At 40.0% G+C, this 105,000-nt stretch overlaps 1 protein-coding gene and 2 long non-coding RNA genes across 10 annotated transcripts in view; 1 reads left to right on the forward strand and 2 right to left on the reverse strand.

Moving 5' to 3' along the window:
- Positions 1-10,903: 10,903 nt before the first annotated feature.
- On the forward strand, positions 10,904-70,202 carry IRX2 (iroquois homeobox 2). Of its 4 annotated transcripts, XR_015733222.1 has the most exons (7): positions 10,904-12,641; positions 14,309-14,726; positions 15,369-16,130; positions 17,245-17,315; positions 36,151-36,384; positions 69,044-69,100; positions 69,839-70,202. XR_015733222.1 is itself a non-coding variant. In XM_034411809.3 (5 exons), exons 1-4 carry the CDS (start codon positions 12,399-12,401, stop codon positions 17,286-17,288), a joined length of 1,467 nt encoding a protein of 488 aa, XP_034267700.1. In that variant the 5' UTR covers positions 10,904-12,398; the 3' UTR covers positions 17,289-17,315; positions 18,292-18,956. The 4 variants fall into 4 exon arrangements, 3 of the variants coding, with proteins under 3 accessions (XP_034267700.1, XP_087746343.1, XP_087746345.1); XM_034411809.3 differs by lacking the exons at positions 36,151-36,384; positions 69,044-69,100; positions 69,839-70,202 and adding an exon at positions 18,292-18,956; XM_087890217.1 differs by lacking the exons at positions 36,151-36,384; positions 69,044-69,100; positions 69,839-70,202 and adding an exon at positions 18,296-18,429.
- Positions 40,612-62,596, reverse strand: LOC117662400 (uncharacterized). Of its 5 annotated transcripts, XR_015733224.1 has the most exons (5): positions 62,443-62,545; positions 62,043-62,145; positions 48,938-49,036; positions 41,733-41,905; positions 40,612-41,083 (listed from the first exon to the last, which is right to left on the reverse strand). It is a non-coding gene; the product is annotated as an uncharacterized LOC117662400 (long non-coding RNA). The 5 variants fall into 5 exon arrangements; XR_004590375.3 differs by lacking the exon at positions 48,938-49,036 and having other exon boundaries at positions 62,443-62,596; XR_015733225.1 differs by lacking the exon at positions 48,938-49,036 and having other exon boundaries at positions 62,063-62,145; positions 62,443-62,578.
- Positions 70,203-96,544: 26,342 nt separating the features above from the next.
- The window catches only part of LOC117662503 (uncharacterized), an 11,284-nt gene continuing 2,828 nt past the window's right edge, over positions 96,545-105,000 (reverse strand). The window contains exons 2-3 of the long non-coding RNA XR_004590438.3: positions 97,793-97,859; positions 96,545-96,873 (exon numbers count right to left, since the gene is read on the reverse strand). This is a non-coding gene — a long non-coding RNA (uncharacterized LOC117662503). The remainder of the gene's footprint in view (positions 96,874-97,792; positions 97,860-105,000) is intronic.

The following is a 105,000-nucleotide window of genomic DNA, read 5'->3' on the forward strand; positions in this document are numbered from 1 at the left end:
GACTGGGGTGTGTGTGATATGATAGCAGTCTCTCAGTACTTGAGGAGCTGTCACAGAAAATAGGGGGTTGACCTACTATCCAAAGCACATGGGGGCAGGACAAGAAATAAAAGTGGAAGATCACTAAAGAGAGAACTAATTGGAACTAAGAAGAACTTTCCTGACAGTGAGAACATTAATCAGTAGAACAGCTTAGCTTTGGAAATTGTGGGTGTTCCATCACTGAAAGTTTTCAACAAGAGACTGGACAGCCATTTTTCTGGAATGGTATAGGCCAGGGTCTCCTGCTGGGAAAGATTGAGGGCAAAAGAAGAAGGGGACGGCAGAGAATGAGGTGGCTGGATGGAATCATTGAAGCAGTCAGCTGAGCTTAAATTTTATTTATTTTTATTTTATCAAAATTTATATTCCGCCCTTCTCCCATAGGACTCGGGGCAGCTCACAGAATAAAAAACAACATCATGGACTCCAGAGGATGGTAGAGGACAGGAAGGCCTGGAGGAACATTGTCCATGGGGTCGCGATGGGTTGGACACAACTTCGCAACTAACAACAACAACAAATAGTATAAAAATAAATGTAATATAGATTACAGAGACTGGTAGACTAAATGAAAAATATTATAGCACCAAAATATCTGTTCTTAAAGTATTAAAATACTAAATTTCCAGGAAGGGTGGGCTATATTACAATATTCCATTACAGTAAAAAGAATGAAGACTTTTGAAGCACCTGAAAAGCGAATACATTTTTAATGCACTTATTAAACAGCAAAAGAAGTGTCCAGTGAACTTTCTAGGGTAGAAAGTGGAAGAAACATTGAAATTAAAAAAAAAATCCTTCTTTGGCTGCCACCTGCCAAATTCCAGATTGAAAGCTGCACACAAAAATGACTTCTATATTTTTATAAATACTTATAACCCTCAAGGCAGCTTATAAAACATAAAGTCCATAAAAAAGAATAATAATGAAATAATAATGGAAGCCTTCAACCAAGTGCTGGAAAACAGACAAACAAGCAAAATTGGAAATGGAGCTGGTCCAGGGCTTAACAACAGAGAGGAGTTTTATAGAAGCATCTTATGAAGAGGATCAGAAAATCCCAAGTATACCAAGAGTGATGCAACTTCCAAACATATCAGTCCAACTGCTCTTTCAAAATTGTAACAGCCTATTTTAAGCTCATACCACTTCTGGTATCTTAGAATGGCCTATTATCAAGTTGGAACAAAATATTTTCAGTTTCGGATATTTTGAACCTATAACATTTTGCACACCTTTAATCTAATGCACAATTATTGTGCAATGAATGATCAGGGTAGGGAATGTATATACATTTGCATAACTGTTCTGCATTTGCTGGAATTGGGTATGACTACTTTAATGAAAAGAAAGACTAGGGATGACACGATAGCTGTGTTCCAATATCTAAGAGGCTGCCACAAAGGAGAAGGAGTCAAGCTATTCTCCAAAGCACCTGAGGGCAGGGCAAGAAGCAATGGGTGGAAACTAATCAAGGAGAGAAGCAACCTAGAATTAAGGAGAAATTTCCTAACAGTTAGAACAATTAATCAGTGGAACGACTTGCCTCCAGAAGTTGTGAGTGCTCCAACACTGGAAGTTTTTAAGAAGAGATTGGATAACTATTTGTCTGAAATGGCATAGGGTTTTCTGCCAGAGCAGAGGGTTCGACTAGAAGTCCACCAAGGTCCCTTCCAACTCTGTTATTGTTATATTGTTATTCTGTTGTTATTTCATTCATTCATTTCATTCTCATTGCTTATAACATTCTTTTGCCTTTTCAATCTTGGGTCCTGCATACAGTATATGTTGAAGGACAATTCCTTCAACTTCAATAAGAGAGTGGCCTCAGGAAAGTGGGAATTGTAGTCTAACTATTTTGGAGGCTGCCAAGTTGGGAAAACTGACACCATGCAAGAAGCTATACTTTTATAGACCTGGTCAGGAAGAATCTTTTCCAAATCTGATAAAGTGAGCTCTAGTCCGTGAAAGCGTATACTGCAAGAGCAGTGTAAACTTTATAGTCTGGGGAGTCTTGGCCCATTTCCTCATTAGTGATTTATAGCATCTTATAGTATCACCCAACCGTCCTTGTGACAATAAAAAAGCCTGTCTTCATTACTGATATATTGGCAGAGTCATAGTTGGATAATGTCACCAGATGCTGTAAATCACTAGTAAGAAAATGGTTTTTGGATTGTTTCAGCTGCAACAGGTCTCTATAAACTGCCCTAGAACTTCATTTTGAGATTCAGATGGAGGGCTTTTTCCCACTGCTGAGTTAAAGTGCTCTCCAATCATTTTTTAGTCAGCACAAAACAATGTTGCCAACTCTTGTGCAGTCTATCTTATGTTTCTTCTGAATCACTGCTAAACTGTGTTGTCCAGATGTTTTAGACTGCCACTTGCTGATGCAAGGTAATTGGTTTTCTCCTCTTGACCCTTTTCAGCATATCCCTAATCGACATGGAGAATATCTATTCATCACAGAACATAGAAGAACATAGATCAAGGCACCACTAAGCAAGGAGGTTTGATTTTAGAATGATTGAGCTTTCCTAGGCTAATTTGTTGGCTAAAGATGGGCATCTCCTAAGTTAAAAGAAAATGAAATGAAGAATTACATAAGAGAGTTCCACAACAAAAACAGCCTCAGAAAGAAGGAAACCAGGTCCAAACCCACCTCCCCAGGCTGAATATCTGAGAGCAAGGGAGGGTTGTGTGTCTCCTTCTTCCCCACTGCTGCTGCCTGAGTCCCATGAGGATCTCAAGAGAACAGCCAAAGCAGGTCTGACATCTGAGACCTGAGAAAGTGCCAAGGGCTCCAAAGGCTCCATTTTGTTGTGCCCCCCCCAGCGGCCAGCAGAGCTGGCAGCAGGTTCAGACAGTGAGGAGGTTGGGGAGGGACGTGGTCCAATCCTGGAGTCTGGGGAAGGCTCGGACGATGGCTCTGAGTCGGAGGCAGGGATAGGGCCAAGGCCATCTGGTAGTTCTTTGCTGCCTCCAGAGTCTCCAGAGTCTGACATCAGCAAGGCAGAAGAACAGCGTGAGCCTGTTCCCAGTGTGTGCATGTGCAGAGCTGCCAGGAGACAGGAACAATTAAGGAAACAGGGTCGATTTGGGAATAAGGCTTAGAGATGATTGGCCCCTCCCATAAGACATAAAAGAGAAGCGAATGGGACGTGAGCTTTTGCAGGAAGAATTAGTTCATCTGGCTGATTCAAGATTTGAAAGTTCTGTTTGTGACTGTGCCAAATTTGGCCTTGCCCTGCGTCTTTGGCAGTGTTCCGCATGAGATAGGTGGGTGTTGATAACCTTCCTCTGAAAGACTGTTTATCAAGCCTTGCGACTGTAAATGAAAGTAATTTACAGCCGTATGAATTAAAGAGGTTTGCCAGGATTATGTTTGTGCTGTTTAATATCTAAGGAAGCCTAGGTCAGAACATATTTCCACCACACACTCTGGGCCCTCCTCACCCCACTTTCAGGTATTCCTAGTTTCAGTGGCAGCTCCTCCCTCACTTCCTCTTCCTTTCTGTGCTGCTCCTGCATGATGCTCACATTTGCAGAAAGATTTGGAAACCCGTTTAATAAAGCTCAGCTTTGGACGGATCATCCAGATTTAGGACTTATCATTGATGATGATGAAGATGATGATGACAATGAAAACCAAGGATCCAGTTCTGCTCATTGGCATCTATTAAGTGAGGCTGAAGGATTATTTTGTCTTAATATTTAGTTCACTTTTCTGCTGATAATCCTGTCAGGTGGCCACTTTGAAACAGTGATATTAGAGAAAGGTTCTGACATACTGTACAAACAATGAACTTGGTGGAGCTAAAAGAGGGCATGGAAGGGACAATAGCTCAGTTTTTGTTACCTTTAAAAAGGATGAAAAGGAGGAAGTGGAATTTAGTCAGGAAGAAGAAAAGGCCAAAGGGAGAGAGAGAGAGCTGTTCCCTATATGAAAGAAAGGAAAAGGGTACCAATTGTCCTGAACCTATCTAGAGATACTCAACAGTAGGACAGAAACATCTATGGGGCTTTCCTTTCCTAACTCATAGTCTGGATTTAAATTAACTGGTCAACAGTAGATTTATACCTACCATACAAACAAAAGGAAGCTCTATTTTAGCAAAATCATAATTCCCTCCTGGCTTCTCATTCTGGCTTTGAAAAGGATATTAGGCCAACGGCCCCCAATCTTTTGGGCACCAGAGACTGGTTCCATGGGCTAGAGGGGGCATGGTTTTGCATGCTGCCTGCATCCCATGGATGGGGCTTCGCTTGTTTGCTGGTATGCCGCAGACCAATGCTGGTCCATGGACCGGGAATTGGGGATTGGGGACCTAAGCAAATATTTCAAAAAATAAACATAGTCTCCTTGTTTAGAGGTAGTGTATCTATGCGGGAAATAAAAAGTAGATATTTCATACTTGGCCTTTTGGAAACCAAGTACTGGATTAACAGTACCATTTTATATACTTGTACTTGGAAATAAGCCTTGTTCTTTAGTAAACATGCTTGATGGAGCTACAAATAGACTTTTGATCTAATTTGGAGGGCTCTTGGCATATACTCATTAAGATAAAAGGAGATCAAATGAATACAGTGGAATATACTAGATAAACATGCTTAAAGTAGTGGTAGGTGGACTTAACAGGAAATAAGCCTACTAAATTCAATGAGTCTTCAGTGAGATTTGTAAAAACACTTCAGAAGCATAACACAAGGAGTTAAGTATCTGCTTTGGGTGGAGCCTTGATAGGAGTACAAAGTGGATACCAGAAGTTTGTAATCTCTGTGCAGCCTTCAAGTATGCAAAATTAACCTATGAAGTGCTCAATTCTGATTACTAGGAGGCCTAAGAAGGGCAACATGCACACAACCTAATCCAATTTACTTAGCATTCCTGGTGGGGGTGGGTTAGTTGTATCAGACAGTGAATGGGGCGCGGGGTCTGCTTGCATGATATAATACTGTAACCTCCTTAGCACTGGAACAGTCTATCTAAAAACTTTAGCATTAGCATTATTCGTCATCATCATCATTATCATCATAATCAAAACTTGTCTTTCTTTACACCTAACCCATTTTGCTGTTGGGGAGTTTACTGTTGGTGGTGATAGGACTGGTTCTGTTTCGGAGAAGTTGTCCAAAACCAGGGTTTTCTAAGGTATCTACTTGGGAGTTTTGATTAGTCTTCCCATCATCTGCAGAGTGAATCTTTCAAGGGACAGGTTCTCTAAGCGAAAAGGCTTTTCAGATTGAGATCCAAACAGCTTCCCTTTGAACCAAGCCTGATTTCCTTAGCTCTGTGTTTTTTCTGGAAGTGTTTGACTACAGTCCCCATCACTCACATACAGCATGATATTGGCTTTGCTCGCTGTTGCAGCTATAGTCAAACACATCTGGGAAGGACAGTCTGGGAAGGACTGAATTAAATGGAACTTCCTTTACACCCGCTTCAGTAAACCAGTAAACCATGGCCCAAGTGGCCTTTTAAAATTTCTAATCTGATACATTCAAATAATTGTGAATATATATTGGCATTGATTTGACGCCTGCAGAGCCGCTATCAGTTCAGCACCATCCGCAGCCCAATTTGGCTGCAGGACAGTCATTTCTTTAGTTAAAAACACCTAATTTGTTGCAATGGAATTTCCTTAGAAGGGAACCTTTTTACCTCTAAGGATCGCAGCCTGCAGGGACAGTCCTGATAACATCAAGGAGAGATTAAGTTCTGAATTTAAAGGGACTTGCTGCCACCTAAGGGAACAAAGTGGCTGGTTCACACGTGCATCTTAGATTTCTCAGAGCTGGCCGAAGCTTTGTGTGATCGTGTGACTTGAGTGACTCCCCTGAATACTGTTGTGCCAGAGTTACTGTGGAAGTCCTTGCTGTGAATATTACCCTTGGAGGCCCATTCGTGCAGGGACCTCTTTTAATGGTGAGTCTTAGAATAGTGAGTCTAAAGGGAGCCACTAAGGCTAAGCCCTCACAGATCACCTGAGGTCATCCCAGCAACTTAAACATCTTGAAGCTAGCTTTCTTGCAGTAGGCACTTTTCAAGGGATGGGCACTATGGATACATTCCCTGAGGTAACCATGCATAAAGAGCAAGTGTGTTTAGGCTAAACATATAGGGAACATATTTAAGGAGATTGCAGTGCATCAATTAAGCTTAGCAATATAGCGGGAATTAGGAATCACTGTATTTATTTCCACTTTAACAGGTATTGTTTGAAGGCAAATTTGATAATTTGTGAGGCACTTTGCAGGGTCATAATAAGAATGACTGAACTTCCCTTACATGAAATGCTTGGGGAAGGTAGTGCAGAGGAGAAATTATCCTTTTTCTTCACACAGTACTATATTCAGATCACATTCTTCAGAAACATCTTTAACATGAATGTAAAGCATTATAAAGTGTTGTTATCCAAATGCTATTAAAATATCCTGGATGATGATTTGGAATTGAAATGTAATCTTGAACATCTGCAACACAAGACAAGAATTTTGCACTCTCACCTCACTAACATCTCTTTGTGACCCACTGACTCTTGAAATGGTTCCTCTAGTTGTTTGTGATGATGATTCGGTGATCCAGTTTGGAAATGGAGACGGCTGCTTCTAAAGCATGGGGCTTGCAAACAGGAGTGCAATCCCTTTGCCCACATGCCTAGCTCAAATGAACACAACACCATTTCTGGGTAAACATTTGAAGGACTGCCCTGTGCTTCTCCAGGATGATTGTAAGTATATTAACTTGGAAGTCTGATTCTTGTTTCAAAGAGATTTACTAGCATGTAAATTATATTGGATGCCACTAGCTATCTCACTGTATTCAATGAATGTTACACACAAGGAAGTATGCATTGGATTGAGCCCTGCATCCTGAATTATATTTACTTTGATGTTCCATGGATGTCCATAGGGACTGCACTATTGAGATATTTAACATCTGTAATTGGGTTGAGTTATCTGGCACTAGAGTTGGGAGCCAAATTTTGAAGTTAGACATTTTCACCTGCGATTTTCTTGAAAACCTGCCCTGCAGTTTCATGATTCCCAGCTGTTGCAACCGTCCTCTCTGAAAGCTATCAGATTAGCAAGACTCATCCTGGACTATGTCACCCACTTCCGCAGCTCACACTATCTAGGGAAGACTAGCTGAGATAACAAACAACTAAAGGGGGAGAGAGAGAGAGAATGCTTGCAAGAGCTCCTTTAGAATACCTCAAAATCCCACTGAGAGAAGGGGACACCCAGTCTCATAAGTGAAGCAAGTCCTACCTGCCTTTTCTTTCAGATTCATCCAAAACTTTCTCAGGGAATTTAACAGCGCCTTACTATACAGATCTATTACAGAGATGCAAACCCCATTGAGCTCAATGGGATGTATTCCTAGTTTGGCCAACACAGAGATGATCACAGAAGACTATGTTAATCAAGGCCAATCAAATCACTCAAACTGCACGGTCCTGATATTCTTTCCAGAGAAGCAGATACCCTTCAAAATAAACCACATTGATTTCCACGAGACGTCTTCCCAGACCATCTTCAGCTTGCATTATTAAATCCCATTGATCCTAGTGGCAGAGAGTTAAGTCAGCTCTCCCCTACCTGAAATCAATGGGATTTAAAGAGATCTTAAGTACTTTGGCTGCATCCAGTTATAGACACTCATACTTGGGATGGCTCTAAAGTCATCCAGAGAGCGGATGAATTATTGGGAAAAGGAGCTTAGTACTTCCACCCAGCCCTAGATTTTATTTCTAGATCTGATCGACAAGAAATAATGGATTGCTCCTTCTTCAATTCTGCTAAAGTGCACCGTGAGAAATGTTGGATATTCGGTTAATTGCGCTTAGAAGCACGGGGCGAATGCCCTCTGCTAAGAAACAAATATTTAGATAAATAACAAGGATCCTCCTGGCAAGGTCGAAGCGTCTGTGATCGCTTTGCATCTCTTTCATTTATTAGCAGTAATAGACGCACGAAAGGCGGCCCTGAAGTGTAACGCTGTCGGTTACGCGAATTTTGGAAAGGAAAAGGAAAGACGGGGTGCATAATCATAGCGGAATGAGAAATTAAAGCCTCGGAGAGGCCGTAGGGTTTTGTTTTGTTTTTTATAAATAAAAACTAGCCATTCAAGAGAAGATTTCCCGAAAGCGTGGGAGACGAAAGATTAACGCGCCGTTTCCTTACAAACCGGTACAGTCCAACTCCGGGAGAGAAAGAATTACAGTAAACAGTCTCCGAAACAAGACCAAATGTCCCGTTTTTAGCTAAACGCTCCGGTTAGTTCTTCCCCGGAGTCGAATTGAGGGTGGGTGGGAGAGCGGAGGGTAGGGTGGGGTGGGGAATCTTCTTTGTCACACCGCCTGCGTTCTGCTTGCGTTTGGAAATGCATGGCAACAACGTAGTGTTGCTGTTTTGAAGCCATAGAAAAATTATGCAAATCAACCCCAAAGCAAGGGATCGCCTTTTGAAATGGTAATGCTCTATTCATTAAGTACTTATTGGAAAACTAGCCGCTTTCCACCTCCGCCCCCTTCAACCATCACCCTTCCCCCCCCTTTTTTTTTCAAGAAAAGCAACATTATCTCTTCGGAGGAAGAGCAAAATAATGGGAAAAGAAGATGAACATGACATGGGATATTTAAACTGTCTAGATATTGGGGTTTTTTTTTTCTTTGATTATTCCCTTTAATTTATTGATAATTTGCTACACCCGGGATGTGTTTCGATCCCATCTCCCACTCCGAGCTCGGTGACTGTAAGAATCCAGTTTAAGACACATTATTAGCAGGAAAATCCTTCGGGAATCGCTGGAACCTGCTCCTAAACCCACCCTCGCTAACCTTCTCCCCCCACCCACTCCCGCACATGTTCCATCATAATTTAATTCCCATCCTGCACCAATATCCAGCAGGAACAGGAATGATGGGAATTGTAGTCCAACATACCAGAGGAAGCAATGGGAAAACCATTCTGGGTGAAGGACTTTGGGCTGCTGGGCAGGGTGGCGACGAAGACAATCGCATCTCCCCTCCCCCAATTGCATTTGATTCTAATTATCATATTCGGTAATTCTAAGAGGGAGGGAAAGGACAACGACGTTCCTCTTTGTAGCCCATTTTCCACATGAGGGTTGGTTCCAATTCGAGGAGATTTCAAGGCGAATATTTGGAATCGCTCTACGAAGTGTCAAAAATGAAAATAAAAGAAATGAGCGGCTCATTCCTTTTTGCTTAGTATAGAAAGGAAATAGAGAGTTGTGTGGGGGTCCCAATTCGTTTTGCAATGCCAGCGTTCCAAGGGCGTCGAGAATAAGGAGACTCTTGGTGGGCAGGACAGAGGTTGGGACAGGGATCTTTCATGTAGAGGCCACAACTCGTGACTTTTCGGTCTTAAACATTATAATAGACAGGTAAGCAGGTAGACTTAATTCCAAAGAGCGTTCAAATCGCAGGTATTCTAGGTATGGGAGAAAGTTTGTTCTCCGGGCTATGCTTCATGTTTTGTCTAAATTCATCCAGGTGATATTTGCATATTTGCTGGTACTATTTAAAATACAGATAAGACGTCAATCTACCAATTTTATGAGCGGGTGGACTTACTGCCTGACTTGACTATTGCATTGCAAAAGAAAAGTGAGGACGATCTTCCAGCAGTCAAATGTAAGGGTGTGGAGCGAAGAAAAAGAATGATCTGTAGCGCATCTCGAACCAAATTTGTGCAGATATAGAAAGTGCCAGGCACTGGGTTCCAGGGAAGTTAGAAAGCAGATTGTTATTAAGCCACTTTAGCTCCAATCCCCCAAGTGCGCGGATTCGATTTGCCCCATTCGGTAATCGATCAGACTCGAGGGAAGCTTCAGCCACAATTTGTAAATCCACCTGTCACTTTTAAGTTTCCCCCCCCCCCCCCATGAAACCTCAGGTCACCCTCCCCGCCATCTGCTGGATGATGAAAGCAAATTGTTGCTTCCGAGCAGCTTCGGCGACCAGACGGGATGGATGTTGTGGTGTTCTTTAGATCTTTACCCTGAGTTGAGTCACTGAGCGGAAAGACATCCCATCGAGATTGCCCCACGTTGTGCCTGTGCCGAGTCACTGAGGAACGCCAGTCGTTTAAAACTATTTCTTTATACTTCGCAATTCATGGCAATGCCGCGAGGGCCTCAGCTAAAGTGATCAGAGTGGCTTTTAGGGCCAAGCGCTTAAGCATGTGGCGGCCAGTAAGGACGACACTCGAGTAAAAAGCTGCTTCCTTCAAAGCCAGTCTGGATGGGATACGAACGGCAGGGAAAATGGGGTATACCAGATACCTCAAGTCCCCTCACTCATCCCACTGAAGCAAACGTAGTAGCTGCTGAATCGTAACGGAGCACGCAAAATTAATCACACACACAGAGAGAGAGAGAGAGAGAGAGAGAGAGGGAGAGAGAGAGAGAGAGAGAGAGAGAGAGAGAGAGAGAGAGAGAGAGAGAGAGAGAGAGAGAGAGAGATGATCCGATTTCCCCAACCCATTGATGATTATATACCATCAAGTCTGTGTCGATTCTTAGCGACCACATAAGATTTTTCTCCAGCCTGAGAAAAACCCTCCAGAGGTCAGTGGTAAAATAGAAGGCGATGGAGTTCCTTTGCTACCCCAAAGTAGCAGGGGTTGGCAGAATTTCGTTGGAGGGGGCGCGGGGTTTCGGAAAGAATTACTTGAGGTTAGGAATTAAAAAAAAAAAAAACCCGTCCCAATGGAAAGTGTCTACGGATTAATTGTACAGAGCACTTCTCTTTTCATTGGAATACGGACTGCTTCCTGCCAATATCATCGCTTGTGCCCCCAGGAAATTCAGATTAAAGGTTGCTTTTTTTTTTTTTTTTGTCCGACCATTCTTGCTACTGCTGCTCGTTTAGATTTCCTGACCCTACCCTAAGCACGTGTCCTAGTCATCCAAATGGGAGTTGCGCTCCACACCTGGAATTTGATTCGGCGTTACGCAGTCTCCGTTTAATTTACGTGATCGAGGCAAAAAGCTTAGATCCAAGCTTCTGTTGGGTTTAGGGTTGCAGCCTGTCAAACTTCTTGGGTCCCATAGATACTTCCTCACAAGCTAGTCTCTCTCTCTCTCGCACTGCAGCGGGTCTCCACCCCGCCCCGCACGAATTGCAAGTCTCCCTTTATTTAGGGGCGGCGAGGTCCGTTGCAGGCCTCCATCCGGGGCTGGTCTGCAATGGAACGAAGCCACATGCCAATTGTCAAAGCCTCAGCCTGGTGCCAATGGGGAATGCCTTTAGTTTGGTGGCGGGCTGGCAGGCCTTCTCCCCTTCCCTCGACGCCTCCTGCCTCCCTCGCGGGCAGCTCTGAAACTACGTGACGCTATATAACCCTCCTGAGCTGGGAGGGGGGGGGACAGAGGGGGTGGAGAGAGGAAAGACAAGAATGCATTTCGTGGCTCGGCGTCCGGCCAGCTTCTTCAGTTGCAGCCGCTGCGCTCCACCGCTGGGCCTCAAGCCACCGCGCGCGATTTTCTCTGAGCCGCAGCCGCCGAGGGGAGGGGGCGGGATTTGATTGTATTTTGTTTTCCCAGCGTCCCGCCCAAGTCCTTCCTTCCCTCCTTGGTTCCATCTGGGAAGGAGCCGGGCGAGGGGCGTGTCTTCGCGCATATGCAGATGAGTCGTCGTGACGGACAGCTCGCCTTGCCAATGTCCCTCCGAAACTCCTTTCCTCACAAACTCCTCGCCTTCCCAAGCTCCTATGCCTGCTCCAAAATCCAAGACTTGTCGCAGGCGCTGGGGGGGAAAGCTCGCCTTGCCTTACTGGCGGGCTACGAGCGCAGGAGGGAGGGAAGGATTGCGGAGCCGGCGGAGACTGCTTACCCGGTGCAGCCCGGTCGAGGCTGGGTTTTCTTCCCGCTCTCCCTCCTTTTTGACCTCTTCCCTGCCGGGGTTTGGGGAGACGCCTCCTCTTCCTCTCCTCTTTCTTCCCGCGCGCCTTCCTTGCCCAGATGCCCACCGCCGCTACCTCCTCCTCCTGCAGCAGTGGGTGACTTCTGCGTGGGAAAGGAGGAGAAGGAGAAAGAGCGCGCGCGCGCGCGCCCAGAAAGAGCGAGCGGCTTTCCTCCGCCTCGCGCCCGGCTCTCCTTTTGGCTCCGGCTCCTCCTGCCTATGGAGCGGACGCTGTGAGCTCCTCCGCGGCCGGAGTGCTCAGCAGCAGCAGCGGCGGCCGCGGCCACGGCGGCGGCGGCAGCAGCAGCAGCAGCAGCTTAGCCGCTGAAGCGCCAGCCGTCCTCCTCTCCGCCCGGGGCTCAGTCCAGGCCCCCCGCTTCCGTTCCTTTTGCCCGCCCGCTGACAGTCGGCCGGCCAACTATGTCCTACCCTCAGGGCTACCTCTACCAGCCCCCGGGCTCGCTGGCGCTCTACTCCTGCCCGGCTTACGGGGCGTCGGCGCTGGCGGCGCCCAGGAGCGAAGAGCTGGCCAGATCATCTTCGGGCTCGGCGTTCAGCCCTTATCCCGGATCCGCGGCGTTCACGGCCCAAGCGGCAGCCACCGGCTTCAGCAGCCCGCTTCAATACTCCACCGACCCGGCCACGGGATTCCCCTCCTACATGGTGGGTAACTGACGAGCGAGCGAGCGAGCGAACGACCCGCCTCGGCGCCATCCTTCACCATCGCCGCCGCCTCCTCCATCTTCCTCCTCCTCCTCCTCCTCCTCATCCATCGCTCCCCCCACTCGAATCTCCGAGACCATCTGGGCTAGGCTGGGGGATCGTGTGAATGTACCCCGCGCTAAGCTCCCCGTGTGAACCGAGGAAAGGAGGGAACAGCTGTCTTTCCCTCGTCGGCTTTCTCTTTCTAGAAGCTTTTCTTTTTTTGTTCTTTCGCTTGTGCCACCTTTCGCTGCTTTTTTACTTTTCCTTTCTTCGGTTCTTTTCCTTTTCTTTCCCCTTTGTATCCCCGCGTTTTTAAAAACTTCCTCCTCCCTTTTCCTCTGTATTTTTTTTCCCCTCCTTGGGTTCTGCTTTCCCACTTTCCTTTCTATTTTATGTTTTCGCTATTTTTCTGTTAAGTTTTTTTTCTTCTTCTTCTCTTATTTGTCTCTTTTTTCTCCACTTTTACTTCTGGTTGTGTAATTTACAGTGCCGACGTTTCACTGATTTAAAGGACCCCAAGCCGGGGCGTGTGCGCGCGCTTGTCTGTATGTATGTGCGTGTGTCCGCGCGCTCCCACTTTTTTTCGCGCAGCTTCGGGCAGATGTCCACCACTTTCCGATTGCTGCAAAGTATGTTAATGTCGGCGTTCGTGCGTATTTTGTAGCTATTCCAAACCGATGAAGGATTAAAGATAGCAGAGCCAATTGGTCCTGGGAAAGTGGGGCGAAGGGTTCTTTTTCTTTCACAACATACGAGATATCAGATCCAGCGTCTTTGGCTGGAGTCTCTCTCTCTCTCCCTCCCTCCCTCTGTCTTTCTCTCTCCCATAACCTTCGCCTTTTCTCCCAGCCGGGCGATCTTTATTTAGGATAATGAGAGCCCCATCTCAAATGCTCTTCTGTTTGACTTTCTCGTGGCAAAAGAAAAGCACCCGCAAGTTGCCAAGTCTTTCTTTCTTTCTTTTTTTCCTCCATGGGTTATTTAAGAACATTAGGTAGATTTGGAGCATATTGTACTTTTCTTTTCTGAACCGGCTATAAAACTTACCAAGTTGCTCAACTAATTCCTTCCCTTCTCCATATTCTCCTATTACGCAGACTTTAAATCAGCGTAATTTAAACGTTTAAAGGGTGAATTAAAATGCTAATTATATCGTATTTGACCAATTCGAAACGGTGCATATCTCCTGGTTTGCAAATTGGATTTGCAATGCATTAGCGGACTGAATTGCTAAGTGGGGGGTTTTGTTGTGTCTCTCTTCCTATCTCTCCCTCCCCGCTCGCCCGCCTCCCCTCCCCACCCCAGCAAAAAGGAAAATATCTTAGCCATTCATGTAGACATGGAGAGGGAAAGTAGAAAGAGGTCTTAGAGAAGAAAATAAACAAATGTGTTAAATAAATTGAAACTATTAAATGAAAATTTCAGCAGTTTTTCCAGGAGGAGAAGGGAATCTGATTCCAATATCACCGGGGCTTTTATATATATATATATATTTATAAAGGAAAATGAGTAGGAGTGTTCCCCCAAAATAAATCATTATATATAGATTATTATTAATAATATATTTGTGCCGACCACCAGCTGCAGAAATATCTGAGTAAACACTTTGCTTTGGCGCTTGGCAGGGTTCTCCTTACGACGCCCACACGACGGGCATGAGCGGGGCCATCAGTTACCATCCCTACGGCAGCCCAGCCTACCCCTATCAGCTAAATGACCCGGCCTACCGGAAGAACGCCACGCGAGACGCCACGGCCACGCTGAAGGCCTGGCTGCAGGAGCACCGCAAGAACCCGTACCCGACTAAAGGCGAGAAGATCATGCTGGCCATCATCACTAAGATGACCCTCACGCAGGTCTCTACCTGGTTCGCCAACGCCCGCAGGAGGCTCAAGAAAGAGAACAAGATGACTTGGGCGCCCCGCAACAAGAGCGAGGATGAGGACGAGGACCTGGAAGGGGAGAGCGGCGGGATCCGGAGCAAGGAGGAGACCGGCTCGGACAAAGGGCGGGACAGCAACGAAACATCGGCGGAGGATGAAGGTGAGAGTTGGACTGGGGGGGTGGGGGCGGCGGCCAGCCTGTTTCGGGACCGTTCCATTTTGAGTTCAAGAACAGCGAAGTTAGGGAGAGGTTTTCAGCGGCCGTCTCTTTCTGACGGCCTTTAGTCCCTCCGGTTTAGTCGATAACACACACTCCACCACCACCAATAGCGCAGCACTCAGAGAAAGTTTCTGTAGTTTAATGTTCTCCCATCGGTAGGGCCTCATTTACTGCATAGGATAGAAGACCTGGAGGAATAATGATAGCAATGCTGGTGTCCTTAAGCTACATTTCCAAAAGCTTTAGGAATATAGTGTCTGCAGGCAGCAGGAAAGGTCGGCCTAAGAGGCGCAAAGAGGGAAACCCGGGGAGGCCGCTCCGCGGGACTCTTCCCGGCCAAGTTCCGGCCAGATGAGCCGCGGCCGTTCTCTTGAACCAGACTGGGGCCTTGCGGAGGGTGGCATCCCCTTTAAGGCCTGGCGAGCCGGGTAGGGAGACGGGCGCTGGGACGCGAAAGCTAGAAGAGTCACCCGAGCTTCGGGTTGGAAGGAGTTCCCTGGTGTTGGGCAGGAGAGCGGGGATTTGGGGCTGCTGATCCTGTCGCCCTCTTCCCTTGACAGCTCCTCTGGTTCTTTGCCGCAGGGATTAGCTTGCAGGTGGATTCCCTCACCGACCATTCCTGCTCGGCCGAATCGGATGGGGAGAAGGGCCCGTGCAGGGCGGGAGACCCGCTCTGCGAGTCAGGCTCGGAGTGTAAAGACAAGTACGAGGAGATCGAGGAAGACGACGACGAAGAGGACGTGGACGACGATGAGGACGAGGAAGACGACGAGGCGGGCAGAGGCCTCCCCCCTAAGCCCGTCACCTCCTCTCCTCTCACTGGGGTTGAAGCCCCGCTCCTGGGCCACCCGCACGGCCAGGATTCTGCCAGAAACGCCGCCAAAGCTGCTCTGGACGCCCGGATCTCACCCTCGGTGGCCTCCCAGACCACGCAAGCCAGCAAGCCCAAGCTCTGGTCGCTGGCAGAAATCGCCACCTCGGACCTTAAGCATCCGCATTCGCATCCCCACAGCCTGGGCCAGAGCTGCCCGCCCTCGGGCCCACCGCCTTCCACCCCACACAACGCTGCCTACTCGCCTTCTTCGCTCTTGGGGAGGCATATTTATTACACGTCGCCTTTTTATAGTAATTACACAAACTACGGGAACTTCAACGCCCTCCAGGGACAGGGCATCTTGAGGTACAACTCGGCCGCTGTGGCCTCCAACGAGGGACTCAACCAAGCGGTCTTAACTGGCGGCGGCGGCGGCGCGGCTCTGAAGGCGGGCTCGGAAAACCCGCTGAAAACCATCACAGGCCACCTCGAACAGCATTACAAGCCTCCCAGTTCCGATCCCAAGAAAGGTAGGTAAACCCTTTGTTTCTCCTTTTGCTTCCAAGGATCGAAAAACCGCTTAGCCTACTCCAAGAGCGGGAAAAGCAGGCGGCCTTCCTGATCAGCCCACAAGATCACCCGATAAGACTGGCGGGGGCGGGGGGGGCGGGCGGGAGTGGAGTAGAGCGTCCAGCGATGTGGGTGGGGGGCGGGGGGAGGCGGCCTTTCCATTGCTCGAGAAGGCAAAGCAAAAGGGCATGTCCGCAGCATCAACTCCTTCAGACGCCACTGGCCTAGCCTCTAGTTTGTTTTGATTAGGCTCACAGCCCTCGTCCCGGGCTGCGATCTTAATCAAGATTCTGCCCGAAGCGCGTTTCACTGAGGCAAGAGAATCGTCCTTCTAGTAATTAATATGTTAGGAAGGAAATGCAAATATGCCTTTCCAAAATTAGCAAAACTAGATTGACAAAACAATCAGAAAAACAATGAACAAACAAAATTTGGAGTCTAAATTGTTAAAACTACTTAAAACCAGTGCTAAAACTCGTTTTTTTTTTTTTTAAAGTTATTTCATGAATTCTTATACCTGAAAAAAATGGAAAGATAGAATGCCATCTTGGGTAAATACGACACATTTAATATTCCTAAATCTCAGATTCTGAAGACAATGTTAATAGTAAATGTGATAGTAGTATAGTAGCAATAACACTCATCACCATCACTTTCTGAAACAAGCAGAAGTTTTGACAGTCTGTGAATGAGTAAATTCTCAGTAGGAAAGTGTGCATGAGATCCCTGCCTAAGTATATTTAGTCAGCAGAATGTCAGAGAGGGTTATTACACTCTGGATGCACAGGATCGCAGCTTCAACAATCGGCAACCTCTAAGGGTGTCCTGTCACCCTACGAACCCTTATGAGCTTACTTAGCTTTAAACAGGAGATCATTAGGAAAGGTGGTCTCCCAATGAGCAATTATACCCCTCCCCTTCAATCTCCATCAGCTGAGAAATGATGCCATAGGGGCAGGCCTTTCAAACAACCGGCTCTGAGCTTTTGTGCAAGAAGGAGCTAGCCGTGCCCAGAGTGAATAATCTAGTTAGCCAGCTGTGTCCTGTGACTAACTGACGCTTCTATTTTGACAGACCCCACTGAAATGTGCACAGTAGGAGTACAACCATATCTATAGAAGGGCAATCACACAGCAGCCAGGCAAGTAAGTGAGACCCTTCTTTTTCTTTCTGCCTTTTATTCTGTTGCACTTAGTTAGGGGGGATCGTTTGGCATCAGGTCCTAAGACACAGTGCCCAGGCCTGTAAATTGGCTTAATGTTCATTTCTTGTTCCATTACCAAAGGCTATGATTACCCAGAACCTCCAACTGCATGTTTACCCTTTTGTTTCACTTTCCAGAAAACGGTTCAGCTGTTTTATATGCACACCATCTTTATCTAACACGGTCCATTTTGAAATGGATACTTAAATTAGACTTTTTAAATGTTATTTGCAAGTTAAAGATATAAGGGAGTGGGCAGTTATTGCACCAAGACCTCACTGAAATGAATGGTGTGGTAGGAAGAGAGCATCATGTTCATTTTGTAATCCAGCCAGAATGGATCTCATTGTCCTCCTCCACTATTTGAAGTAAGCATGCAAAATAATAGAAGGCAAGAAGCCTTTGTTGTTATATTACCAGTAGGAAATGCAAAAGAACTTCCTACTTGTTTGTATTTATTTATTTAATTCAGCTTAGGAACCCTCTGACTCCAATTGATTCTGTGCAGCTGTACAATAAGGTATCTACATAGAGCTTAAATTTAAAGAACTGCGCATCACAATAAGCCTTTAATTTATCTGGTATACTAATATACATTTCAAATAGCAGAGACAGACAATGAGATAGATCTTGGCCAGGTTCCAAAGAGCATCTGCATTCATTACCTAGGTTCATTCCCCATCTATTTCCAAGCTGCTGCAGTTAATTTGTTTTTTTTTAAAATTAATTTAAATTATTTTTAAAAATAATAATAATCTTATGATCAAATATTCTTTACTCCCTAAAAACAACAAAACCCCTACCCCAGTCCTTCCCAGGCAAGGTAGGAGAATAACCTTTTCACTTTGCTGCCAGTTTTAACACATTCTGTGTAAATGAAAGATTGAGGATGATCTGGTGTTTTCCTTGGTCCACAGGTAGGTGTCACAATTGCTTTGAGAAAAGTCAACAAGCCATCATCTCTCCCCAAGCTAATCTATCTATCTCTATCTGTAACTCTAACAAAACTCTAAATCCGGATCACATCTTGTGCCACTGTATAAAAGAAGACCACAGAGCACTCTTAGATCTACAGACTCTCTCTAATTATTGAACCAGAATTTTGTTGGACATTAATGTGCGTTTGCTGGTATAGTCTAGTTTCCCTAATGTATGTGTGATTAAAAAAGGAAAACAAAAACAAAAAAGGAAATCTGTTTTTTCTCAGGATATCTTGACTTGATCACTTCATTGCCACGGTATATATATATATATCTATATATATCTATATATCTATATTCTGTAGGTGTGATAGGACTTATTGTACAAACTCTTTGTATAAAATACATACAGTAGGGATTAATTAAAGAAACTGCAAGTACTTACAAAATGAAACATATTTGATATTTATTTTTGTAATGATATAAAATCTTCTAGTAATTTATGCAAGTTGTATTGCAATGGAATCCCAAGTCTTTTGTAAATAAATTATGCCTGGTTTTTATTTGAAACATTGATGGTTATACAATCCCTTGTTGTTTAACAAGAATTCTTTACTAATTTATATCTATAATTGTAAATAAAACAGATTAGTCTACAACAAGGTGCTGCCTTTTTATTCCATATTACTGGTTATAAATATGCATATTTGGTAATGTATGATAATTTGCAAAGCATTACAGAGATGTTATATCTTTTGAATTTGTTTAGTAATGTGACTAAATAAAACTTAAATTTAAACTATTATGAAAATAAAAAACCTTCAAATTTAATCAATTTATATAGATACACATATAGAAATAACCAACATTTTTCATACAAAATGTTGTTTTAACCCAAATTTTAAATAAATGCAGTTATTTTTTTAATCAAAAAGTAAAAACAATGTAAGAAATCCTCCCAGTAAAAAATATCCTCCCTCATTTCAAGTGCTTTCTACACATTTCTATAACGCACTAATCACTTAAGACATCCATCTTGGCCTTTAAAAAAAAAAAAAAGGAAAAAGAAGAAACTCAACAGTCTCCATTTTCCCACCCACCCCAGCAAATAATGAGAATTCCCATATAGTAAAATTTCAATAAAGAGACAAACAACCATTTATTTTCTTTTCCAAAGATAAATTGAGTGAATATAACTTACAGTTATGAAACAAGAATAATAGCTTCTTAGACTGCCCTTTAATCAATCATACACTTATTTTTCAAGAGGCTCATCTATTTTATTCCATGATTAATAATGTTCCGGCATGAGAGCATTATTAGATCCCAGCAGGAGAAATCCTGGATGCTTTTAGCTGCTTTGCAATGGTCAGTTGGGGTTCATTACGGGCTGATATTGAACCATTTATAAAATCTTGTCTAAACATCTGCCAGCTCAGATAGGCCGATGTGTCTGAAGATGGCAAATGGCTGGAACAGTTGATATTGACAAACGGGACTCTCTCCAGTGGCTTTTTGTTCACTGAAAATTAGTGGCCTCTGGCTCAGGGGCTTGTTAGAAAGGGCATTTGAAAGTGATCTCAGATAGTTCAGACTTCAGCCAAGGGAATGTTAACTGGATAAAGAATGTGGAGTTGTGAGAAAGAGAGAGAGAGAGAGAGAGAGAGAGAGAGAGAAAGGGAAAGAGGGCTGGTGGAAGGAGGGGAAGGCTGCAGCTATAGGAAGGCTAGAAACATTTTAGGTATTTGCAACTTAGTCCCTTGGTGCTTAGAACAGCTTAACCAAAAGATGAGAGACACTGTTGGGACAAGTTGACAAATTTGCAGGGGGTGGGGTGGGGGGGAGAGATGGAATATCCTTAACTGAATGGGATTCCCTTTCTTTCCCTGAAGTTCCCACATACATAAATGACTTGGGTTTCAAAATAAATATGTTTTAAAATACATCTTTGGATTTTGGTAAGCCAGTTAAATATGTCCAATTAAATTATTCAGGCTAATTCTCATTTCTAGAAGTTATTCCAACTAAGTGAAAACTGCTTACTAGCTCACTATGCAGACACAAATGAATTTATTGAAAGATTTCCCCCACTCCTTATTTCGTTGAGTGTCTGTGCATTTATTTTTTTTTATTTTTTTGCATTTAAGAAATAATTTAGAGTACACAATATTTTATACTGATCTGTGGGAAATAGTAGAGGACCAGTCCATGGAGAAATTCACCCCGAAAGCTTCAGCTATATGGAAATCAAAGATGTGCCTATTTTTCCCCCAATTGGATTAACATAAAAGATGCTATATTAGGTTTGCATCCCTTCAATTCATTTCAGTGGTAGATAGTACTATCGGACATTTAGTAATATTTCTACTAGCCCAGATTACAATGAGATTGGAATTAACAACACTCAACCACGTGCATCACTGTGTGGCTGGCAAAACAGATTTCTTATTAGGAATGACATGTGGTGTTAAAATAATTTCATATTTAAACACAACACAGTGGTGTTTTCTTTTTAAAATCCAGACTAAAATACGTTAAAGAATGGCTTTGCAATCTCCCTCCCCAGTTAGGGTACAAATCAATTCTCCTAGTCAGATGATTGGGGAAAATGCAGAGACTCATAATTTTTTTAAAAAAGCTTTTTTTTTTTTAATTCTCTTTATTATTCTTATAAATAACTCTAAGTCCTGAACATATCTAATACTCCTTCCTCCTCCAATTCTTCTCACAACTTCAACCATGTGAGGTGAGTTGGGCTGAGAGAGGTGACTGGCCCAAAGTCACAGCCCACTTATATGCCTAATGTTGGACTAGAACTCACAGATCCTGGTTTTTGGCCTGGTGCCTTAATCGCTAGACTAAACTGCCTCTTTTTCTTTTTCTGGGGATCTTTATAAAGAAACATTTTTTCCCCTAAGATCTATCACTTACATAACAGTTTCACCTCCACGTTTCTGTCTTTTTGCCTCCCCCCCTCTCCTTGTTATATTCCAGCTTTTTTTTTTTTTAACAGCAAATATGCACATTCCACTTGGTTTTATTTTAAATTCATTCCGTGGCAAAGGTTAGGAAATCTTTAACTTTGCTGTTTATAAACTCACGAATTACCTCGGATCTTCATAATTTACTCAACCCCTTGCTGGAATTTAGATCTGGGATATAGGAAAAGTTGGAAGACTTGAGGCTGAGAAATGCTTCCTTCTTCGCTGTCAATTTTCGCCGGTTTGGTGTAATCTCGGGGTCGAAGCGGAGAAAGAATACCAACGCGGAGTGGTCCCTAATGGAAGCTCCTCTCACCCTCCTTGCGGACGTTCTGCGGTGTAAGCGCCTTCCGAGAAGACCGGGATCCATTTCCCACCTAATACGGCTAAGATTACCGGACAGACCTTCTGAACTAAATCCGCACAATCTGGTGCGTGTAACCGCTGAGCTTTAATGAAGGTTTAATTTAGGAATCCTCCGCTAGATCGGCCAAAGTTTCACTTCGGTCTCTTTCAACTCGCAGGAGAACTTTGAGGGATTCCCCCCCCCCCCAATTAGACAGACCTGTATTTTTTTTAAAAAGTCTGGAGACGAGGAAGACGGAGACCAGCGATAACATTAAAAGTGTTAACGTGCAGCCAAAGGACAACGTGGCAATTCTCATATTTGGCTGTTTTTGGTTTCATTTTTTCCTCTCTCCCCCCTCCCCCCCAATGAGGAAGCCATTTAGATTACAGGATAACAGAGTTGGAAGGGACCTTGACGATCTTCTAGTCCAACCCTCTGCTCAGGCAGGAAACCCTATACCGTTTCGCACAAATGGTGGTCCAAACTCTTCTTAAATGATGTTAAGGAACGATGCTATTGTTGTAATATCTCATTGCTTTGCAGCCCAGACAATGGCCCAAATCTTTCACCATCCGACTGTCCTTCCAAGAGCCTTCTCCAAGTTTCCTTTGCCTTCAGCTTCTGTTGGTTAGCACAACCCCCCTGCCTGCTTCTAATTTTAACGAAATGCTAGTTTCAGAGTCCGGTAGCTGCCTTCTCTCCCTTCTTCTACCACTCTGAGACTGGTTGGGCTGGTTGTCCCAAAAGGAAGGGGATGAGCTTGTCCCCTCCAATTTTCGCTGCTCTCTTTCTGCCCTGACTTCAAAGGTCAACAACGCGTGTTGTCACAATAAGAGAAAACTTGTTTCTAGGGGAAAAAAACGGTCTGAAGAACGGAACTTGTCCCGCTCTCATTTCCCTGCAGCGGGGTGGGGAAGAGAGAGGGGCAGTTAAAAGACTCCTCCGCAGGGCTTTTTCTCTCCCCCCCCCACTCTCCCCAGTCAAGCGTAAGATTGTGATCGCTTTGCTGTTTTGGTGCTTTTGCTTAAAAAAACAAAAACGAAACCCCGGAACGCTGCGAGGTGGAGGGTTTTTACCTCTTCAGGAGAGTCCCGGGAACAGGAGGCTTCACAGATTGCTTGCAATTGAGCCGAGCCCCCCCCCCCCAGCCGAAGATTGCTTGCCATTAAGATGGCTTTGGAAGCCGCCGGCGCGCTTTTCCTCCCACTTGCAATAACCCTGCAAGGCAGCGTCCTTTTATAGAATATAGGCGATCCACTTCGCCGGCGCTGCTCCTGGGTCTCTTGACTCAGTTGATCTGGCCCGGTGGGGTTCCAGGTAAACGCGCCATTCCATTCCCCGCCGACTGCAGCATCTATTTAGGACAAGGCAGAGCACGCCGAGGCTTACATCCTCAGCCTTCCGCAAAATCGGATCCTGCCATGAGCGCAGTGGATCGTGGCGGTTATTTCGGAGGATGCCTTTAGTTAGTGCAGGGCTCTGATCTCGCCTCTCAAAGCGCGCGGATCGCAACATGATGTCTCTCTCTGTGTGTGTTTGTGTGTGTTAGAAGGCGTCGAATCTCATTCCGCAGCCCATAAAATCAGACAGAGAAACTTTTGGGAGATGCCGCCCTGATCCCGAAGCGGGACAAACGCAGAATGAATTTATCCTAAACGTTACTCGCTGCTGTAATAGACGTCGGAAGAAAGTGAGGTCGAAATTAAGTTAGCTGTTCTAATTGCTTATTATACCTAAAGGAAAGGTTAAGGCTGATGAGCTTGTTTTTAACCCGGGAGTAAGCCGGTTGAGTTTACTGCCACAGCTCCAAGTACTGTGGTATCTGAAAAGACCCCCAAGAGGACATACAGACTCTGACCAATGCGCTTAAAACTGTGTTCATACATACAGATGACGAAGATGACACCCGAAGATCTCTGCAATAGACCTTGGTAATTTTGAAGACTAGACACGTGTCGGGTCCGCCCTTCTCTCCCCCCACAACCAAACCTGGAGTTGCATGTGCGGGAAATAATGCAGCTTTTTCGAAAAGGGAAAAGCGGTGACAACTCCGCAGAAGGGCGTTTTGTGATGCCGACCCCGCGGCTCTTTTTCGCGAAAGCGTGGCTGTCCCTGGCTGCCTATTTTGTGCAAATGTCGGCCTGCTTTTCCGCTCCGTTCACACGATTTCCTCCGCTCAAAAGGGACAGGATTCTCTCCTCCTGGGACTGTCGGGAGGCCGTGGGCTCCAGAAGACGTTCCCCCCCAAAAAAACGACGTCTTTAGCTACCTGCTTATTCCAATTGAGCCCATAATCATTCCCTGCGCTTCCTTGACAGCAAAGAGCCGCTCAGGGTGGACCCCACCTGCACGCGCCACTTCCAGATGACGGGCGTTAAGTGATCTCCGCGCTGAATTATCAGACAGACAGACAGACAGACAGACAGACAGACAGACAGACAAGAGGATCCTCTAAGATCGTTTCCTGGGGGGGGGGGTTTCGCTTCCTCCCCCTTAAGAGAGGAAAGATAACAATAATCTCGTCAGAACTGAACCTGAGCTCGGAGCTTTGATTTTGTAATTAAATAAGTAGTTTGTATTGTAATAAGCAGTGTCTGAAATCTAATAAAATGGGCCCGTTCTTCCCTCAGGGGGCAGCCAGCTGAACATTCAACTTCTTGTATTCCGAAACCAAGGTTCTTTTACCGGCTGCCTTTCCAAATAAAATGTTTAGGGTCCGGAATGGCAGATCCCTCCCCTACCCTGAAAGAAAATAACCATATGTGCATTCAAAGGAGCGTAAACTGACATTTCATTGTGTAGAACAGCCGATCAATTATTAATCGTTAGCGTCAACAATGGGGTTATAATTACTTTCGGTTACTTAAAGGCATATTTATTTATTTTTCTTCCTCGTCTCTCTGATCTGGCAATTAGCTAATCCTCTAGTGTAATGGACTCCGAGTTGATTTCATTCGGATGTCAGCAGTGTCCTCGGCGCTCTTCCCTGCCTCCTCTGGGCAGGCAATTCTGGCTGACTGGTCTGGGGGAAGCGCCCCTCGCCCCTCTCCGCTCCAAGATTTCATCGCGGTCTGTCTCCCTTCTCACAGAATCAGTTTGCTCAAGAGGGGAGGGACGGCAGCTAAGCGGATCGCTGCTGCGAAGGGAAGAGCTCCAAGGAAGTTGCGGAGGCCGCAGTAGAATAGAGAGAGGCGAGGGCGACTCTTTCGCCCATTCCTCGGAGGAAAGGTGGGAACGCGAATGCATTCCCTCGGGGAATCAAGAGCCTCCTCTTTGGCTGCAGCCTACAGTTTCAGGCACGGCTCCTATTCCTCACCCGACAAGGAAGGAAGGGAGGGAGGGAGGGAGGGAGGGAGGGAGGGAGGGAGGGAGGGAGGAAGGAAGGAAGGAAGGAAGGAAGGAAGGAAGGAAGGAAGGAAGGAAGGAAGGAAGGAAGGACTAGTGTCGACACTCAGCCCTATACTATAGGCAGATTTCCTCGGAGTCACTGTAGCCTTCCAAGCAATGGCTGGGACATTTAAAGCGTTCTGAACTCACAGCTAAACTGTCTTGGGTCCCCCTCTAGGGAAAAATGGGAAGAGATAAAAAGAAAGCATTTTTTCACCAATGGATGTGGCTTCCTTAAAAATGTCCTTGTTGGGAAGTAGTCCAGTAATTTTTCAAGCTGAACAAATCTCTCTTCTCTTCTCTTCTCTTCTCTTCTCTTCTCTTCTCTTCTCTTCTCTTCTCTTCTCTTCTCTTCTCTTCTCTTCTCTTCTCTTCTCTTCTCTTCTCTTCTCTTCTCCTCTCCTCTCCTCTCCTCTCCTCTCCTCTCCTCTCCTCTCCTCCTCTCTTCTTCCCCTCTCTTCTCTTCTCCTTCCCTCTCTTCTCTTACCCTACCCTACCCTATCCTATCCTGACTTTTGAAGAATTGAGAAAATTTCCCCAAGCCTAGAATGAAAGTAGAAACTGCTCTTGGACTGGAATCAAGCAGGGCATTGATCCTCAGGGGGCTCTTTCCAAGTAGGGTTTTGGAAATTCACTAAGAAATACAATTTTAAAGTTCAGGTAGATGAAGCAGGACCAAATAATTTCAGAGAATCAATTGGGCTTTCAGACACAATTATAATCATGATTGCATTGCAAGGGCAGAAACGTTTCTATGATGATCATTTGTGGTGATTCTCTCACAATTATAGCAATATCGCCCAATCAGAATCCTGGTATCCATATTTATGAGCTAAAAAAAATCTTTGGGGACAGTCTTCACCCATAAAGAAAAGAGAGAGTGTTCCTTTGACTGTATTCTTTAGACCATCAGCTCAGTGAGTAACTACTACCGGTAGTGAGCCCGCTGCAGAAAAACCCTGAGACTGGGAAATAGAGACGAGGGAAGGGGAACCCCTCTCGGAAAGTGACATTCGTAATTCTTACCTGGATCCTAAACTCTTTATTGAACGTGTCTCCAATTTGGATTAACTAGACCGACTATCCTGAATTGATTGGCTTTTTCACATAGTGACGACACATTGTTCTGAAATCATGATTTGTTTTTTCAGCAAACCAAAATGGTCTGATACCCACTTAACCTTACGTCCTAAGGTAGGTCCATGAAACGGGCAAACCTTGTAAAGGTTTAGCATTCTGGATAAATTCTGTCAGCAAGTATTTTGATCTTGAGTTTGTTCCTCGCATTTCACTGCAACAGGACTAAGCCGGGAATGACCTCAGCTGACCTTCCTACTGCCAGGCGCATCCATACCTTACCACTCAATAGCCTTTATTAACTCAGCTCTTATTAGATTCAAGCCTTTATATATTGATCTATAAGGCGGATAATATCCCTAATTAATTTTGCCTGAATACATCGAATCAAAAGGCAGTAACATACGTCGGGATGGAAAAACTGCAGTGGGCAAGATCAGAAATCCAGCGTAGCTGGAGAAATTCCTCAAAGGCGCGCACGTTCGGGATCGCAAGGGCAGCAAAACCGCAGACGCTTTGGTTCGCGACTCTCCCCCCACGTTAATTCAGCCTGACAGCTCTATCCGAATTCCCACCCACCCCTCTTTTCCTTCCCGTCCTCTCCGTCCACCAAAGAATACCGCTTTTCAGAGGGGTATGTTTTAATTTGTCACATCAAGGCAGTAAAAGGCAGCAACGTTTGCTTAGCCGGTTAACGTCGTAATAACAAGTTTAAAGGGGGCAATTAAAGGGCCGCGAACGTCCGTCTGATGTCTCTCCCCTCCCCTCCCCTCCTCCCTTTCCCCCCTTCCCCCCGCACTCCGGGATTCCCACCTCAGCCACCCTCTTGACTGAGCGAACGGGGACAGGGCGGGCAGGGGGAAAGCTCGTCTCCGGCTTTCCATCGGTTTTGTACTCCGCCTTTCCTCCGTTCCAGACGCCTAACGTCGACAGGCAGGTATCTGAAGGACAGAGAAACGCCAAGGAACAGAGGGAAATCCGGGAGTTTGAAAAGTCCTTTTCCCATTCAACCCTACAACCGCCCCCCCCCCCCCCCCACACTCCTCCCTCTCTTCTTTCTCGGTTGCAGTTGTGGATGGGATTTACCGTCAAAATCTAATCTACCTGGGGTTTTTTTTTTTTTTTTTTTAAATCTGGGTGGTGGCAGACGGCCGGTGGGTAAAACAAAGGGCTGTTTTGTTCTGGAGCCTTTCCCGAGAAATGGGATCCCAGGGCAAGAAGCCGAGTCCTTTGTAGTGGCTTCGGCTTTCTGTGCCTCTCAGGGTGAAGGGTGGCCGCGCTTGCCTCTCTCTCCTCCTCCCCCCCCCCACCCCGGCTTCTTCGCGCCGCGGACATCAAACGGCGCAAGGAAAAAGAAAAGAAAAGGAAAGAAAAGCCGCGATCCACAGAAGCAGGTTCGCCCTTCGGCCGGGAGAGGGGAGAAGGCCGGGAGAGAGCTTGGAGGTTTTTGCAGCTAGGGCTGATAACCATTTAGGCCACGCCTGGTGGAGCCTGCTGGGTTCTATTGGTCGCTGGAAAGGGGAGGAGTTAATGGGCCAGACGCCGGGAAAGAAGTCCTGTTAACTTTCGGTAAATGGAGGGAGGACTGAAGTTGTGTATAAGAACTGAAAAAGAAGGTGGACAATACAGGTAATCCTCGATTTACAACAGTTCGTTTAGGGCAGAGGTCTTCAAACTTGGCAGCTTTAAGACTTGTGGACTTCAACTCCCAGAATTCTCCAGCCAGCTATGCTGGCTGGAGAATTCTGGGAGTTGAAGTCCACAAGTCTTAAAGCTGCCAAGTTTGAAGACCTCTGATTTAGGGACTGTCCAAAGCTACAACAGCAGTGAGAAAAGTGACTTATGGCCATTTTTCACACTTACAGCCCTTGCAGCATTTCCATGGTCACGTGATCGATTTTCAGATGCTTGGCAATCAGCTCATATTTATGACGGCTGCAGCATCCTGGGGTCACGTGATCACCTTTTGAGATCTTCCGACAAGCAAAATCAATGGCGAAGCCAGATTCACTTAACAACCATAGGAAGAAAGGTCGTAAAATGGGGGCAAAGCTCACTTGATAAATGTCTCACTTAGCAACAGAAAGTTTGGGCTCAATTGTGGTTGTAAGTCGAGGAGTACTTGTTCAGGACTGTCTACCGAAAGATTTAAAAAAAACCCTCAAAATGTTGGCCACACTGGGGGTTTTGATTCTATGGCTGTAGCCACCATCTTGACTTTTAGGATTCCTCTGCAGATATCCTTATCCTTATCCTTTTCAGACAACCTGGCATGAAAGATCCCTGTACCAAAATGCCAAGTCTAGGACTTCATTATAAGACTTCCAATCCTGCCACACCAAGGCTTCAGAGGCCTCTTTGCTGGATAGACAGGCTGTGGGAGTAGGAGTTCAACAGGGACTAGAGACACCAGTGGGAAGGATGATTGGTGTTATGGCGCAGTGGTTAGAGTGCAGTACTTGAGGCTACTTCTGCTGACTGCTGATTGCCAGCAGTTTGGCTGTTCAAGTCCCACCAGCTCAAGGTTGACTCAGCCTTCCATCCTTCCAAGGTTGGTAAAATGAGGACCCAGATTGTTGGGGGCAATATGCTGACTCTATAAACTGTTTACAGAGGGCTGTAAAGCACTGTGAAGCGGCATATAAGTCTAAGTGCTATTGCTATTGCTATTGCTATTTTCTCCATATATTAAAAGCAGACATTAGAACAATTTAATCTCTAGTGATTTCAGGACTGAAGAGATCTACAGCATTGAGAATCTAAGATGCCCTGCAATGCAAATCAACAGTACATTTATTCAGGAATCTTGCTGCGTGTAGCAAGATGCAGTTCTGTTACAGGTAAGAGTGCCCAGGGGTTTATATTCGGTGGCGCAGTGGTTAGAGTGCCGTACTGCAGGCTACTTCTGCTGACAGCCGGCTGCCTGCAATTTGGCAGATTGAATCTCATCAGGCTCAAGGTGGACTCTGCCTTCCAGCCTTCTGAGATGGATAAAATGAGGACCCAGAATTGTTGGGGCCAATATAATGACTCTGTAAACAGCTTAGAGAGGCTGTAAAACATTGTGAAGGGGTATATAAGTCTAAATGCTATTGCTATAGTCACACCTTTAGCCATGTAAAGTGTGCCCTTGTTACTGTTATATCAGCACCACAATAGTTGGTTGATAGCATAAGGTACTATAAGCCACCAGTGAGAAAACAGCTTGAATGGTGAAGACACTTTATACAATCACAGCAATTATTACACGATGCCATGGAAGTGTAAGCTTTCTTGAATCAAACTCAATTCCCATTGAAAATATGGGCACATCCACACATGAGCATCCACGAGAAGAGCAGGAGAGGAAATGATAAAATTTGCATGATGGCATCATCATGCCATGATTTCTTGTGTGCATTTTGACAGTTTAGTGGCATTGCAATTTGCTGCAAGTGCTGTTGTGTTTTTCTTGGTAACAATATGGAAGTAGTTTGCTATCTCCTTCCCCTGGGATCCTTTTCAATTCTGGGATTTTGTGGTGGCCTCCCAACCAAATCAGGGGTGAAATGCACTTACCTTCACTACCGGATCACAAATGTGAGCGTGCTTGCGCCTTTTCCACACATACGCAGAGCCTTCTGTGCATGCACAGAGGTTCAAAAATGGGACATGATGACGTCCGGGCGGGTTGGCAGAGCGTCCCGCTGCTGGCTCTACCGGATCGTGTGAGCTGGATTTCACCATTGATCCAAATACTAACAAATTTAGCTATCAGGTGTGTAGTATTCAATTAATCGGAGAAAGAATACAAATATGACTTACACATTCTTGAAAGCAGTCACATCATTCTCCTGGGATCCCCCGGCTTGGGAAAAGATACAGCTGCTTTAAAGAGTTCCAAACAAAATCTATGTTCATACTTCCATGTGGAATTTTCTGAAATCACACTGAACCACTTTATAGGTCTAATAACTACATCCTACAGTGTTTCACTTCTTGCAGTTCAGCCAAGGTTGGCCTCAGCACTGTCATCCAGATAGGCAATTCATGTTATAAATCGCTGTGTGGATTAGAACCAAACAACATATATTTTGCTGTGCATAAGGATATTGGATCCAAGTCTGTGCCTGCTCCCTAGCAAGTGCCTGGGTATTCTGTGTTGGTAATATAATCCAGGGAAAAAGCTCCCTTCTAATCCAGAAAGAACATCTCTCTCCCCAAAAGAAAGTTAAGTTCTCCTCACAGATTGTGGTGTCTGTGGCTGATGGGCAACCAGATTGGATGCCCTGCTGGTGGATTTTTTTTGTGTTTAGGTGAGCGAGACCAAAGTGTTCTTTGATTAAACAGCATGTTTTGGGTTTCTCAGGAAAGAGATGGGTGATGCTGACATGAGGTGGAGGCAGCAAGCCACTCCAGCTTTGCTGATTTTATTCTCCTTCTGCCCTTCCCCCTACCTTCCCTTCCTTTCCCTTCTCTTCCTGGCATGCACATTACATTTCAGTCATGCTTTTTGCAGCTGAATACAATATCCCCCAAAGAAGAGCAGAAGCAAGATACCCTGACAGCAACCATTAGTTAAGAAAAATCCTTGCACAAGAGTATCAGCTCTAATTAAGATTCTGCTTAGCAGCCCTGGCTGGAATGTTAATATTAGCTAGGAAGAAATGCACAGGCAGGGAATGGTGGGAGAGAACCATTTACCCCCACCCCACTCCCACCCCCTTCAAAGAGGAATGCTGGGCTTGGATGATAACATCTCTTGCTTCTGTCCAAGGTCTAACCAAGCCTGTTAGAAAGCCATTATCTCCAACAGCTCCTGTACTTCATTTTCTCACCCTCCCTCCTTCTCTGCCTCCTGCGTTTGAGCTAGGCTGTTCCCTTGGCATTGCAGCGATGCCTGGAGCCCAGCAAAAGCCAATACTCTCTGAGGGGCTTGGAGGCCGAATCAAGCTCCTCTTTCTGCCTTAGAAGGCTTGGCCTGTCCCAGCTTCTGAGACAAATATAACCCCCAATTGCTTGCTCGCCTGATTAGGATCTCTTTGCTGGCGTCTCTGCACAACCTCCCCTGGGGCTGTGCTGACCCTTTTGAAGTTCTTTCCTCTTCTGCTGACACAGACGTTTACAAGTTGAAGTCAGGGCGGGTTACAAGGCTCAACAAGGCAAACTTAGTCTGCTCTCAACACTTAACACCTGGGGGGAAGAAAACAAATATGCTCCTCACTGACTTCCCGGAAGATACATTTGGGGCCTGTTTCCTCCCCAAGAGGGTGACCAAGGAATGCATCCTTCCAACGTATGGTATGCCACCTTTGGGCAAACATTGTATGCCACCTTTGTAGGCCACCTTTGGGCAAACATTGCCAGAACACAAGTAGGAACAATATTGCCTGGAAAGACTAACAACCTGTAAAAACACAAAGGGACAGGGGTGAAATGCTACCAGTTTGCACCGGTTCAGGAGAACCGGTAGCAGCTGCGGTGCATGATTCGGTGAACTGGTAGTGGTGGCAGAACGAAGCTCTACCCACACGCCCAGACATCGCTACCTATTTTTGACCCTCTGCGCATACGCAGAAGGCTTTGTGCATGCGCAGAGGGTCCAAAAGTGCACGTGATGCATGCACACGTGCAGAGTGCACACTTTCGAACTGATAGGGAAGGTAAGTAGATTTCACCCCTGCAAAGGGAATATTAAAACTATAAAGTTGTAGTTACTAAATGCTAAAGATTAAAGAGAAGTGTCTCAACTCTGTCTTAAAAACCTGAAAGGAAAACCTTGCTCTAGGCCAGGGGTGTCAAACTTGCGATGACACGTTGTTGTCACATGACGTATTACAACTTTTTCCCCCTTCGCTAAACTGGGGTTGGGCATGGCCAGCATGTGATGCATCCGGCCCTCAGGCTGTGAGTTTGACGCCCCTGTTCTAGAAGAAGGGCATTCATATGGTGCTATGACCACAAATCCTTTTCAGGTAGGCCCAACCAGTGGTGGGTTCCTCCTGGTTCCGCCCAGTTCCGCCCTACTCCCGAAGGACTCAGGGCGGTGAACAGTCACAAGATAAAAACACATAAATACAAAATTTAAAAACAGAATAAAACCAAATTAAGCAATTTGGCCGAAGACAGATTGAAAACACCCCAATAAATTAAGAACGAATTAAAATTTGCGTTTTAAAAAGGGAAAAAGGGAAAAATTAGGCCAGGCCAGCCTGATGGAATAAAAAGGTCTTGAGAGCACAGCGGAAGGTGCATAGATCCAGGATCCTCCGTATCTCTGGGGGGAGCTCATTCCAGATAGTAGGTGCCCCCACAGAGAAGGCTTTCCCCCTGGGGGCCACCAGTTGACATTGTTTGGCCGACGGCACCCAGAGGAGCCCCTCTCTATGAGAGCGTACCGGCCGGTGGGAGGCTACTGGTGGCAGCAGGCTGTCCCGTAGATAACCAGGTCCTAAGCCATGGAGCGCTCTAAAGGTGGTAACCAAGACCTTGAAGCACACACGGAAGACCACTGGGAGCCAGTGCAGCTCGCGCAGGAGAGGTGTTACATGGGAACGCCATGTCGCTCCCATAACCACCCGCGCGGCCGCACTCTGTGCCAGTTGGAGCCTCTGGGTGCTCCTCAAGGGGAGCCCCATGTAGAGAACATTGCAGTAGTTCAGGTGGGAAGTGACGAGGGCATGAGTGACCATGCGTAAGGAGTCCCGATCCAGAAAGGGACGCAACTGGCGAATCAGGCAAACCTGATGAAAAATCCTCCCAGTCACGGCCGTCAAATGCTCTTCTAAAGACACGTGCTTTCCCCATTGCTGATCCATGTCCAGGGGCCTGAGGGCACAGCCCGGCAATGCTAAAGGGGAAGGAGAAAAGGAAGGACAAGGGGAGAAATTCTACTTTTCATGCAAATATTGTCTCTGATATCTAACAATAGATTTGGGCAAGGGTATTTTTCATCTTTCTATTTTATCCAAAGTGTATAGTTGGGTTTGGTGGAGGGGCTGTTTCACCTGAGATTTCAGGCCTCTGGATGGAGGGAGGCAAGACAGTTGTTGTTCAGTTTCATGTCCATTTGCACAATACTTTCAAGAAACTCAAGGTTTTCATTCTGTTTTGTTTTTTTTTTACAGGCAACATCTTATCTATATTCTATTCTACAGTATTAAAGTTTATTGCTCAAGGGCATTTGAATACACTATCCTATATGTCTGAAATCAGTTCACTTTTGCGGAGTACAGAGCCTCTTGTATTACAAAATTCAGCAATAAAATTGTGGTCTTTGATTGCACGTGTTTTTTTTTCTTCTTTTAAAAAATGTCATCAACCATTGCATCAAGATTTGGTCTAAAATGTTTTCTAGTGAAATTCTATATATTTTTAGGTGGAAACCCCTTTCCCTGCAGAACTTGGAGACTGGGAGATGAATGGGGGAAATATGCTATAGTAGTAAAAAATTATCCAACAATGGTTTAAACCCTTTGTTATGAGCAACATTAATGAATGGAAATGATCTCACAGATGCTGTGAAATTGTAAAGAGCAGAACTGTTTGTTAAATCTTTGAAAACAACATAGCTGCCACCTCAAGGAATCAAGGACTCAGTCCTGTTCAGATGCCATCCTACAAACAGAGAAAGAGAACTGGCCCAACTTTTTCCCCACTGGAAATATTACAAATAACATATTGTCCTCTTGGGTCATGTGACCATATTAGTGTTTGCAGAACTGATGACCAGGAGGATATGCCTATTCAAAACAGATCCAGCTCCTCTTGTCTATGGAGTACCGTTAATGGTCAAAGACCACTAAAGCTTTATTACTTCAGAACTCTCTGAATATTTATTTGTTAAATTTGTTTGCTGCCCATCTTACCATGGGACTACTCTGGGCAGTTTATAACAATAAAATGTAAAGATAACAATAGCAAAGAAATAAAACAATAAAAATAAACAAAGGAAATATAATAATATGAAATTAAGGAAGATGGGTGTAGTTGGAGCAGAAAGAGGTCAGCTAATTAGTAGAACAGGCACTGCCAGGGATGTACTCCCCTACTGGGTCCTCAGGCCAATTGGCAGAGCCAGGTTTTCAGGCCCTTGCAAAAGGATAAGAGGGTGGAGGCAAACCTCAGAGGGCAGGATGTTCCATGAGGCCAGCGCTATTGCACAAAATTCTTCTGGATTCTGTCAGTCAGAGTTCCTTGACTGGCAGGATCATCATCATCAGACCTCTGCTGGCACAAATAGGGTGGGCCTGTTTTAACAGTTTGAGACAGTTCATCAAGTAATCTGGATCTATGCCATGAAGGGCTTTAAAGGTCATAACAAGCACCTTGAACGGCACCCTTAAGCAAACCAGCAGCCAGTGCAACTTCTGAAGCAGTAGTGTAACATTGGTCATTCTACTAGTACCAAAGACTTGTGCTGCTCATTTTGTACCAGTTGAAGCTTTCAAATGCATTTCCAGCGTAGCTCCATGTAAAGTGCATTGCAATGATCCAAACGAGATGGCGAGAGCTTGAGTGACAAAGCGCAGGGAGTCCTGATCCAGGAAGGGCTGCAGCTGATTTGTTAACCAAAGTTGTGCAAAGCTTTCCTAGTCATGACTGCCACTCAATCTTCTAGCAGGTTTTGTGAGTCCAGGAGACCTCCTAAGTTGCAAACTGGATCTGAACAGGGTAGTGCAACCCTGTCCAGAACTACAGATGTCAAAGATCTGGATCTTGAAGCTCCATGTACTCAAAGCTACTTGATCTTGTCAGGGTTCATCACAGCCCATTGTCCCCCATCCCATTCCATGTAGCCTCCAGGCACCAAGAAAGAAACAACATCACTCAGTTCACCAGATGAGGAGAGGTAAAGTTGAGTATCATCAGCATATTGACGATATCTCAACCGATAGTGATGGATGATTTCACCCAGGGCTTATTCCAATTCTTTTCCATCATTATGTTGTGATTTTCCAACAATATAGTCTTTCCCAGTAATCAGTGTGCTTGACTTCCATGTCTTTGCCATCATCAACTCTTCCATAGATCCTATGTCCATGAGGCTCTGGTAATTATGTTCCATTATTATGTTGGGATTTTCCAACAATTATGTTGGGATTTTCCAACAATACAGTCTTTTCCAGTAATTGTTGTGCTTGACTTCCATGTCTTGACCATCATCAACTCTTCCATAGACACTGAACAGCTAAGTACATCCATGAGGCTCTGGTGATTTAAACATGCTAAAAATATCAAATGACCTAATGAGGGTATTGTGGGAAGCTTATTAGTAATATGGACTAGCTTCTAGAAACCTTCTCCAGAGATAAATGGAGAAGGTTTCTAGAAGTTAGATTGCTAATTGTGTACAGTAAAAATATTTACAACTTCAGTTACATAGTTCATCCTATCTCCAAGAGAAAAATAGCTTGGAGACTAATCTTCAGCAGAAAAAAGTTCTATGAAGGATTAAGAAACTTCTATCTAAGTTATAATAGCTTTTTGCAGCATTTTTGCATTATAGGATGGGAAAGTGTCAAAGAAAAACGCACACACCCTAACAGGGCATCCAAACCATTTGGCTTTAATTCTCACTTGTGTTTTTTTCTGTTTGTAAAGCATATTACATACTTTTTTAATCTTATAAAGATAAAATAATTTGGTTTTCAGCTACAAATAAAATTTCATTTTTCTCCCTAAACATTTATCTTGTTTTTCTTTTGATTTATAATTATGTTCTACATTATTATCATTTGTTTTCAGACATAAGATTCCCTTAAAATTTTGATTTTTGATAATATTGAAACTGGAGGGGAGCTCTACTAGAATTGTAGCTGTCATGTGGGATTCTCAATATGAAATATATTATATTTTGATTTCTAATAGAGTTTCCCACTCTTATCACATTTGCTTTTTCAAAAATAGAAATGTTTCTAGCCATACATACTTTTGAAAGTGATAAAGTTGTAAAAGGAATGATGGATCATACAGATAAATATCATTTTCCCCTACACTTTCTGAATATAAATGAAAAATTGTTCCTTTTTTCCTTACCAAAATGGAGTTTATAATCTTATTTTAGCATACTCTTCCCTACAGGCTCACTCTGTTTCAGAATTTTGGGAGTTGTAGTCCCAACACATCTGGAAAGCAGCAGATTGGGAAAAGCTGTCTTTGACGATGTCTCTTCCATCTGAAGCATACTTGATCTTCATCTCCCCATGGCATGTAGCTGTCAAGATCAACAATGGCATTTATCCCTTTGATCTTCTAGTTGTGTTGGGAAAGCCCCGTTAGCTTGGAATGGATCAGGCACAATTTTCTACACTTCAGGTTTGTTTAAAAATTGACTGTGGTGATGCTATAAAACCAATTTTTATTATGCAAACAAAATTCCTGCTATCCTTATATTCTTCCCTTTTCTTAAATATTTATATTGACTCTGAGTGCTGTTTCATACCAACCTGAAGCATTTGACAGCCAGTTTTTTTATTGCTCTATTCCTCTAGTGCTTCCTCTTAGATATATTCTAGTTCTTGAAGCTTGGTACCTACATATACCCTGAGCTATCCCATTTATCTAAGGTTCTTCTGCTTGCCACCTCCATAACTTAAATCAGGGATTTTTATTTCTATTTAGTAATGGGTATATTTAGAATTCTGAGTATATGTTGAAGGCACTTTTGCAAAATGGCTGCCAGGGGAGTGATTGCCAATTAACAAAATGAGTATCATGGGGAATCTTACAAAGTCACAAAGCACCAGAATGCTATTTGCCACCATCCTGTGGAGGTACGTTGTCCTCTTTCCAGGCAGATGAATACATATATTTCTCTTAGGTACAGCCATCCATTATTTTTATTTTGTAAGAAAACTGATTTAAGTCCAAGAAGCAGCCTTGAAAACTGAGAGAGAGGGAGAGGGAGGGAGGGAGAGAGGGAGGGAGGGAGGGAGAGAGAGAGAGAGAGAAAGAGAGAGAGGACTGACTATTTTGTAGCATGCCAGTTTTTAATTAAAAATATTGTTCAAATATAAAAGTCACATGAAGCAGAGAGCTTAAGACCCACAGCATGCTGCTTCATCCCCTGCTCCTGTTCTTTTCTTTGCAACACATTTCTATCTACATTTTCCTTCTAAATTTCCTTATTTACTTTTTAAATGAAGCCTTCATCAAATAAATGCAGCCTTATGTTGTCTCTGTTCTGCACTGTCATCTTACCCTTCTTTTAATGGGCATTAACTTGTGATCTCCCTAAGCCTCAATTCTTATCTTGTCAATCTGTTATAAAGCCTGGTTTGCCCAAGAACTAAGATGTAATTGGGTTGGGTTGGTTGTTGCTTAGTGTATTACATGAGCCAACTGCTGGGTTTTACAAACCATAATTTATAATTTTGTTGTCAATGAGATTTGTACAATGAGATTTCATACAAGCAACAAAAATGATACAAGGTCTGACAAACCTTGCAAAAACGTAACAGGAGAGACTGGGGGAACTGAATATGTATAGCCTGGAGGACAGAAGAGGGAAAGTGGGGTGGGTGGGTGGCATGACTGAAAGCTTTAAATGTATGTAAGGGTGTGAATAATGTTCTAGAAGGCAGTATTTTCAATATTAAGCAAGAATCAAAAACCATGGGGGCATAAGCTCAGACTGACAGGAAGGAAGTTTAAAAGTAATGTTAGGAAGTATTGCTTTGCAGAAAAAGTAGTGGGAGCTTGAAACCAACTTCCAGTGGTGGTGGTAGTGGGGTCAATCATCAGTAAACGAGTGTAAACATGCTTTGAACATGTTTCAACAAAAAATGAAAACAAATAAGTAAGTAAAAAACTCCAAGGGGAGACTCAATAGATCACTAGGTGTTTTCTGCTGTCAGTTTGCTATATTACTAATATTCTGACCAAATCATAAGTGATAAAACTTCTGGTAATAGTTACCTGAATGTTATGCTTTCTTCATGAAGTGTTGGCTTCTTTCCTGCCTTCAGATAATCACCAAGTTTCAAGAGGCTATTTGGAAACTTTTGTTAACTGAGACTTGCCAACCCAAAATAATGGCCACACTAAAATAACTTTTCAAGAGTTTTTGGTTTGTCTCTGAAGGATGATACTAATCGCTGTCATTGATAAATTATGAGATAGACTGGGAGCTTCTTAGCCTGGGAGCAGAAAACCCAATAAACCTTTTTCTCTGAATCTTTTCAAGTCCTATTGCCTTCAAAGATTAAATGCAGTGGTATAGTTGAGCTGGCCCATGGCCCCTAACTCCATACAATTATGAATAATTAAGAGCCTGTAGTACAGTGGACTAAAGCACTGTTATTAACCTCTGCTGCTTGCAATTACTGCAAGTTCAAATTTCACCAGGCTCAAGGTTGACTCAGCCTTCCATCCTTTCAAAGGTAGGTAAAATGAGGACCCAGATTGTGGGGGCAATAAGCTGACTTTGTATAAATATACAGAAGTATGAAGGCTATTGCTTAACACATTGTAAGCCACCCTGAGTCTCCGGAGAAGGGCGGCATATAAATTAAAGCAAAAACAAAAAACAAACAAAAAACAAACAAACAATAAATGGTATCAAATCCAGAGTTAACTTCTTACTTGATCTGGACACCCCTGCACCCACTGAGGATAATACTAGTCACGAAAGCCTGAGATTCAGAATTAAATTCCATGTTAAGCATGCAATCATACTGGGCCCTCCTTGATGAGCTAAATTTAAAATGTGAAAATGCATGTATTCAAAGCATTTGCTTTTTATCTGGATTGAGAGATACTTTGTTTTGCTGTGTATTAGGAATATATATTTTAAAAAATGGGAATTATGGGGGTGGATGAGAAATGTTGTTTCACAACCGAAGTAATGAACCCAGGTGTCTAAGATCCAAAAATCTATAAGTAATAACCAATGGAATGGTATTTCATTTGCAAAACACATTCCCAATATATTTTCACTAGCTCCAAAAATCTCATTCACTTTGACAGGACAGGGATAATTTGCTTATATTACTGCTTCTATTTCTGGACATCTTTTAACATATTTTCCCCTTAATGTCACTGCTTTGGAGCTGGCTGGCTGTGTAAATCACCACTCTTATGGACAGTTCTTCCAAATCCAATGCTGTTGATGATATGGACTGGAATGGTAGTTTAACAGTATGAGAATAAACATAGTGCATTCTATAAGTTTTGATGCAAAATACCAGTGCCAACAGTAATAGACACCAGCAGTATATCTGTCCCTTTTTGTTAAGTAAAAAGTGTACTGCTGTACGTCTATGGACACTCATGGACCTAAATCCCACTAAATTAGGTGCACGTTGTTCCCTCATGTCATGTAGGGTGGAATGGGACACCTTGCTGCAGTCAACTTACCAAGGCCAGCTCACCATGGCTAATTCACTATGGCCAACTCACCACAGGACAACTCACCACAGGACAACTCGTTGTGGGACAATTCAACAATTCAATTTAGTTATTTAAAATAATTTTTAAAATATTTTAATTTTTGTCATTCACATTTTATTTTGTCCCTTCTTTGGCATCCTTTCTTTAATGATTCTATTAGACCAGGGGTGTCAAACTCAAAGCCCATGGGCCAGATCCGGCCCACAGAGTGCTTAGAACTGGCCTGTGGGGCTGGAAACAGTGAAGGACCAGTCCATGGTGCCTCTGCCAGTGAAAATGGAGCTCAGGAGGGCTGTTCCATTTTCATAGACAGAGGGTTGCAGGAGGCTGTTGTAGCCGAAAATGGAGCTTGGGAGCCCATTTTTGCTGGCAGAGCACTCAGGCTGCCACAGGCGCCCCCAAAGTGACGTTGAGCTGGCCACGCCCACCCTCACCATGCCCACCCTAGCCCCCCACAAGGTCAAACACAACCCTGATGTGGCCCTCAATGAAATTGAGTTTGACACTCCTGTATTAGACTATTTCTTCAATATTAATGTAACTCTTGTCCTACAGCGAGTTGTTCGATTGTGAGTTGGCCATAATGAGTTGTCTCGTGGCAAGTTGGCCATGGTGAGTTGGCTGCAGCAAGTTGGCTGTGGCGAGTTGTTGTAGACCCTAGGGTGGAAGGGTTACATATAAATGTGAAAGCATAATTCTGTGTGAGCATGGTTTTAATACAACTGGACTGTGACAGTAGAAATTGGTTTTAGCACACACACACACAGACACCCTCCCCCCAAAACAACAACTGTGAGTAGTGATTCATTGATTTCAGAACCTCCATAGTGTGGATGGAATTTAGGGCAAGACATAACAGCTCTCAAAATAAGCACTAAATGCTTCAGGAAAAATTAGAACTTTTATTTCATCTTCCTGATGAGACTCATCTGGCCACAGCAAAGGATACTCACAAGAGAAAGCAGCAGGAATTGAGCAGATGGAGAGCTCAGAAGAGTGATGGATCAATAAAATTAATGGTTATAGAAGAATTTCATTGTCAGGAAATCCCAAATGAGAAATAACAAAGCATCCCTTCACAGAACTTTCTCACTGATGATGAAAATAATCTACATCCTAAACTTTGTTATTGAATAATAATAATAAAAAAAAACCATTTTGCTTTTTATTAGTATTTTACATTAACCAAAATCTTACAATTCAAATGAGAAGACAGAAGAAGACAGAAGAAAAACAAAGTCAGCCCATTAACAAACATTTGGGGCGATAAATTGAAGTCAAAGTTCCAAATTTATTTATTTATTATAAAATGTGTTTATGCAGTTTCAATAATTCTAAAATAAATGACTCTCAAGAAGGAAAATACAGAATTTGATTCAAATTACAATGATCATAAAACGTAGACCCAAATCATAGAACTATACCATAATGTAGTGGTTTAATTCTTAGTCATTCCTGATTATAAAATATAGCACCATCATTAAAACATGTCATCACATATTTCAATATCTGTTTAAAATTGCCTCTATTATTGTCAGTCCTTTCGATTTAATGTCATGGGTAGATATCTAACTATTCATCCTTCAGTCCCTGAATCAGGTGTCTGCAGCTAGTGATGATGATGCTAAAATGACAAAATGTGCATGTTGAAATCACAACACAAACTTCACCCATTTATAAATGACCTGGCAAAATATTGCATATCTGTTAGAGGCAGAACATGCATGACTCATATTTTATCATTTCCACCTTCTCACCATCTCTTGTGGATTTCTCAATATCCAAATTCAGATTGAAAAGCCACATTTCAAAAGCTTTCTGAATATCACGAATGATAATCCAGATCTTACCTTTGATAAGAGGATAGTACGACAAGTCTCAGAAGCACTTTCTGCAGGCAAAATATAGCAAGACATTGAATAATATCAATGGTCAAATGCCCTGAATATTTGAACATTTAGTGTAAAAATGATCCATTTGATATTTACTCAATATCAATATTACACATGATCCATTTGATATGTACACAAAATTAATTGTAGGGGAGAAACACTAAATTCATATTGTCAGTCTTTCCATTGAATTCATTACTTTGTTATTAAAGTCTTAGAAAGATGAGTCTTCCCTGCCCATTCTCTGTAATTCTATACTTTCCACATGTAATCAGAAGCAAATTATGGGAAAGTAACACCCAATGGTATGTTCCACAAGCATAGCTTTCCTTAAAATTATTAATCATAAGTGGATTGGAAAGGAAACTTCCTTTTAATTACCTGATTGTCCTGCATTCTCAAATATCAAGAGAAATGTTCATTCATATGAAGACATAGAACAAGTTTATCATCATGCCACATGCAGATTTCCCAACTGGATGTGTACTTCTTTACATGCTAGATAGTTAATTCCAGACCGCTTTTGATTCATCTGATGATCTTTATGTTGAACTCTGTAAGAATAGTTACAACATTACATTCAAACAAGATGAAGTATTAGTAGCATTTCTTAATGAGGAAAATTCTTGGAGTTTTAATTTCAGATTGCCTCATCAGAACTAGAACAACCAACACAGGAAGGATGATTAAAGGTTGAGAGAAAGAATCTTGTATGAAAGTCAGTTTGGGTCATCATATGATTGTGTTTGGAATCCCTTTTATTTGGCTATGGAAATCAGTTTCAGGTAGGACACAAGATGTGCATTTTCTGTCATATGATTTGAAGATTGAGATTCATACTTTATTTATTTATATTTTATTTATTTATAATTTACTTTATATACCGCCCTTCTCCCAAAGGATTCAGGACGGTGTACAGCCAATTAAAAACACAAGATACAAACAACAGTTTTAAAATAGTTAAAAGTATTAAACAATTTCGGCCCAAATTTAAAACCCAAAATTTAAAACACCCAATTTAAAATCATTTACATAGATAGCCCTGCCTGGCGGAACAGCAGGGTCTTTGGGGAGAGGGTTGCAAAATAATAGCACTATACAATTTTAAGGACTTTTATTTATTTATTTTTCTGTGTCTCCAAGTCAGTCTTGACTCCCAGCAATTACAAGCCCATGCAGTTTTCCTGGCAAGATTTTTCTGAAGTGGTTTATTATCACCTTCTTCCTAGAGCTAATAAAAGTGTGACTAGCCCAAAGTCACCACCTAGCTTCTGTTCCTGGGTTCCATTCCAGCCCCTTTAGCCACTATATTAAACTGGCTCTCCTCAAGAGATTGCATTAAATTGTAATTTTGTCAGATTAGGGATATTCTTCCTCAGCATTTTTTGAGTGGACATGTCTTGATTCACAGTTTACTGCTATCTAGTTTATCATCTAAAATGACATCTCATGGACTCATATTAAAGGATCAGTCCCATTCCCAGAACCCTTGGGCTCTGAATTCAGGAAATCCCTCCTGAAATTCAGAAGATCCCAAAGGACCACCAGAGGAGATCCTGCTTTAGCTTTTGTAGCTATGTGTCTCTAAAGTGGTTGCCTTAAAAACACCACATTGTTACGTGCAGGGGATTTTCTGGATAAATTGCTCCCTTTTCAAGGATTTTTAGCTTCTCTGTTAAGGAATTAAACTGTAAAAACCTCCGAGCAGATTGTTCCTTCTTGTTATGATACTTGTTCCTTTGTATTCTTCCCTGTTCTAGGTGCATCTTTTTTAGATTTTTCCCTTGAGGCGTATAGAGAGGTATTCACCTACAACAATGGAACACTCAAGATTAAATCCATAAGGATATCAGGGACATTATTTTAAGGATTTTAAATCTCAGCATAGCAAATCAGATTACCTTGCTCAACTGATTCAAGTAGTCTGAAATATTCAAAAATCCCTTCTTAATTCTATATCCTCTCTCTCTCTCCCTCCCTCTCTCTCTCTCTCCCCCTCCCTCTCTCTTCTCTCTCTCTCTCTCTGTATATGTGTGTGTATGTGTGTATACATACACACATATATGTACACACACACACACATATATATAAGTAAAAGTTCCCCTCGCACATATGTGCTAGTTGTTCCTGACTTTAGGGGGCTGTGCTCATCTCCATTTCAAAGCCGAAGAGCCAGCACTGTCCAAAGATGTCTTCATGGTCATGTGGCTGGCATGACTAAATGCCAAAGGCGCACAGAACGCTGTTACCTTCCCACCAAAGGTGGTCCCTATTTTTCTACTTGCATTTTTTATGTGCTTTCGAACTGCTAGGTTGGCAGAAGCTGGGACAAGTAACGGGAGCTCATTCCAGCACTAGGGATTCGAACCGCTGAAATGCCAACCTTTCGATCGACATATATATCGATATATACATCCACTCTGGTCTCCCAAATAGTTATTCCTGTAAAATTACTCCATTGTGTAAAAAATAACCTGCTTCTCTCTAGACTTCATTCTGGTTCTTCTCTTGGCTTTACACTTATCAAAGCCACATTTTCCCTTCTGGTCTGATTGCTTGATGAGACACCCTCCTAAGAATTAAGAAGTCTCTGGAATGGAGGAGTCTGTCTCTCTGTGAGCATGATGTGTCATGCAACTATTGTCAGAGGTGGCTCCTACTTTTGTTCCCTTGACAAATTTAATACTAGATGTAGAGCTAGAGATAGTGCAAATTCCCAGAGAAGTCCAGAAAGATACTGTGGCTGATGGTATGAAAAGTCACTGAGAGATTAAGGAGCATAAAGATGTATGCACTACCTCCATCCCAGCACCACCACAAATTATCAAGAAGTATAAATAAAGTTGTCTCCATACCAAATAACAGCCCGAAACCTAACTGAATTGGGTCTAGATCAGTGTTTCTCAACCTTGGTAGCTTGAAGATGGGTGGACTTCAACTCCCAGAATCCCCCAGCCAGCAGCACTGGCTGGGGGATTCTGGGAGTTGAAGTCCACCCATCTTCAAGCTTCCAAGGTTGAGAAACACTGGTCTAGATAATCCATTTCCTGCAGGGTTTTTAGGAGCTGCACTATGACCATCTTTACAAGCACCTTTCCTAGAAAGAGAAAATGGAAGACTCATTTCCAAGACTGTTTGGTCAAAGAATAACTGCTTAAGGAGATATATCACTACTTTTTTCAAGGTCAGAGGCACCACCTCCTCCAACAAAGAGGTTATCATCACAGTATGGAATTGACACAAGTCATCTCCTTAGCTTTCTTCACAACTCTGGATCCAACAAAGAAGAAACCAAACTTACAGGACAAAGAACCCAGTTCCCCTCATCAGGGATCACTGGTTAAAGTCATTTACTACAAGACCAGGCTGCTGGACCCTTGGTCACACCTGCTCAATCTGAGTGCAACTTGGATCAGATCTGAGCATTTTTATCTGCCTAGATGACGAGGATATTCTTTATAGATGCCTTGCAAATGATCCTGTGGCCCATGAGCAAAGGATCCCAAGGTCCATCTCTGTCCAGAAGAGATGAGGGCACTCTAAATGAATGGCTGTCAGCAGATGCAATAAAGATAGAAAAATATTAATACATCACTGCCCTTATTGCCACAAGGTAATCCCTAATAGGGGCTTTTATCTGCATTTTTTTGGTTGATTGACTTTATTCCAAGTTTTCCTCCAGCAGCACTCCAGTCATCTCTTCTGATGCTGTAATTCCTGGAGTCATTCAGGAAACCAAGGGATGTGCTGGGTTCAGCACTCTGCCTATTCTAGGCAGAGACTAAGACTGAACCAGCCATCATATCCCCAGAGAAAACCTTAAGTTTCTTCTGAAACTCCATTGAGTCAATCAGTTGTCTGGGGTAGACCATTCAAACAGACCTTATAATTTCCCCAGGTTTTTTTAAAATGAAAACAGAAATGTTCTTTTCAAGAGTCAGGAAGGTGGCCAGGGTTATTTTGAGACCACTGGCATCTCTGGGAACCTCACTGAGAATTTGGAGAAGGAACAATGCGGCCTTGGGTCATCTTTTTCTTCCCTCTCTCTATCTAGACTGATTAAGCATGTATCTTCTCTTCGGACTCTTTCTGGTGAGCTTTTGCCTCCATCAGCTGGAACATTTTGCCAGCTGCTCTCATTTTCTTCTCTAATTTATCTATAATCAAATAAAGAAGTCCCTCACTTATAAAGAAACTGGAATCTACTTATTTGGTGGTAAGCCTGAATCGTAACTTATTTATTGCTGAACAAACCAACGGATATCAGGAGGAAATGGATGCAACACACTAGAACAATTTGAGGGTGAAAACTTTAGAACCAATCCAACAGAAAGTAACCCTGTTATTATCTGTTACCACATAAGTAATACGCAAAAGCATCTTACATTAGTTATTACATTAGCTTGACATTGCTTCTATTCCTGGCAAGTTACTCTTCCATAAGATCCCAGTGCCAGATTCTCAGTAATAATACATTTGGTTCTGGACTGAAGAGCAAGAGGAAGCACTGGGAGCAAACCAAGAGTTGTATTTTCCTGCTTCAACAACTGTTCTTTAACTTTTCTCCCCAAGCATGTAGATTCAAGCAAGTATGGAACCAAACGGTCAGATTTTAGTCTAATTGATCTGATGTGAATTAGTTTGGATGGTACAATCATTCTTAAGTTCAAGGGAACATGTCAAGCATATTCATAGTGATCCGGAAAAACAATGTTAAATGTTTAATATCTGAAAGATAATCATAAAAATGAACATCAGTTCTTAATGCATTATATAATCTATTTTTTAAAACTTTGAAAATTGGAAGTTCTTATGGAAAATGTTCTAATTTCCAAAGTTCATAGTAGAGATATTGGAATTGGCTCAACAAAAGACATAACATTAAGCAAAAATATTCCATTGATTTTCCTTTTGCTAATCCTATGAAAATCAATGGGATTTCACTTGGTTTTATATTTGTTGTATAATCTGAAGATGTTTAAATGGCTATAGCTAATTCCAATGCAGAACATTCTTTACCCAACAGAGTGAGATGGAATATGTAAATTGAATAGAAAACAATCATCAGTAACATGTACAAATGAGCCAGATCTTTCCTAAGAACAACTGTGTGCAGCTTTATTTCCTGCTCTTTCTTATTAATTATAGAAATGTAAACTATAATGCACTATATATAAAACTATATATAAATTATATTTTCTGCTATATTTATCCAATTTAATAAATAATAAATAAATAAACAGTAGTTAAGGTATTCTCCTTTGGTTAAATCTCTGCATTGACTTCATATTGCTTTCTATTTTAAACTTAGTGTAGCTTTAAAGTTTTTTTAAAAATATATATTTCTGCTTCTGAATATAGATGAAAGTTATAGCTGGCCACTTCTTCTTGGAAGGCCCTTCACAGCCTGGATAAATTCCTCTCAGATACCATAATGCCACATGAAGTTGACTAATATTTTTCTTTCAGAGATTTCTTGACTAGTCATAGGTACACTTCTGTATATCCTTTATGTTTTTAGACGCAGAACCCATCTTCAACAGCACTAAACCTTCTCTATCTTCTCTGCTGAGCATAGTGTAATATGTAGGGCACAATACTGAATAAAACACCTCCATATAGGGGTCACATGGCCTGGCACACAGAGTAATGTCCCATGGATCATGGTAAATCTGACAGCTACATAGTTCATGGGTAGTTGTGCAAGTCCAGGGACTCTTGATGGAAGAGTAAAATTATCCTTCCACTCACTGAAATTATGGATTGGATTGCACTAAATCCTTTATCAGGATTGGCTATCTAAGATTGTCAGGAAAATGTGAAGCTCAGTATGAGCTGTAGGCATGGGACTTATTTTATTTCCCATGTGTGCAATTCATCTAAATTATCTCATCTTTAACTCACACTAATTGACCAATATTTCTAGTAATGGAAATTTGCTGATTGAATCAAAATATTTTTTTAAAAAGGTTTATTGAATAAAAAGAAAAGGAAAGTAACCATTCAAATTTGGCAACATCTAATTTAATCAGTTAAAACAAAAAACACTTCAACCTTCTGGTCCGTCATGTAGGGCAACCCAATAATCATCTATCACAATTGTCCTGCTACATCACAGTATACATTTGTTTTTTTTAAAAAAAATATTTGTTGCTTCTTAGAAGATAAAAACCCAAAGGTGATAGACTCAGTTGGTAAATACTGCTTTCTAATTTCCAGGATCTGCCATATTACCTTATGTTCAGAGAGTTGGGCCAGTGCATATAATTACTATGGCCCTGTCATATGTTATCCTCTTTTAGCTACATTTTATAAAGACATTGCTGATCCAATAAAGTTCATTCATATTTAATTTTCTCTCTAATGTATAAATGAAGGTTAAAACAGCCACAGTATTAAATATTTTGCCCCCAACCTAGCTCAAGTGGAACACCTTATCAGGCTTTGCAGCTAGATTCATATTTTCACCAGGTTATGGATGCATTATTGTCTATTGCACAAAAGTACAATGAATCATCAACAAAGTGGAGAAGAAAACAAGAGTTAAAAAAACTAATTCTGAACTAGATATGCAAAACAGTCATAATATTCTTTGTTTTTTGTTCATCACTTTCACAAAAATTTTCATCAATCTGAGTTTTATGTGAAGTGGAGGCAAAAAATATCTTTGTTGGGTCAACAAGTGGTTCATATGCCACATTTTTTGGGTGTATGACAATTTGCCATAGCCATCTCACCACGGCTAACTTGCCGCAGCCAACTCACTGCAGGACAACTTGCTGCGGGACAAGAGTTACATTAATATCAAAGAAACAGTAGAATAGAATGCAAAAGAAAGGACAGAATAAATGTGAATGGCAAAATTTAAAATAATTTTTATTTATTTTAAATAATTATATAGAATTGTTAAATTGTCCCACAGCGAGTTGTCCAGGGGTGGGTTCTACTTACCTTTACTACCGATTCACATCGCGCCCGCATGCGCTCTTCTGTGCATGTGAAGAAAAACTTTGATGACTTCTGGGTTAGTGGGTGGAGCCTCCCGCCACTTTTACTACCGGTTCTTGTGAACCGGTCCAAACCGGGGGCAACCTACCGCTGGAGTTGTCCCATGGTGAGTTGGCTGTGGTGAGTTGTCCTGCAGCAAGTTGGCTGCAGCAAATTGACCATGATAAGTTGGCCACAGCGAGTTGGCTGTGGCAAGTTATTCCATTCCAACATTTTTCTGTCCTAGAATCAAATTCTTTCAGAGTGGCCATTTTTAATGCAATGTGACTCTCTTGCATGACTGTCCCATGCACATAATGTATATATCTGTAACAGCTAAGTACTTGGCATATCTGAGCTGCATTCCAACCAACAGAGCCACTACTTTTAGATCTCCACAGATATTCCAGTTTTACTGAATGTGCTTCAACGACAGTTTCATGTTCTTATATATTTCTTTCATGCATGCAGCAAAGGTACAGAAGGATATACATTGCCACTGTGTAAAAACAGAAGATTTATATAAAATGGTATGTGAAAGATGAAGTTAAAGGTTATTTTTGGGATTAAACGTAAAGGTTCCCCTCGCATGTACGTACTAGTTGTTCCCGACTCAAGGGGGTGGTGCTCATCTCCTTTTCAAAGCCGAAGAACCAGCACTGTCTGAAGACATCTCCATGGTCATATGGCCGGCATGTCTAAACACCAAAGGCGCATGGAACGCTGTTACCTTCCCACCAAAGGTATTTTTCTATTTGCATTTTTTATGTGCTTTTGAACTGCTAGGTTGGCAGAAACTGGGACAAGTAACGGGAGCTCACCCCATTATGCGGCACTAGGGATTCAAACCGCTGAACTGCCAACCTTTCGATCGACAAGCTCAGTGTTTTAGCCACTGAGCCTCCGCATCTCCTATTTTTGGGATTAGCAGCCAAAAATCTGTAAAATATACCCAAAAGTACTCAGGAAATTAAATCTTTTTTATCTAGTGATATCAGTTTAGTTCAACCACCTTCCAGCATTGAGCCTGGTGCCATTTATTTCTAGGTGGAGTCTCTGTCCTTAATTGTTCAACCTATTCTCTATTTAAAACCCCCAAAAGAAAATGGATGCCCTGGTTTTGGAAAGCGGAGTGCGATAATGCTTTGGAAGGATACTGTCAAAAAATGATGCCTACCAAATGGTTAAAGAGTTGGAAATCTGTACCAAGGTTTCTGCTCTCTCCCTGTTCCCTGCCATCTCATAACTGAACATGAGAGTTTAAAATAAATCAAGTGACAAACTATTAGTCTTAGGTCTATGCTCGTATTCTGTTTTCTGTTAATACTTTTCCTGACATAGAAACAATGTTGTTTTGGAGGAGGAAAACTTCAACCAGCAGATGTATTCACTTGTAGATGTGACAGTGTTAGAATGGGACCAGATGAAATCCATAATTTCCAATAGCATGCCAATGTTACAATCTCTGCAACCCACATGCACCTTCAAACGAAACTGTACAAGTAAGAGGAACTGAATCTCTCTTTTAAAAAAAGTTTTTTGGCACAGCATAATGGCATATGTGCACTCATTTTTATATTAATGGAGGGAAAATCTGCTTTAAACTTAAGAACATTTCCCCTGAAAAATCTATAAGGGGAAAAAAAATTTTAAAAAAGCTTTTTTAGCACAAGAACCTAAGGAGTTGCTTTATATAAAAATAGAAAGGTTTTTAAATAATCTAGGCAATCTGCTGTTTATTTTTAATATAAATTGCTTTCAGATTTATTTTAATAGAAGTAGAATGTAAACCCCATAAATAACTACCAACTGTTGTAATGTATTTTAAAATGAATATAAATTTGTCATTTTGCTTGGCCTGAATTTATTATTCACTCCAATCAGAGGACATGCATTAGCCTTGTTTCTATGCTAATAGCATGATTTAAAGTATAATTCAAGGTCGCTAGAAAGGTTGAGTGTGTATGTAGTTTTATGCATCATGCTAAGCCATAATTGGCGGCTCACACATCAGCCAACTGGTCCCATTATAGCTTAGCAAGATACACGAACCAAAGTTCTTCTCAGATAACAGGGATGAAAATTCTTATTCCAATGTTGTTCAACTTCCAGCCTTTTCCTAAAGAGGCATTTTCTAGTAATTAACCTATATTAATAAAAGGTAAAGGCAAGAATAATTTGATTACAAGTGGAACAACATGAATCCCTTTAACTTGCTGTAGTAATTGAATCTCCTCATGCAATCAGAACTGAATCCAGTAGAAAACAGGCTATTGCTTCCTGGTCTGTCTCTAGTACAAAATGAGCTACTAGGCCCCCATACATCCTATGCAGCTCTCCAACACCCCACAAGGGATCCTTCTGTCCCAATTTTGGTCTACAAAATTTAGTGATAAAATGGCCAATAGGGTGACCTGATTTTGTTTTTTTGTTTTGGTTACTTTCAGTTTTGGTTTTGAAAGGGAAAAAATGTAAACAGAAGATCTCTGGAAGGCAAATCCCCACTCCACCCTCAGCTCCCAAATGTTTCCTGAAATGAATAAGGCTACACTATTTACAAACTGATTTATCAGATGTTCCTCTCATTAATCTTCATGTTTCTGATAACTGATTTTAATGTTTCTGATAACTGATAATTGATTTTCATGTTTCTGATAACTGATAACTGATTTCTGATAAGAGCCTTGGTGGTGCAGCAGACTAAAGCACTGTTAAGTAACACCAGCTGCCTGCAATTACTGCAAGTTCAAATCTCACCATGCTCAAGGTAGACTCAGCCTTCCATCCTTTTGAGGTAGGTAAAATGAGGACCCGGTTTGTGGGGGCAATAAGCTCACTTTGTATAAAAAAGAACACCGCTTAGGGGCGGGCCGAAAGCCCTACTAAGCAGGTATATACAAAAGTATGAAGGCTATTGCTTAATACATTGTAAGCTGCCCTGAGACTCCGGAAAAGGGCGGCATATAAATCAAACATATATATTATTATTATATACATATTATATATATATTTTCTGAGGTTTTCGCAGGTGTTTGTATGTAGGTCTTTGGTTATTCGGGTTTTCTCCCGCGTAAAATTGGAGGTGTCTTGGCAACGTTTTGACGAAGTCTCATTCGTCATCTTCAGGCTGGTGTTCTCTGCTTTGTGCTTGCTCCTAGAAGCACGAAGCCGAGAACACCAGCCTGAAGATGAAGAATGAGACTTCGTCAAAACGTTGCCAAGACACCTCCAATTTTATGCGGGAGAAAACCCGAATAACCAAAGACCTACATATATATATATATATATATATATATATATATATATATATATATATATATATATATGTATGTATGTATGTATGTATGTATGTATGTATGTATGTATGTATGTATATGTATATGTATATGTATATGTATATGTATATGTATATGTATATGTGTGTGTGTGTATATATATATGTGTTTATATATAAAAGATGGTTGCTGGTGGTTTCCATAGCTAGCAATAATGGTGAAATTGGAGACCCTTTCTTAGTACCTCAACTTACAATGAAATATTCTGAATTGCTGGAATTTATTTGAATGAAAACTAGAGATGTGCTATTTAAGGGTTGAAAGAGATGTCTATGGTTTGGTTTTACTGCTGCCTGGAAGACAATTTTTGGTAAAATGGTACAATAGCTGGCCAGATACATCAATCAATCAGTGACAAAACTAGCATTAAAATGAAATTAGGTTACTATGCCCAATTGGCACCCCTGTATTTGTTCATTTCTCCTCTCCATAACTTGATGATGTATATTCAATTATGCATCTCCTCGCTCATGAAGAACAGGAGAAAAAAGGCTATATGGAAACATCAATTCTACTAACAGTTTCTGTCATCCTTTTTGGTCAGAGTTTTTCAAACTATGTTCCACGGAATTCAAAGATTTCATGAGAACTGGATGTGGTTCCATGAGCAGCTAAAGGGGGGGGGAAGGTTCACTGAAATGCTGCTAATTTTCTGTCCTTCGAACTTCACCTCTTGATTAGTGGTTCAAAGCAACAATTTCAATAGCAAACAGGTTCTATGTCTTGAAAATGTTTGAAACTCCCTACTGTAGATCAGTCCCATTATATAAAATTATTCAGGCAGAGATTCCCCTTCATTGCACTTTTCCAGTCAGATATTGAGAATATTTCTGGGTTTAATTTTGTTTTCTTAATAATTACTGGGGATTGCATTTAAGAATTCAGTAAAAAGTAATGTTACTATTGACAATGATGATAGTGATCATAACAATATTAATAGCAAATAGCAAACAAATGTTTTAGAAATGAATACTTTTTTGTGTTTTTGATCCAATACCTTAGTTTGTAAATTTAAGACTGCAGGGACCTCATATAATCTCATTATTGTAGAGCTTCATTCAGTGGGTGAATCCCGAACAACAAATGAATAACCATTTCAGGAAATGAGGGCTTTATTTATTTCACAATTTTGTTACCTGACCGAAGACATAGCTTCTGGTTGGTGTACAACAGAACAAAAACATAAAAAGAATGATACCATGTTTCCCCGAAAATAAGACCCTGTCTTATATTTTTTTGAACCCTGAAATAAGCGCTTGGCCTTATTGCCATGCGCTCAAAAGCCTGATTGGGCTTATTATCAGGGGATATCTTATTTTGGGGAAAAATGGGTATATAGTTAAGAGCAAGCTTCCTGATGCCATCCAAAAATTGATTAAAAGCATGGTAGAATAGTTACTTTAACATGTAGGTAGAAAAGTCCTATTCAAATCTCTGGTAACGAGAAACACCAAATTATACATATACACCCACTCCACTGCCTATCTATAATCCTAACTGTATGTTCCTTAGATTTCCCAGCTAAACTTAGGACTGGAACTTGACCAGGTTATTTATTTATTTATTTATTTATTTATTTATTTATTTATTTATTTATTTATTTATTTATTTATTTATTTATTTATTTATTTATTTATGGATTATTTGAAAAGTAAACTTTTGTGTCTTCATTCTATAAGCAGAAAGTTTGTAATTTGCAACTTGTTTATATTATTGCAACTAAGAGATAATTTCTGCAATAAATACCTTGAGTTTGTATCAGAAGCTGGCTCTTATACATAATTGGCAGCATAAAACAATTTTTTTCAACCTTGGCAACTTTAAGGCATCTGTACTTCAACCCCCAGAATTCCTGAATCAGTATGCAATATATAAATGAGTCTCATGGCTATATTGATGTCACTTTACTCTAAGCCACCAAATGACCTCTTCCAGTGGTTTCCTATTAAAAAATATGGGTGTGTGATCATTGAAACCTATGGCAATCCACAATGGTCTCAACTGCTGCTACCCCCATGATTACAGGTTCAGGTTGAAATTCTACGTGCAGGTAAGAGCTTAACCATGGAAGCATTGTGCCTTCTAGATATATATCATGTGCTGCCAAAAAGCCTAATATAACTGAGTGGGCATGTTTGTAGGATGTCATATACAAGACTAAAGTTCTTTAAACCTTAGTTCAGGTATGCCAATCTTTCCCCTTATTCCTGCCAATGATGCATTTGTGTATCCATTGTTCTACTTAAAATTTGGACACTCTCTCCCTCTATGTTCCCTTTTTCTTTTAGTGGCCTGGTACCTAAATGTTTAGGGAGAGCAACCCTATGAAGCACTAGAATCCCACAGTGGGTAAATGCTCAAATGTTAGGGTACATTAAGACAATACCCATAACCACATCCCAGAAATCAAGGGAGCTAATCTTTGCACATGTATCAGAGGTGAAACAAGTCAAATTCAAAGTTGGTTGCACAATTTCTAAGTGGGGATTTTGCAAAATATTATTATTTTGCATAATGACTGGCTTATTATTATTTGGCATAATGACTGGCTATGGAAGCCTGTAAACATAGAGGACTAGTTTCCTCTATGTTTACAGGAGAGAAACAAGAATGGGTGTTGGGGAATGGCAACATATGAATTCTGCCTAAAGAATGGCATTCATTTGCATATTGCTAATAGGCACACCCTGTAATTTCAGCCACAGAAAATAGATGGAAATTTAATAGCAGAGGCCTGCTGTGATGTCTTATGTTAATAATAATTACTTACACTGCAGAACATTTACTAACATGTTATAAAACATTATCATAATTAAAATAAATAATATGTGCCAAAGCCATCAAATGCTTTTTATACAGCAAGAAGGATTCAACCCACCTGTGCAGCCCAAGAAACAGACAATCCTTCCCACATCCTTCTGCTGTTATTTACTATTCTTGATTGAGAACTATAATGATGGCAATAACTCCCTCTGGAGTTTATCTGGAGTTGTGGAGGTGGCATTTTGTGATTGGCTTTATCTTGGCAAAGCTGCAGCTCAATGTGTCAGCTTTACCAGGTAGACCAGACAAGAAACATGACCAGATGAGCTAATTCTACTGCATTGTAAGGCTGTATTAACAGAATCTTGCTAGTCTGAAAGTACAGTTCTCATCTGTCTCTTTTATACCCTGAGAAACTAGGAGGGTCGGTTCTCAGCCTCTTGCCCTGTCCACTATCCAGCTGTGGACAATTCTGTCTCTTATCTGACTGTTCCCTATACAGCGTATCTGGGCCCAATCTCCCAAGGTCGTCTGACATACACAATGGGAGACCATCATTCCAGATACATTTCTTGGTATCTCTCCTCCCATTTGAAGACCTGAGGCTCTCTACCCATCAAAGTAGCTAACTCTGAGCAAGACACACCAAGGACGTGCCTTAGGATAAGGCAACAATCTGTGTTCCTATTATGGATTTCACCCAGACGGTTATTTTAGCTCTTTTTAAACATTTCCCTTGGCAGTTTGTTCCATTGTTGAACAGCTCCTACTGTTAGGAACATTATCTCCACGTCCAATGAAAATTTACTTCTCTGTAATTGTATTTCCATTGTTCATTTTCTACTCTTCCAGAACAATGCAGAACAATTCTGCCATATTTTCTGCATGACAACCCTTCAGATACTTGAAATGGCTATATGTCTCCCTGAAGTCTTATGAACATACCCAACACTTTCAATCATTCCTTGTAAATTTTTCCTGTGGGGCCTCTTATCATCTCGGTTAATCTCTTCTGCTCTAGCCTGCTGATGATATCATTTCTAAAATATGATGCCCAGAACTAGATACAGATTGACCAATGAAAAATATAGAAAAAAGAAAAGTTCTTTTAATCTTGATACTATATTTTGTTGATACAGCCTGTATCTGTGGATTGTATTGTTTTGCTGGTGGAAACATTTTACTGTTGACCAATGTTCAGTTTGTGACCTACCAAAGCACCTGAATACTTTTTCTGTGTACTGCTGCCCAATACTGCTGGCTTGAGTTAAATTTTAAACTGATTTTAAATTGGAATTTTTTAATTACGGCCAGAATATTTAATTGTTTTAAACAGTTTTTAGATTTTGTATGTCTTGTTTTTACTTTGGCTGTTCACTGCCCTGAGTCCATATTGGAGAAGGGCGGTATAGAAATTTAAACAAAATAAAATAAAAAAAAAATATGACCCCGCATCAATCCTATAAAATTCATTGATTCTATGTTATTACAATATAAATATGTACTAGAAATTAGTGGGATCAAGAAAGAATTCGGGTTTTTTTCCAGTATAATATCTAGAGTCATTTCTCATCAGTCTATTATGTGAGTGGAAGAATGGATAGGGTGTACTGGTTGGCTCCATCCTCACTGATCTTGTTCCCCATTGTTCAAAACTGGGGGACATGAGCCTGTACATAGAACTTTAAATCCCCATGGTCCTATCAAGAGGGGGAAGAGTTGTAGAACAAGATATTCTCTTCAAACTTTTACCTTGAAGCCTGGCTGGTAGAGAAAATGCAGGGAGAGATGCAGTCATATTAACTGGACATTCTGAAATTTGTAATCTTTACATTTCTAAAGCAGATAAGGAGGTACAACTACAGGAGAAATGTGATATAATGCAGATGAAGAGTTTTGAGCATTCTGTAGACCAGTATAATAGCTATATCTTTGTAGTAGTTTAAAATGAAAAAAGAAAAGATATGAAACTGGAATCATGGACACTATCAAATTTTATTTGTTGCTAGGGGACAATTGCTGGCTTTTTCTTTTCTTTTTTTTTTTTACAATATTATCTTGACGTTACTGTGATAGCATGAAACTAGAGTTTGCCTTCTCTCAAATCTTCACAATATGTTTACACTTTAATGTCCAGATGTCTTCTTTTTATGCTTAGCCTTAGCAACAACATCTGGAAGATCCTATTAAAAGAAGACTGCTATTGTTCCCTGAAGTAAGAAAGATTTAATTAAAATATGACATTCAGAAACACTAATTAATGCTGCTTTTGTTTGTATCTGAATGTACCCTCATTTTCTAAGGGGGAAATTTGACTGATAGAAGCTGGAGGAAACACAAAGAGGAGCCTACACTGCAGACACAAGAAGGAGGCTTACACTGGAAAAGAAGAGGAGGAGGAAGAAAAGGAGGAGGCAGTGGTAGCAGGGGGCAATTTAAATACTGCCTGGTCTGAAAGAGTAGAAAGAATGAGGGGACATAATATTATGCATTTCTACATTACCCATTGTGCAGTTAATGCACAATAAATGAGATTAACAGATCAGAAAAGATTTACACTATTGAATGATCTGCTTCTAGGAACAAATTTCTGATCTGCATTATTTTCAATTTTTTAAAATATAATTTTAATTAATTAATTAACAAATCAGAACTAAAGCAGATGGAGTTGTACTTAATTACTAACCTTTCTGAGCTAAGTGCTAGATTCTGTTTTCTCTTATAGTGTTCTTAAGACTACGCTGAAAATATATGTTTATTATATTCAATGGGGCTACTCCTGAGGAGGTTTGAATGGGCTTGCTTGGAGTCTTCCACATTCAAATTCATGGGAAAAGACTACTACAGTATTTATGACACTATAAAGTATTAATAATTTTAATGGTATTTGGTGCTTTGTAAACATAAATTGAAGTAATGTCCTATATAGGCTACCTAATCCTCATGAAGTAAGATGATTGCAAAAATCTGTACTAGGGACAGGACTGAAGCCATGACCTGAGAGGTTATGCTAATAAGCCTCTATACTGTTTAATGAATATAGTTGGTTTATATGTCCCAAAGGTGCTTTTTCAAAAGGCAACTGGACTTCCTTGGTTTTCCTTGAAGACGTTTCACTTCTCATCCAAGAAGCTTCTTCAGTTCTGACTCAGCCTGCAATATTGTATTCTAACAGCTGTGCCACCACGGCTCTTACCACCTATGCATTCTAGTCATGGGCTGAGACAATTCAGAAAAAAGTCTTATGTGCTTGTGTAGCTTGAAGTCTGAGTGGTAGAAAAACAATGTAGAGCTCTCTTGATGACACTGCTGGGCTGAGAGAAAGAAGGTGATCCAATTTCTCAACATTTGTTTTCTTCCCATGCAGGGAACCTAAGAGATCTATTGTGGCAGAATTTGCCTGGCATACACAATTTTACTGTCTTAATCCCTAGACTTTCCTTATTGGACTGAGCAACAATCTATCTGAAGCTCTGGAAAGCTTTTTTCCAATAGTTCAGATAATTCTGAGCTTAATGAACTTATAGTCTTATATACTCACATTGCCCTTTTTTTGGAAATCAGTTTTCCTACATTAGTGCAAAGGCTAGCACACCTGCACTGTACAGAAGGTGTGCATTAGAACAGGGGTCTCCAACCTTGGCAACTTTAAGACTTGTGTACTTCAATTCCCAGAATTCTGGGAGTTGAAGTCCACAAGTCTTAAAGTTGCCAAGGTTGGAGACCCATGCATTTGAACATCATCTAGTAATCACATTGTAATCTGCCATTTGAAACTCATATTAAACCTAGTCAGTATTTTGTGAATCCAATTATATTTTATTTATACTTGCCTGACTGTTTTATGGTACTCTGTTATAGACTGGTCTTTAAAGAAAGCTTTAAATAAGATTTCTTCTTCAATCTTCTATCTCATGATTTTTCAGGAAAACTTATAAAATATGATGTTAGATGCAGATTCCATCTTGAGAATCTTGGCTCTTGTTTTTCCTTGATAAGATAAATTTACTAATCTTTATGACATAAGTTGACAACCTGAGGAAGACAACCAGTCTGGTATAGTGCTTAAGGCATCAGACTAGAAACTGAGAAAATTCTAGTTTCACCTGAGGCACAATGCCAGCTGGGTGATTTGGGCCAGTCAGTCTCTTTCAGCCCTGGAAAGGAGGTAATGGCAAACCATTTCCAAAATATTGCCAAGAATATGTGGGGACCCGCCCAGGCAGTCACCAAGAGTCAACACTAATTTGAAGGCACCCTTCAGAAAACCAGTTTTAGCACCAAATCCCTCTTGAAGCTGGTGGTCTACCTTTAAAAAAACCTGGAAGACTTTAAAGAAAGAAATGGGTACTTAAAGCCTGCAGAGTTGAAAACCCCAATTTGATCTTTAAGCAAATAGAATATTAGCGTTGGAAGCAGTGGTGGGTTGCCCCCGGTTCAGACCAGTTCTATAGAACTGGTAGTAAAACTGGCAGGAGGCTCCGCCCACTGACCCCAACGTCATCAGGAAGCTTCTGCACATGTGCAGAAGCATGTGTGTGCACACTCACTTTGCTCGTGCGCACATGTAGCCCTGTTGCAAACCAGTAGCAGAGGTAAGTAGAACCCACCCCTGGTTGGAAGGTACCATGAGGGTCTTCTAGTCCAACCATTTGCTCAAGCAGGAAACCCTATACCATTCTGGGGGAAAAAAATGGCTGTCCAATCTCTTCTTAAAAACACAAAAATCAGGATGTTTCAAAGTGTTTGTTTATATTTTAACAGCATTAAAATGTAAAATAAGTACTTTAACAGCAAACTGTAAGACACCTATTTAGCAATTTCATTTCCTCAATTTGTCCCTCACATCAAGTCATGCATTCATTTGAACTATGTCCTAGCGTTTCTCCAGTAGTTCATGGCAGTGAGAGTTGCCAAAGTCACTAAGTAATGTGGCTGAGATCTCTCGCTGGCTCTTCTTGTTCTTCATCCAAACACCTTATGTATTTTCTCACATTGGCTCATAGCCAACTTTTTTTTTTTCAAAATGCAGTGTTTTACTGCAAAAAAAAAAAGAAAGTATACCTATCATTATGGATAGAAAAATGTGTTAGAAACTAATACCCAGACACAAAATACAGAATGGCAGAATAAAAGCCCTCATGGTTGAGCCCAAGGTTGTAGCTTTTCCCCTTTGATCAGCAAACAAATTCAAGCAGATCTCACAAAACTATAAAAATTTAGAATAAAATATACCAAAGAGAATACCAGGAAAAATTACACAACATATATGGGCTGCAGTATTCAAATTTTCTTGACAGTGGATTTACATTGACTAGATTAAAAATGTATCACAAGCAGATCCATGTCTTGTCAGCACAAGTGGAAAAAGATGGAGATTGTTGGGTTCCTCTTTCCTCTTGTGTCTTTGCTTCAGAAAAGGGGCTTTTGTGAGGAAAGGGAAAGAGGAGAAATCTGTAAATGTTTCCTCTCTTTAACAGAAAGCTTCTGATGGATCTGTGTGCCTTCTATGAATAGTAGAACTTGTTCTTGCAGCTTATCTGCATGCAACAGAATTCACACAGCTCCAGGGGCATCCGTGGTGATAGGAGTTAAAAAAATATTAAGATGGTGAGCACAACCACACAATCAAAGTCTGCCTTTTTAAACACGCTTATGGTCCTGTTTTAACCTGCAAAACAACAATGCAAGACTCCTGGCCTTGTATGCCTAGCAGGAATCAGCCTATGTTATAACACTGATCCTGTTCACTTTGATAGGGAAATTTGGAAAGGAAAATTTGGGGTATAATTAAATAAATGTCTGAAAAATCTGTGTATCTGTGACACAAAAGCATTTTTTTCCCTGTCCAATATTTTAATTTATCACTAACTTTTGAATAGCCTTAGTCTGTACATCAAGACAGTATATTTCAGTCTTGGTATTAATGATAGACTTCAGCCTTGGAGAAAAAAAAAATACTCTGGGAACGTGGTTCTCTATTTTTCAGAGACGAAAATATGAAAATAGTTTCTCTACTGACTATTTTGATACGGTTCTTTCTGTTCGGTATCAGCCAAGAGGAGATGTTAACACATTTCATTTCTGATCTTTTAAAACTGTCAGGCGGGAATGATTTTCAGTCACTTCAGTCTGGAGTGGATTTAAAAACTTGTCCCAAAGGTGGTAGATTAATAGATTTAAAAGGCAAGGAATTAATCTAATGCACTGATCTGTCTCCCAGCCCATAACTTACAGTATAACTGTCACAAGATTATGGCAGTTCTCCAATGAAACAAAGTACTTACATTTGATTTTGCAATAATAAAGCATTTCACTGACCATTACAATTTCTACTTTAATACATAATTATTTATATTCTAGAAGCAGATACCAGGGAGAGTTTTAAAGACTTAAAGGGCATATAATAGTCATAGTAGTTATACAGAATGTATATTGGTTGGATTTTAATTACAAGAAATAAAATGAACCAGGGCATAATAAAGCTCTTGGCTTTTAAGGCCATCTTTCAAAAGACAGCCAAAACTAACACTTTCATTGGTTGCCAACTGCGAGCCATTTATATAGAATGATAGAATGGAGCTCCAAGGGACTTTTATTTGATTTTTTATTATGGCTCCTCTGAGTGACTGGGTCAGATTTATTTTTAAAACGATCACTCTCGTTTAAAAAACAAAACCTTCTGACTGCTAAAGTCCCAGATTGGTGGCAGGTAAAATAAGATCTCTGGTTGTATGTTTGTTTGTGTTTTGCAATGTTTTTACTGCAAACTATTCTTTCTTGGTTCCACCTTATCCATAGTATGGGCAAGATACAATACTGCCAAATCCCCTAATAAGCTTTCCTGGGAAAATTAATAGAAAATGCTTTCAAAAGTATGAAGGACTGTGTAAATGACAGATATTTTGCTTGATGTACTTATTTACTACATAATAAAAACAAACTTTCCCAAAATAAATTTAAAAAACTCTCAAAATATTCTTCCTTCTACTATTCACCTGAAATTTGACATGATCACACAAAGTTGTTCAACCAATCTTTTACACCCGCTTTTCCTAACTAAATGTTCTCTACATGTGTTGGAACTACAAATCCCCAAAGCTTCAGTCAGCAAGGCCAGCAGCTGTAAGAAATCTCTTAGGTACAAAGAGACAAATGGATAGGGATTATTTTGCTTAGAAAATGGATTTCTAAGAGGAACAATAGAATTGTTGGCACTGCTATATTTCAGATGGTAAGATTGACAACTGACTATTCATACAACAGTTTGGTAGTGTGCCACTCAGTCAATCATGATTAGGAGATCCACTCCTTATGTGTAGAAAATTAGCGTGGTGGGGAGAAAGCCATATACCTGACTCATTTGCATAAGTATATGACCTTGTTTGAAAATGAACTGGGCAAGATATTCAGCTGTGCTGAGGGTACATTTTATCCTCCACAAGATGCCACTTGAATAGGGAGGGGCCTCCATGTATTGCTTGTAGCAATACATGGAGCAATTTTATTGGAGTGAAGAGGAAATAGTGAAGCTTCTAACTATTTTAACCCATGCACCTCTCTAGTCCATTCTGTTATCATGAGGCTTTGACATGTTTGGACATACCTCTGTGTTCACTACTGTACCTTGAAACATGTTGCTATTTGGGACTTGACTTGTGCTGTGATGACTATTCTCCACTGACCGATTTTTCAGTAAATTTTCCTTTCTGTAAAAATAAACCATCTTCAGCTTCATAGATTTCAGTAGATCTCATTGCAGACTTGCATACACTGGACTGGATTTTACTTACTTGTGTTTTTCTTGGCTATTTTTGAAACAGTATTGTAAGTCTTATTTTTAAAATGGAAAAAGTTGTTTCAGATAAATATGTTATCCTTCCTCCCCCTTCAGAACATCTTCATTTTTCCCTGTCTTTTAAAATGCTTTTGTTAAGACCTGCCTTCCCCCCCCTCCCCAAAAAATGAGCCCACAATAAGCTTCGGGCCTTAAGAGGTGTACTTACATGCATTGCTGTTCACCAGACAGAGCGGACATCATTCCCCACAAGACCTTGGTTTGCACACATCTTTCCTTCCTAGCTTCTACTTACAGATGCATTTTAATATGATTTCCACTTAAAAGAAACACAACTACCTGCTTATTTTCCCCTTTAGTGTGTTTAAAAAAAAAAACGCTTGTAGGAAAAGAAGGGGGGGAAGTAAACATTGCATAACAAAGTGTTCTGTAGCTGTCAGCAAGGGCTTTGGAAATAAAACATTTCCCTCCCAACCCACAATTGGCTGACAATCGGCACATAATGAATAATAGCTCTTGGGGACCAGCCGCAAAAGATGTGTGGGAAAACTTTAATTAAAAGCTTGTCAGTACAATTTTACCTGGGTGACATCATCTGACTGAAATCTTGCTGCTGGGCTTTGTTGTCTGTTGAATCACAGGTAGCTGGCTTGTTTTGCTGACAGCAAACAATTCAAAAAATACTTTAGAACACTGGGGGGAAGAGGTTTAGCTGCCAGTAGAATCCAAGCCATTCACTGTGGTGTAATTTTCTAATTAGCAGTTGCAGAAGTCTCATGCTTGCCTTCACTCCTGGAAGTGCAGAGTGACAACTGAATCTGAGTAGCATTCCATTATTATCTCCACTAATACTCTTCCCCAACACCGTGCACATTAAATGGATTGGGAGGAAGCTGGTGGGGGGTCCAAGGTAGGACAGCATTCTGTTTACAACAGGAGCCAAACTGATGGAAAAACCTGGAGGAAGAGTCCTTTCCCTATTGCATATAGGCATATTGCCCTGAATATATAAGGCTATTCTGAGCTATGCGGACTCTAGGATGGGAAGATGACACTGAGGCATCATGGACAATGAACTGCAGACATTCAATTAAAATCTGAACTCAAATAAAATTTTAATCCCTTTTCTTAAAAGGGGGAACTAATTGAACAAGTACTTTCAAATAAAGTTCATAGATTAATTCTACATAAATTACATATGTGTGAAACATGTTATTGATGATGATGCTCAGTTTCTCTGAAGTGAAGCAGGAGGAAATAGAAAGCATGGGCAAAGTATAGTTCTGAAACTGTTTAAATTGTATTTTAATAATTTTGTTTGGGTTACTGTGTGTTGATCGTTTAGGTTTGTATTGGAATTGAGTGCACTGTCGAGAGTTCACATATGTGAGATGGGCAGCTATTATAAATACACTAAATAAATTACATAGAGCCAGTTTGGTGTAGTGGTTTAAGTCATGGAGTTAGAAAATGGGAGACCGTGAGTTTTAGTCCTGACAGAGGCTCTAAACCAACTGGGTGATCTTGGGCCTTTCTCTCAGCCCTAGGAAGGAGACAGTGGCTAATTATTTCCAGACAGTTGCCAGGAGACAAGAGTGACTCAAAGACAAACAAACAAACAAACAAACAAACAAAAATACATTAAACCTATGTTTGTTTGCTTGCTTGTTTTTACAAGCAGGGTCATAAAGGTATTAAAAAATCATCATGGCTCCTTTGCCATTGAACAATAATGGCACATGTTGGTGAATTCACAGTTTCCACCTTATTTTGTTAATGCAAATAGAACACTTGTTCAAAGAGCTGGTTTAACTTATATGATTTCCAGGAAATGTGCAAATCAAATATAGCTCTTTGAGCACCCCCTTTTTCTTCCCTCACACTGACTATTGTAGTCCTGAGTTTGAGAAACTCAAGGGAAAGCTCCCAATTGTCCGGACAATTTTTAAAATTTAATTCAACTAAATTGCTGTCAAATCTGCAACCAGTTGGGGGCTATAAGGCAGTGGTGAAATCCAAATGTTTTTACTACTGGTTCTGTGGGTGTGGCTTGGTGGGCGTGGTGTGGCTTGATGGGTCTGGCAGGGGAAGGATACTGCAAAATCCCCATTCCTTCCCCACTCCTGGGGGAAGGATATTGCAAAATCTCCATTCCCACCCCACTCTGGGGCCAGCCAGAGGTGGTATTTGCCAGTTCTCTGAACTACTCAAAATTTCTGCTACTGGTTCTCCGAATCGCTCAAAATTTCTGCTACTGGTTCTCTAGAACCTGTCAGAACCTGCTGAATTTCACCCATGCTCTAAGGGGTGTTCCCCCCAGATCCATTAAGTCCCAAAACCAACTTCTGATTGCGAACAAATCAATTTGTTTTGTTATATATAATGCAACCAAAGCTAAATCATTCCACTTTGCTATATTCATTAATACAATAACCTTACTGTACAAAGCCAGATTTACACAGATTCAAAAATAATTTTATATAGCAATAACTACTGAAGTCAGTGGGCTGGAATCTCTGTGGAATCTCAGTTTCCTTAAAGGGGACAATACTTTTTCAGTCACATAGGATGCAAACAGTGAGTTCAATTCTTTCCTTGGCAAGGATGCTCACACCACAGCTGCCTTGCCAAAACGTCTCATTTCTGGTGACTTGCATTCTCTTGACCTTGGTCAAGGCACAGTGATTAAAAAGTAGTATTGCAGGCTAACTCTACCCACTGCCAGGAGTTCAATCCTGACCAGCTCAAGGTTGACTCAGCCTTCCATCCTTCTGAGGTCAGTAAAATGAGAAGTCAGATTGTTGGGGGTAATATGTTGATTCTGTAAACTGCTTAGAATGGGCTGTAAAGCACTGTGAAGAGGTATATAAGTTTAAGTGCTATTGCTGTTGCTATTTGCTGACTCCTCTAGATACAGTCAGCTCCTTGTCAGCTCTTTGGCTCTGCCTAATCCTGGTCCATTTTCTCAGCCACGACACAGTGTGTTCTTTTGGCTCTTTTGGTCTCAATTGTCTCTTCAGCTGAGGCACTGAGTCCTTTGTCCACTAATCCACATCCTTGAATTCCATCTATAGGCAGATACATCAGCAAGGCATACGCAGAGCAAAACCCCTTGAGCATTTTATCTTACTTCTTACCCACAAGTATTTTTTGTCACTTATTTTCTATCTTACATTCCTGTTGTCTTATCTCTGACTTATGAGTAAAGTTATCTCAGTTTTAAGCTTTATCTCTCCTATCTTCCTTAGCTTTCAATTTTTTTTCTCACTCTCTTAAATCTCTTCCACTGCAAAGAGGGTGGCCTGAATGCCACTGATTGCCCATTGTCCCTGATTAAACGATTGCTTCTTGCTAAATAAGCAGAAACTGCTACGATTGTGTGAGGAGAAAGAGCCTTGGTACTACAGTGGTTTAAAGCACCCTGTTATTAACACAGCTGCCTGCAATTTACTGCTGGTTCGAATCTCTCCAAGGCTCAAGGTTGACTCAGCCTTCCATCCTTTCTAAGGAGGTTAAATGAGGACCCAGTTTGTGGGGGCAATAAGCTGACTTTGTATAAATATACAAAAGTATGAAGGCTATTGCTTAATGCACTGTAAGCCGCCCTGAGTCTCCGGAGAAGGGCGGCATATAAATCAAATTAAAAAAAAAAAAAGAACTATGCAATTGTTGACTTACTACTACAAGGAATCAAAAGAGATGCTAGCCAATAAAGAAGACTTAGCATAAGAAGTGGAAGAATAGAAATAGCACTTAGACTTATATACTGCTTCACAGTGCTTTACAGCTCTCTCTAAGCGGTTTACAGAGTCAGCATATTGCCCTCAATAATCTGGGTCCTCCTCATTTTACCAATCTTGGAAGGATGGAAGGCTGAGTCAACCTTGAGCCTGATGAGATTCGATCTGCCAAACTGCTGGCAGCCGGTGACCAGCAGAAGTATTACTGCAGTACTGCACTCTAACCACTGCGCCACCATGGCTCTTAAGAAGCAGGAACACTAGTCTTTTGTAATTAACAGATGAAAATTTTGTCAATGTGCAGATTTTCTAAAGACCGTCCAAGGTTTTCTGGTGTAGCACCCAGTCTGCTAATAAACTACAGGGACCACCACTGGTGGTTTATGGCATAATCTTCATCTTTGATTTTTAGATCTTGATGCTTTGTTATCTTATTCTTTATCTTCAATTCTACTATTCCCTGATATTGCCACATCAATTATCCATACTTTCTTCTTTTCAATTATATATATATATGGTGTCTTATGAGCCAAGATTTTATCAGTCTGTACTTAGAAATCTCACAATAATTTAATATGCTCATTCTATTCTATTCTATTCTACTCTACTCTACTCTATTCTATTCTATTCTATTCTATTCTATTCTATTCTATTCTATTCTATTCTATTCTATTCTATGATAATTTTCATACATGTTCCAATGAATCATTTTGGAGGCTGCATTATGTTGTTTATAATCACTTTGTGCAATCCTCTTGCATGAGCTAGCAATAGGATCTATTGTTTCATCTGCTTCTTTGCACATTCTGCATTTTAAATCATTTGATGACTTTTTCAATTCTGGCCTTGATTGCATCAGTTTAAGTAGCCTGTTTTTGAGCAACCAAAATCACTTTTTCCTTGATCTTTAACAGTATAATGTTTTCCTTTGCTAGCATTCTGTTCATGTTTTATTACATTATTTCAATATTCATGTTTTATTTCCTATATATTTAGCAAGTTCCATTTTTTTCCTATTTTTATTAGTTTATCAAAATATAAAATGCAAAGAAAAATGAAAATAGTGGGAAAGTGGAGGAGGAAAAAAGGAAGAGGAAAAAATATAGGGGGAAAGGGGAAAAGAAAGAAAAGCATTGACTTCCAATTCTTTTTAGCGCAGTAGAATAAGATAATAACATACAGCCTCAACTTTTTATTTTTACATAAAAGACAAATCCAAATGTAGGTTGCATTAACAGAGTAGTTTCCAAATTCTGAATAACAATTGTTTCACCATATTCTGTATTAATTAAATCTAATATCAAACACTGGTTCTAGTTTTCAGCACAAAATGTTAAAAGGGCTTCAAACAAACTGGGATACATTTAGAGAAGGGCAATGAGGTACCAAAGGTACTTCAAGGTACTAGAAGTTAAATTAAAGTATTAAAAATACTTCAAGGCACTAAATCCAATGAAGAGAAAGAGAAGTGGAAATGGAGATTTTTAACAACGAGTAAAGAAGGGCTGTGTATATTATAGCATTCTTGAAACCATGAAACAATCTGTCACTTCAAAGTACAAGACACAGAATAATTGGTTAAAATTATAGGAAGGCTTTTAAAAAGGCTTTCTAACATTCAATAAGTTACACAGAGCATGTCATGAGGCCCTCTTCATTGGAATGTCTATCATGCATTCATTTAAATACATGATAGACAGCCATCTGTTAGCAATGTTTTAATTTGGATTTCTGTACTGAAAAAGTTTGATGACTTAAATAACCCTTTTTAGTTATGTGATTTTTTTACATTAAGCTCTAATGAAGGCCTTGTTTGCACTTGTAGTTTTAACACTATACAACCATGGTTTGATAAAAACAATATTCCCCCTTGGCCCCATAATGTTGTATATTAATTATATGTGGCTGGATTTTCCTCATGTGTGAATCACTGTGGAATCACTTAGGATCACAATAAGCACTAATTAAAGCCAAGGTTTAACCCCAAAGCTTAACTTGGCTTCCAAACTTTTTTTGTTGTTGTTCCTAGAGAAAGTTTTGCTCAAATCATTTGGTCATGCACGCAATCTATTTAGATTGCCTATTGGAATAATAAAAATTCTTCTTGAATATCCAAAATTACCTTCATTATCTATATCATGGTATCAGCAAGTTTTCATCTGGATGATGGAATCATTGATAGGATGACTAAATCAAGTCCCAACAATTGAGTTCCATGGGAACTCAAAGATAGCATGAATTCAGATTTATTACTAATAATTAAAACCTGGCCATTACTCAAATGATTTGTAGTCATTAAGGAGCATGCTTAACAGTTAAAAGCAGATTAACTTATTTTCTCTTGATATAAACTAGTGCTGTAAGAAGCACTGTATGAAGTCAAATGACTGTGTGGGAGACTATGTGGAAAGACTTGAATCAACCTGTAGAGATCAGATAGAAGATTTCCATTGAAGTTCTTATCTGTGGAACAATCATACTTTGAAAGGGTGTTGGTTTCTGAATTCACCATTCCAAGCTTCAGTTTCTGTGTGGTCTCTAAACATATTGCTGTCAAGAAATGGAGAGTCTTGAAAATAATTAAGGTATAAACATCAACAATGAATTGTGATTAGGAGTGCAGAGTGTGCAGCAATTCTGTATCATTGATCTTTTTAGGTTAAACATGCACAAGATTTGACATTGAATGCCAGAATTCAAAATTCACGTTTTGATGTCAACATCTGATTTTTCACATCAATGTTAGAGTTTTAAAACTATATACACATGTATTAAGAAACCTTTACATTACTTCCTTTTAGAAATTCATTAAATTATGTTCCAGAGCATATGAGGTCATTGGAGACATACCAGGAGTTGCTTTGCAGAGTAAGATCCGCAGCATATAAATTGAATGAGTGAATGCATGAGTAAATAAATAAATAAATAAAACAAATAAGCGAATAAATAGATAAATAATGTTCTGCACCCAGTGGCCATTCTTTTCTCCTCCTTCTTTGATAGCAGTATTTTTTGGGATGGATATTTGTCATTTATTTATTTGTAACTCTTTATTATTTTTACAAACAGCTCAAGGCACTGAACACATCCTTTCTCCTCCTACTTTCCCCACAACAACCCTCAGAGGTGAGTTATGTTCAGAAAGAGTGACTGGCCCCAAGTCACCCAGCCAGCTGTCACAGCAAGGAAGGGACTCAAATTCATGGTCCCCTGATTTCTAGCCTGGTGCCTTAACCACTAGAGCCAACTAGTTTTGCCATCAGAAGTGCATTGAAATCAACAGCTGAGTAATCGGATCTCATTTATGATTACTGTGCAAATAGGAGATCGTAACTAGTCCTAGTGCTTATTAAGTAAACTTTATGATTGAGAGATGATTTACATCAGAGAGATAATTATTGTTACTTTGCATTATATATACAGTAAAGCTGCTCTTCAAAGAAAAACAGTGCTCTGACAAGAGGATCGTGTACATAATTGCGGCAACAAAATTCTCTTTGTTCAACAGTTTAATTTAAAAACAGGAAGACAATGGAAATAGATAGTTTGTGAGGGGAAAAAAGAGGATATTACGAGGAAGGAAAAATAATCATATTCCATCAATTATGCATTAGCCTGATGAGTTCACATGTCTTTCTATATCTGAACAAAGTTTTTAGAGTGCTACCAGAAGCCCTATCTGAGGACTACTTAGAAAAGTGGGTGGCCCATGTTAATTCATATGCACCATTCACATTGTTAAGCAAGCTGTTCCCTATCTTTAAAAATGTTTTGCAACATGTGATGACATTTTATGTAAGGCTACTTTAATAAAAACATTTATATTTCATTGACTTTTTGCTGTTTCTTTTATATATGTAACAGTAGGCAAAGACCAGAAGACAGCCATTGTGATAGATGTGTTGGTGCCAAGTGACAGCAACATCAGGAAGAAGGAGTATGAGAAACTGAAGAAGTATCATGGCTTGAAGGAGGAAGAAGAGAAGTTGTGGAAAGTAAATAGTTCCAGTAACTCGGGACTGTGACTCTTAAACTGGAATAGTGATTCCAACAGATCCTAGGAACAATATCAGAGTTCTGTGTCCAGAAAAGGATCCAAGATTGCGGAAGACCAGCCATAAGGTTGAAGACCAACCATAAAGTTGAGAAGGGAATATTTTTATATATGTTTTTGTTATGGCCATTGTAAATGTCAATGGGGAAAATAAATGTACCAGTTTTAATGCCAATCACAATGTTTCTTAACTTCCTCTTTGTTTGATGAACCTTCCTTATGGGTTACTTGGGGGGAGGGTTTCTTTGAATGAGCTGAGGGATCCCTTTTCTTTGGGATCTGTTAACAAGCAAAGCAGAAGTTTCACAATCTTGATTTTCAGACAGAATATAGCATTTCAAATAAAAAAAGAGTATAATTTGCTATTCATATATGAATTTTTAACTAGAAAAAAAATACCCATGTTCGTATTCATGACCAATTGTGAATAGATTGGAAGTGAAATGGAACTGGAAAACAAAAATAAAACATGATCCAGTGATTTGTTTGAATGAAGTAAGAGTCAAGGTAATAAAACTTTCTAAATTCCATCTGGAAAATATTCCTGCTTACCTCACACTATATATGCAAACAGAACAATTCCCATAAACACTGAACAATGGCCACACTAGATAAAATTGATGGGAACTAGACTTCAGTAATATCTTGAAGTACACATTTGCCATTTTTATCATTAAGGAAGAACAGGGCTAGACCAATCAGCAGATTGACTTGGTATTGGGCAACTTCTTGCCTGAAAGAGGAAATTTTATAGATACTGTACTTATAGGTAATTCCAATTGAGAACTCCCTATATCTGGACGAGGCAATAAGTTTTCAAACGTATCCCTCTTGACTTTTAATTTTAGAAAGGTGAACTTATTTTCTGCAATATTATTTAAATATTAGAATACAAATTTTCATGGTATAAAAGCAGAATGGCTGAAAGTTGAGGTTCTCAAGATGAATATTGCAACCCAGTTAACATTTTATGGCTTTGTGCATTCCTGCAGAAATACATGTGGCTCTTAGTGTTCTACGATTGAAGGGCATCTAAATGTTTGTGGATGTATTCACACCTCTTTTAACACCAAATTCCACTTTGCTCTCTCTTTGCAGTGGCTGAAGCTTAATCCTGATCTCCTTGTACATGTTTGTGATCACATCTTTAACTTTCTGAAACACACTGTCCCCATCCTACCTCAGTCATTTATTCAAAACCAAGCTGTTTACATCTTCCAATTTCTTCACTCTGGAGGAAGATCTCTACTGCCTACTTTCAATTTGTAGCTATATACCTTAAGTTTTGTTTTGTTTTGTTCACAATGAAAACATGCATCCATAGGTCTTTGGAAAATTACTTTGAATAGTATACTTTATAAATAAACCTAAAAATGTGTGTGGGCTGAATGGCTCTACATAAATAACTAAGTGGATCATTTCCATAGTCATAAAAAAGTGAATGAGGAGACATAAATTTAATATATAAAAATTTCAGGGGTGAAATGCTCCCAGTTCGGACCGGATCACCCAATCCGGTAGCGATGCCGGCGGGTGGTTCGGAGAACTGGTAGCAAAAATCCCTGCGCTCCCTCCCCCATGCTCAGCCGAGCCACGTGATCATCAGAGGCTTTTTTTTTACTTTTAAAAGCATTTTTTCTACAACCTCTTCAGCCGAAAAAATGCTTTTAAAAGTAAAAAAAAAGCCTCTGATGATCGCGCGGCTCAGCTGGGATCATCAGAGGCTTTTAAAAGCATTTTTTTCTGCAACCTCTTCGGCCAAAGAGGCTGTAAGAAAAAAAAATGCCTTTAAACGCCTCTGGCGATCCCAGCTGAGTTGCCTGATCATCAGAGGCTTCTAAAATCATTTTTTTTCTGCAACCTCTTCAGCCAAAGATGTTGTAGAAAAAAATGCTTTTAAAAGTAAAAAAAAAAAAAAAACAGTTGGCCATGCCCACCCAGTCACATTACCCCCACCAAGCCACGCCCACAGAACCGGTAGTAACAAATTTTAGATTTCACCCCTGAAAAATTTGCTAATGATGGTGGGTTAAATGGCATTGGCAGAAGGAAAAACAATGAAACTATTCAGAAACAAATGTAGGCAAGGTAATTAGACCTTAATTTGTAGACCCTGCAGTTGCATAGGGCCCAACTGTATTTCATAATGCATATATTAATATTTATATTTATATCATTACAATACCATATATAAATTAAACACAACATCCTGTTTTGAATTCTCACTTTTTTTCTTATTAAATAGACTGCAGGCAATCCTCGACTTACAACAGTTCATTTAGTGACTGTTCGAAGTTACAACAGCACTGAAAAAAGCTACTTATGTCTGTTTTTCACACTTACCGCCATTGCTGCATCCCCACAGTCACATGATCAAAATTCAGAGACTTAGCAACTGGCTCATATTTATGATGGTTGCAGTGTCCCAGGGTCATGTGATCTCCTTTTGACAAGCAAAGGCAATGAGGAAGCCTAGTTCACTTAACAACCATGTTACTAACTTAACAAGTGCTATGATTTACTTAACAACTATGGCAAGAAAGGTCATAAAATAGGGCAAAATTCACTTAACAAATGTCTTGCTTAGCAACAGAAAGTTTTGGCTCAATTTTGGTTGTAAGTCGAAGACTACCTGAATTAGGAATGAAGTTATTTGAGAGGTAGTGGTATTTTTTCTGTGCACATACACTTTATCACAGATTTGTGATCCTTCATTTCTCAGAAATGTATTTTTTGGCTATGGCTTTTGAATTGTTCTACTGAACCAACATGGCTAAATGCATCTTGCAGGATCATCTAAGTCATATTTCCTTTTCCCTTTCATCTCTTAAATTCCGCCAGAAGAATAAGTTGACAAATACAACAAAATGAGATTATACCTGTAATCTCATTCTTGTACCTACAAGAAGCAGTCTTTCTGAATGCTTTTACATATTAAACAACAAAATAAAGGCACTGTTTGCATAAATGTGGCATAAATGTGGCCCAGCAGGCAGGCTGGCATTATCTGAGTTTTCTTAGCTGTCTATATCAAGGGAGTATTAGTTTATTTGGAGGCCATGAAATTCTGAAGTTGTGCAATCTGCCTAATTCTATGGAAAGTGAAAATCCAGTCTCATTTTTCCCCTCTGAATTTATCTTCTTCTGGTTAAGAAGGATTTGAAATTAGGGTACAATCAACCTGAGGAGAAGAACGTATGGTTTGGGGTTATGTGGACACTGACTACAAAATCAGTCAGGCTTTTGTGGTGATAATTGTGTACATCTTGGCTGGAAACATATAGGTTACATTCATGTATCTTTTACTTTGTGTTTTTTGTGAGAGACAGTGCTGAAACATGATGAATCTCTGCTTTGTTTAACTATTTTGGACTGCGTTAATATTTTAACAAAAGCAAGAGTATTTGTTTATTTATGTTCGCAAATCTGATTATTATTTCAAAAGGACCTTCTAGAGAAACAACCACATTATCTTGCATTCGTAGTTCATTTATACTCTCTGTGAATATATTTGTGTCTCACTTTAGAGTACATAACTACCTACTGGAGAGTTAGTTGTACTGAGAACTCACTGTGAAATTATTCACTGTGTAGGATTATCTATCAGTATTTAATGTTACTTACCAGGAGCTATTGCCCTCACGCTAACTAAAAGATCTTTTTTATATTTCGTAACATTACAACATTGCTCAATTTGATGGCACAATATTGTGACACAAACTTTGAACAGACATTCTAAAGATGCGTGTGAGGATGTTTTATTCAGATATTTATCCAATTGTATTTATATTCAAGTCTTCCTCTATTTCTGTATTCATGTTGATAAATTAAAAAAAAATCCATTGTGAGTGGGTGGTCTTCCAATATTGAAAAATATGTAAGCATAGCATAGCATTAAAGTCATCTCTGAGTGTAAATAAATATTATTATTTTATCACTATGATTTATTTAAATTTACTGAGCACCCAACTCTAGTAAGCTGAAAAGGAGGTATGAGGATGAGAAGTTGTGAGCAGACCATATGTTTGAATAGGACTCTAATTATATCCAATATGTAATACTGATTGTCTGGGATGATCAGGAAAAAGGATTGAAATAGTTAGAAAAGGACACTCACACAACGTGACTATATTATTACCAAACCTAATCTTTTGATTTCAAGCTTTTACATATTGCTCAGGGAATCCATGAACTGACTCTTAGTCAGAACATGGAATATAATATAATAAATAAATGTGATGCGATGACAGTGTCTACTCTTCTAAATAGGTTTTCAAAAGACTTGGCTAAAAGTCTGAAGAATACTGTACCATCCCTATCAGCTGGAACTGTCATGAACATCTTACTTAATTTTGTTGCACGTCGCTTTAAGATTTTAGTGGGATGGGATGTATAAATGCTTTTAAATAAATAAACAAGGAAGGGGAAGCCTAATGTTGGACAAGACTATCTTGCATGTGAAAGATTTCCCATGATTTTACTTGTATATCTGTTTTCTACAATATTTAATTTAAAGCACATCTGTTTATTGTATAAGTGAATAAATCATTTAAACTGCACCTGTCTGGACATTGGTGGAAGTCTCCACATATTGCTCCTAGAAAAGCAAAAGCAAAATACCCCCCAATAGGATACTCCCAATTCTTTCTGTAGATATATTTGCATTATTTTTAAGATATAAATGTTATGATACATGGATAATATGTGGCTGTCAAAGGAAGGTTAAAAATCTTTATATAATTATTTATTTTTTTATGTATTGAAAATTGGGTAGAAGAAGTTAATAATACCATAGCAAATTCAATTTTATCCTCCATTGTCAAACACTAAAATCCAGCACTTCCTTGTGTGATCATTCATAATATCCCCTTGCCTTCAAGTTACAATAGGTCACTTTATACTTTGGCTGTCTTCCTCAGTTTTTAGAAGAGAACAATCTATTCATTGCAATTATTAACAAAAACAACTGCCTGATCCCCCATGGAGTATAAACTGACCCATTGTAAACCTAGGTCTACTAATGTCACACATACGACCTACTAATTACTAATTTCAGTGGCAGTCAACTTAGTAATTTTCTACCATCCTTTTAGAAAATATTCAGGTGAACAATCCCTGAGTATGTGAATATGAATGTCTAAGCAGGGAATAGGGTTGCCAGGTCTGCTTCCAAAAACTAGCGGACAAGCGGGGAGGGGGAGGGTTAAGTAGTAAAAAAAAAAAAATTACAATTAAATTATATATTTTCTTACAAACATTTTAACATGTATTAAAATAATCACTTCAAAACTTTACTTAAAATTCAAAACATCAAATATATTATAATAATATGTAAAATATTAAATTACATTTTACTTTACTGTCGTGTGTATTTTTTATTTGACTGCGCAGCTTTGATCAATTCTTTGTGTTTAAGAAATAATTCTTTAATTTCAGTACAACGTTGAGAAATATTAAAAAATATACAAAGTTCACTTCAAACTGATGGTACAAGCAGTCGGTTACATTCGTCAGTCCACAAATTTCCCATGACGCTGAAAATTCGTTCAATGTTTGCATTTGATACCGGAATTGATGCACAATACTGGAACAGTTTCAGTAAACTCGGAGCTGGCTCTTTCTTGAAAAAGTACGTCCACTTATCAAGGGATGAATCGCCCTGCAGATGAACATAAACTTCTTCTAAGGCAGAAATTTCATCGAAGAGAGTGTTGGGTGAAAGTTCTTCTCGCCATGGTGATAATAACCAGATGTTCGTCATTTCTTTTAAAGTTGGAGGATTATTGCGATCAATTAGATTGAAACAACTTAGCGTCTCATATACTGAATCGGTGAAATTATACCACTTTTCTAGGTACGCAATGGCTCTTTGATACATGTTGATGGCTTCTTTCTTGAACTTTTGCACGGAATTCTCAGGCAAATGTTTTTTACGTAAGGCAAATAAAACTTTCATTCCAAAAAATTGCTCATCGTATTTTTTTTTGCAAAGAATCACGCAGCTTACACATGATAATGTGAAGATCACATGCAAGAATTTTCTTGCTTTCCAGCTTCAGTAGGGTGTCTTGCATTATTGACATGAAGTGCGTGAATTATAAATACAAGTCTGAAATTGTTGGTTCATCGTCCTTTGCGAGTTCATTTTCCTGATCCAAAATAAGGTTCCAGATAACCTTATGGCACTCATCAGATCCAAGAGAAATAAAATACGATTTTAGAGGTATCCAGTTTAAAAAAAGTCTTTTGACCGCTTTAAACAAACTTAACCAACATGTTGGAACATGGCGCAAAACTTCATGGAATTCTGACTCGCAAAACTCAAAAAATGATTTCAACTCTTCTCGTTTCTTCACAGAATTCGAAAATTTAGCAAAAACCTTCAGCACTACATTTTCGATATCAAAAGATAACTGCTTTAATGCATTTTTTGCGCTGTTGTGTAAAATGTGATTATTGCAATGAGCAGCTACAATATTGTCATTTTCCAGCAATAATTTTTGGTAAACAGATTTGTTCACTCCATAATTGACCAATGCATTATCTGCTGAGTAAAGCTTTTGAATAAAAAAAAAGTCCACTATTTTGTGAAAAAAAATAGTGAACATAATGTGAAAAAAGTGGACTGTCTGCTCAAATAGTGGACACCTGGCAACCCTAGTAGGGAAAGGGAAAACTCTCCAGGCCAAATTTTGCAAAGAGGAGTCATTTAGAACATAGAAAATAGAATCATAAATCTGGAAGGGACCTTGGAGGTCTTCTAGTCCAACTCCCAGTTCAGGGCAGGAGTCTTATACCATCCCAATCAAATAGTTGTTCGGTCTATTTTTGTTGGGGCAACCACAATTCCAGAAGGCTCAAAGCTATACTTTATAAGAGATGTCATATTGGCACATCTGGGAAAACCTGAATCTGAGAGTTTCCGGGTTTTCCACACCCAAAAGAAAGTTCAAGACCTTGCCCCTCATCCACATGTCCAAAACACGCCCAATTAGGTACCCTCCGGAACAAAAGATACCTCCTCATTCTTCTCAGCACAGCTGCAGGGCACAACGGCCTTGACTTTCTAGAAAGAATTTTATTTTGACTACATATCCTCTTCACTCTGTACAATCCCCCTTCCCATTTTCCCACAGTAGAATTTGTGGCAGTCCTGAAGTCTGAAGGCACAAAGGTAGAAAGATGGCTTTCAGGTCTGACAAGCCAGCTATTCCATTGACTAATTGTTCTCACTATCAGAAAATTTCTCCATACTTCCAAGTTGGATCTCTCTTTAGCAAGCTTTCACCCATGACTTCTTGTCTTGCCCTCTAGTGCTTTGAAGAATAAGTCATTCTTATTCTCAGTGACTGCCCCTTAAGTACTGGAATATAGTTATGCCCCCCCCCAATCCTTTTCTTTTAAAGGCTAGACATACCTAGCTCCCTGTACTTATGCATACAACTGTATGTGTGATGGCTACCATGCAATATGGAGCAAAGGGGAATTGTTTGGCTTTTACACCTAGCCATTGGCCTAATTGCAAAAGCATTTATAAGTGATCCATTTAGCCCCTCTGGCAAGAATGCCCTTTGCTTTGTAGGTGACAGGAAAGAGAGAAATAACTGATGGTTTCAACTTTGGGCTCTGGTTCAGGTATTTCTGCAGACAAAATAATCTAAGTAAATTTAGCTCTTGAGAGAAAAGATGGTTCCCTTCCTGATCTAGGAATTGAATGCTCTACCCAACAACACCTTGGGGATTTCTACAATTTTGTTTTAGCTATGGCAGAAGACACTGAATACAATTGGTTGTGGCCAAAGGAAAAATGAGATCCTTGAAAGAAATCATGATACAACTGCCTTATGTAAATACGTTTCTTTCAAAAAAATAATAATAATACTGTAAATTTGTGTGTCTCCTGATTCCAGATGGGTCAACTGATTTGTTCAACAAAAGTTCACCCAAATTTCTGCAGTTCAAACTGAATGCATTGTCTTTGGCATAACAATTCTTGATTTTTTCCCTCTTAATAAATATTTTGAACAATCTTCTAGAAACACTATGTCATAAAAGGGCTGATAAAACAATTTACTGCCTTCCTGACAAAATGAAGCATATTTCTAATTTGGGTAATTTACATGATCATTATCATTTATAATTATTACTCACTGCTGTAAATTAGTCAGGCACTTTGAAAATAACACCTGGGAGAGTGTCTCTCCATCAAACTAGTTTAACCTTTTATTTCATTTTTTTAAAATGTCAGAGTGGAATTTATGATGTTGAAAGAGTTGGAGCACCTGGTCTGAGATTTTATCAAATGCCTAAATGACAGCCTGGAGGCATTTGGTGTGGAGAACAGTTACAACAAGAAGTGTCATTCATTAAAAGAAGCAGCTTTTTTGTTGCTGTTGTCTCAGAAGAAAGCTTCACCTGAAAAGGTACCTCATCTTGAATAGCAAGTCATTCTTACAAAATCTGTAAAGTGTTAACCCTGCTTATGATTTCTCTCCCCTGGTCTGTTGGCTTCTGTAGCATCTCAGTTGCCCCTCATTTTAGCAGTTGAATCCTTTGTGATCAGTATAAGTCACTGCAGCAAAAGTTGCAACATGTGCTCTTGCAGTTGCCATCAGATCTGACTCTGACCTGGAATTTCTGAATTGCTAGGTAGCAAAACCCAAGAAGGGAGGCATCTAAATATCAATTGTTGGCTATTACATCAACAGAAGTGTCAGATGTAAATGCCTTATTCTCCAATGTGTAAATAATGTATATATGGAACATCAGAGGTTAACTTATTCTTTGGACTTTAATGTATTCATAACTTACCACTCCCATTCCTAGCTCCACCCCTTGTATATATAAGGAGCCACCCTCACCATTCTCGTCGCTTCTACCTTGAATATTCAGTGAATATAGAATGCCTATCATAATTAAAAAGAAATATATTTAAAGCTCTAACTCCTATTATCTTTATTGAGTCTGATCCTGAAAATATTGCAACAAGCTGGTAGCAGAGGATGGTTAATTGACTCAATAAGTAATTAAAAATGTCCAAGAAAGATAGGCCCAACACCAGGGCCTACAGCAAAGAAATAGAAACTGATCAAGAGATGATCAACGAATCCACCAATGCGATTTCGAGAGAATCCGAAGAATACACCACTGAAGAAGAAGAACTAATGAGTGAAAATAATGACCAGAAAGAAATCGAAATAGAAAATAACGAACTCAGGTCAGAGATATTAAAGATACTAAAAAGCCAAAAGAATGATGAAAGTCTCATCGCGGACCTCCAGGAGATGCTGAAGAACAGCGGAGCAGCGAGAGAGAAAAACGTCATTAAAGAAAAACCCAAAGATCAAAAAATCGTAAGTGAGATGACTACTGAGAAAATAGTTGTTAAAAAGAAAAGATGTGATCCCGCGCGAAATTTTGAATGGCAGCCATCTTGGTTTCAACGAACTTCAAAAGAGAATGGAGCAGAGCCAATCAAAACGCTCAGTTCAAAATTTCTGGCGCGAAAAACACTATCAGACGAAGAAAGTGAGAAAGAAGTCTCAAACTCTTCAGATGATCCAAAATCAGAAAGTGAAGACGATTTAACAAAATCTCAAGTAAAATCAGCAATGAAAACGCTTTTTGCTGCTTTTGGGCCAAGACTGAAAATTACCAAGACATCTACGAAGAAGCAAGAAATCAAACCGGCGACTCAAGACCTGCACGCTCCCATCCTGACTTCGAAAGCGACGACGCCCGAGCCCAGAGAGCCATGCCGATTTCGCCCTACACCACAGACAAAATCGAATACCAACGCACACAAAAAGAAGAAAAGAACCGTCACCACCACCAGAACCCCAAAAACCGAGCCAGAGACCGACTCATCTGAGGAGGAGCGGATCGAGAGAGCTGAAAGGGAGAGAACCTTCCACGACGCCACCAAAGAAGAAATGAGCAACGCGCATGTGCGAAACTACGTAGACGACCCAGAAGGACTTGAACTGGCCAGAGAACCGCGCAGACTCATTGCAAGCATCCCAATGCCGTTCTGTAATTTCCTGCACTTGAGAGATCACGGACTGCCCCAGGTTGTAAGTAATGGACAGAATAATGTAGGTAACTTACCCAGTGACTTCCCAAAACTTAGAATTGATGGCATTAATTTACAAGAGTGGTATCAACAGCTTCAGGTTATTTTCATGAAAGAAAATTTACTATTCTTTATAACTAGCCCTCCAAGAAGACCTTGGACTTTAAAAATAGATTGTTTACATCATAGAGCATTTTTCATAATAATATCTAGCGTGTCTCCTGCAATGTATCATAGCATCAAACCAAACCTAACTGTATCAGAAATAATTCAATGCATGTTTAATCTATTTCACAGCGATAGCGTAGCTACAACCACAAGAATGTCTAAGGATTTCTTTTCCTCTAGAGTAAAACCAGGGGTTTCTATAAGTGAGCATTTGATAAATCTAAACAAAATAAGAGCTGAGCTACAATTGAGGGGGGAAGTGATTTCAGATCAAACAATGAAAAGTGTTATTATCAATTCACTTGATCCATCATGGGATAGCTTTATGTCACACTTAGATACCATTAATTTGGGATATTTATCCATAGAAAGTCTATCTAACAAATTGATAGCAGAAGACAATTCAAGAAAAAATCGATCCAGTAACCAAACAGACCACAAACCTTTTAGGAAAGTAGTCTTTCAAGATAAACATAATGAGGCCTTTAGATGCTACAATTGTGGATCCAGGGAACATAATAGAAGAGACTGCCCCAAAGTCTCAAGAGAGAGACATAGACCAGAATATAGGAGCAAATATAATTACAGACAATCTTCCACAGATAGACACAAATATAGAAGCCCACCAAATTACAAAGAAGGTAGAGGGGGTAGAGAAAATTCAAAAGAGAGGAAATCTGGGTCACTGAATGGGCTAAATAAACAAGACAGCACCAGAACACAGCAGGATGAGAATAACAATTGGCTTATTGATTCTGGTGCAACAAATCACACCACCAACAACAAAAGTATATTATCTTCATTTATAGAAGATAAGTTTGTGATAAAGGTAGCTAATCAAGAAAAGGTTCAAGTACTAGGCAAAGGAAATGTGACCTTGCCTGGTCTAGGGAAAATAGAGGGGGTATTATTAATCCCAGAAATACCTCACAACATACTAAGTGCCATAAAATTAAGCAGAGAATCTGATATCAATATAGTTTTCTCAAAGGGGAAAGCAACTATAGAAAAGAACAAAACAAATGTAGGTACTGTAATGATAAAAGGAGGTCTACCCTATCTGATAACTAAAGAAAGATGTTTACATAACATTGATTCAAATATGGAAGATTATATTGAAGCAGATGATGAAAATGTCAGTAACAGTGACAATGATGAGTGTAGAATAACTCATGATCACAAAAATACATACAAGGAAAAGAAACCAAAAATAGGTAAACCAATTCATGATGAGTGTGCTCACATCTTACACAGGAAGTTAGGACATGCAAGCTTTCCTGTAGTACAAAAAATGACTGAACACGCAGAAGGTGTCAAAATAAAAAATTGTGAAAATTATTTGGAATGCTCAGTATGTAAGTCCACCAAACTAAAAACCAGTCCCAGACCAAAAAAATCTAACAGATCAACTAACAATATTTTTGATTTGGTACATATGGACTTAGTTGGTCCATTAAGTCCCTCAATTACCTATAGAAAACGTTACTTCCTAACAATAGTGGATGACTACAGCCGATATGGTTTTGTTTACACATTAAAGCACAAGGATGAAACATTTCAGAAATTTAAGGAATTCTACAAACGTATAGAAACACAACATAATATCAGAATAAAGCAAATTATGACAGATAGGGGATGTGAGTTCATGTCTAAAGAATTCTCCCAATGGTTAAAGGATAGAGGAATGTTACATTTCACGTCCAATCCTTTTTCCGCATTTCAAAATGGAGTTGCAGAGAGGAAAAATTCCACACTACAAACCATGATTAGATGCACATTAGAGGATGCTGGTTTAGGCAAACAATTTTGGTCAGAGGCATTACATTATTCGAATTACACTCAAAATAGAACCTGGTCCAGTATTGTGAATAAGACACCATATGAGGTGATGTACAATAGAAAACCCAAATTATCACACATGCACATATTTGGAGTCACTGCAGACGTACACATACCTAAACAATTGAGGAGAAAGGGAGAAAACGTATCCAGGAGATTAAGATTCATGGGATACGAAACTGGAACCAAAGGGTACAGATTTATTGATAGTAATAACAAATTTATAGTATCCAGAACAGCTGTGTTCCATGAACAGGCCAATTGGTCAAAATTGCACCTTAATGAAATATTTCCTAATAAATGTAAAGATACGATATCTTGCGAGGAAGGAACAACAGAAAATCAAAATATTAACAAAAGTAAGAACAAAACCAAAACTTGGACTAATAGTCAGCATAAAATAAAGACAGACACATTAACAAAAAAGGAAGCTAGATATTTGCATGATAACCATAGCAAGCCTGAAAGAACTATTAGAAACAATAGAAACCAAATACCAAATAAATACAAAGATTACATAATGCATATGAATGGAGAACAAATAACACCTAATACATATGAAGAAGTATTGAAACTTCCACATGAAGAAAGAGAAAAATGGGAACTAGCTATGGAAAAAGAGATGGAAAGTTTACAAGGATTAAATGTATTCACACCTGCGATCGCACCTAAGGATAAAACAATTATAGGTACCAGGTGGATTTATAAAATTAAGAACTTAGAAGGAGGCAATACCTTATACAAGGCTAGACTAGTTGCACAAGGCTATGCACAAAAATATCCAGAAGACTATACTGATACATATTCACCCACAGTGAGAACAGAGAGTGTCAAAACAGCCCTTGTAGTAGCATCTGCACTCAATCTGGACGTATTCCAATATGACATACAGACCGCATACTTACATGCAAAATTAGATAAGGAAATATATGTAAAAGCACCACACAGTCAATACACTAATAAGAACGAAATTTGGTTATTAAATAAGAGTCTGTACGGATTAAAGCAATCCGGCAAAAGATGGTACGATTGCTTGGTAAAAGTACTTAAGACCATGGATTTCAACGCCACCACTGCTGATAACTGTTTCTTTGTAAAAAAGAGTAATGATCATATTGAATTTGTATTAATTTACGTGGACGATATTTTATACATTGGAAAGCATAAAGAGAGCAGGGAAATCTTTGTAAATAAGTTAAATGAACACTTCTCACTGAAATCTCTGGGTAAAGTGAATAAATACCTTGGTGTGCAAATTAACAAAACTAAAAGGGGATTCAAACTTACACAGAAAGATAAAATCATCGAACTCCTAAACAAATGTAACTTAAATAATGCTAAAACCTGTGACACCCCTATGCAAACTGATTTTCTTAGAAACACTGATGAATCTTCCCCTGAGTTTAAAGACAACACATTTTACAGATCAGTTATAGGTTCACTCCTTTATATATCTAATTGGACTAGGCCAGATATTGCATTACCTCTCAATCTATTGTCAAGATATGTTAGTAAACCAACCTTGTATCATTGGGAAGCTGTCAAAAGAATTCTAAGATATCTGAAGGGTACATTAGATTTTTGTTTAATGTTGGAACCCAATAATGACAGAGAACCAAAAATTACTTGTTATGCTGATGCAGATTGGGCTGGTGATACATCATGCAGAAAGAGTACTTCTGGTTATGTTTTTCTATTGAATGATTGTCCAGTTTACTGGTATACTGGTAAACAAGAACTAGTAGCCACTTCTACTACAGAAGCGGAATATGTTTGTTTGTCCAAGGCTGCAAATAACCTTGTATGGTTCAATGATCTGATCACTGATGTTTGGAAGAAACCCACCTTACCATTTATTATGCATGAAGACAATAAAGCGGCCATTGAAATATCCAGATCCGATGCAATTGGACAAAGGTCCAGGCATATTGATATAAAGTTTAAGCATGTGAGACAACTGTCTCAAGACGGATTCATTAAAGCAATACATTGCGATACTTCTGAACAATTAGCTGACATATTAACAAAACCCTTACCTTCTAAACAACACAAATATTTAACTTCTAAATTATATGTATTATATTGTCCTGAATCAGAATGTAATTGGTGTTGTGTAACGAACCGGCATTTAGAGGGGGATTTGTCAGATGTAAATGCCTTATTCTCCAATGTGTAAATAATGTATATATGGAACATCAGAGGTTAACTTATTCTTTGGACTTTAATGTATTCATAACTTACCACTCCCATTCCTAGCTCCACCCCTTGTATATATAAGGAGCCACCCTCACCATTCTCGTCGCTTCTACCTTGAATATTCAGTGAATATAGAATGCCTATCATAATTAAAAAGAAATATATTTAAAGCTCTAACTCCTATTATCTTTATTGAGTCTGATCCTGAAAATATTGCAACAAGAAGTATATGTTTGAACAGTGATACTATTTGAATATATAGCCATAGACCTCAAATTACAGACAGGCTGGTTAGTGTAGGGTGAAATTTTCTATATGCTTATACAATAATTTGCATTTTGAATTCAAAATTTGGCCTCAGTGGCTGAGTGTTTTTCACTTGCTGCCCTACCTTAATGGTTTTACATGGAGACCAACAAATTTAGCTCCTAAACTCTCAAGTAGAAGAAGTGCTATATGTCATTCTGTTTGCATATCCACACTTAAGGTGCTCCTATCCTGTACAATAATAATAATAATGTAAGACAATGGTTGATATGCAGAAAATGACCTGTTTGTTGCTAACATGTTATTTCAACATCTGAAACAATATCTCAAATGGACAACACTGTTATCAAGTATTTAGCAATAGTTCAAAAAGTTGTTTGTTGATTTAACACTCATCAGCTACTCATCACAGAAATATGCAACTGACTGACAAAGACTAAAAAGGACCAATCCCCATGAGACATATCCTCATACTCATACTTATTTCCAAATAATATATGATTGAGGTTAGAAAGGGATTTCAAGACCTGGATCTTGTGATAGAAAGCCTGAAAAACTGTGGGAGGAAATTAAAGTAATTGTAAAAGAGGAAGTTGGAAAGTATATTACAAGAACTAGGAAAAAATGAAGGCAACATTGGTTCTCAAACAAAGGTACAGACATTACTAAAGAAAGAAGACTAGTGAAATCTGGATGTGATTTGAGAAAACTAGAGAAATTAATGCAGGCAATAAAAGATAAAGACATATTTGAATTTGGAATGTTTGGGTAAAAGAACATAGCAAAACTAGAAGAACAAGGAATCTATTTAGAACATTAGAAAAAGTAGAGAAATCATGGAAATACTCCAAGCTCATGTCAATGTCATAAGGAACAATCAGGGAATGGATTTACTGACGGAACATAACGTTAAAAGAAGGTGGATGGAATACAAAGAAAGCCTGTACAAGAAGACCGAGTCAGATAAGATCACATTTGAGAGAGAAGAATTTGATGATAAACCAACAGTGCTTGAAAAGGAAGTCAAATGGGTATAAATCAATTGTCAAATAAGAAAGCCCCGAGGTGGATGAAATCTCTACACACCTCTAAAAGAAAGCTGGCATGGAAGATTATGACAGCTCTGTGCCAACAAATATGGAAAAAAGCAACATGGCCCAAAGATTGGAAAAGGACTATATCTGCATCCAAATTTCTAAAAAAGGGAGAGATAACAGAACATTTTAATTATAGGACAATGTCTTTAATGCACATGCTAACAAGATATTATTGAAAATCTTTCAAAAAAAAAGATTAAAAAGGGAAGTATAATCAAATAGCAGAATTTAAGAGGAACTGGGAGAGGAAGAGAGATCATATAGCTAGTATTAAATGGCTGGTGGAAACAACAGGAGCATATTAAAAAGAACTCTACTTCTGTTTTATATTCTAAAGTTTTGATTGTGCCAATCATGAAATAATTTGGAAAACTCTCAAAGCAATGAGTGTACTTAAGCACCTGATTTTTCTGATAGGAAATCTCTACAATAATTAGGAAGCCACAAAGTGTGGTAAGCTAGAATGGTTAAACACTGCAAAAATCAGGCCAGGTTGCACACTCAATCTATAGAATGAATAAAGCATACATGTTACATGCCTGGAAGAACTGAAGGCTGGAATCAGTTGAAGGAAGATCCACTGAAGGAATGTCAATAAACTGGGGTATGCAAATGAGCCCACCTTGGTTGCAGAAACTGAAGAAGGCCTTGGAACAATCATTCTAACAGTAAAATAGGAGAAGAAAAAGGCTGGGTTTTCTTCAAACTTTAAGATAACAAATATATATGTACAGTAGAAAAGCTGAATAATTTAAGATAAACCATAAGAAAGTAGAAGTAGTTGACAGATGTTATTTTCTATGCTCCAGAACTAATAACAATAGTGGGTGTGCAAAATAGATTCAAAACAGAATAATGATGAGCATAAAAGCCCTGGAAACCCTACATGGAAACTCATGAAGGATTATGACATTTCAATGAAAATTCACATTAGAATGACCCACTCAGTAGTCTTCCCCATTTTGCACAGGGACTCTGTGCAAAAGTGAAAGAAAATTGGGTGATGGTACTGGAGGAGGCTGATTTCCATTCCTATTTATTTAATTTTCTTTTATGTGTCAAATTTATATCCCGCTGATCTCACAATGTAAGGAAATCAAGTCTGGATGCTCATTGGCTTCAAGGATCAGGAAACAAAAACTATTGCATTTTAGATTCTTCAGGCTGACTGACATCTCTATATGGAAAAGAGTATAATGTTGAGCAGGGTGGACGGAGAAAAGACCGAGAGTGCATGTGAGGCTAGATAGAGGACTAGAATCTACAGATAAACACCTGTAAGAATTGTGTAATGTGACAAGAGACAGGATAGCTTGAAGAGTTTTAACTATCCAGTACCCAAGACTTAGTTACAACCTGATGGAACATAACAGATTTAAGGAAAATCAGTCAACAGTACTCTAATAGGGATAATGATGAAAGCCTAAGTTTGTATTCATACAGTTGAAGATAGCCTTTCCCAGTGAATCTTTGCAGCTGTCACTATGGACATGCACGGGGATAGAGTCAATGATAAAAGGACATAATACCAACATTTATGTCATGTCACCCTGCACATGTCAATGTTTTGACATCATTGTGGTTCACTGCAGACCCTTCTGCGATCCTCCCATTCTTTTTTTCCCCAAGCAAAATGCAAACAGTAAAAAAAAAGTTTAAAAATCAAATTTACACCTAATACTATAGTACTATTTCCTCCCCAATGGGTGGGAGAGGCTGCAGATTTAACACATTTAGGAATAAATCCAAATAAGGTGGTTTCAGAGTAGCCATACATGGATATGCAATGTTAGCCTTTTGTTTAAGCCATAGTTTCAGTGAAAAAAATATTAAAGGCTGCCACAGAAATCAATATGGGCTTAAAAAGTAATTAATTCAATTTAAATTAATGTATAAAAAGTGGTCAAAGTATCTGACAAATCAATCCAGTCACTCTCACATACGATTGGTCTGCATTAGGCTGATAATGGAAGTGTTGGATTATCTTTTCCAAAGCCTTTTCTTGGTTTTTCTGTAGAAGAAGGTTTCTAAAACATCCAGACAAATATGACCAGCCTGGTATCCAAGGGGACTGTGGCTGGGCTGAATGCACTTCCCCTTCAGCCAAGTTCTTGAGTGAAACAATTTAATTTGCAAGGCAGAAAAATATTATTTAAAGAATCCCTCAGACGGAGGCACAGGAAGAGAGAAAAAGAGACAGAGATAATACCTCTGTGCATGAGTGACTAATCTGGATAGCCTAAGAAAGATGAGTCTCTGCTGTCAATAAATCAACTCATTTTGTTTTCTTTCCACCTGTCCTCCATGTGAATTGCCCATATGAACAATTCTACTTCATGAAACCCCATAGGGATGATATCCATATTACAGGAAGAACTGTGGCCATAGATCACTTTGGTGCCTCGGCTAAATTTAAAACAACCGTGGCAGGTGCTCTTTTCTTTGAGATTACTTGGAGCCAATGCCTGGAAAATAAGGGATGATATTCTTCCCTGACCAGCATTATTCATTTTCCTCTCTGCTCTTCGGAGAGCTTACCATGCGCTAAATAGCAACTGAATTTCAATTCAGTATTCTGGCATAAAACTAGCAATAGTTATCAGCAACTTTCTTTGAAACATTTCTCAATGTTCAAAAGACAGAGAAACAAAATGCCTGTGCTCGTTCCAGACAATGTATTTGTTGTATATTATGCAAGTTTAATCAGGTACTAGGTTTTCCTAACCCAAAAACTTGGAGGAAAAGCCTGAGCCTGTACATATGCACACTACAGGCTACAAGAGTGACCAGCTGGAACAATGCCAATGTTTGCTTCTGAAGAAAAATGCAGATTGGAGCAGGTTGTTAAGAAAAAAAATGATCAAAATCAAATTATAATTAATTCATGGTCTACCTAAATTTAAATGTTACCTATTAACACACACACACACACACACACACACACACACGCACACACATATTGTACCTACTTACCAATGAGTCCTCAAAGACAGAGCTGATCAAAGAAAAAGAAATGGCAAACCCTTGTTTTGGCACCACAGGCTCTGCTGAATATACAGTAGATGCGTGGATCTGTTTTGTTGTCTCCAAAATTTCCTTAAATCTCAAGTTCTTTTATCATATTTATAAAGACACTTGTGAAGTTTGGAATAATTTTATCAAACAAACAAAAAAGAACCAAAATTTCCTCAAATAGATGAGGAAAGGTCTGAGCTACAGATAAGTCTTTCATCTCCTTGAAAGTGATGGTGAAAAATAAAAACCCAAGACAGATGTATAGGGTGAAAGGAGAATATTCCATACATAAGTCACTAAACAAAATGCATGCAAGTGAATGAATAAGATGGAAATCTGGGGATCAAAACAAATATTGCAGCAATGGACCAGAGCAAGATGAGGAAGAGACAATGAAAGAAGAGATGATCAAAGAGCAAAATACAAGAAGTAGGATACATTTTCAACAACGTACACAAAGCTACTTTGAGATACAATATGGGGTATAGATGCAATCAAAGCAGCAACCAAAAAATGAATTTCACTAGCTTTGAAGATTCACAACAGCAAAATAGCTTGACCGAGGAAGAAAATATATTTTTTTTCTGAGGTCTATACAATTCATTTGCCTGCAAATGCTTTGTATATCCTTTGGATATAAACTACTGTATGTTTTAAAGGCTTCCCAATGTGAAGAAATTGGCATTTATCAAAAGCCGAATCTTATCTATGTTATTGAGGAGGAACGATATGGCCCTTTCAATATGTTAAATTATTTTTCATTCCAGGTGAGAATTGAGTTCTTAATAAAAAGAGTCACTTCACCTCTTGTGTTTTTACCTTTATCATAAATGAACAACACATGAGGTCAGAAGTGAAGCTTAATTCCTATGCAGCAGATATGACATCCTAGAAATCTGCTGCTTGTTGTTATTGGGTTTTTTTTTAAAAAAAAACTAGTTATTGCAATATTTTTGAAGAAAATGTGAATATTACTGCACCTTCAAACTTTAGAGGGCCAGCAGAGGACTAAAAGTCCAGTTGTATATTATGAGCAGCCTTTAGAGACTGGCACCTTGCTTGTATTATCTGAGCAGTGGCAGGCCTAAAAAAAAAAAAAAAAGGAGAGGCAGGGAAAAAACAGAAAAGATGAACTTAAAAGTGGGGGGGGGGAACTAAAGGATGCTCTGAGGCCACCATTAGAAATGAAACTTGCTGTCAGTGCAGAAGGCCAATTGCAGTGCTTTGCACAAATATATTACACTCAAGAACAACTAGCTGCTACCAAGAAAACAGACAAACAGAAAATCATATACTTCCTGACAGTGGCTAAAGTTGATGCCTTTGATGTGTGCAATATATTTACCTACATGGAGGCAGAAAAAAAATCTCTGTGGTTAAGCAGGTATAAAGATGGCCATGATGGTGCAGTGGTTAGAATGCAGTACTGCAGGCTACTTCTGCTGACTGCCAACTGCCAGCAGTTCAGGAGTTCGATTCCCACTGGCTCAAGGTTGACTCAGCCTTCCATCCTTCCAAGGTGGGTAAAATGAGGACCCAGATTGTTGGGGGCAATATGCTGACTCTGTAAACTGCTTAGAGAGGGCTGTAAAGCACTGTGAAACGGTATATAAGTCTAAGTGCTGTTGCTAGTGTTATTTTATAGTACTGGGTGCCTCTCAATAACTGACCACAAAAATGAACAACCCAGTGAGATATGACATCAGAAATGCACTACTAGCATTGAGAATGTAACTGAAGTAGAACTGAACAAAATGGAAACAAGAGCAATTATACAGGTAGTCTTCGATGTACAAATATTGATTTGGTAACTATTTGAAGTTATCATGGCACTAAAAAATGTGACTTATGGCCATTTTTCACACTTATGACTGTTGCAGCATACACATGATCACATGATTAAAATTTGGATGGTTGCAGTGTCCCGGAGTCATGTGATCACTTTTTGTGACCTTCGGACAAGCAAAGTCAATGGGGAAGTCAGATTCACTTAACAATTGTGTTACTAACTTAACTGCAGTGATTCACTTAACAACTGTGGCAAGAAAGGTCATAAAATGAGGCAAAACTCACTTAACAACTGTCTCGCTTAGCAACAGAAATGTTGGGCTCAGTTGTGGTAAATATTTTCACAGCCCTCTTTTTGACTCGTGCAGTATAGAGATCCTCAATGGAAGGCAGGTTGGTAGCAATTGTTTTTTCTAATGAAAGATAATATTAACTCACACAAAAATAAAAAGCATGACATGCTAGAACTGGCATGCCACAAAGGCTCAGAAGATCTGGGGCATGGTAAATTATGCCTCCAAATTTATTCTCACACCACAAATCTGCAAGCATTAATTTACAAAGATGCCATCTGGCATCATCCTACCTCACTCATTAGAGTTCATAATTTTAGCCAGCCTATATGAAGGGCACATAGAGATTGAGAAATCCAGAGACAACACCATGCACCGAAGTACAGATAGTTTAATGTAAGTTCTGTTTATTTATTATCCTAGTTTACCAATATAATCTTTCAGAGATGAGAATTTTGTTTTTTGCCCTAGGGGAAAAAGAAGGCATTTACTTGTTCATACTACATGATAAAAATTATGCTGTGATTATTTCCGACACTCCCTGCCAGCTTCCTACAGCAACATCAATGGGGAAGCTGGCAGGAAATTGGAAGTCGCTTTTGTTCCTACCGCTGTTTTGCATGCCTGTGGTCATTCTATTTCTCTGATTAGATAAGGAAATATCTCTGAAAGGAGAGCCCAATAGGTTATGGGTCATTTAGCAGCATATAGGTTTAAACATGTGACGTAAAATTCCAAGCATCTATAATTAAATGGCAGAAGTTGACATTAGGATGGTCAAGATTTTCTTGAGAATCCAGGAATGGTAAAAATCCTTGTCTTCCTATTATGAATTATAGGATATTTCCTATAGTTCATAGTGTTGTAAGTTCCCATTTTGTTTGGGAAGAACAATAATGACACAACTTGCAATCATCTATTCCAAGAAGCCCAATAAAGATTCTGTAATATTAAGTTAAAGACTGAAAGACACACTTGCAATTCCATCCCTATGACAGAATTGTGTTTTCTTGTTCATTCTTACTAGAAGAAAATCTCAGAGCAAAAATTCCAAAACAATGAAGATCTCAAGCCAAAGTTTGAGTGGAAAGCTCACCACAGTTCAATTGGGTCAAACCAGAATCAAAATAGGCTCAGATTTATGAAACTGAAAACAGTCTCTAGCTTTATCCCAAAACCTGATCAGTCTAAAGGAATATCAGCAGAAAGTTTAGAATAATTGGTAGTAACAAAGAATACGTTGTTACTATATGAGTTACATGGCACAGATATGTAATGACCTACCTAACTGTAGACCTATATGCAACACTTCAAGAGTGTTGAATGTTGCATGATTGAATTATTTTATTTAGAAAAAGGGGACATGAGGATATAGTTGTTTACCAAAAATTGAATCTACCCTTATTAAACGGAATAATGGCATGTTTTTTTGCAATATTCCATCATGAGCTGAATCTGTGCTGATCTTAACAAACAATGTCAGTTTACCCCTTGAATCACTGTGTCATCATAAATAAACATATCCATTGCAAAGATGTTTGACTCTAGGTCTTTTCCTAACCATGCAACATAGATACTTCCCAGAGCTCTCTGACTCACATCCAGTGGGAAAAATGTAGATAGGATGACCAGATGAAACACCATCTAAGGCACAGTTCCCCAACTTTTTCAGGGTTGTAGACTGGCGGGGGATGGTCCTGCATGCATGTGGTCCACCTACTTGCTGCTAGTGCGAGTGGGGATGCATATGTGCACTCACCCACCACTTCCGTGGCCCAGTTCTGAAAGGCTCAAGGCCCAGGTAGGTAAGGACTGGAACCAAGTTATTTGAAGGACTAAGCGTACTTTTGCAAAGTAGTCTGGCCCAAAGATTGTGTCTTAACGACTCATTTGAAAGCCTTCCATGAAGAAGTGTAGTGAAGCTTTCCCAGTAACACCCCTGCCTAAGTACAATTTTGGAATTTCAATTGCATTTCCATCCTCATTGAACATTCAAGCCTGATAATAAGCAATAATTAAATACAATCAACTAAAATCCAGTAAAACAATCAGAAATAATATGAATAAGACAGCTCCCTGAGGAGGAAGGCATTGGCTCCTTTCCTAAATTAAGGAAGATTGCCAGCTGAAGTCTTTGAACACCAATCAAAAGTCCCAAGGAACTGCTTGTCATAATTTGCTAAGGAATGCATTGGAGCTGCCTTTCAGTTGTCACGGGCCTTGCAAAACCATTCAAAAGCTAAAAGCAATGCAGATCAGTCAGGTTATTGATGCATCTTCTTGTGAAGATAAGCAGAAGACTGGTTGACAATGTTACTTTCACCACGGTCTCTGCAAGGACTTATAATTGTCTGGCATTCTGTTGGGGCAGAGCTATGGCAGAGGACAATGGTACGCTGAAGCAGCCTCTCTTCCTTCCAGTGTCTTTAACTGGCCTGAGCAGTTGAGACCTATTCATACCTGAACACTTGTGTTATCACGTAATGTTTTTGAGGGCCAAATCCAAATCACTGCACTTCAAGCGTAATGCTTTTCATGGAGAAAGTTAGGTAATCGTCTTGCCATTCTTTCAGCACAGAATGTATCATGTTTGAATCAGATCTGAGATATTTTTGGAAAGCTTGTCTGTCTGAAATCACTTGGACATACAATATCCTTCATACTACCAGGTTGAATGTGGAATTGGAGAAAATGAATGAAATGGTGATTCTAAATGCAGAAGGGGATACTTCCAGAAACAGTTCATGGGCTTCCCTATTATCTGGACTTAATACATCCACACATATTCCTGTTGCTTTTATTTCTGAATTTTAGGCAGAACACTTAGCATGCATGGTGTGTTGTCAGCTTCCTTCTGGTTATTTGCCTCCCCACACTCAACCACCCACAAATAATTACTGATGCACTCATAGGCACCAATAAAAGTCTGCAAGAAAAACAATCTGATTGTGATTGTACATTTGTTTGCATTTTATAGGCATTCATAAAACTCGACAAAGAGCAAAGAAACTGCATCTGCAGTTATAGCAATATTCTTCATACATGATGGAAACATACATGCGTATCTTTTGCCATAATCCCGTGCGTGAAAATATCAAGGTGAGGGCATGCCCGTTCTCTGCATTAAATGGGTTCCCAGCCACTAGCCACCCTGTTCAGGGTGCATTCACATCCTAGTGACTGATTCTTCCCATGGCACAGCTTTCTAAATCCCAAGTTATAACATTATGGCAAAGTATATGAATTCAGAAGCACTTCCCTTTCCTCTCTCAGGGCCGTGCTAGCTGTGTTGGGCCCAGTTCCACATATTTACAGGTGAAGCCACATTGTAGCAACTGACACAGACAGATGACATATTTATTAGCTTGCCAAGGCCTCCCTTGTTTATAGAAGGCTCACCCAGCTAAACAAAACAGTCTGCTTCCCATTGGCTAATTGAGATGCTCCCCCATTGAGAGCCTCAGCAAAGTGCTTGATGAGGCATAAAATGATGATTAATTAATTGACTGCACAGTTGATCATCAAACTGAGAGGTTTATGATGCTCACAGCGGTCAGCAGACTCTCTTCAACATCTAACAGCATGCTCTGTCCTGCTGCTGTCTTTGTTATGACCTGATCTGGGATACCTTCATTCAGGCAGGGGGAAATGTGGGAGGGGAAAAAGTTTTGGGTGAAAGACTTGATGATGTATGGACCCTTTTGAATACTTTCAGAAGTTCATCCCTTATCTGAGATGAAACGTGAATGCAACCCTCAAATCTTTCTTTTCTGGTATTCAAATCAAATCATTCTTTTGATTTTTCATGCTCACAATTGATTTCCATATCTGACATCTGATATTATAGCATGCAAAAACCGATCCTGCGGCCCTATAATGAAACTGAAAATCTGACTGCACTTAATCAATGACATTCAATCCTACCGATGTTTGAAGAGAGCCAATGGTTGGCTTTTAGTATTTAGGAGCTTCAGTGGATGATTTAGCATTTGACCATTTGGAAAGCTCTGAAGATTGCAGACTGCATACTCCCCCCAAATAACGTAGACTTGTCCACAAACCAAAGCAAAAGAAGAATCTGAAAATGAATTTGAATAGATGATGGAGTTTGAAAAACCATATTAAAATATGAGTGTGAGTGTCCAATTTACACAATTTCTTTTAGCGGCAAAACAGTTATTTGACAACTGATCCAGGCTATGTAGGAAACAGCTTGCCTGCTACTACTTGGGGTTTAGTGACTAGTGATCATCCACATAATCTTCTAATCTTCCCAAAATAGCCCAGCCATAGTGAAAGAATTTAGCAAACCTGGGCAGTTTAATCTTTTGGGAATTAACAATGGCCAATTTAAAGAAGAGGAGGGCATTCAGAGTTCTTAATAAACCCCATAAGATTTTACAATAAAATCCTATGCTCCTAGTGAAAAAGTCCCAAATTCAATTACGTCTCTTGACTTGGCAACCAAAGTGAGGCTCCTCAACTTGTGGGCTTTGATATCTATGTATAGAAAATTAGCAAACACAGGATAGCAATAGCACTTAGACTTATATATCACTTCACAGTGATTTACAGCCCAATCTGGGTCCTCATTTTACCGACCTCAGAAGGATGAAAGGCTGAGTCAACTTTGAGCTGGTGAGAATCGAACTGCCAAACTGCTGGCAGCTGACAGTCAGCAAAAGTAGCCTGCAGTACTGTCTTCTAACCACTGCGCCACACAGGATGAGGCTTTCCAGATAAGAGCAAATCACTAGAAACAGGAAATAGTCGAATGCCTCACCTTCATTAAAATGTTTTGATGTACCCCTTCAAATTATTTAACATTCCTATGGATTAAATTTCTTCTCCTTCCACAATGCTTCACAGTCAAGACCCTGTAAATATGTGCAAAATGTTGCCCTGAGGTTTTACTGAGATTTTCTGCAATATATCAGTCTCCCCTCTGTATAAATGTTCCACCTGCCGTCAGCATGAGCAATTTGCTAATTTCTTGTAAAAAGCAGAGGAACATCAGATCTCCTCCCTAAAGAAAAACCATTGGCTTATGCATTGCATTGTTTTCATCCAAGTCTCATTTTCCAGCAAGTCACCCAATTGTATACAAAATGAAAACCTCCATTTTTAGTTATCCAATTCTTCAGCATAAGTTGAATCAACCTGCTAAAAACATACCGTATTTTTAGAGTATAAGATGCTCCAGACTATAAGAGATGCCTACCTTTTTTGGTGAGGAAGACAAGAAAAAGAAATCTGCCTCTGCCTCCCAGCAATTTTGCAGCAAACAGCAAATAGCCTGCTTTACTTTCATTTTCGTTTTCAGCATAGCTTGATTAGCACAAGAAAAAAAAATCTGCTCCCAGCAATTTACCTCCTTGCAGCAAGCAGAAGAAGACCACGGAACAATAGGCAATGGCCATCCCTGCAGCCTGAAACAGCTGAGAGTCGGGAGGCTGATCCAACGGACAATCAACTTGTGCTAATTAGGGTGTGCTGAAGCTGAAATAGGCTGTTTCTTCTTGCTGCTGGAAGGCAGAGGCCAAAGGATGGGGGCCAGTGGGTGGGCGGGGCTACATTTGGTATATAAGACACACCCAAATTTTCATCCCCTTTTAGGGGGCAAAAAGATGCGTCTTATACTCCAAAAAATACGGTACTAGTTTTTAAGCATCTTTGGGACAAGTCTGGATTTTTCTTATTCTTGGATAAATCCCTAAATCATTTTATTGAGATACTGGTGTAAGGTGCTTTCATATACTGAGGCTATAACTAGAATAACCAGTACAATTTACATTTATTTATTTATTTTTATTTTATTGTAATTTATATGCCGCCCTTCTCCTGAAGGACTCAGGGCGGCTTACAAGATAAAAATTCAACAATATGAATTAAATATAAATTAAAATCCAATTAAAGTTAATTAAAATTATTACAATGTAAACCTCCCCCTCAACGGGTCAGTCCATTTGATGAAAAAGCCACGTCTTCAGTTTGCGGCGGAAGGAGAGGAGGTCGGGGGCTGTCCTAAGACCGGTGGGCAAACCGTTCCAGAGGGTCAGCGCTCCCACAGAGACCACTCTCCCCCTGGGGGCCGCCAGCCGACATTCAACCTAAAAGATCCAGATAATGCAATTATATACACCGGAAAGAGCAAACTGAGTTTTAAAAAATATTTTCCAGATCATCATGTGCAAAAATAGTGAAGAGACAAGCACCAGATTTTAAACCTGAACATACTTGGGCAAAGAGGGTTAATCATACTGTTGGATGACTGAAGATACTCTCTGGTTAGATATGCAATCGAAGGAAAAATATAGGCATTGTTCCCCCTCCCTAAAAGGAGTGAGAATATCTCAAGTGCCAGAAGGAAATAATTTATGGTAGAGGAACTCTGTGTTCTTCAGATGCAGCTTTTATCAAGGGCACTACAAAATCAAACCAAATATATAGCTTATTCAGGTAAAAATGTGATGTATAAATGAGATAAGATAAAACAAATTCAACACAATATATTGTTTACATCTACAACAAAGAAGGCACATTTCTGAAATGAATATTTTATAATTCAACTTATTTTATCTTGGAAACACTAAAACAAATATGCCTGTCAAAGAACTTGGAGCTAATGCAAAGAACAGCCATTTGCAAGATGAAAAATATCCACTTTTAAAGAGGAAAAAGTCCAATCTAATTAAATCCATATATTTAACAGTGTTTTCTGGGCTCATCTTTTATCATCGCTTTCATGCTTTACATTCCCATATAAAACCAAATGACTGCACGAGTTCTCAAGAAATGTTTTCCACCTCTCCAAAATGCTTCAGCATTTTTGCTCTTTTCTTATCATTATGTAAAAAGGGGGAGGAGGAGTTTGCTTTAAACAAAATGCACCTCTAGCTGGGGTTACCAGCTAAAATATGTTGATTAGAAATTACTAGCAATTGAATTTTACTTGTGTAAAATTAAATAAGTTGTTTATTTGTTTTGGATTTGCAATATGCATTATCTCTCTTTGTCAGTTCCACCTACCTCAATTTCCTTTCCTCCTTGCAAGAAAAAACAGGAAGGTGAGAGCTCTGTGTGCCGCCCTGAACCCCTGAATGAAAGGCAAGACAACAAATAATTTAATAAATAAGCAAGCCATCTAAAACGCATTATGTAATTTCCTGTTCACAGTTGGGATACTACTTCTCCCTGCTTTTTAACCAATTAAATCTGTAACAACAATGGTTCCCATCTGATAGAAGAGAGTTCCAATAGTTCCTGTATTTCCGAAGAATGAATGACATCTGTAAGGTTAGGACCCCCATATCTGGGTGGGAAAATTCTAGATATCCACTAGGTGGCAGCAATGAGTTGTGTGGGATTTTTTATTTCTTTGCTGCCACCTGTGATCACTTGGATTCTTGCAGTCCAGACAAATCATTATATGAATTCTATTTGATGCAAGACTTCGGACTAAGTCAGAAGCAGGGAGTCCAGACCCTCTGGGGAGGTTGTTTTACAATAAGGCAAGGGTTTTTTATGCTATTTCTGAAGGCTCCTCATTCATAGGCAATCATGGTTTGTTGGGTCCTTTCTATTTTCCAGAAAAGGAAACTGTCACATTGTAAAGAGGCAGACATATGTGAAGCAAGACTGAACAGTTAGGATCTGATAAAAAAATATTTATAGAAGGCTGGACAGTGATCAGCCAGAAAGAAAATGGGTGAGAATGCTGATGGATCGATTCAGGGAAGATATATGAAAGGATAACACTGCTGTTTGGGTTCACTCTGCAGCCTTGTATGTTTTACTACTTGTAAGGATGATGTTGGCTGAAGAGAAAGAGAAGGTCCAGGATGGAATAAATGGCATGTAAAATCCTGTTTCTTATGTTTGCATTTTAACACTGTAATAAAAATCCCCTGGGCTTAGCCGTTAATGGCTGGGCACCATTTGGCAGTACTTAACTAAGGACATGCCAGTTATCTGTAAAAGAATTAAATCAGTTTGGTGTTTTTCCTATGGCTACCAGAGCTGAGGTCAATTTGTGTAATCCATTTAGTTTGGTTCAAGTGCAAATTGATTTATTTGCACCCGGTTGACAAAACAATCACATCAAATCAGCTGCTGAATGGATAAGTATTCCACAAAATGAAATCTCCCGTTTTGCTGAAAACCAGTCAGCATTACTGAGAAATATATTAACAGGAAAGTTGAAATGTGCTTTTTATGCAAGACATGAAACTGTGAAAACATAGCTCTACCCACCCAAAACATAGCCCACGTAATCTGTGAGATATTCCCTAGTTCAGTGATGGCAAACCTTTTAGACACAGAGTGCCCAAACTGTGCACATGCATGCCCAAACTGAAAGGTGTGCGCACGTAAACACGCACATATGTCAACATACACATCAGTGGTGGGTTGCTACCGGTTCTCCCCAGTTCTTGCGAACCAGTAGTGGAAATTTTGAGTAGTTCGGAGAACCAGTAAATACCACCTCTGCCTGGCTCTGCCCCCAATCTATTCGCTGCCTCCTGAGTCCCAGCTGATCGGCTAGAAGGAAAAAATCAGGGCTCACTTGACAAAGAAGAAAACAAAAAAACAAGACACCTTAGCTTTAAATTGAGAAGCCAAGAAGCCAACTGATCAGCTAGAACTGATCCGCTCCTTGTAAACCACTCGGTGGTGGTAGATTGGCAATTGAGGCCAAGCTGCCTGAAAGTGGTTTCCGATGCTCTCAGTGGTGGCAGAGCAGCAAAAAACTGTTTAAACTCTTGCCGCAGCACTTCAAAGGGCCACCCTACAGCTGATTAGTAGTAAAAGACAATGTGGTGATAGACCAGTGCGCTCCAAAAACAAATAGGTAGACCGGGACACTCCAAAAACAAATGGGTAGACCGGTACAGCTCTGCAAGCAGTTAAAAGCCTGGTAGACCAGTACCTCTGCTAAATCCTAAAGAATTGTCACATGACCATCAAACCACGGCCACAAAATAAGCCACTCTCACAGAACCCATAGTAAAAATTTTTAGAATCCACCCCTGATGCACATGTGCATGGACATGCGCACGCATGCCGACATGTGCATGTGTGCTGATATACATGTGTGCCAACATGCATGCATGTACAGACATGCGTACATGGACAAACATGCATGCACATGCACGGACATGCGCGCATGCGAAGCAGAGACCCAAAGACCAGCTGACCAGCAGGAGGCAGGGCATCCCAACACTGGCAGCGTGACAAGAGGGAAGATCTTTTTCTTTCGTGAGCTTCTGTTTTGTTTGCAGGGAAACAGAAGCTCACGAATGAAATGCCACGGAGATCTGACCTGGAGGCCAACTTTTTTTTTTGGATCTTTAGGGCTGCCACACTTAGTGCTGTGGGAAACTGGAAGGTGGACTGCATGAAGTTGTAGAGATATCTAGCCATAATAACATTCTTTTCTCTGGGAGTCAAGGACATTCTGCCTGCACCAGGAGTGGCGTGACTGGGAGGCATCTCCAGTTGGGACGGTGCATTGATTGGACTATGTAATGGACAGGTGGGTGTAGGGGAAGGTGACTTGGACTTTCTTTTGGGAGGGGAAAACCTGGAAGCTTTCAGATTCGGGTTTTCCCAGATGTGCCAATATGATATCTCTAATAAAGCGGGACTTTGAGGAACTTCTAGCCTTGGAGTCTTCTTTCGTTGGGGGTGTTACTTGGAACCCTTGATCTGACCTGGGGCAACAGCATGCATGCCAGCAGAAAGGGGTCTGGCATGTGTGCCATAGGCTTGCCATCACAGCCCTACTTCAATGAAATGAATAGGACAGCTATTCAGTATTAGACCTTGTCTATGGATAACTTTTTATTTTCAGTGAGGTTACCACTATTGCAAAAAAAGACCCTAAAACAATTTAGTTTCAAAACTAAAATGTTTCATATATTTGGCAAAATCAAAAAAATGGAACAGCATGATTCAGCTAAAAGCCTTTTTTAATTATTATTTGAAAATCTTGCTGTTCTTTTTAGGATAAGATAGAATTTCTTTCACCATTAATGACAGCCAATTAATATTTTAAATACACATAAAATCAATTCATAAATGTGATTTTAAATTGCGATACAATGGAATATATCTCCTTAGTAGGGGCATCCTCAGGGAATGGTGTAAAAAGAAAAATCACAAGACTCACCTTTCATGTCTAATACAAGGCATGTAAAAGTGGGCCAGCAAATATCTGTTCAAAGCAGTGGTGAAATCTAAATTTCTTTCCTACCGGTTCTGTGGGGATGGCTTGGTGGGCGTGGCTTGGTGGGGGTCATGTGACTGGGTGGGCATGGCTATGTAACCATGTGACTGGGGATCAAAAGACAGAAACTCACTAAGAATATCCTGCTGGAGCAGGGTTGGACTAGATGACCTCCAGATCCCTTCCAGCCCTGGATTATCCTCTGAAGCTGCATCTAGTGCCAGGTTTGTAGTCCTTCCTTCCTCTCCTTTTTCCTTCCTTCCTTCCTTCCTTCCTCTCCTTTTTCTTTCTTTCCTTCCTTCCTTCTTTCCTTCCTTCCTTCCCTCCCACCCTCCCTCCCTTCTTTCTTTTTCTTTCTCTCTCTCTCTCTCTTTCTTTCAAAAACGCACGCCCCACTCCCCGTCTTTTGCCTACAATCCCCCCCCATTTTGGCCTAGCAGGCTTCAGGGAAAAACGCACCCCCCCATCCTTGTAAAAAAGGATTCTGATGATCATGTGCCACAGTTGTGATCCTCGGAGCCTTTTTTTAACCTTTTAAAATTGTTTTTTTACTACCGGCTCGGGCAAATAGGTAGTAAAAAAATGCTTTAAAAAAGCTGAGCGATGTTGGAATTTTTTTAAAAAAAAACTTTTTAAAGCATTTTTAATGCTTTAAAGTTCTGGCATGTACCCCTGCATGTGCAGAGGGTACAAAACACATTACTTGTTGTGGCCCATCAGTGGCCTGTGCGGATCGTGGCTGATCCCGACAATGAGGAGGCTGGTGTGGGGTTGCGCCAGCAGCCTGCGCAGCTGGCGCTCGCGTCGGACAGTGAGGAACCTGAAGAGGATGTGGTGCCAGAGGCAGAGACTCAGCCTGGGCCTTCAGAACCTCCAAAGGCTCCTTCAAGTGGAGAGAGCGAAGTAGAGGAGCCTCTCCTCAATGCTCGAGTACGCAGGGCTGCCAAAAGGCAGGAGTGGCTACTCAGGAGGAGGAGGTCTCCTCGAGAGTAAGGTTTGAGGATAATTGGCCACTCCCTTAGCCTATTTAAGTCACACACAGTTAGTAATTTCTTGCTGGAAACAACTTGTAATTATCATCAGAGCATTTTTGGAAAAGTCTTATTGTATCTTGTTTTCTGGGCTGGTTGCCAACCTTTGCGGACTTTGGTTTATTCTTGCTACTTAATAAATTTGATAAGGACCGTGTGTGTCAATATCCTCGGGAATTCGGAGCTGGGGCAGAACAACTGGGCGGGTGGGCGGAGCCTCAGGCCAGGATCTCTACCGGTTCTCTGAACCACCCACCATGCTCACTACCGGATCAGGCGATCTGATCTGAACCGGGAGCATTTCACCACTGGTTCAAAGCCATTATCTTTACTTTTCAGACACCCCTGAAAATAACCCTGCCCCCTGCTGACTTTTTAACTTTTGTTGTTGTTGTAAAAATGTGTTTCATTATTGTAAGATTGGGTGAAATTATTTTTGCTTCCCTTGAATTGCTCCTCTTGAAATTGAATTCACTAGTTCAATTATCCATATTGCTTTCTTTATCATCCTTTTGTTTTTCAAGAATCATTTTTGTTGTAATATAATGCATTCTTTGTAATTCTGATTTTTATCTATGCTTGATTATTACCGGTATTTGATGACTAAATATAATAAGAGAGCAACTAACTAAATAAGCAAATAACTTATTTGACCACTAGATGGCAGTAAACAGATTTTTGGTATATCTGGTGCCATTCAGTGATTGTCCAGATACTTGCAGCTCAGATTGCAACTCTGGACCTCATCATATGTTACCTAGAAAAAAGGGTCTGAAACATTTTTAAATCCAGAAGAAAGAGATAACATTTGGAGGTGTCTCATGTAGGAACCATCCTTATTTACTAAAGTATAGGAAGAAGGAGGTATAAAATGATCAGATTTATGAGATTCTGTTATTATCGCCAATATCAATAAACATTTTAGCCTTCAAGTCAAGCTGATTTCCTGGTTTGGTCCAGTGGTAGATTGCCCCTGGTTCGCACTGGTTCTATAGAACCGGTAGTAAAACTGGCGGGAGGCTCCACCCACCGACCCCGATGTCATCAAAACGCTTCTGTGCATGCGCAGAAGGGCGTGCGCATGCAAGTGAAGCAAGAGCACATGTGCGGCCCCACTGCAAACCAGTAGTAAAAGTAAGTAGAACCCACCCCTGGTTTGGTCTATCTACTGGGGTTGATGGGAAGTTATCTGGCATTTGGATTCTCTTAAAATCTGGGGTTAATTATTCCAAGGAAATTCTATGCTTAAATACATTGAATTCTTTCTATCAGATTAAGATAATGTCATTAGGGTTAGATTTTAAAGGAAAAACAATATTGTAAAAATGATCTTTATATCAAAATTTTTACCCAGACACATACCTGCACTTAGAAGTATTCTTGTGTATTATAGGAAAATTAATACGCTATGAAGACAGTTTAAAAGGACTAGATAAAAGCCTAGATTTTAGTTATTATACTGTATGTTGATTGGGAGAAGGGTCATTGGCCCTTCAAATCCAAAGTCATTTGGAAATTTATTAAATGACCCTTTGGTAGCAGGAAGAGAACTTGGCTCTATCTTTAGATATAGTCATTATCAAGGGTGGGATTCAGCTGGTTCAGACCAGTTCAGGTGAATCGGATGCTAATTTTACATCTGGTTTGCCGAACCCATAGTTACAAGGACTGGCTGGCCCCACACACCCCACCCTGCCCCTCCCAGGAGTCTCCACACTGCCCGTTTTGGATGCCAGGTAAGTACAGGGCCTGCGTGGAGGATCTGGGAGGGTGAAAAATGAGCCTCCTGGAAGTCTGGAAACGGGCCCCTTTTCCACCTTCCAGAGGGCCTCTGGAGCCCAGGGGAGGCCATTATTGCCCTCCCAGAGGCTCGAGGAAAGCCTTCGGAGCCTGGGGAGGGCGAAAACGCCCACCCCTGCCATGGTGCAGGAGGCTGAGTAGGCCACGCCCATCATGGCCATGCCCACCCAGCAACTGGGCAGAGAATCGTTTGCTAAATTTTTTGAATCCCAACCCTGGTCATTATGTTTCTAACATTAAAGTTGGCAGAGCAAATTTGGAATTTGTTGGGAAAGAAACATAATTTTAAACTTTAGACACATGATACATTTATACGTTTGAATAATTTCAATTTAATAATTGATGGTAAATGCTTTTTGAGATAGGGACTAATAGGATATTAATGCTTCAGACAGGTTTTTGCTGATGAAATCTTTCAACCATATCAATAATCATAAGTGGAATTTGAATTGTCTGCAATTGCAATATGGGTGAATATTCAATTAAATATGCACATTATCAGGATTAAAAATTGTTGGATTATTCTGAATCCATATTTTATTTTATAGACAATTAAGAAGCATTGTTAAAGTGGATATTAACTTTTTGAAAGAACTTTCAAGGAAAGAGTAGGAATATACCATGGTAATAAATCAATGAGTAGGGTTTTTCAATGCTAATGCTACCAATACTAAAACTAATACTATGTTATTATAACTAAGTATAACAGTGACTCAACTAAGGTTGGGGAATGGATTAAACCCAATAATATTATTTCTTAGGGCTATCAGATCTGGTTGGCAAATGTCTAGACCAGTGTTTCTTACGTTTTTTTATTCTCAGGACCTCTCAGGACCCCTTCCCACTTTCAAAAATTATGACGAACACCAAAAAAGTCTTTACTTGTATAGGTTATATTTATCAAAAAAAAAAAAAAGATTGCTGCACAGTTATTGAATCATATGCAAATAGCAATATTAATATTGTTTAATACTAATATTAAACTTATTAGTTATTAATATAAGTATAATAATTTTCATAAAAAGAACAGTGAGTGACTGTTTTAAATTTTTGCAAATACCTTCAGCATCTGGCATATATTTTTTATTTCATGGACCACTGAGAGGGTCTTAGGGATGCCCAGGGGTCCTGGGACCATACTTTAAGTAACTGTAGCTTATATTATCACTAAGTGGCAG

The sequence above is a fragment of the Pantherophis guttatus genome, chromosome 3 (assembly GCF_059756535.1).
Source record: "Pantherophis guttatus breed Tessera chromosome 3, ASM5975653v1, whole genome shotgun sequence".
Classification (NCBI taxonomy): Eukaryota; Metazoa; Chordata; class Lepidosauria; order Squamata; family Colubridae; genus Pantherophis; species Pantherophis guttatus.

Bases quoted from the DNA above. Each gene is read 5' to 3' on its own strand.
- IRX2 (XM_034411809.3), top strand. From the start codon at position 12,399: ATGTCCTACCCTCAGGGCTACCTCTACCAGCCCCCGGGCTCGCTGGCG. The intron at 12,642-14,308 runs GTGGGTAACTGA...GGCGCTTGGCAG, and splicing joins CGGGATTCCCCTCCTACATG to GGTTCTCCTTACGACGCCCA. The intron at 14,727-15,368 runs GTGAGAGTTGGA...TCTTTGCCGCAG, and splicing joins AACATCGGCGGAGGATGAAG to GGATTAGCTTGCAGGTGGAT.